The sequence below is a fragment of the Ursus arctos genome, unplaced genomic scaffold, assembly GCF_023065955.2.
Source record: "Ursus arctos isolate Adak ecotype North America unplaced genomic scaffold, UrsArc2.0 scaffold_29, whole genome shotgun sequence".
Taxonomy (NCBI): domain Eukaryota; kingdom Metazoa; phylum Chordata; class Mammalia; order Carnivora; family Ursidae; genus Ursus; species Ursus arctos.
Genome location: NW_026622974.1, coordinates 22,790,933 through 22,935,111, shown reverse-complemented (window position 1 = coordinate 22,935,111; position 144,179 = coordinate 22,790,933). Strand labels below are relative to the sequence as shown.

Genomic DNA, 144,179 nt, shown 5'->3' with positions numbered 1-144,179 from the left:
AAAAGTAAGTTCTAAAATCAATAAGTAAAATATTTAGTATTATTCTATGCTTCTACGTGTACAAATAGTACTTAGGTATTTTAATATACGGTACTAAAACTGAACTTGGGATTGCAAACACATTGATAGATTTTCTTTAAATGTAGACACTGAATGCAATAAAATTCCCACAATGTAAACCAAGGGTCAAGCCAAAAAAAAAAAAAAGAAGGTTGAATATTGTTTCATAATGTCATAGACGGAAAAACATACTTTCAAGTTTAAGGTATCCTTCATTGCCTTCCTCTCAAACATTCTGCCATTTGATACCAGCTGAACTTTTCCCGAAGGTTAAGAAGACATGAGAGACATTTTTAAAGTTATGAAGTTCGTCATGACCTTTGTAGCACAGTAATAGATGCACGATGATTTAAAGCAAAAATATTTAAAGATAGTCAAATATTATTTTTATCGGAGTATTTTCATTCCTTGCCCATTGTCAAACCACATCTATTTAGTGAAATATTATGGGTATTTATGGATACCCAGGCTGTGAAAGTCTTTTGTAATATGTTTTCAGAGACTCCAAATATTCTAGAAAGCCCCCTTTACCTTTACTTATACAATTGTGACAGAACTGTCAGTAAAGATGTATGTCCTTAATGAGAAAATGATCACAGCCTCACAAGGAAACTACAGAGAAGAGACCTAACCCTCACAATCCATTACATCAAGACATCCTTTCTCAAGCCAAACACCTTGCTACAAACTCTCTCCTCACCGTTATTTCCTGGAAAGAACGCTTGCTCTTCATCACCATCAAGAGCCTCTTCACTATTTATAGCGTTTAAGTCTCTGCCCCGAGCTCTAACACTCATGTCTCTAGGCTTTACTAACCTGGTTCCTTTAGCCTTTTCTCCTAGGGCCCATTTCTCCAGCTGTTCATCATTTTTATTACTCCTCTTTGGTTTCTTTCCAAATTCTCTTTATCATGACTCAGTTAGGGGATGTCAAATGAAACCCACTATGCTAATAAATATTTGACCAGTGTTGGAGTTAAGAAGAAAATGTCCTTTGTGATTTATACAGACACTACTCGCCTGAAGTCTCCTTAGCTATGGATTAAGGATAGGGGAAATTTGAATTCTTGAGGTTTGGCTCTAAAATGACAAAATCAGGCTACTGTAACTGTGGGAAGAGTTGGAATGGTGAAACTGATTCAAATTATGTAGGAGGCACAGCATTATGAGTAAAAGACAGAAAGCAAATGCCAACACAATGCCCTAAGGACAGACTTAAAAGTAAAACCAGAGAAAGTAGCAAGAACCAAGAGGAAACTGGAATGCAATGGGAGAGAGGTTGTAGAAAAAGTAACGATTTCTTTGATGAATGCAAGGAATGAAGTTGAAGTACCCCTGATTCACCATTATCTGTCAGTTGCCTGTTTACGAGGGTCAGGGCAAAGAGAATCCAATGTGTATTTAAGGCAGTTATTATTTCTGTTGTAGCTTCAGAATACTTGGCCATTTTATCAACTATTAAAAATATATTGCAAGTTGATTTCTTTGTAATTATTTCATATATTGCATGGTAAAATTCTCACCTATGTAAGGCAAATCCTCTGTCTCCAAAATCTCTCCTAAAGAACCATATTCATTCTGAGACTTTACCAAAGTAAAGATGTTATTTTACCAATTTAAGACAACTAAAATGGTACTTCTCTTCTTGCCTGTCGTATATAAACATAGGTTAGCGATTTCGTCTGTTTTATTCACTGTTGTATCTCCAGTGCCTGGAATCTTGTGGCAGCTCAGTAAACATTGTGGCAGCTCAACGAGTGAATGAACAGCATTCTCTGGTTTCCTGTCTTGGTGAATGGCGATGTTATATCCACATTAAGAACGGACACTCCTTGACAGCTCTGTTTCCCATGCCTCCTTCCCCTCATCCAGCCCTTCACTGAGTCCAGAAGGTCAACTCTCCAATCTGACCCCTCCTTTCCCTTTCTTATGTTTGACTTATTTCACATCCTTTTAACTACTCACTCGATTTGTGGAAATTGGTTAGAACTCCCCCTTTCTCACTGCAGACAATTTTCCAAAATACTGTCAGAATAATCAGCATAGTCTTTCTAAAACACAGTCCTGATTGTGACACATCCCAACTTCGCTTCATATTTGATAGTGAGAAAAACTACTGTGTTGGCACATGGGCTCCTTGCTAAGTCTACAAGTGATTTTGCTGTTCTTTTTTCGTCTGGTCCTATGTTACCACCCAATATGATATAATCATATAGAAAACTTTGCAGTCACTATACGCCATTGTGCTTTTGTACATGCTTTTTTATCCATCTAAAATCCCAAAACTTATTCCCTTTTTTTCTTCAACTGCTATTCAATTAACATCTTTATGTTTTTCTCAGCAGCAGTTAACTCTGGTGACCACATGTTTCTGCTTAGAAATTTTTATTCATTTCTATTTCCAAGAATTTACATTTTCTGGCACCTTCTCATACTTCAATAACAGCTTTTTTGAGTGTCCTTTTGTCATTCCACCCATTCTAATATTCCATCTATGAAAACATGAAATACTCATGGGTGTCAGAGCTCAGATCTAAACCCTGATTTCATCTAGTTCTGTATTCCCTTTGTGGCAGATCTAATCCAAAGCGTAGCTTCCACTTCCTTTTTTTGTATTTAAAAAACAATTGTTTAGCTCTGTCGAGATGTCACTAAATTATCTCTGCTACTCAGACATCCTCCTGAGCTTAGACATGTGTATTCGACTTGATCTGTTCTCCTAGATAGCTCTCACGCACCTGAAACAAAACGTATTTAAACATGTACTCAACCAGTTTTCCTCCGCATTTGTCCTCTTTTAGAAACACAATAACATCATGTTAATTGCTCGTCCAGATACTTTCTTTCCTTCACTCTGCTGCTCTAACTTTTGTCTGTCCCCGTGGCCACCTCCCCAGTTCAAGACATCAATATCTCACTCTCTTACCCAAAATTTCAATACTACCTCCCCTAGAGCCAAAGTTGTTTTGAAAATACAAACCCACTGTGTCACATCACTTCTGAAATCCTTGTCTATGTCTTTCCATTTCTCTCAGGATAAAAAAGAAAAATGTGAACACGGCTCACATTTCACCACTCAGATCCTGCCTCTGATGCGGCTTCTCTCTGCCTCTGGAACTTCTTTCAATTCTTCGCAATTGTAATAATGCCATTAATTTGTACTCTGTAGACCAATGTTGCAGTTATCATTTATGTATAAATTTCTTTCCCAAACTGTTCGATTCTAAAGGTCAGGATACGTCCTACATAGTATCTGGTATTTATTAAATGTTTCGTAAATATTTGTTGAATGAAAAATCGAAGCCTGAAGGTTGTAAAAGGAGGTGAATTAGTACTATGCCTAGAATTTTTATGCCTTAAGGACACAATTTAAACATTCTTCATTGTGAAAAGAATATCTCTTTTATCAGAAAAAATATCAGTTTCCTTTTCTACACAGTGTTTAGCATCTATTATTATTATCGTTATTTTTATTACAGTGTTTTCTATATGCCTACCATTACATTAAGCCTTTTACAAATACTGTTATCCATTATTATTCATACACACCCAGTGAGGTAGGTATTATTATTGACCTCATTTTATAAATGGTGAAACTAATATTCAGTAAGGTTAAATAGCTTCCATTAATATCAAATATATATTAAATATTGAAGCCAAGACATGTATATTTCACTGTGGAGCTCCTGTTCAATCTCTCTGCAATGCTTTTAAAAACATAGGATTTTTTTAGTTAACGTTTATCAGTTTAAATTCTCTCTTTTTTCTTCTTCTGCTGTGACAGTGAATAATTCAGGATATATTGCCTTATTGTTCTGCCTCTGTCCAAATTTAACTTTTATGTGAAAGCTTTCTTTCTTATTTGTGGTCGGAAATAACTCCACTTCTTTTTTTTTTTTTTAATTTGTATCCTCCTCGCTCTCTCTCTGTCTCCCTCCCTTCTTCCCTTCCTTTCTTCTTTCTTTCCTTTCCCTCATTTATCACATATTTATGAATACTTATTGCTAGATACTTCACTAAGCCCTGGGGTGAAAAATATAAAAAAATAAACTTTCTAAGCTAGCTTCCCCTTCTACCACTATTCCTCAAGTTCCACATTGGCTATTCATAATTCTTGGGAATTTTAATTAGAACCTCATGTGTTTGTTTTTTTTACTTATGTAATTTTTTTATTAATATATAATGTATTATTTGTTAGGGATACATGTCTGTGATTCATCAGTCTTACACAACACCCAGCACTCACCCTCCCCCATGTCCATAAGCCAGCCACCCCATCCCTCCACCCCCTTCCCCTCCAGCAGCCCTCAGTTTGTTTCCTAAGATTAAGAGTCTCTTATGGTTTGTCTCCCTCTCTGGTCTCCTCTTGTTTCATTTTTTCCTCTCTTCCCCTATGATCCTCTGCCTTGTTTCTTAAATTCCACATATCAGATCATATGATAATTGTCTTTCTCTGATTGACTTATTTTTCTTAGCATAATACGCTCTAGTTCCATCCACGTCATTACAAATGACAAGATTTCACCTTTTTGGATGGCCATGTAATATTCCATTATATATATATATATATATATATATATATATATATATATATATATCACACACACACACACACACACACACACCACATCTTCTTTATCCATTCGTTTGTCAGTGGACATCTGGGCTCTTTCCATAGTTTGGCTATTGTGGACGTTGCTGTTATAAACATTGGGGTGCAGGTGCCCCTTCAGATCACTACATTTGTATCTTTGGAATAAATACCTAGTAGTGCACTTGCTGGGTTGTAGGGTAGCTCTATTTTTAACTTTGTGAGGAACCTCCATACTGTTTCCCAGAGTGGCTGCGCCAGCTTGCATTCCCACCAACAGTGTAGGAGGATTCCCCTTTCTCCACATCCTCACCAACATCCCTTGTTTCCTGATTTGTTAATTTTAGCCACTCTGACTGGTGTGAGGTGGCATCTCATTGTGGTTTTGATTTGTATTTCCCTGATGCCAAGTGACGTTGAACATTTTTTCTTGTGTCTATTGACCATTTGGATGTCCTCTTTGCAGAAATACCTGTCATGTCTTCTGCTCATTTCTTAATTGGATTATTTGTTCTTTGGGAGTTGAGTTTGATAAGTTCTTTATAGACTTCAGATACTAGCCCTTTATCTGACATGTCATTTGCAAATATCTTCTCCCATTCTGTCAGTTGTCTTTTGGTTTTGTTGACTTTTTCGTTTGCTGTGCAAAAGCTTTTTATCTTCATGAAGTGTCAATAATTCATTTTTGCCTTTGTTTCCCTTGCCTTTGAGACGTGTCTAGCAAGAAGTTGCTGCAACCAAGGTTGAAGAGGTTACTGCCTGTGTTCTCCTTAAGGATTTTGATGGATTTCTGTCTCACACTTAGGTCTTTCATTCATTTTGAGTCTATTTTTGTGTATAGTGTAAGGAAATGGTCCAGTGTCATTCTGCATGTGGCTGCCCAATTTTCCCAACACCATTTGTTGAAGAGACTGTCTTTTTTCCATCGGATATTCTTTCCTGCTTTATCAAAGATTAGTTGACCATAGAGTTGAGGGTCCATTTCTGGGTTCTCTATTCTGTTCCATTGATCTATGTGTCTGTTTTTGTGCCAGTGCCCTACGGGTTTGATGATTACAGCTTTGTAATAGAGCTTAAAGTCCAGAATTGTGATGCCACCAGCTTCGGTTTTCTTCTTCAACGTTCCTTTGGCTATTTGGGGTCTCTTCTGGTTCCATACAAATTTTAGGATTATTTGTTCCAGTTCTGTGAAAAAAGTTGATGGTATTTTGGTAGAGATTGCATTGAAAGTGTAGATTGCTCTGGATGGCATAGATATTTTAACAATATTTATTCTTCCAATCCATGAGCATGGAACGTTTTTCCATTTCTTTGTGTCTGCCTCAATTTCTTTCATGAGTGTTCTATGGGTTTCTGAGTACAGAATCCAGGAGGCACAGAGAATCCCCCACAAAATCAATAAAATAGGTCAACACCCCAACATCTAGTAGTAAAACTTACAAATCTCAGAGACAAAGAGAAAATCCTGAAAGCAGCTCAGGACAAGAGGTCTGTAACCTACAAGGATAGAAACATTAGATTGGCAGCAGACCTTTCCATGACCTGGCAGGCCAGAAAGGACTGGCATGATATATTCAGGTTATTAAATGAGAAAAATACACAGCCAAGAATACTTATCCAGCTAGGATATCATTCAAAATAGAAGGAGTGATAAAAAGCTTCCAGGACAAACAGAAACTAAAAGGATTTGTGATCACCAAACCAGCCCTACGAGAAATATTGAAAGGAGTCCTTTAAGCAAAGAGAGCCCAAAAGTAATAGACCAGAAAGGAACAGAGACAACATACAGTAACAGTCACCTTACAGGCAATACAATGGCACTAAATTCTTATCTTTCAATAGTTATCCTGAATGTAAATGGGTTAAATGCCCTAATCAAAAGACACAGGGTATCAGATTGGATAAAAAAGCAAGACCCATCGATATACTGTCTGCAAGAAACTCATTTTAGACCCAAAGACACTTCCAGATTTAAAGTGAGGGGTTGGAAAACCATTTACCATGCTAATGGACATCAAAAGAAAGTTTGGGTGGCAATCTTAATATCAGACAAATTAGATTTTAAACCAAAGACTGTAATAAGAGATAAGGAAAGACACTATATCATAATTAAAAGGAAGTTCTAACAATTGTAAATATTTATGCCCTTAACATGTGAGCAGCCACTTATATAAGCCAATTAATTACAAAATCAAAGAAACACATCAACAATAATACAATAATAGTAGGGGACATTAACAACCCCCTCACAGCAATGGACAGATCATCTAAGCAGAATATCAATAAGGATATAAGGGCTTTGAATGACACACTGGACCAGATGGACTTCACAGATATATTGAGAACATTCCATCCCAAAGCAACAGAACACACATTCTTCTCAAGTGCACATGGAACATTCTCCAGAATAGATCACATCCTAGGTCACAAATCAGGTCTCAGCTGGTACCAAAAGATTGGGATCATTCCCTGCATATTTTCATACCACAATGCTTTGAAGCTGGAACTCAATCACAAGAGGAAAGGTGGAAAGAACTCAAATACATGGAGGCTAAAGAGCATCCTACTAAAGAAGGAATGGGTCAACCAGGAAATTAAAGAAGAATTTAAGAAATTCATAGAAACAAATGAAAGTGAAAACACTACTGTTCAAAACCTTTGGGATACAGAAAAGGCAGTCTTAAGAGGGAAGTATATAGCACTACAAGCCTTTCTCAAGAAACAAGAAAGACCTCAAATACACAACCTAACCCTACACCTAAAGGAACTGGAGAAAGAATAGCAAACAAAGCCTAAATCCAGCAGGAGAAGAGAAATAATAAAGATTAGAGCAGAAATCAATGAAATGGAAAACAAAAGAACAGTAGAACAGATCAATGAAACTAGGAGCTGGTTCTTTGAAAGAATTAAGAAGATTGATAAACCCCTGGCCAGACTTATCAAAAAGAAAAGAGAAAGGACCCAAATTAAAATAAAATCATGATGAAAAAGGAGAGATCACAACCAACACCAAAGAAATAGAATTATAAGAACATATTATGAGCAACTATATGCCAACAAATTAGACAATCTGAAGAAATGTATATATTCCCAGGGTTGTATAAACTACCAAAACTGAACCAGGAAGAAATAGAAAACCTGAACAGACCCATAACCAGCAAGGAAATTGAAGCAGTAATCAAAAATCTCCCAAAAACAAGAGCCCAGGGCCAGATGGCTTCCCAGGGGAATTCTACCAAACGTTTAAAGAAGAATTAAAACCTATTCTTCTGAAACTGTTTCAAAAAATTAAAATGGAAGGAAAACTTCCAAACTCTTTTTATAGGCCAGCATTACCTTGATCCCAAAACCAGACAAAGACTCCACCAGAAAGGAGAATTACAGACCAATATCCCTGATGAACATGGATGCAAAATTTCTTAACAAGATAGTAGCCAATGGGATCCAACAGTACATTAAAAGGATTATTTACCATGACCAAGTGGGATTTATTCCTGGGCTGCAAGGTTGGTTCAACATCTGCAAATCAATCAATGTGATACACTACATAAATAAAAGAAAGGACAAGACCATATAATCCTCTCAATTGCTACAGAAAAAGTGCTTGACAAAGTACAGCATCCTTTCTTGATTAAAACTCTGCACAGTGTAGGGATAGAGGGCACATACCTCAATATCATAAAAGCCATCTATGAAAAACCCACAGCAAATACCATTCTCAATGGGGAAAAACTGAAAGCTTTTCCCCTAAGGTCAGGAAAATGGCAGGGATGTCCACTATCACCACTGTTGTTCAACATGGTACTAGAAGTCTTAGCCTCAGCAATCAGACAACAAAAAGAAATAAAAGGCCTCCAAATTGGCAAAGAAGTCAAACTCTCACTCTTTGCAGATAACATGAGTCATTTCCACTTTATGTGGAAAATCCAAAAGACTCCACCCCAAAATAGCCAGAACTCGTACAGGAATTCAGTAAAGTGGCAGGATATTTTTAAAAGATTTATATATATATATATATATATATATATATATATATATATATATATATATATATATTTGAGAGAGAGAGAGAGCATGAGTGGGATATGGAGAGAGAGAGAAGGAGGCTTCTGGCTGAGCAGGGAGCCAGATGCAGGGCTCCATCCCAGGATCCCAGGATCACGACCTGAGCTGAAGGTATATGCTTAACCAGCTGAGCCACCCAGGTGCCCCAGACTCATGTTTTTTTTAAATAAAGATTGTGTGTAAAAACTGTCCACTACTTTCCACTGAATTTGGAGTAAATCTGAGTTAATTTGCACTTCCTCCATATCCCCTTAGGAACTTATTTTCCTACTCCCTGATCTGTTCTCATATCACTTGTGTTCTTTCTCCCTGTGCTGCAGTCATGCATATTCTGTACTAGGTCAGGCTCCTTCTGCTCCAGGCCTTTGCCAATGCTAGCCCCTTTGTAGGAAACATCTTCTATGACATTTGACCACTTCTTTCTTCTTTCTATCCAAGTTATCAACTTCAATTTTTCTCTCAGAACAGTTCTTTGTGATCACCCATGCCACAGTAGTTTCTTAACCCTACCCCTTCTGGCTTAGCATTCTTCCCTGTAGTTTCTCTAAGTTGTCACTATGTATTTATGTGCTCACTCACCAGTTTATTAACTGTCTCCCAGCCTAGACTGAAAACTACAGGAAGTCAGGGACCACGTCTGCTTCATTTACCATATTGTCCAGGCATTTTGCATCGGCTCTGGCCAATAAACATTCATTGATTAAGTGAATAAATTAGTTCTGCAGTTTCAGATGTTAATGCAGACTTGACATACCTTGCCTTTTCTTGCATCCCTGAAATAAATGTGATTCAAGCTGTGCAAAGAAAATGCTTTTGTACCTTTCTTCTGCTCATAAGTTGACAAGCCAGCATGGACCTGCAGGTCCTGGTGCCAATTCAGAAGGCTCTGCTTTTGCTCTTTATCAGATACTGAGAGCAAAGTCACAGGACAGCATGATGTCTTGTGTTCTTTGGCAAAGCAGACTCTGAGCAGATGGGCTGGGTGGCATCCAGCCTGATTTAGACCTTCTGTGAAGTTCCAGGGGACGATCAGGAATGGTCTGGGGGCTGGCAGAGCTACAATATAGAGAACATTCATGGGTTGAGACAATTTTCACAATTAAATCTTCGAAAACTTAAACAGAAAAAAATATTACTCTGAATACTTGTGTGTAAACTTAATAGTGTCACTCAAAGCAGACCCAACTGTCATTCTCTTTGTACTACATGCAATAGTAATCAAAACTCATCCCTACCAGACTCTCTTTCCAGCTAATGCTTATTAAGATAATTCATTTATTTAATATCACTTTGATGCCTACTACTGGCAACATAAATATAATGATTTAAAATAGTTTCAGAGAGAGTTATGGTATATTAGAAATTTCCTTCTATTTTGAGCCGGGAGAATGCCATCTTGGGACTTTGGACAAATGACTTCCTCTGCATGTGCTTCCATTTGTCCATTTACAAGACTGGGATTTATTGTGCTGCTTACTCACAGATTTCTGTGTAGTCTAACAAGATAAAACCTGAAGTTTTTAAGAAGTACAGCAAATATCAAAGGTCAGCTTTTAAAACTCCATCAGTATCAAATCAACTTTAAGCTCACATTCAATCTTTTTTGTACTGACTGTTATCTGATGTTTTAAAACTGGGCTATGGACTTCTGTTGTCTCTTTGATTTACTCTGAACTGAGAAGAAGTTCTCCCAATTTCTGCTGCCCTGCTCCCCATCAGCTAGAAAGACTTACATGGTCGTTAGGTTTTGAGGACATAATGAGCTTAAGGTGATTTTTCTGTCTTCCGGAGACATTCTACAGAAACTCTTCTCCCCACCCTTATTAATTTCCTACTATGGCTGTCACAAATTATGACAAATTTAGTGTCTTAAAAAACACACAGACTTTTTATTTTATAATTCTGGAGGTCAGAAGTCCCAAATGGGTCAGCATGGCTTCACTCCTTTTGGAGGTTCTGAAGGAGAATCTGTTTCCTTGCCTTTTCCAGCTTAGAGTAGCCACTCACATTCCTCAACGTTTGGCCCCCTCTTCCATGCACGAAGCCTGCAGTAGAACATCTTCAAATCACTTTCTCTGTCTCTGATTTTTGTTTTTGTCATCACATCTCCTCTTCTGACTTTAATTATGACCCTCTTATCCCCTTCTTATAAGAATTCTAGTGATTATATTGGTGCCACCCAGATAATCCAGAATAATCTCCCAATTACAAAATCCTTAATTTAATCACATCTGCCATGTAGAGTAACATATTCACAGGTACGGGGAATTAGGAGACATTAGGACATGGGCCAGGGGAGGGGGGTGGGGGGAGGTGGGAAGGGGGCATTATCCAGCCTACCAAATTCTTTTCTTCTTTCTTAGATAGATAAACACTAGGCATTCTCATGACAACCTGATTTAGAGATTTAGGACTTGATAGATATAACTATTTTAGTTAAGGCTCTCTGCTGTTCCTGGACCTTGTTTTTTCAGCAAAACAAGTTTTCATGACTACTCATGTTTATTATTACCCTTCTAGTCTAGGATGAAATAGGACTTGTAAAATACAATTCAAAGGAGTGTATTAATGTAAAAATGGGTAAACTTTGAAGCTACATGATTTATAATGAGCAGGTTATGAAATGGGAGGTTTTGTAAGTGATAGAAATACAGCACAGTATACAACCACCATAATTTGGGGAAAAGCCAGCTGCTGTTTCTTGAATTTTATTCACTAAATGAACTCAGTACTTTGTTGCTTAATTGAGCTCAAGATAAGAATACATAATCTCGTGCAAGACCACAAATTTTGTGACAGGAATCACATCATAATGCCTAACTTACAATTCAAATTATAAACTAGCCAACCATCATAGAGCCATTTTTCCTACATGGTGAGTCATCTAATTTACAACTTAGAAAAACAATGACAATTCATGTTCTAATTTTATTTGTGATGCTTAACAATGTTATAGAGCATGTAAGTGTTTTCGCCGTGCTAAATTTAAAATCAATATAAATCAGATGTGTTTGAATTACAAAACTTTTGCAATAGAAAAAAAATAACACAGCTACATTTCTAATGTCCATATTTGACAAAGTTTTCTTTATGTAAATAAATAAAATGTGAAAGCTGAATTATTTTCCATTTTAACATACTACCTTATGTATAAATACATATGATCATCATGTCTCTAAATAGAAGAAGAATGTCAATGAACATGCTAATGCAGGATTTTCAGTTTTGTTTTAGCGTGATTAGTTTTCTTTTCCATTATTAGACAGATGGAATATGCCACTGCAATGGGCTCATGATACAAAGTATCTATATTGCTCCCACGTCTGTGCTTTCCCCCAATTAATTCTCCACACAGTAATCAGGAATATTTAAAAAATGTAAGCCATTTCATGTCACTTCGCTGCTTACACATCACATTATCCTTACCATTGTTTACAGGATTCTTCTTTGCCTAATTCTCCGGCCTTATCTTCTGTCATAAGCTCACCTTATACATCATGTTTCAGCCTAACAGGAATTCTTTAGTTCTCAGAAAATTCCAAACTCTTTTCAGCTCCAGGGCCTTTACAGAGATCAATTTCTTTGTCAAAACACTCTTCTGCCATGCCAATGCCTTCCTTCATTTCTAAGTTTGAACATTGCCTTGTCAGACAGTCTTTCCATCATCACTTGGTGTTGGGAAGGTCACTACCTCACATCTAGATATTTGTATTCTCTCTTAGAACTCTTCGAGCTTTTCTATTATGGGAAATTATTAGTTTATTTACTCTGTTCACTAAACAAGGAGAGAAGAAATCAGGTCTGTCTTATTTAATATGATATTTTTAACTCTAACACTGAATGACACTTTTAGGTACTTCATAAAAATATGTAGATGGGATGACTAAGTGAATGAAAGAGAAAGCTCTGTTGCATTTATTCTGTAATGTTCCTCATTCACTCTCTCTGAGATGGAGAGAGAACGTGCTTGCAGAAGGGGAATATCAAGAACTATTATGCAGCTCAGCACAGGGACTCTAGCTGGTGTGGATGATTGGAGTTTCTATTGAGTCAGGGTGCATTCTTTAATTTTTGTTAGGGTTTCCGGAAGACAACACTGTAATTCATATATTATTGATTGCAGTCCAGCCTTAACTAATTAGGCAGAGTGGTTCCAGATGAATACACAAGGAGCATTATGGATCAGTAGGTGCCAGATGCTTTAGTTGGATCACCCTCCTGTTGGTATAATTGCTGGTCCTCGAGGCTCTTCAACGCTATATACATGTGCTGGAGTATTCTGGTCAGGGAGGGAAGCATGTTAGAAAATCATTGAGGTAAGCACTCAATCATTGGGGTTTTAGTTGAGGAAATCTAGTTCACCAGCCAAGTCATGGAAAATTGCTCATACGATTATGAATGAAACTCCCTTTAAACGAGAACAATGTAGTGTATAAAAGGAAATGATCTATGCTTAAAAATTATTTCACTGAGGGTAGAGAAGAATAATTAAAATACAAATGTGCGGAAGACTTCTGCTTAAAAGAGAGGTGAATTAATTCTTTCTGTGGTTCTTACTGCAAAATCTTGAATTCTTACCATTAATGATAGTATTGGAGCCTATGAGGACCTAAGAGTCTTGGCTGAAAATCTACGGCACGATTAGATGAGAGCAATATTAGCATCCCTAAAATCAACCACTTCTGGAATCTCATTACTCAAAAATAAAGGAATCCAGGACTAATAATATCAATGATTAAATCTAATATTTGAATATAATGTACCAAATAGACTAAAATGATAACGTTTCAAAGGCAATCTGGATGGGTCTGAAGAGAATCACTACCACTATATGTTTAAGTGAAGTAGTAAAGTAGTTTTACAAATAGTCATAGTTCTGTACAATCTGAGAGACTGTTATGAAGCAACAAATGATATATTATCTTACTGATTATTTATTTATTTATCTTTGGATTTTTGTGTTAAAATATTGTAGATCGGGTTCTTTGTGTAAATATTAGCTTTTATAACTTTTGACAGTCTTAACCATCAATTTTTATTATTCGAATATTAAAGTTGTTTGGATACAATTTTAATTATATGTTCAACCAAATCAATATCAAGTACATTTCTGCTCCGGAAGGTTCTTAATTTAGTAGGATAACTGCTTTAACAATATGCTTTACTAAAATCTGTATTCATATAATCATTATAAAGATAATTTTATCTTCAATGTTGAATTTAACTATTTTTTAATAACATTATCACGATAATACCTGAAGATTATATTAATTGCATTAACTTCCAAAATATAAAATGAAACCAATATTAGAAATTACCGATTTTCGGGGCGCCTGGATGGCACAGTGGTTAAGCGCCTGCCTTCGGCTCAGGGCGTGATCCCAGCGTTCCGGGATCAAGCCCCACATCAGGCTCCTCCGCTATGAGCCTGCTTCTTCCTCTCCCACTCCCCCTGCTTGTGTTCCCTCTCTCGCTGGCTGTCTCTATCTCTGTCAAATAAATAAAATCTTTAAAAAAAAAAAATTACTGATTTTCTATTTAACTATGTAAATTATATAGATATAAATATGTCATCATTCAACTATTTGCAAAAGTATTCTATACATGAGTCTGACACCTTAATAGCCATCACTTTTTATTTTGTAAACTCGTAAAAAAAACTTTTAATCAAAATAAATAGAATTAATTAGAATAGTCATTTGAGCTCAATGAAAAGTCAATACTTCCCTATAGGCAACTTCAATAGCTGCATGTGTTAAATCCTATTTGGTTTCAGTGCAATTGTCTTAAAATAATGTTTAACAAGAACTAGATGCTAATATTGGTACTTTAACAATTTTGTTTCTTGTGATCTCCATGTGATCAGTGATGTCACTTTGTTGCCCATGGTGGATGATCAATGTCAGCATATATTTGGAGAAATTTACTTCTTTATTTTCAACATTTTTAAGAAACAAATTCAGTGTGTTATTTCTCATGAAGCTTGCGTGTTCATATTTTTGGTACATTATTACCTAAAAGATCTGTTGCAACATTTTTTGAAGTACTGCAATCAGTAAAAATAAGTAAGTAGTCTTATACCATTTAGTAAAACATGAAACTTCTGAGGCAACAGCATTCAGATTTTAAGTATCCAAGTTCTCACTGGTTCTGAGACAAGACTACTGAAACCCTATTTCCCAAATACATTCCATATATACATAACCTATAATCCCTCATATTTCCTCCTGACGCCCTTAACTGTCAGCCTGGTGGCTTCATTCATTTCAAAGGCCAAGGTATGAGCCATACCCTCCTGGTTAGTCCAGTGTATTTCCTGCAGAATGAAATACTTCCCCCACCAGCCCAGAGAAAAGGAGCACTTAGCAGTACTGAGCTGCTCACATTTGAACACAAACCATTTTGTGAGTAAGAATCTCTCATGCCATTCTTGAAAGAGAGATGTCAGGTATGTATGATCTAGAAAGAGCTAGAAAAAAGCTCTTTTTATCTGTTTATCTTTCAGTTTTGACCCATTGTAAAACTAATTTCCAAGTGTCTCACATCACCAGATAAGACCATGGCAGGAGTTGAAATTACAAAGTGGGACTTTACAAAACTCAACTATATAATGAAAATATTTTTTTGAATGTAAAAAACCTGTAACAGATTCTAAACTTGATATGACAACAGGACAAGAGCTGCAAAATATGACTGCCTGAGCCAATTGTAAACACACAGAGATTCATCAATCTGAGGGAAAATCTAAATCTACAAAATGAGCAAGGTGTTCATCAGCCAATTCCTAGAGATATGCTTTTTTTGTTTTTTAATCTTTGGCCATGGATCCAGATTCTGAAATGGAGAGGCATTTACGGCAAGATCCTACATAATGTTTGGAAGGACCAAAATAAAAATAAAGTTCCTGGATATTTGGTTCTACCTCTTATACCTTTTATGATATCACTGAGCCCCTTTACCTTCTTTGCCTCCAATGTTAGCATTTCCGTCATGCGTCTGTGCCTATTTATTCACTAAATACTGTGAGATGCTCCCACCTTTGAGCTCCAGCACCCCAGCCAAGCAACCACATTGCAGCCAAGATGTCTCTGTCGGAGTTGGAAATACTCCTGAGACTCATTTCATTTTGTATGGAAGTTTAGATAACTGGGACTATAATATAAGATTATTTGGACTAGTCAGATTTTCTAGTGTCCTATTTAAATCCTTAGGCAAAATCATAATTTGAAATCTAAAATGTATTAGAGTATTAGGTGATAGAGGTCCTTACACAGCATGAAGTCCAGTACTCAGGGTCAGTCACTTCATTTCTCCTTCTCTATTCAAAACTTGACCCATCAAGGTTTGCTCCACTTGTTAACTTACTCTAAACTCTGTCTTACTATTTCATTATTTCCTTAATAAGGAAAATAAAATAATGGGTCTATTCCTCTTCTAGACTTCCTGAACTCCTTTTAGAAGCCATTATCGTTTGATCATGGACCATCAATTTCAAGGACTTTGCATCCTGGGGCTTCTGGGAGGTGCAGAGAGTGAAGTGTGGTACTTGATTTCAATTCAGATCATGATCTCAGGGTTGTGAGATCAGGCTCCACACTCAGCTGGGAGTCTGACTGAGATTCTCTCTCTCCCTCTCCTTCTCCCCCTCCCTCCCATATGACTGCATGCTCTCTCTCTACAATAAATAAATGAATCTTAAAAAAAAAAAAAAAAGACTGTATCCTGACTATGATTACCTGAGGTTGTCAAATAATATAGTTGTGTTTCAGGTTTTTAATTGAACATTTGTGTTGTTTCAGGGAAACCTAATGGGTAAATGTATGTGATTACCCCTAAAAATTACATAATCCAGAAAAGAGGTTGAATAAAGGGAAGTTAAATTGAAATCTAATTCTGAAGCAGTACTCAACTTTTGAAAATAAATCTAAAGAAGTTATATATTCATTCAGTCACATATATTTATTAAGCATCTGTTACATATCACTGTGCAAAGCACTGGACTAGGGACATGTGAGTAAGTGACATTTTCAAAAAAGACAGTATCTCTGTCCTCACAGAGCTTAGCATATTAGTGAGATTCTAAAAAAAAAAAAAAATCTGTATAAAGTTTAAGCTAATTTCCTTGTGACATAAGACCTTTCACTAAAAGTTTTTCTCATGCCAGACTTTCACAATCTTGGTTAGAAATATAGACAGGGATCCCTCTGTAACAAACAGAGAAGGTAGCCTTTAGCCTTGAAATATAATAAACAAGTTTACGGATTTTCTTCTCTTGTCAAGCTACTGATTAGGAAGATAGGTAGCATCTAAAAGACATACACTAAAGGATAATAAAAGACAAGGGGAAAAGAAGATCTCATTTATCTGGTAAATAAGAGTTTCTGCACCTGCTCAAAAAAGACTTTTGGTTGGAACAAACACTTCAAATGTCAGGATAATTCAGAGTGGCAACCGGTGAATATCCAATTTTTCACATGGTCAACTAAGCCAAACCTCGGCTTCTCCAACTCTGTAAGTCTATCTATCACTAATTGAAAAGCAGGAGAAAACTCAGATAATGGCTACAACATTTGAGTTCAGAATTCCAGAATCTAGACTGCATTACTTTTCATAGATAAAAGGTCTGTTTTGGAGCACCATAACTGAAATGTTTTAATTTTTTCTAGTTGATTAACAAGGCTCAGAAATTATATTTTCACTGGAATTCATCTCCTTTGTATCCATAATCTTAGAAGAATTTCTACCTGAAATATCATCATGGAGCTACATTCTTACTTTTCACTAAAAAGTAAAAATAATAACTATTTCACTCTAAAACTCAAATCCAATCTCTTAAAAATCTGATCACCAAACAACATAGTAGGTAAAAAATTGTCTATCTAAAATATGTTTCTAATATTCAAAAAGTTATGAACGATATACCCAAAAGATTTTTTATTAAATCTTGCTGTAATTTCATTAGAGCAAGATTTAATATTTACAGCATGATTTTTAATTCATTGATGGATAGAACATTATCCAATGTTTTCTACATATTACAGTGATAGGCTTGTTTGCTCATTTAATGGACACTAGATTAATGGTAAAATGCCAGTTTAATTTTCCAAATAACTAAAAAAAAATGTATCCAAGAAAAGTAAATTAACCGAATATGACCTGCTGCTCTTCCTCACCCTTCCCATGTTTTTAACACAGTGCTTTCCAAAAACCCTTTCTTAATGTTCACTTTCTGAAGAAAAATACAAATTTGAGACATCAGTTTAACAAAATTAGCAACCACAAAAATAAATAATCATTATCTTTTCACGAGTTGGGTAAAATATCCAAACTGAATAGGAAATCACTTGCCCCAATAATTTCAAGACTATTTGTATAAATTCAGTTGAAATAAACCTTTATGGAAATATTAACTTCAGTCCACACTATAAATACATACCTTTTGTTAATGTCACCATAATTGTACTCATGGAAAGACATAGATCCAATTAAGTAAAAAATTAATGGAGACTTCATATAAATACATCGAACCCAATTTTATCATTCAGATATAACCCAGTAAACTTCCATTATGGTCTTCAGACAGAATTTTTTCAGGTAAGAATAGGAATTGCATAGGCTGTGATGCTCTGTGTGTTAAACAAATGATTCTAGGCAAAAGATGAGAGGTCTAGCCACAAATCTGCCCCAAGCCATGACCATATTTCCAAGCTCACCTAGTCTAAAGAGAATATAGCATTTTCTTAATTATTTAGTCCAGAGAATGAATCTTTATCTAACTAACTTGGCCTTGGGGAGAGTATGTCAATTTAATTACATCTAATTATTCTGCTTTGGCTAATATTTATGGTGTCTGCATGTATCCTGGAAGAATGGGCTATACGAATTATTTAAGAAATAGGTCAAGAGACCTTTGGTACATACACATGGGCAGAAGACAGGAAAGCCCTTAATAAGAAGGGTTTTCATAAATAAGTCCTGGTAGACTTTCAGGTATAACCTGGGCATGCAAATTAAAAAGCTCTTAAATTTAACCTTCCCCTGAGCATGTCTGGGCACTATAACAATGCAGATTCCACCTGCTATGAAATCATAATTCAACTTATAAAGCCCCTATTCTGCTCTGAGAATATCCTACAGTCATGTGGCCACCCTTAAACAAAAACAAAAACAAAAACAAAAAAAAAGAAGGTGGGGAGAAAAAGAGAGAGAGAAAGATGGGGAAGGAAAAGAAAAAAAAAAAAAGAAAAATTATAGGGAGATTTTCAAACCAGAACTGATCCAGATAATATAGATAATATATACAATGAGTAAAATTAAGTGAATCATTATGTAGGACGCTTTAACTAATAATACTACTGTCCAGATTAAAAGCCTGAAATTTATTAACAAAAACAAAAAGAATTTATTTGTTACTTACTATTAGTTACATAGGTTGGTTTCCTCTAAGAAGCAGACTGAAATAAAGTTTCCTGTGCAGGAAGGTCCTTAAGGAGTTCTCTCTGTGAGGGAGGGGAAAGGAGTGGGTGTAGGCAGATGGAAACACTGAGCTGCGTTGTAATCCCAATGAAGGTCTGAGACACCTCATAGAGAGCTTTAATGCTGAGAAGGCCAGCAGACTTGTCCTGGGTTAGGGAGAAGGGAGTGGGCATTTACATTTCTGCATCATCAGTAGTTTTGGGTTATGGGCTGCCACTGGTAGGAGTTGTGACTTTGAATAAAACAGTTTGCTTTGGCAAAAGCCATTCCTAAGGACGTTTGACGGCTGAAGCCTGTATTCTGGCAGTTCCCCCAGTAACTGGGGGAATAAATCCTCTATTCCTAAATCAGGATTGGGGCCAGGGAAGAGACCTGGTTGAGGTGAGTAAGGTACCAAAGGACCAAAATTCAAGAAGGCACTGGTTTGTATTTCTTTGAGAATGAGTACTTCCCTCAATTTTGTGTCCTCTGTGCCTCATTGCCTCAATTTAGTGTTGGCCGTTTTCAGGACAGTGCATCAGAGATCCCACCACAAACTACTCCTGTTTTGCTCAAATACACTTCCTTCTGTAGGGCTTGGAAAAGGTGCCTATAGGATTCCAGAGAGTTCCTCTTCCTGGGGAAACTTCAGAAAATAAAGCTGAGTGGAATGAACTACAGTCCCACTGTTCACTGTTGTGAACAGCTACTGTTGCTGATCACAGGCTGTAAATTATATTCATCGTCTTCCTTATCTACTACCCATTGTAGATACCCCTTACTTGCTACCCCTAGATAGCATCTCTGCTGGCCCTAATGACGTTTCTGGGGATATATTCCAAATTCTCAACCTTGAATAATCTGTGCCCTTTGTCACCTTGTCCTTTCCAGGACACAGTGCTTACCCTTGTTTATTTGCTGCCAATCGAGCAAGAGAAAACTAAGAAACACACAAGTGAATTATCTATATGCTGAATATATTCCTCCTGTGTCCACTATGTAACAACAACCCTGTCTCCAGTTTCCCCTCCATCACCTCAATTATCCCTACCAAGATTGTGACTCTTGTCCTTCTCCACTGATTCTTGTTGTGAAGGTCCTAAAGGGCTCAGGTGGTAGCTATGACTTATAGTTCAAAGGGATTCTTGCAGTGGCCCTGGTGGACATCATCTCCTATTGGGAACCAGGGCTTCTGAACTCCCAAAGCCCAGATGGAAAGCACAGCTTGTCTAAGGGGGTCATTGGCAATGGTAGTAAAAGGAACCACTCCTGCTCTTAGCCCTTGTTTCTTGGAGCAAAATATTCTACCCAATGGCGACAAAACACAATGTATGTATATTTAATTTAAAGTATATATTGCATGTTAACATGTAATATAAAGAGCCTCACAAATTATGCTCACTCCTATATGCCCTACCACACGCTTCTGTCTTATATTTCTTTGACCTTGATTCCTAATCTTTATTCTTCAGATCCCTGATTAGCCAGCCAAGCTATTGGGTTTTGTCCATGAATCCATATACACTCTAACCTTGAGTCCCTTCTTTTGCTACACAGAATGGAGGAACAGATGTACAAGACAAAATTCTACCCTTTGGGTGGATTTTCCCTTGCAAATGTCTTTCAAGAAAACTTCTGAATGAAACTGTTGTTAATGGCTGTCTGTTTATGGTCAGTACCCATGTGTTGAGCTGATTTATTATCCAGTTTGGGGCTTTTTCTTCTTCTATCATAGTCATATGTATCCCCCATGCATATGTGAGTTGAGAGTTACTTGTGCAAGAGTCGTATATGACATAGGATTTTGGACTACTTTTTTGTGCAGCTTGCTTGTGCCCTTTGATCCTAGACGTGCTGCTTCCATCTTATAATGGATGGCTGCCAGGCCTACCTGAACTGAAGACTGTCAGGCCAAGCAGAACTCTGACTTCCTGTTCTGTGTGCACACTTCCAAGTGTGCAGCATGCTGTCTCCATAACTCAAAGAAACCTACCATACAATGTTTTTCCCTTAGGGTAGGAGGTACAAAATGCAATAATTTGTCCTTTATTATGGAAGCAATGCCCTGGAATGACTCAGACCACTGAACCCCTAAAAATTGTGGATGTGCTACTCCTCTGAATCTTCTCGATGTTTATACCCAACTCTCTGGAGTGCTTCTGCCTTGCCAAGGCATTGTACGTGCTGGCCACTTGCTGCTCTGCATTATGACATTAACGTGTCATACCAACTGGTTTGGTCTGTGTTTGATGTGCGGGGGATATATCAGTAGTCCAGATCTGTTACAGTCCAGATTATATTTCAACAGGGAGGAGAATTAACACAGTCTGAGGCAAAATCTATGATATCATTTCAGCAGTGTCAGAGATTTCTACTCACTACACTGTTCTATAATATACACGCAAACACACACACACACACAGTACATACACACACACATCTGGTCTCTAGATATAGGTATAAAGTAGGACACTGTGTTCAAAAATTCTCAAAGTACTTGTATAATCCCTCATCCAAGTGTGCAGTTATCTGTATAAATAGTTGTAGACCACTTTGAGTAAAGATTGGGGAAGCATTACCATGTACACTTGCTTTAGTATTTCAGTCTTTCTTTCTAAGAACCTGGATTTTCATTCAGTATGTTTCAGGTATAAAACCAGTTCAGGTCTGGAAACAGGAGAGTGGCTTATGAATTTTTGTTGGGGCAAAAGTTGTTCAGCCATCTTTCATTACTTTTCATTGTATAGTTTGGGCATTGACTTTTTATGTTTTCAGCCCATCCCATTGGAAGCTCTGAAGGTGGGACTTTTTAGTGTTGATCTACTTTGGGCAAGTAGTTCAAGGCATTATGCCCCACCATACGTTGATTGGTCACTGGACACAGACTGTGCTTGGAAGGAGGAATGAACCTGGGCAAAGCAGTTTTCTTCAATGGAGGAAATCTCTAAAGAGGCCTGACATCTGAGAGCCATCTTCCTTCAGCACCACCAAGAGTTGGGAGAATAAGCTTTCACTCCTGGGGCAGTTGTGGATCTGACTAGCATATCAGAGTATCCATTACAGTTGACGCTTTATTTGTTTTCTATCGATCTTAGCAATCTGGTTTCTGATTCTCTACTACATTTTCCCACATTTTATTTGATTGCATTATTTTCTGTCATTGATTATACTGACGTTACACCCTTCCCTGCTGTCTCAGTCCATTCAGGCTGCTATAGCAAACCATTATAGACTAGATGGCTTACAAACAACAGAAATTTATTTCTTGCAGTCCCATGATCAAGTTTTAGTGAAGGACCTCTTCTGGTTGCAGTGTTCTCACAAGATAGAAGCGTCAAGGAACTATCTAGTGGGACCTATTACATCCCAGCCGAAACTGGCATGGGACACAGTGGTCCGACCAAATGAAGGATATGTCAGAGGAGGCCACCGAGAACCTGAACACAGCATGCATACCGCAGAACTCCTTAAAATCATGACATTAAATAATCTTCACTCTATAACCAGATTCTACTTTTGAGTAAAGGAGGAGGAAAGAAATTAAATGTGAAAATAAAGCTCTCTCTTCTTAGGGATTGGAATTATGAATTGAGCTAATATTTGCCCCTTAAAAGAATGTTTAACATGAAGGGACATTAATTTAGTTGACCAGTTTATCTTTCCATCTTGTTTCATTTTTCCTATAACAAGAACAGGAAGGCATCACAAAAGGGTGAAGTTATAGAAAGACAAGAAAGTTTCATTCCTTGTACATCTGAATAGTATATGAATCATCTCCACTGAATTTGACCACACTTAGTATTTTTTTTTACTATAGATTTTATGTAATTATGAGATTTATCATTTTTTCTTGCATTATACTGAAGTACATGTGCACTGCTTTGGTAGGCAAATATAAGAGTCACATAATATAACTCAAAAATAGAAAAACAGAATGCAATTAAATTTTTGGAAATGTTTTTACTTTGCTCCCTTCCTACCTGGTCAATTGCTGCCTATATTATAAAAATCTGAGCTGCTTCTCGTATATAGTAATCTGGTAATTGCCTTTGCTATATGCAAGCACCTGAGGGCAAGGATCATAAATCTATAACCATTCATCATAGAACCACAGAGTTTAACGCAAGACCTGATAAACCATAATTGTTCAATATCTGATGTTGAATAAATGTGTCAATGACAATTTTTCTTTTTTCTTTAGAATTTTCTATATATTCCAGATCTTCTACAAAAAGCATAAGAAAAATCTATTTTATAATCAGAAAAATATATAGAACAATTAAGACTTCTACTTAGAAATGTATCCATTCTCATTTGCTATTTCCTCTGATGTTTATCCCTTCTTTTAACACGTTTTATATTGCAAATCCCATTTTTATCTTTTCTTATCTTCTTAGAAGCTAATCTTCCTTTTAGCATATAACATTTCTAGGACAGACAACAGAATGTTTTTTGTAGAGTTCTGAACTGAAGTTATTAACATCAGAAAATTTCTCTCAGTGGTAGTCTATGTCCCAAATAATTAGATGCAGGGTACATCTGTATGCATCACTGCGAGTGAGTATTTAAAAACTACTTAAAAGTCAGCCATCAAACACTGAATACTATCTCTTAAACCTTTAGTAAACTACCCTAGACTTTTATTCTTCCCACTCTCCCAGTAGGGTGTTGTTTGTGTTGGTTATTTAAATATATATGTATATACAAAGAAAAAGAAGCTTTAGATTCAATACTTAGTTTCTCAATAATCCTCTACCTAGAAGAGACTGCTGAGTTACACTGAACTACAAAGCAAATAAAAATCATTTGGTGAGAACCAGGAATGTTGCCTGTGTTTTCTCTACATCCTCAGTTTTATTTAACTAATTTAAGCATCTTTTTTTGTTTTCATTGACTAAGAGAGGAAGAGAAGGTGATTGTTTTCATAACAATCTTTACCTAATGTTAAAAAATGAAATAAAATTGCACCAGACCAGTGAAACAGTCAAGCAAGACATTATGCAAGACTATTATTGCAAAGGGTAGAAGCACTGAACTCGACTCTTCTGAAACAAAGTGTAGAAAGTTCATAAGTGCTCTGGAAGCTACTGGAAAAGGTACTAGAGGATAATGGGAGAAGTTTGGCCAATGTGATTAGGCCATCTGTATTTGTTCATTGTTCCAAGTTAGGCTCCTACACTTCCATGGATACTGGGAGGCAGGGGCAGCAATCTTCTTGATGATTATATTTCAAAGGTATGGCTCTCAGGTGCTTGAGAAGGACATTCCTGAATTACAGAAGACATCCAACTGAAAGAGAAAGAGAAAGGATTACAGTTGCATGTTTACTAAAGTAAATGTTCTAGGAAAGGGGCCTATAGTCAGATGTTCAGGAGCCTATAGTCAGAAAAAAAATTTCTAAAGTTTAATAAAGTGGAAGAGAACATTAAGGCCCTCTTGGTCACCATGCATTAACTTATCATTCCTAGACCACTCCTTCACTTTCACTTCCTTTTCTTTTTCTCTGTATAACTTCAAGACTGTATATCTTGTCTCAATGCAATGCCCACCATGTTTTACTTAGAAGTCTCAAAAATATGTGCTTTCTCGATACTCAAAAGATGCCAAAGTCATGAAATCTGAACCTATACTGACTGAGGAGATCTCTGAATAATAATGAGGGAGATTCAAGGGGCATAATATAAAGGAAGCAAGGGATTTGATAACATTTGGCTTGAAGTCCTGAAAGCAAACCATATTTCTATTCCAATACATGATTTTTCCTCAGAGTTTCTTTATAACTATATAGAATATCACTTGCACTCATTGTACATGCTCAGTAATAATTTATCGAATCAAATCTTGTTTATTACCATGTAATTACATCTCTTATTTCTTCTTTCCACTCCATGTTATGTTGTATTTCCTCCAACATGGCAGGTTTCCCTATTTGTTTATAGATAGAGAAAAATAAACCAAATAACTGGTAATTTTCTTCATTGATCTTATGATTATTTTATTTATTATAATTTATATTATCAATTTAATAACATTAATATAAGTATTATACATAATTATTATATCTATATCATTATATTTTATTATGTAATTATATAATATTTATTTATTGTATATTTACATGAAATATATAGTATATATAATATATACTATTAACAGAGTTTATATTATTATTTCTTTGTTATATAAGTATCATATATTATATAGTTATATACTTATATGTATTTGTATATACATTTAATATATAATAAATAAAATAAGATATATAAATAAAAATAAATATATATATACTGATATACTTATATGAATATTATTTTATTTATTATTTATATTACTTTTATTTATTATTAATTGCAATAGTTGTATTTTTTCAGATTTACATTTCTATATATTTCATTCCTATAGTCTTCAACAAGAACATTTTTGAATATAAAATAACAGGAAATTAAAAATACCATTATATTTTAAAATTCCTTCAGCAGTTAGTGTTTCCAACTGAGGTTTGTTGTGTTTTCTTTTTCTTTTTTTTTTTTAAGATTTTATTTATTTATTTGACAGAGAGAGACAGCGAGAGAGGGAACACAAGCAGGGGGAATGTGAGAGGGAGAAGCAGGCTTCCCACGTAGCAGGGACCCCCGTGCTGCAGGGCTGGATCCCAGGACCTGAGCTGAAGGCAGACACTTAAAGGCTGAGCCACCCAGGCGCCCCTGCTGTGTTTTCTTTACTTACTATTGTTTTCTTAATTTCATTTTTAAAGAATAATATAGTTTAAAACTACTACTTTACACATAAAGTCATATAATATTCACAAATAAAGTAAATGAAGCTTCTTTAATTTCATATATGAGTAGGTAACAGAGGAGAGACTCAAACTCAGTTGCTGTCTTCTCCCTCAGATATCCCAATGAATTTAAAAGTTCACAGTGGTGGGTCTGCAGCTTGAGGGGAAATATCGTTGGCTGAGAAAAGTGGCTGAGTCTTTCTTTTAAAGTGTTGGTTTAAGAAAAATGCTTTCAGAGTCATAAAAAATTTAACTTTAAATTTATATTTAGAAACAAGACTTTATTACCTGGATGGAACCTGTTAGTCTTACAATATTCTGTAATGTTGAAGGTGAATTTGGGGCGCCTGGGTGGCACAGCAGTTAAGCTTCTGCCTTTGGCTCAGGGCGTGATCCCGGCGTTATGAAATCGAGCCCCACATCAGGCTCCTCCGCTATGAGCCTGCTTCTTCCTCTCCCACTCCCCCTGCTTGTGTTCCCTCTCTCGCTGGCTGTCTCTGTCTCTGTCGAATAAATAAATAAAATCTTTAAAAAAAAAAAAGAAAGAAAGTGAATTTATTTGGTCATTCCTTGGGTGTATTCATTTTGTCATATTTTGGATTGAAGAAAAGTGAAACCTTTGGTAAAATGTGTTCGTAATTAAGGTTTATTAAGATAAGACATATATACTATTTTATTTTCACTTGATTCACTCATTTATTAAAATACTATTGCACATTTCACTCACCCCAAAATTTCTTTGTATTGAGGCACACATATTTGTGTGGTTATCATTTAATTATCCTTATTATAATATTATTTATGTTGTATCCTCCCATGCAAAGTGAAGTGTTGAGCAATTTTCTAACTAAGTCAATTAATTTATATACCCAGTCTGGATAATTTGAACCAATAAAACCACTTTCATTTGGAACAAGTTTATTTATCTTCATTACCTGAATAATTGTCCCTATACTCTATTCAAATTTGCCTATGGAGAAACCACATTCTGAATTAAAAACCAACATGTTAAGATGTTGAGTCACCTTCAAAAGGAATTAGACGAAAGCATCCTCAAATTATAAACATCTTTCATTTTCAACTCTTTTCTAATGAATGGTTAATTTTTTTACATATAATTTAAAAATGTAAAATGTATTTCCCATCTGTACTGAAAGCCTATCAGCCAAGTTTCAGTCCAAGGGGAATTTTACTGTAAAAATGTAATTTTTTAAAACAAAAATTTTATGGATACATGTCTGTGATCGTATTTATATTTGCCTCTGTATTGATTGATATGCCTATAATTCTAATTTAATCCACAAAAAGATATCTCATATTGATATTTTTAAATACTATGAGTAAGCTTTTACTCCACCTTTGAATATTTTTCCTGTTAACAGTTGTAGAATAATTTAAGACACAGAAATAATTCGCCCTCTCCTAAGGAACCACAATCAGTCCTGCTATTATCACAGTAGTATATATGGGAACTAGGAAACTTTAGTGCTTGCTTTAAATTTTATACTTTTAGGCTTTTCACATTACTGTGATGTAACCCCATTTCATTTCCTTCTGCAAAGGTAAATACAAACATTTATTAAATATACAATACATTTCACTGTTATCAACTGCAGTAAAGAAAAGTGACCTTCTTGGTAGTGACCCTGAAATAGAAGATAGTGAGCCCAAATGACCCCTGAAAGTTGATATGCATGGCATCAACACATCATACAGGCATTCAGTATACAGCACCCAGATCTCATTTTCCATGAGACACTAATGACCTGTACTTCTCTATGGTCATAAGACTTCTGTGGCATACTGTTGAAATAAACAAACATATTGCACAAACAATATATACCTCATTCATTATTTAAATGCCTTATGAGTGAACAAAATTATTGTCCTTATGCAAGAGCAGATGTATTGTGCCCAGATGTAGAACAAAACCACATCATCTTAATACCACTATTTGAATATCGTATTGTTACAGGAATAGAAATTTCCATTGAATTTCAGATAATTGATGTGAAGGTGGCATTAATTTGTGAAAGTCAATTTTAACATATTTTTGGAAATACCTGAGTTCTTAGCCAAATATGTGCTTGTTCATTCTATATCTATTACAGAGACGTCTATTTATTTTTATTTTTGTCTCTACATGCCAGATGGGCTCATTGGCTCTTCAGCATTCATTACAGGGGGAAAAAAAACAACAAAAAAACCCACAAACAAACAAAAAAACACAGTGTGAGCAGACTGTTTGTATCTTGGCAGGGTTTGGTAGGACATATAGTTGAAAAAGGATTTCATGCAGGAGAAAGCATTTCTATTTGCAAATGAAACAATTTTAGTGCAAGCTTTACATTTTATGCAACATGAATTGATACAGAAACTCCTTGATTATAGTAGTGAGGTGATATATTTTTTTTTCAAATTAAGTAGTATTAATTTTGGAAAATACAAACTTTCTAGTGAGTCGTGCCTTACTTTGGTTATTTAGATGGCTAAAGATAACTCAGATTAGAGATTAACTAAACTGTTAATATGGTATGCATAATGGTTTTGAATCCTTTTAAACTTTTATCCTGGATACCATGACCTGATGAATGAAGGAGAAAAACCGCACTTAGAAATGTCAGTGACTCTATTAGCAAAATTTACTGTCCATTTGCATTATTCGGTGCCTCATTTACATACAGATCTGCTCCTTTCATCTTTGTAAGCTGAGGAATCAGTGTTTTTTTTTCCTCCTCTCATCATGCATCTCATATTATTCCCTCATCAGTGCTGACCACTAGAGATGCTATTCGCCATTTACTAAACCAACAGGATTAACCATGGCTGTGTTTCAAACCCTTTCTTCCATTTTACAAAAATAAAATTTCTGTGTCATTGTTAAACAATGTCTCAACATAAATGGTGTAAATATGTGGCTACCATGAAACAATACACCTCTCAGACTTCCTAGGGAGGGGCATAATTGACTGCTGGCTCCAGCTGCTGCGTTCTGGTCCATCACCACACCGCGTTCATGTTGAGGCTGGGCTTTCCAAGAGTTGCTCCCAGCCAGTGCCTGAATGTAGAAGGTACGTTTAGGCAGGCCTATTCTGTCACGCCTGGGCCTCCTCTGCTGGGTAACTCCGGCTTGAAAACTTGGCCTTGTTGAAACTTAGAAGCGCACTGCAGGCTCTGACTCTTCCTTGCCTCTCTCCTTGATAGTGATCAGACTTATCAGAATTTAATGGCTCTCACAGCCTCCTCTAGATCCATTTTCCCTCACTAGCACTTCCCCCAGTAAAGACCCTGCACATCGAACCCTATCTTAGCATCTGCTTTTGGGAGAACCCAGAATAACACAAGTGGAACTGAGGAAACAGATATTAAGATGTAAATTTGGGACTGGCTCATTTCATCACGTAACAAGCAAAGAGAACACCATCCTGGCTGGTAGGTCGGGCATGAGAATTCCTGCTTAAAGTAGGACCCCAATTGTTAAAAAGTTTACCACCGTTACCTTGGCAAATGTTCACATGGAAAGAAATGATTTTGCAGGTGTGACTATTTGGGAATTTCAAAGATAATGGTGTAAAAAATGCCTACAAAGAGAGTGGAGTTAGCTGACTACTAAGTTGTATTAACCACCTGATGAGGGCTAATGAGAACTAAGGATCATTAATAGGCAGCTAATGGAAAACTGTGAAAGTAAGAGGTTGTCTTGGTAACTTACAAAGCAGCCTTACCTCTTGCAGAAGAGCTGACAGGCATGAGCAGCAGGGTAACAATGTAATAAATTGGTAAAGATGAGAGATGTTTGAATGTTCAGCCAATGCTAAGGCCAGTGCTCTAGTATGGAAATCCTGGGGCCCAAAGTCTTGGAATGGGTTACCTAAATGGAGACCTCTGAGCATCTTGCAGACCCCCATGACGTTTCTGGGCTGGCAGAGGTTGATGCACCTTTCTCTAGTAAGAGTTACTACATCTGTTGTGTTGAAAGACACTGCAGAGGCCTAGGAAGAATTGATATTTCCTGCCATCCCACCCCAAGAGCTGTTCCAAACTCCTTTCTTTGTTTTCAGGCTGAAAACCAAAAGTTAAATCTCAGCATAACATGACTGCAGATATTATGAGCCTGAAAGAGATTATACACTGAAAGGGTTGCTAGAATTTGGTAGCATGTACACATAAGAGACAAGAAAATATCAATTGGAGTAGATGTTGAGATAGCTTGATCGGGGGTGGGTAGTAGAATATACAAATGGATGTCTCAGAATATGAGACTTGATGCTCTAGGAAAGTTTCCAGAGTGAGGCAAATGTGCTGCTATGGTGGTTGCTCTTTGAAGTCTGGGGGAGATGATGACTCTGATGGTTGATTTTGTGTGCTGAGGTGATTGGATCAAGAAATGTTCAAATACTGGTTAAACATATTTCTGAGTGTGTGTTTGTGAGTGTGCTTGGAAGACATTAGCATCTGAATTAGTGAACTGAGTAAGGCATGTGATCCTCCCCAATGTGGTGGGCATCATATAATACGTTGAGACGTGAATAGAATAAACAGTCAGAAAGCTGAATTAGTGCTCTACCTGGCTGCTGAGCTGGGACATCGATATTTTTGCCCTCACAGGTCTGGGGGTTCTCAGGCCCTCAGACTTGGACTGCAGTCTACACCATTGGCTTTCTGGCTCTCAGGCCTTTCAACTATACCTCCAGCTTTCCTGGGTCTCCAGTTTGCAGATGGCAGATGAAAGGATCTCTCAGTTTCCATAATCACATGAGCTAATTCTTTATAATATATCTCATATTCTATTGATTCTATTTCTCTAGAGAGCCCTAAGAGTGTGGCACCAAGAGTTCCTGAATCATAAAAACAAAGAGTCACATTCCCTTGATCAATTACCAGGCTTGACTAGTTTACAGATCCAGAGCCCCTTGAATGAAGTTTTGATCCCCTGAAGGAAGAATCCCAGTAGACTACCAAAAATTTATAATGCTAATCTTTCTGCTAGCCTTCCCCATGGGACCTTTTACTAGGGTAACTGTGCTTTGGGGAAAAGGAAATAATCAGATCTTTCAGGAACTACTGGACACTGGCTCTGAGCTGACACTAATGCTAGGAAACCTAAACCATCACTGTGGCCTAGTTAGAGTCGAGTCTTATGGAGTTCAGGAGATTAATGCATTTTCAGCTTAGGTACATCTTACAATGGGTGCAGTCAGTCCCCAAACCCATTCTGTGGTCATTCCCAGAGTTCCAGAATGTGTAATTGAAATAGATCTACTCAGCATCTGGCAGATTCCTCACATTGGTTCCCTTACCTATGGATTCAGGACTATTATGCTGGGAAAGGACAAGTGGAAGCCACTAGAACTGCCTCCATCGAGGAAACTAGTGAACCAGTATTGCATTCCTAGAACGATTGCATATATTAGGACCATCATCAAGGACTTGAAGGATGCAGGAGTGTTGATATCCACTGCATACCCATTCGACTTACCTTTCGACCTGTGCAAAAGACAGATGGAGAATGACAGTGGCTGATAGTAGGTTTAACCAGGTCCTGACTCCAATTGCAGGTACTATACCAGATGTGGTTTCATTGCTTGAGTAAGTTAACATATCCCCTGGTAACTGGTATGCAGCTATTGATCTGGCAAATTCTTTTTTTGCCATTCCTGTCAGTAAGGTATACCAGAAACAGTTTCTTTCAGTTGGCTAGCAATATAACTTCACTGTTCTATCTCATAAGTATATCAACTTTCCAGACCTATGTCATAATTTACTTCTCAGGAACTTTGGTCTTCTTTCCTTTCTATAAGATATTACACTGTTGACATTATGCTGATTGGACCCAGTGAGCAAGACATAGCAACTAGTTTATAGTTATTGGTAAGACATTTTCATGCTAGAAGGTGAGAAATAAATCCAACAAAAATTCAGGAGACTTCTACCTTGGTAGAATTTCTAGGGGTCCAGTGGTGTGAGGCATGTGGAGATATCATTTTTAAGGTAAAGGATACATTGTTGCATCTGACTCGGCCTATGACCAAAACAGAGACACAATGCCTGGTGGGCCTCTTTGGATTTTGGAGACAACATAGTCCTCATTTCAGTGTGTTATTCTTGTCCATTTACTGAGTGATCCTAATAGCTGATAGTTTTTATTGGTACACAGAACAGGAGAAGGCTCTGCAGGAGGTCCAGGCTGCTGTGCAAGTTGCTCTGCTGCTTGGGCCATATAATCCAGCAGATCGAATGGTGCTTGAAGGGTTGGTGGCAGCTAGGGATGCTGTTTAGAACCTTTAACAGACCCCTATAGGTCAAGTGCAGTGTAGGCCCTTAGAAATTTTTAGCAAAACCCCACCAATCTCTGCAGGTAACTATTTTCTTTTCAGAGAAAGCTTTTAGCCTACTACTGAGCCTTCGAACTATGGATCACCAAGTCACCAGGCGACCTGAGTTGTCTATCATAAGCTGGCTGGTATCTGACCCACTAAGCCATAAAAATTAGCATGCACAACAGCACTGCATCATCAAATGGAAGTGCTATATACGTGGTTGGGCCTGAGCTGGCCCTGACGGCAGAAGTAAGTTACACAAAGAAGAGGTCCAAATGCACAGACTCCCTACCTCTACTGCACAGCTTTCTCTCTTCCGTCCTCAATCCATGGCTCTAGGGGAGTTTCCTGTGAGCCGTTAACAGAGGAAGAAAACATTCAGGTCTGGTTTGCAGATAACTGTGCAATCTTTAGATGATATACAGGCATTACCTGAAAGTGGACAGAAGCAGAATTGCAGCCCCTTTCTGGAACATCCTTGAAACTAGGTAAAGAGAAAACTTCCCAGTGGATAGAACTTTGGGCAGTTCCCCTAGTTGTTTATTTTGCTTGGAAGGAGAAAGGGTTATCTGTGTGATTATGTACCAATTCATGGGACTGTGTCTATGGTTTGGTTGGATGGTCAGGAACTTAGAAGGAACAAGACTGGAAAATCGATGACAAGGAAATTTAAGACAGTGGTATATGGATACTTCTCTTGAGTGGTCAAAAAAAAGTTAAAATACTTATGACCCAAGTGAATGAGCACCAAAGGGTGACCATAGCAAAAAAGAATTTTAATAACCAAGAGGATAGGATTACCCATTCCATAGATACCAGCCAGTCTCCTTCCCCAGCCATCCCTGTCATCACCCAATGGACTCATGAATAAAGTGGCTATTTTGCAGGCATGGAGGTTATGAATGGGCCCAAGAAAGTGGATTTCTATTCATGAAGGCTGACCTGACTACTACCGTTCTTGAGTGCCCAGTTTCCCAGCAACAGAAACGAACACTTAGTCCCCAGTATGGCATTATTCCCAGGGTCATCAGCTAGCTACTTGGTGGCAGGTTGATTACATTGGACCCCTTCCACCATGGAAAGGGCAACATTCCTTACTTCAATGGACACCATGCATACAGATTTTCCTTTCCTGCACACAATGATTTTGCCAAAACTACTATTTATTAGCTTACAGAATGCCTTATCCACCATTATGGTATTTTATGCACCATTGTTTCTGATCAAGGAATTCTATCCAGAGCAGAAAAAGTGTGGCAATGGGCCTATGCTCATAGAATTTACTAGTCTTATCATGTTACCCTCCATCATGAAGCAGCTGGCATGATAGAATGGTGGTATGGGCTTTGGAAGACCAGTGGCAGCAAAGTGGCAATACCTTGCAGGGCTGGAGTCAGGTTCTCCAGAAGGCTGCATGTGCTCTGGATCAGCATTGGGCATACGGTGCTGTTTCTACCTTTCTCTGAGGGTATGATTACAATGACATAATTGGCAATTGGACTAGCCTCCACACTAGACCCCTGGCCTATAGGTAAGAGATCACAGAAGGAGGCCTAAATGAAAACCTCTGAAACTGCTGCTGTGACCAAGATAGTAAATCAAAAATAATATTGAATCTGAAATGGGAAAGATAAATTTGAATAACAAAGTCAAATTCCTAAAGGATGCAGGATTTGTGATTCTTATCGTATTGTATAGTTATTCAACATTCCAGTCTTGTACAAGCTTCTTGCAGAAGCTTGGAGAACTTGTAGAAGCTTGTACACTTATGCTGGGTTAACTAAGTAGTATCACTGGTTCCAGTTGCTGTGATGAACACAGTATCATTTGAGAGCAGATTAATAAGGTCTCAGGTACATGGGATATAGCCATCGATTTTGTAATTATGTATTTATTTTTTAAGTATTCCCATTCTGATCAGAAAAAAGGATCAGGAGCAGTTTATGTTTAAATGGGATATAAAGAAATATTCACTCACAGTTTCATGCAAGTCTAAGCAAACTCTCCATGCCCCTATCATAATATAATCTAAAGAAATCTGGAATGTGTGGATATCCCACAAGACAGACAGCATATCGATCTATCGCATTGATAACATAACATTATGCTAATTAGATCGGATGAGCAAAAAAATTTTAGGACACTAGAAATCTTGTTAAGATACAGGAGATTCAGCGGGTAGGAGATTAACTCTATGAAGATTCAGGGGCCAGTACTTTAGTGGAGTGTCTAGGGGTCAGGGACATGCCAGGATATCCCAGGAAGTAAAAGAAAAATTGCTATATTTTCTGGCTCTTTTCACATAGAAGGAACCACAGAATCTGATAGACACTTTGGATTTGGATCCAACACATTTCACATCTAGGAATATTGCCCCAGCCCATATACTGGATATCATGGAAATATGTCTTTCAGAAGACATCTGAAAGAGGAAAGGGCTCTGCAGCAGTTCTAGGTTGAAGTACAAGAAGCTCTGCTGCTTTGGCCATATGATCTGGCAGACCCTATGGCACAGAGGCATCAGTGGTGAAAGACCATCTAACATGCAGCTTATGGCAAGCTCCACAACAGTTGCACGAACACCATAGAGGAGATCCCCATAGAGGAGATCCCCACACCTTGGCCATAGAGGAGATCCCCAGACCACATGAACAGCTAAAGGAGGAGAAAAAAATCTGAGTTTTGACATAGTTTGGGTGCAAGTCAAAAATGGATGGTGGTTGCATTACAGCAATATTCAGGGGTGGCCTTGAAATGACAGTGGGGAAAGGAAAAAAAAATTATATATATATGGGGGAGTGTGGGTTTGAAGACTTTTGTTTTGCGTGTTAGCACTCACAAAAAAGTATTTGCCATGAAGGATACATTTAACAACAAAATTGACAGAATGACTAGGTCAGTTGACATTAGTCAATTTTCATCATTGACTGCCCCAACACTGGCATGATGGGTGTATGACCAAAGTGGCCACAGTGACAGAGATGGAACCTAGTCTTATCCTAATAGCATGGACCTTAACTTACAAAGGTTAATACAACTTTACAGCAACAGAGTCCAACGCTAAGATCTGCTGAAGAAGACCAATCAGCTACGTTGTGGCAACTCAACTATACAGGAAGGGTCAGCGGTTTGTCCTCCTAAAGGAGAGATATGTATTCTAGGTATAGAATTGCCTTTCCTGTTGAGTTTTAGCCACCACTGCTAACCAGAAGGCATGGTCCACAGGCATAGTTTCCGCACATCACAGCATTTGATCAGCTGATTAACTCTGCAATGAAGGAGGTTCAGGAGAGAGACAATAATCATAGGATCCACTGGTTGTATTATACACCCGACCACGCGGAAGCAGCCAGGCTCATACAATTGTAGAAAAACCTTTTAACAACAGAGCTTAAGTGCCATTTCAGAGGCAAGACCCTGAAAAAATGGCTACCACCCTTCAGGTTGCAGTATATTCATGAAATGAGAGGTCTCTATACAGATCTGTGTCCCCTGTAGAAAGAATGTATGGATCTGGTAATCAAGAGGGAAGTAGAAACGATAGCACTGTCATCACCTCCAGCGACCCACTGGGAGATTTAGTGCTCCTGTTCCTGAATTCCTGGGCCCTAGAGTTACCCTCTTGCCAGAGGACACAGTCAAGTTCCCACTGACTTACATACGTTATGCAGCTGCCGGGGCACTTTGGATACCTTGTTCCTAGGCACCAGGAAACAAGGAGAGGAGTCGTCATCTGAAAGGTGTAATTGATCCTGGATTTCACAAGAGGACAGGAATAAGTGTACTTGGAACTTAGGTGATCTGCTTGGATATTATCTGCTACTTGTTCTCCCCAGTGTATCTGTGACCAGATACATACAGCAACACTGACTTGAGAAGGATGTGATAAGCAAGAATTAGACCCCTCAGAAATGAAAATTATGATTGCATCACCAGGTTAGTTATCAAGAATTTCTAGTTCTTGGGGCGCCTGGGCAGCTCAGTAGGTTAAGTGTCTGCCTTTGGCTCAGGTCATGATCCTGGGGTCTTAGGATCAAGCCCCATGTCCTGTCAGGCTCCCTGCTCAGTGAGGAGTCTGCTTCTCCCTCTACCTCTGCCCCTCCCCTCACTCATGCTCTCTCTCACTCTCTCTTTATCTTTCTCTCTCAAATATAAAATAAAATATAAAAGAATCTCTAGTTGGTGATATCTGAGGGTGAAGGAGATTTGGAAAGGACTATGGAAGGGGAAAATGAGTTGCTGGTCTGAGACTGGGTTGTGGCTCATCCCACCAACATCTAGTTTCCTCTCAGGTATCATGGGAGGGGGGATCCTGAACTCCTGTGAGACAAGTTGTGTACTGTAGTTGCAATGAAAATACACCATTCACATCTCCTCCTGTGAGCAGCAGGAAGGACATTCTGAAGATGTCTCAGTGTTTTCTCTTAGCCTTTCAAAACTTTCCTTCCCTAGCCTTTCCCCTGTTAAATCTCTTGCACAGCCAATACTGTCTCAACGTTTGCTTCTCAGAGGACCAGACTAACATTTGGTAGGGACTTACGTGTTTGTTAGAGTTCTCATACTTTGTGTTTTTTACATATCCCTGTTCTTCACTTCTTTTACCATATCACTATGATTTATTTCTGTGTCCAGAGTCCTCTCAAATTATTTAAACTAATCATGTAAAAAAGGCTTTATTTTTTCCTTCAGTGCTCTAAGCACTGTTCTAGAACATTCCCAAATATGCTTGTTAATAAAAATTTAAATATATAAATGATCAAATTACACATAAGCATTATAAATTAACAATTAAGAAAGTAACTATATTGTGCGTGTATTCTCTTGGTTTCATATCTTACGTTTAGTGGTGAGAGTTTTTTTAAATAATAGATTTACATAGATGCATTTTCTTACAACATTCTCAGTACATCGGGAATAGAGGAAATGAACAGATAGTCTGGAAAACAGAGACATTTAGACAATAAAGGAGTGATATTAGTTCACTTTATTTTTGAATTGAATTATTCCTGGGGAGGACTTATTCCATCGTATACCATCTTACCAAAAAAATTGCTATTTACCTGATATTTTGCACATGCTAACATCAATTTATAATACATATACAACTATTCTCCATTAATACCACTAATGATGGTATAAATTTCACTACTTTATACAAATGCAGTTATTTGAAAATAGAAAAAGAATGATAAATACACCCATACATGAAAGAAAATTAAGATAATCCTTTTATAAATGGTTATCAGTCAATATTTTTAACAATAGAAAAGGCTAATCATATACTTTAAAAATTTCAGGATATTTAAATTGTGTTAGTTAATATTATTTAGTCTATGATGTCATTCTAATAATAGTAATTTGTATTAGAATAAGGTTTTATATTATACAGTTACTAATGAATAAGAAGCAAAATTACTAACATTTATAACTAAGTTATTCAAAAAGACATTAATTAAATGCCAACTATTGATAGGAAGAAGTGTCTAGGATGTACATTAAGTTCAAGTTGATTATGAAGACATAGAGTCAAAATAATGAGCCCAGAAGTACTGGAAGGAATAAACAGATCAAGAGAAGATATAGCATTTGAAGAAAAGTGCTTTCACCTGTTATATTTCTTCTAGTAGCATTTGGATCATTTATGATGAATTTAATTAATGGCTCTTCCCGAAGTGACTACTTGTCAGAGACAAACACACATATATTGCAAATAAATTTTTAAGATAAACATGACATGGGTATCTTAATGGTCTATTAATAAACACCTTTGCTGTGTGATGATGCATGAAGCTAGGGCTGAAGTGTTTTAGTTGCCTGAGGTGGGTATTAATAGGACACTCAAATAAAATCAAGTAATAATGTTATGTTTCTCCAGATATTGTTAAAATTAACTGTCATCACTATGTGATCTGTCCTCTTAAGACAAATGAAATATTTAAACATTATACATCTGTATCAAAGTAGATTTTGTATTTTTCACTTTGTGTTTCTTTCACAATATATTGTTAAAAATTAAAAAATATGAAAGTAATTTTACTTTAGCATTTTGAACTTTCCTTCCACATGACAATCAATCAATTGGAGCTCTTATCAAGTCCTTCACTTCAGATTCTTGATAGGTTTTTATTTGCATGCTTTAAAAACATCTTTAGACCTTTGAAGCTAATCCCAATTTGACAATACAAGTGTATAAGGGAAGAGCGTGGCCTCCAGACAACCTAAACACTAACAGACTACATGCATTTAGGTAAAATTATGCAGAAAATTGCTTTTTAGATGTAAAATGAATGATTTAATAGTGTCCTACCTACTCATACTTATAGCCTAAAGTGCACAAACAATGAAGAATTTTTACTTCATTAGCTAAAGAGGCATTAGTAATGGTAGCTGCATAAAACTTACTGATCAGCTCCTATGTTCCAATAGGATGCGCACAGTATCTGTATAAAATAGCTATAAAAAGAGTTGGGTAAGGTAAGTTCAAAATCTCAAGCTATTTTGCAGTACTCTGAATGAGCTGGTTAGCTTCCAGTTGGGCTTAACTAGGTTTTGAAATGACTATTGTCATTGCGTACAGGTCTCAGGCTAATAACATGATAACTTGTAAGTTGGTAATGGCCATAGAGAGTCAATATGAATTCCTGCCTCTTCTAGTCTTTTATTTGTTATTATGCTCATGAGTTGTATGTGTGGAATTGCTTGGACCTCAGATGCCACAACTGTTTTTAAAGGGAATATTGGTAAGAATTCAACATAGAGAGGAGAGAAGACTTTGATCAAGATGAGGGTACAAATTCAGTTTGTGTGGGTTGAGGAGCCTTTCCTTGCAGCCAGTAACTATAGCATTTGCTTGGACTGCATATTTTTTGCCCCCTTTCAAATGGTCCTTTATCTGTCTTCATCCTCTTGTTTTACTGACATAAGGGACAACGAGGTCTGGTTCATTAATTCTGGAGGTAATAATTCTAATTATGCTCCCAAACGTAACTTTTAACTTCTCTCTTAGTGGTTGTGGAGGTAATAGAAGGTGGCTCAGCAGCTGACTTTAAACACAGCAACCCTCAGAGCTGGTGATTTGATTCCAAAGGACTTGATTACCTCTTCTTTTCAGACTTAACTGCTGTGCTCTTAAGACAATTTGAATATGAAAATGGAACATTTAAGTTGCTTCAGACTTTAAAAGGAAACCAAAATGGGGAAGTTACCTGGATAACTCCCCAAAATGTGGATAGTCACAGGACCTTGGAAGGAAAGGTGCGACTCATTTCAAACCAGCATGTGGTGTTTGTCTCTACCGCAAGGTGGTGTAATTGGAGGAATGATTCTCTCTTCCAAAGTCACTGCCCTCAGAGGCACGTTGCAGGGGACTGACTTTGTTATTTAATTTCCTTTTCTTGTATTGTTGAATTAGAAGCATTTAAATAGCTAGTGATTTATCTTGTAAGGAAATACAAATCTCAAACAATATCTATCCCTGCAATACACCTTTTATCTCAGCATGTTGGCTGGGAATGATGAATGATTGATCTGGGATGGCAGGGTAGAAATATCAACTTTTTGTTCCATTACAAAAAAAAAAAAAGAATAAATACAATAGTACAAATGAAAGTAGTGTTGAAATGGTATGCTATTTCCAATCAAAATTAGCATGAGGCGAATTGAAAGTGTATTTCTCCTTTTCATTTATCTTACTCTTTATTAATCCATTGTCTACATAATGTTTACAAGATTGCTGTACTTCCATTGTTTCCCTTCTTTTCTTCTTGGTGACATTGAATTAACATCTGAGCAATTAGTTGCTTCGTCACTCTGTGTTAGCTGTGCTACCGTCTGATATCGGCCCCTCTGTCCAAGATTGTTCTACTTACATCACTGAGCAGAGAGCAGCATGCGTCTTTGCACTGTTCGCTTCCTGACAGCTCTTGTCCTCCCTGAGAGCAAGACAGAGCTCTGAATCTCTATTAAATAGACTTACTCGATTTGTTTCTGCTCTTGCATTACATAAACATCCCCAAAAGAAAATATAAGTGTTGAAAAGCATATCTGCTATAATTCCGAAGTATGTTGTTCCGAATGATTTCCTTCAGGATAGTGAGGATCCTTTCTATGGTGTGGGGGACATATCCCGAGGTCTGGATACAGGGTGCCGATGTGAGAAATAAAAGGGTTGCTTTAATGAATCAATCAAAAAGACACTGTCTTAGTTTGAGCAATAGGGATCTGTTATTATGGAACTGAACAAAAATTGGGAAACTAGGGCAAGAGGTCGAACTTCAAACCATGGGAACAAAACTAAATATGGCTAAAATTCAGCCACAAGCAATAGAGTAGAATAACTCTCGAAGGCCTCCTTTTTCCTTTTGCTGTAAACCTTTCTGAGGGGTAAAGTAGCAGGAAAAACAAATGAGGACACAAGATTCCTTGGCAGGTAAGGCCATTCGGCTGATGAATAATCAAATTTTTACCAAGAGACTAAAAATGATGTTTTTTTTGTTTTTGTTTTGTTTTCCCTGGAATTTAAAATAATATCTTTAAAAAAATCTAAAAGAACCCAATGTTTAGTGCTACAAGTTCCTAATAATTCTAAAAATCTATTGTTTTGTTATACTTAAGATTATTTTTTAAGATAGGGTAAAAAATAAAATTTCACCTTGTGTTTTTAAAAAGTCAGTCTTTCACACATGACATTTGAACTGTGCTGGTTTGTGAAATACAGACTCAGCTCCCCAGGCTTCACTTATTGGTGATGTATTCTTACCTCAAGACACTTTTAGAGACAGTGGCTGGTAAGCCAAGTGTGTCTTCCAAGGACCAGATATTTTAAATGCCACAGGGTGACGGGGCTGACAGCTGTGAACGTTCAGGCAACATAAATACTATGTAAATAACTACTTGCTCTCCCATAAGACTCAACTAGAGAGGCTTTTCATAAGCAATGAAACTAATATAGTACATTGCCTGATGCACGATAAGAAGTGTGTGATTATTCTAACGTGCTTCTTGGATTTTTTTTTTCCATGCACTGAAATGGTTTAAATGTTCCTAAATTATCTCAGCTGAAAATTATCTTACGCTCCAGAAGATGGAAGAAAAAGAATTCGCTGACATTTGTGCCCTTCTCTCCTTTTATTGGCAAAACAGCGCACTCTTTAAAGAGGTTAAGAAAGCTGTTGAGTGAATTGGGGAAGAGTATGGTGAAACTGGCAGGACTATTCTCTGTACAATTTACCCTGGCTGCTTCGGGACCCGGTGATGATTATTCCTTGGGAGGGAAAATCCATATAAGTTAAGAAGGAAGCTCTATCTCTGAACTTAGATTTAGAAAAAGTGATTCATGTGCTCCCATTCTCATAGAGGACATTGGTCGAGGATTGAATTAATCTATGCTTGGGAGAACAATAAGGATGTTTCATCTGAAGCAGGTTTTTCAAAGATTTATCAAATAGAAATCTATTCAGACCTAATGGGATTGTTATGAAGACCAGTGAGACAGTATAGTTTAACACTGTTAGATTTCTAAGGAAGAAGCATATTGAAGTGAGTGAAAATACTATTATTGTTAAGTCATAGAATCCCATAAAGTTAAAATATCATTTCTCAAAAGCACTTCTTGCAAACTATGAAACTATAAGCACAGCCATTTCTACACTATCTTTTTTAAATCCAAGGAAAGTGCAGCCAACTAACTACTATTTAATAAAAGTAATAGAAGCTCTTCCTTTTGCAGAAAACATTTTTCATCTACCAAGTGCCGAGAAGGAATATTAATATTGATTCAGACTCAGATATGAATCCTGACCTCAAAAGTACTGAATGTGATTAGCTTGTATGTGCATAGGCCCCATGGATTATGAATTCTGACTTTTTTCCTTGATGATGACATTTTAAATCAAAGCAATTTGAGCTTCCTATAGTAATTCTGAAGTCTTGCAAATTTTCAAATGCTTTTGGTACAGTCCAGAAAGAACAGAAAACGAGATCTTTTTTTCCTCACAGTAATTCTGCACAATGCCTTTCCATCTGCTGTTAGGGTAGGTTTCCCCAAAATAAGTTTAGTAAAATCAAAGTGTGGAAATGCCATAAATACCTCTTTTGTCTTAGCTGATAATATAGATAAGATAGTGAGGGTAAAGTGAGCACATTCATAGACAATCATATGCTTTTGTTCCCTCGTAAAAAGAAGCCTTGTGGTCATAACAGAATGCTGATTTCAGAGCCCTTGGAAGCCAAGTAGAATCAAAATCAAGGAATTGCATATTTCTAAATGTCTTTTATCGATCTAGGTGATTTTAAAATGTAGTACCTCTTTAAAGGGAGTGATTATTTTTGTGATTCCAAAAATACAAATTAGAACCACACATTTTTCAAGATGAACGATATCAATCTAGACATAATGTTGACTACCAGCCCAAAATTCCAGCTCCAGATTCAGTAGCCTTGTAAACTAATTATTTTTATCTTGGATGCCTCCCTGCATTTCTCCTTGGTCATGTACTTAGTCTGTACAGTCCATAGGGTTTACTGAAAAGTGGTGCAGGTACACAGAAACAAGCATACGCATTTCCTTTTAGCTTTAAATCGGTTGTTCTCCCCCCCAGGAACTCATCATTTTATTTCCTTTCCCTTCTCCTCCAGTTTTCTGCATCTTTTCTCATTTCCTTTCTCCGTTGTCTTGCTCCCCTTTTCCACATATATTGATCTTTGAGGAAATCAAATGAGCCGCATTACCATGAAGCAGCTTATGGTTCTTTTATGCATCGAGACATCCCAGGGCATGATTTAGTCACCGGGCTCCTACTGATGGTGTATTGACTAAGAAGTGCAGAAGCAGAGAGGATGTCCAATTAGGGAGATACAAACAAATGCGAGCATTACAGGACAGACACATAAACTCTGTACTTTTACCCCATCAGGTTTGATGAAAACAGCATAATATGAAATGTAGCTCTTAAAACGTTTTTTGACAAGGTCTGCAATGATTTCACACACACACACACACACACACACACACACGCACAGACTCTTGAAATGCAGCCTTAGTTATTGTGACACTAGTGACTATAAGAAAAAAAATGGGTTTTGCTTGTAGGTACATTTTCTGTGGAATTTTAATTGTTTGAAATCATGTGGTAGAAATAAATCCACGTGTAGAGATTGACTGAATGCTTGTTTTCAAAAGATGCTCTGGCCCCAAAGGAGATTTGTCAGCCTCTCTCACCTCTTTCCTGGTATAACATTGTTGTATGATTTTTAGGATTTACATGGTTAATTACGCTTTTCAAAGTGTCAACATTTCTGTTCAGGGGTTCAGACTACTTATGTATTATAATAAGCTTTTGGCGATAAATAGTAAAATTCCTCTCTCATACATTCTTTTAAAAAATTACTGAATATACATCGTTTACACGTGGGGCCCCTACTTGCTTTCTTTCCTGGATTCTCTGGGAGGCTGTGCAAGATCATGTGACCCCCACAAAGTATTTCCTATTGTTTAGAATTAAGCATTCATGAAGGGAAAATCACAAGAGGCAGCTGACAGCTAGGAATGCCCCAAATTGGCAGTATGTGATAAGATCCTTCTTGTATGTGATATAAGGTACCCCGCGGCCCTCACATCCCTCTCTCAGTAATCTCCCTCTGACCATTTAAAAAACATTCAGTGAAAACTGTTATAAGAAGATCCATAGAACACAAAGGGAATGCAGAAACTATTTATATGAAGCAGATAAGGAAGCTCACACAGAAGAGTTTTGATGGGAATAAGCACTATGGAGATGATGAAGGGCCTGGGGGTATCTACTGAGGAGATTGAGACACTGAGTTCTCTGAGTGGATCAACATTTAGCTTTAGAAACCTCAGAAATGTTCTCTGTGAAGAATGGCGGAACAGTATGACATCAGCATGGCCTGGTATTCAGTCATCTTGCCAGATGTATTTCTTTCACAGATACTATTATTTGGCCAGTTTTGCCCTGCCTTTGATCCTAATCAAGTGGCAACAGAAAATTAAATTTCTGGCACTCGATGTCATAAAATCATTAAATTGATATGGGAAGAATCTTAGAGATATTCTAGTCCAATTAGAATTATTAGGAAATATTGCATAAAGTTTAACATATTGCGTAAAAATCTTAAATATCAAAAGACAACAATCTCAATACTAGAGTGTTTTCAAATAGTTGAATAAATAAATGGTGCTCTATGGACCATTTTATGAAAGAAAATTATGCAAGAGATATTTTAAAACAGATTTGTCTGATAGGTAAAACAGGTATAACCCATAAAAAAGAGAAAACTCATTAAGTAAGGAAATTCAAGAAATAAATATCTTTATATCTTTCCCAGAAGGAATATGGAGGGACCCTAGTGAAAGGCTAAAATAGAATGCACAGTAAAATTAACTAGAATGGCTAGAGAAAGTATAGAAAATTAGGTGCCTTAATAACAATAATTAGTTTTAAAGTTATTCTCCATATGTACCAGATTTCAATTTATTTTGTCTAATTTTCTTCTGCTTATTGTTATAACCCTGCTGTGGATAATCGTCACATTTCTTATTTGGGAGTCACGTGGAACTGAAGCTGTTTTTCTCAGTTATTGAATCATAATGATCATGTCATTTTAACAGAAGAGCTGTAAAAGAGAGTTTGTATGAAAGTCCGTGTCAAGAAAAATGAATCTAAAATGAGTAGATACGCAAATAAATAAATAAGTGAAATGCGTAGATTCGCAGCATTTAAAACACTGCTTTGTCGACATGATGAACTCAACGCATTCAGTCCTTCAGTAAATTTTCTTGGCACTACTTTTAAGCTACATCTACGATCTGACCCTGTCTTACCACGTCTGCCACTGCCACTGCCACTGCCACTGAGGGCCAGTGGTCCTCGTATCCTGGATTATCGCGATGTCTTCTAAACTGGTCTCTCTGCCTCACTCTTTTGTCCTTACAGCATATTCTCTCCTCAGGGACAAAATGGCCGTCAATATTAAGCCCAGGTGTAACACATGGCCTCCCGTTTTACACAGAGTAGAAGCCAAAGTCCTCAGTGACCTAGTCCCTTGTCACATTTTTGGCCTCATCCCTTCCCGCCTATATTTTTGCCGCCTCCAGTCCAGCCATATTGCTCCTGCATTAGGAAAGGCAATCTCCTTCCTCAGGACCTTTGAAACATGTTTCCTTTACCTGACATATGCTATTCCTAGATACTTGCTTGTATGCTTCTCCACCTCCTTCATAACTTTACTAAAATACTTGCTACTAGCAGTTACTGCAGTTTAATATTTTTATTTAATATTTACTATTTTTATATTTTTGTTAAACTGCAGTAACAACCAATGTTAGCAAATCTGACCATATCTTCTTATAATCAACTTAATCCAGATTTTAAAATGACTGAAATAGCAAAAGTAATCTTAATAACCTTAAGCACCTCCTACATACAAAATCTATACATAAGTGAACTTTAGAATGTGACCATACAAATACAGAGAAAAAAAGTTTCAAAAAAATCTTGTATAACTAAATGATGTCATTAATTAGTTATAATTATGTAATTTAAAAACAAAATAGCCATTATGGGTTTTAAGATTTTATTTATTTATTTATTTATTTATTTATTTATTTATTTATTTGAGAGAGAGAAAGCACAAGCAGGGGAGCAGAAGGAGAGGTAGAGAAACAGTCTCCCCATCGAGCAGGGAGCCTCATGCCAGGTTGGATCCCAGGGTCCTGGGATCATGACCTGAGCCTAAGGCAAACCTTTAACTGACTGAGCCACCCAGGCACCCCAATAGCCATTATGTTTTAAAAATGTAAGTACTTATGATCTGAAATCAATATAAGACAATCATGCATGTAGAAATTTTAGTTACTGAACAAGTTTTTATCTTGACATTAATTGATTCGAATATGTCAAATTTTCTAAGGCTTCAAGCTCATAGAAAAATAAATTAAGAAAAAACAAGCTTTACAGTTCAATACAGCCATTAATGAGAACTGTAGGCACGTCAAATTTAATTCAAACTACTTTTGTCTTAAAGGTTTTTATTGTGCATTTTAGGTGTCTTGTTTCCAAGTGTTGTTCCCTTAATTAAAGGAGAGGAGAAAGCACGTCATATAAAAACTTGCGGTAGTCACTAATATCTCCAAATACTCGTGTTCAGTGTTCACAAATTCTTTGTCTTCACGGTTCAGTTTTCTACCTTAAAGATGTTCTTTGTTGAGATATTATATCTATAAGCAACATAACAAACATGTCTTAACAAATGTTATAGTCAATGGCTGTCCCTAAAAATTGTCCTACTGACATGGAGACATAGTTATCTTACAATAAGCCGGCCATCAATAAAGAATCTTCAGAATGACACTGTTTGTTACATATTTCTGAGTAGTCCTCTGATCTCATTTTAACTTATCTCTGTGTTCAATGAAAGAAGGAGGGGGAAAAAAATGGCTCTCCGTGGAAATCCACAAATAATCCAAAACCCTTCACTATGCTCCAAAGTCAAAGCCCTTGGTGATTTTCTCTGAAGGCTGGATTCACACCACATGATATGCAAGTGCATTCATATTTCTAGTCATATTTCTTGACACATTCAGAGGTTATAGTAAATGTTTCTTTTGTTTATTCCAGAAAAAAAGAACCTTTTATATTTAAACCATTTTTTAAACTTCTGAATTTGAATCTTCACGCTTCTTGCACTTACTGTTTTATTGTTTTAATGCACATTTTTCTAAATAGCCTATTAAAATTGAATAGGTCAAATTGTTCAGGCATACCCTTATCACAGTTTTTTTTTTTCCCCTGCATTTCCAGCATTTTTACATTCATGGGTGCAAACAATATTTGAATTTATTTTATTATAGAATTCAACTCAATTTAACTTTTTGGAAAGGATGGATGAACCCAGCCATTTCTTTCATTTGTCAAATGACTTGCGCAATTTTTCAAAGAGTTTTGGTTCACTATAATCCCACTTACTTTTTCCCTGAACAAGTTGTACATAAGAAAATCCACATGGGAATAACTCTTCTTATTTTTATTCATTATTAATGAAAAATAGAAGTTTTTTATTCATTACGGCAATACATATATTTTTAGGTAAAATATAAATGAATTATAATTGTAAATGGATATGATGTAAATATTTGGGTATGTAATTGAAACCTATAGTGAAATACATTTTGAAGCAAAATCATTTTTGTTGGCACCAAAAAAGCCTGAACAAACAAAACCAAAACCAAAACAAAACAAAACAAAAAAGCAAAAAAGATGGAATATACAATGCTGAATTTATATTCAAACATGTTACTCCATTCTTCTGATTGATTAAACCTCATTAATAAGAACTCATGTAGACAAAAGTCAAAACTTTTTATGTTCTTTAATACTCCCTTTGTAAACTTTGCTCCACATACTCAGAACCGAAAATATACACGGTACTTCTGGAAATGTTTAGGATTGTTTTTCAAGCTAATTGTTAGGCAAATAACTAGATATGTTAGAATTCAGAGAATAATATCCAAAATAACCAAACAGCACAAGCAGAGCTATGAGAATGTAAATACCCTACCATGAGATTAAACTTTACATTTGGATCTATTGCTATTTCATCTGCAAATCAACATACTGTGAACACAAAGTTATGAAAATAATTCACTGCACCTACTGAACTTTGGATCACTCAGGAGGAATACCCATAATGTTGGCACATATATAGTCTGATGTGGACGAGCATAGGTGTCATCGCTAAATGAGTGCTCCCAACGCTTACTGCATCAAGAAAATTACTTTGAAACTTGTTCTGACTCTTCATACAACAATAAAAACAAAGCAATTGTTATGACAGTACAATTATGGATGTTTCCCTTTATTCTTCCAAATTGTATCTAATATGATAATAATAAGGGATAATTGGGATGTTTGGTAATGAGGGGAGGAAGTTGAGGTGCAATTCAGATCGGCTCTCCAGCCGTGAAGCAGGAAGTGAGCTAGACTCCTTCTTCACCTTTCCACCTCCCTCCAACCTCCAAACTAAACTCGCCCTAGTCCACGTCCTCTTTTATTCTTCCTAAGATAAAAGAACATATACTCATAATTTAAGCAGGAATAACAACAGTACCAGCAAACACTTTCCCACATTTATTGTATTTCAGGTCCACTCTAAGAGTATTACATGAAAAATGCCTTTAGTCTTCACACCCTAAGGGGCTGGTACTATTATTTTCTCCATTTTCACATAAGGAAAACAGCACAAAAATGAAGTAGCTTGCCTACGTTACCCGTCTAGTAGGTGGAAAGGCCACTTGAACTCAGCTCATCTGACTCCACAGTACAAGCTCTTAGTCAGGATCCCAATCCTCCACAATGCATCACTCTGGAACTTGCTGAAATGTAAATACTAATTGAATGGGTCAGGGTTGGAGTCAGAGACTGCGCATTTTTAATGAGCTCCCAGGTGATGTTTCTGCTGCTCTGCAGACCAGATGTTGAGTAGCTGAGCATTTCGCTGCTGCCTCTGCTATGGTAGGCAAGCATACAACCAACAGTCGGTACAGAGGATCACTTTTTATTATGCATGCTTCCTATCTCCCCAAGCTTTCCACATTTAAATTGAGCAGAAAATCTGAGATATGTGGACCCTCTAAAGCTTTAGGCAAGATATATCTGTACTCACGGCACCTGCTGTGTCAGCTCCTTTTCCCATAATTAGGTCACATTAATTTTTGAGGTCAAAGAGTCTCTTAAAATGAACTAAGTGCGTGATCCATGTTCATGTAAATTTGCTGTAAGACTGAACCTTTGGAAGGAGAAGTTGATGTTACTATTAAGATAACCTTCAAAGCCAGCTGTGAGATTATAAAAGATACCTTGTGTCTTGTCCCTTCTGGGGCCTGTTTTAAATAATTCAAGACTTTTCTAAAATGAACTTTTATATTCTCCCTATAAATATGGAATTTTAGTAAGGTCATTCTAGAATAATAGAAATCTCTTTTTCTGTAATTATTGGGAAAAATATAAATGATTGAAATCAAATCATTATGCAATGCCTTTTAGCATCACACTACAATAGAAAAAAGGACTGGGCTCAAATATTTATAACCCTTCTTTAAATATCGCTACAGTTTAGAGGCAGTGATTGTTAGCCTTGTTTTACTCTAGACTCTGGCTTTCTGACAGTTTTTTTTTTTTTTAATGATTCCTTGGAATCTTTGGACATTCTTTACAATCCTACTGAAGCTTTTCTCATAGAGATTTACTATTTTGACATGTAATAAACAATTCTTGAATTTATCGTATTTTACATTTCATGACCTTGGTTAGCTCTGACATGTGTTTTTCTCCTTGATACATTAATATTTTTATCTTTGGGTTGTTTTTACATAATGCTTATGCATAATCATGCCACCAGCCTGTTCTGACTTCTAAGTAAAAGGTACAGAAATAAAATATACTATTAAAAGAGTCTCTGGGAAAAGTAGTAAATTATTCGAAGCAAGTACAGATAGCTTAATTTGAAAAGGCAAATCAGTTGAAATTTTAAATATTTCACTATTGAATTTTTTCAGCTTTATCGAGGTGTAATTGACAAAATTGTAAAATATTTAAAGTGCACGTTATGGTGATTTGATATACATACACATTGTGAAAGTATTCCACTCATGTAGTTAATTAACACATTGCTCACGTCACATCTCTCCCTCTATCCTCTCTCTCTCTCTCTTTTTTTTTTTTTTTTTTGGTGAAAACACTTAAGTTCTACTCTTAGCAAACTTCAGTTATACAATACAGCATTATCAACTATAGCCGCCATGTTTTACAGTGAGTATTTCCTTATTATGATCAATACCTAACTTCTTAAGATTAATCGAGTACCTGTGAATATGTCATTAGTAATGGCATCTGTAAATATGTCATTAATCAAGTATCTGTAACTACGTATTTACACATCTCTTCCATGAGAAGAAGCAGTCCATTTCTTCAAGAATCCTTGCCTTATAATATATGATGCACCCACACTAACAAACTTTTAATGTGAGGGTTTAAGTCATCAATTTAAGTTTTTCTTTCAATTGATTTGAAATTATTTCCAAATTAACTATCCAAATCCTTCAACACAGGCGAATTAACCCCATTCATAGGATATTGCTGTTTTGCAAATTACATAAAAAAGAAGATAAGGATACAAAAGGATACTCAAGCCTACATATATAAGCACCTGATAACCCTCAAGAAAAGTTAGGTTCAGCAAGAGGGCTAGAAGTCTCTTATACAGAAGCGTCTGGAGTCAAGTTTTCCCGGGAAAGGCAACTCCGGTTGAGCTAGAAGCAGATTCCAAGGTCCACAAGAGTGGAGCCCCACAGCACTGCGAGGAAAGGAGAGCCTGTGAGGAGCTAGACAAAGCAGTCTGACCCAGAGAGAGAGGCAGGTCTCCCCAGGGAGGAAGCAGGACCGCTCAGGAGTGTGAGAGCTGAAATAAGGGTTTTAAACTGGAAATAGAATATAAAATCAAAGAAGGTGGTAATTTAGAGGTTAAAGTTGTGATAAAACTTAGGGCAGAAAAGAGTAGAAAGGCTATAGCCTGAAAAGGAAAGCGGTGACATTGTTTAAGAGGGCGAAATCAGTTACTAGTTTAACGAAATGCCAACACATTTACAAAGACATGATTTTAAAAACACAGCCTATTCAACTATAGGTTATAACCAGGACATGGTAGATTCTAAAGTAACTTGGAGAGTCTCTCTGCTTTGGGATAGGAATTATTTTGTCAGTAAAGAAAGTTTTAAAAAAAGGTATTTACAGTATGAATAACTGTGACATTTATAAAAATGCTTGTATCACAAACAGGCGGAAGTACCGGAGCTTCCATTGTAAAGTTTGTGCATCTGAAATTTATCACATTCTACAGAAAGTCTCTGCAAGTGTACTTTTTCCAATAAATGCCCTGAAATATCGGTCTTGTTATTCTTCAGCGAGGTGTATAAACTCCAGTAACACCCGTTTACCAGTTTAATACCTTTTTTATGATAGCATAACTATATGCAACTTTGATTTATGAAAAGGAAAGCTCAAGTTCTTAACTTCTGAAATGAGTTTTCTTCACCAGCAAAAGTGCCTAAAGTGAAAGAAGTAAACATATGTATTAATATGATATGAAAATTAGAATTTGAAATGCATATTATAGGAGTAAAAGCTTCTCATTTTCTTATTTTTTTATGTCACATGGAATGATTATGTATTTTTATGTGAAGAGAGACTGGTTATTCTTCTTATCCCCACCCTATGCCATGCCCCCCCCCCCCACTTTTTTACTTTGTTTTGTCAATATACTGAACTGGTTTTTACAGCTATACTTCTGGTCTTGTGAATGACTTTCAAAGACTAATGACACCCATGGTGACGCTGGAAAGCTACAGGATGTCCAAGTGACGAATATCTTAATTTTCTTGTTTATAATCACAGCAACTTTTGAGTCAGAAAGTTGACACACTATTATTCCATACATTGGGACTTAGGGTACAGATAATTTTTAGTTATTTATTCGAACTGAGTGACAGATACAGATTTTGAATTTTTATTTCTGAATGTCTCAATTTTTGTAATACTAAGTCAATATATGAAACCAAGAGGGAAAAAAAAACCCCTTTATTTCTACAGTCCATCTTTAACTTTGGTAAAATGGAATATCCCCAGATACGATGAACCTATGAATATACCAGAATGGGAACTTTCTTGTGGTTTTTCAATAGTTGTAACAGAAAGGTGTTCCAGGATCAAGGGGAATTCATAAGAATAGACTGCAGAGGGATTCCGTAAGAACTCACTTCTGTATTCTCAACACATTCTTTACACCTGGCAAACTTCATGAAGGCATATGTAGGCATCACTCAGGGCTTATCCTTTATTCAAGTATTGACAAGAATTGGTTGTATCACATACACATGTTCCAACCTGCTTCTGCTATGCAGAGAGGGGAAATGTGAAATAGATTTTTATTTTGCTCTAATTTAAAGCAGATCAGAAAGTATTACAGCACTCAAGACTTCACTTTCAAACATCATCACTAATATTCAAAGTAGCTAAAATGCCAAGTTAAAAAAAAATGGTTCACACACGTGCCATTTTCAATTATTAAATAAAGTTCCCTTTGACTGCCATTTTCATAGGATGCCGTATGCAAATCCACAAAACTTGTGAAACCATAGGAGAAAAAGCTATAGGAACATTCCTGTAATCTTCCTGAAGCAGGAGTTTATGTTTTCAAGAAGGGTACCGTTCCTGTATTTTTACATAACTCTGTCATAATTTGCAAATTTCTTAATCATATTGCTGTAATAGCTAAGCTGTATTTAGTGCTTCTTCTATGCCAGGCACTATGCTGGCACATTTTCATGGTTTAACTTATATAATGCTTATAAAACCTAGCCAAATTATTATCATCTATTACAGATGAAGAAACTGAGATGGGAAATTAAATAACCTGTCAAGTTTATACAGTTTATAAGTGACATTATCAGGAATAAAATCCAGGTCTGGCTGACTCAAATTCCAAGTTCTTAATCATTTTACTCTTACAATGCGGCTCATAAGATATCTTACAAGTACTTAATTGTATTCTGATTGAGTGCCTTTTTGAAGTAGCAATTCAAGCCAACATTCTTCCCACATTGTAAAACAACCCCACACTGTAAAACGCTAAACTGACAATTTAGGGGCAAGTATAGTATACGTGAGAGACAGAATATTAGTTATCTATCCCACACATATTCACCTTTTCTTACTTATTGATATAACATGATTTCATTAAGGATAGCAATGTGCCTACGTAAAGGGAATACGTTTCCCAGTTTTCCTTATGATTATCTGTGGTTAAATGAAGCAATTCTAAATTATGGGATGTAAGCAGAAATACTTGGATAGAATTCTGGAGTGGCTTTTTAAAGGGGAATATCTCATCTTACACACACCTTTTTATCCTTTACTCTTCACCTTCATCTAGCTTGAAACAAAGATATGATTTTCAGATATCTGGCAGCCTTTTTGAGATACCGAGAATGAAGTTCAGCCCACAAATATGGCAAAGCTTAAAGAACTTGACTATTTTGGAGTTTCTTTGTTTATGAGAAATAATCAACTTCTATTTTAACACAGTTGAAACCACTGTTTCGAGCGTCTATTAACAACAACTAAATGAAATTCTTACCTGTATAGTATAAAAATTAGCCCCACAGAAAAATTTTGTTTTATGTAAATTTGATTCATCTTATTTATTTTAATTCTTTGGCCCTCAGAAGGAAATTGAGTGTGTGGCAACAGATGTTACTTACATCGTAAGTGAGTATTGTACTTATATTGTATATGCCTAAAGACTCATTTGATTTCAAATTAAAATAATGAAAAAATTGACTTTACAAAGAGAGTATTTTGAAAATCAAACTGTGCTAATCTCACCGTTTCAATTATATAGTCATTTGAACTGATTCTAACATAATTTTTGTATTTCATGGCTCTAAAATAAAGGATGTATTTTTTTAAATAAAATATCAAGCAACTCCAGGGTGCATGGGTGGCTCAGTTGACCATCTGACTCTTGGTTTAGGCTAAGGTCATGATCTTGAGGTCCTGGGATGGAGCTGGCATGGGGCTCCATGCTCAGTGTGGAGCCTGTTTCAAATTCTTTCTCCCATTCCTTCTCCCTCCCCCTCTGCGCCCTCCCCTCTTGTGCCCAGCCGCCAAAATAAGTAGATAAAATCTTAAAAACAAATCAAGCAAACCCACAAATCATATCCAAATGATCAAATACAAACATGGTAAAAATTAATATTATTTATGAAAATGTTCAAGAAAGTGAAGAAGAAAAACAAAAAAGAAAGAATACACAATTCACTCTACAAAAAATAAAATTTATTTCTTTCAATGGCAAAGATAAAACCAGCACCATGAAATACTCAGTTTTAGTTCTATTAGTATATTTTATGATATTTGTAGAAATAAAATGAGACTGCCCTTTTTCAACTTATACTATTTTGCTAAAAAATATTCTATTTCTTACACAAAATAGAGGTAAGGTGAGCTTTTGTACACTGAAGTTAACTCTGAAAAGGGGACACGCAGTTTTACATTTGTTCTTTTTACATGAATTTCATAAAAAATTTTAAAAAAATAAAACTTTAAAAACAGTATGAAATGACTTTCACAAATACAAAAGAAAAATCTAATTGAAATATGTATTCTAGAGAGCAAAATTTCTAAATCTATTTTCTTATAAAAGAAAGTAAATGCAGTGGTGATTCTGTAAGATATATATGTAGCAAGGCTAAGGAGAGGGAGAAGAATATTTTAAAAACCCTGAAATTAGTGAAGTGAATATCAACCATCTCATACAATACACATTCGAGTTGATAGTCCTACCCAGAGACTCTCAGTTCTGGTTTTCCCTACGGTTGGATTGTCTTTTCTCTTTATTACCATCAAAGAATTAGATGCTTATCAACAATGAAGTTTCAGAAGGTGGCCCCCCATGGGTATCCAATTACTTTCTTCCTCTCTAGTCAGCTACTGGGAGATAGAAAATGATTGACAGATGACTCTGGGGTGTAATCCTCCAGGCCCAGTGGTGTGCCTCCAGACTGAATCTCAATGTTGAGACTTTTCCAAGACTCTTCCAAGGACACCCTGGGGGACCCTAATTGAACTCCAGGGGACTGAACTTAATTCATTTTCAGTCCTCAATCACTCGCAGCCTAGAGAAAACTCTTTATGCCCAGAAACAGCTTGAACTTGTAGAAAGAATGAACAGGAGCCAAGCTAGGAGATCTAGGCTCCCAGTGTAGCCAACATATCTGATTCTCCTAGGCAGGTAAGATGAGCTTCATGCTTTTGACAGTGGATAGTGACACTGCCTCTGCCTGGAGCGTCCTTCCTTTTCTCATTCAATTTCTCCGTAAAATTCTGCATTCTTTTGAAATCTAACTCTAAAGTCTTCTTTCCTAAGAAGGCTTTCCTAGGTTCTCACATCATCCTCTGAATTCTGCACCATTTTGTTGGCCTCTCCTATTGACACTTATATTAGTTTTTTATAGTAGGTGTTGCATATTTATTGTGGCTACTTAATGACAAGGAAAGTCTATTTTTTATTTATTCTCTTACATCTCCTTTCTTTTGTATTTAAGAATTGCATAGTGTTTATTATATGAATGAAAGTATCTTGGCCCAAGTCACAAAATACCTTTATGTCTGTTTCCTCCAATACAAAATGTGAATAACAAATTATGCTCTAGGGAGAATTGTTATTGGGATAATCAAACGCAAGTGTGTTTTAGAAAGCACATAGTTTGAGGCTCTATATAAATATCAATTGTTAAAAAGTAATGTGTTTGGGGATCACACACAGTATATTCTACGACACTTCTGTGGGTTTTGTAAAATAAGCTGCATGAAGTCAGAAAAAGGGGGCCCTAGAGATTAGCAACCAGCCTTGATAATCTGTAATTTATAAAATGGGATTTACTATTTACTGGGAGTTGTAGAAATTCCTCCTGGGTCTGATTCACTCTGTCTCCAAATGTCTAGAAAACACGGATGTACCAGGCTTACGGGAGCACAGCTCAAGTATTTCCCATTCCAGCTACATTTTAGCTTCTGGAAATAGCTCTGAGAGTGAAATTAGCATACGGCCAATTTGCTGGATGCCCAGAGGTTCCTGTATCATGCTGATACATCTTTATCTACTCATTAAGATTATGGCCTAAAATTCGCTTTTCTTGACTTTATGCCTATTACTCTTGAAGTATTATAGATAAACAGTTCATTCATATTATGCTTCACTTTCTCCTTCTATGAAATGCATTAATTAACACTAAACTAAAAAATATGCTTGATAAATATGTCAACTTACACCCAATTATATGTAATGTGTTCTCAATGGGCAGGAAGTAGGAAATGATCTTCTCGTTACATATACCTATAATGCTTTCTAAAAGATTTTTGCTATTACTAGGGCAACATTTAAACCAGTATATAGATGATTGATACACAGTAGATTTTCTTTTATTGTATTTACATATTAATAAGGTCTCTTTCAGGAAAATATAATGTATATATTCTCCTCAACATACATATACCCTGGAACCAGCTTCTTGAACAAGCTCCTCTTGATGTGATCTGAATGAGATAAAATTTTGTCTTTTGTTTCCCATTTAAAAACTCCATCTAATGAGGACCATCTTCCTTGCCCTCAAATAAAACTTTGGAAGGTCTCATGGATGCTCTACTTATTTTGCAACTGGTAGGTTGCAGGAACATTCTTAATTCAAAGATTAAGATGTTCAGTCCTGTGCAATAATTAGAACTCCGAACCCGATTTGCCATCATCTTCACCTTCCAGTTCCACACACGGCACTGAATGGTGCATCCCTATTGCAGCCATTTGGTTAGGCAGATGATCCACTGTTCTTCCCTTTTGTTGTGCTGGTGTTTTCTTAGAGACTTTGGAGGCTTCCTTCATGGGTAAAACATGGGTGATACCTCTCCTCTGACTTAGGACTCCCATCTCACTCTTACTCTTCACTACCCCACTCCACACTCTCAGTCCCATCCTCTCTTTGTTTGTTGTTGTTGTTTATATTTAATGCTTTTTTTAAAAAAAATTTTCATTTATATATTTGAGAGAGAAAGAGAGAGTGCGCACAAGCAGGGGAGCGGCAGGCAGAGGAAGAAGCAGGCTCCCTGGGGCTCGCCCACTGACGCTTAACCCACTGAGGCACCCAGGGGCCCCTCCCATCCCCTCTTTGACTTGGTTCCTTTGAGTCTTTGGAATCATGATAATGTTTTACATAATTTAAAAAAGACTAAGAGAAAAGGGAAAACACTTGTAAGCATGACGAAGGGAGAAGGAGAAGGGAATGGAAGTTTACTACTGAGGTGAAGAAATAATAATAAGTTGAGTTTATATTGTCATCGTGAAGGTTGCTGAATGAGGACATGGAGAAAGAAGTCTCCAGAGTCTGGAACAGTAATTACCACTCACGAAGGAGACATAATTCAGCGGAGCATCACTTGACTGGAGATGTGTCGGGAATCTGAGAGCATAGGCTTAGAAACATCAGCAAGACTAGCAACTACTTTCAAATCTTTTAGGGCAGATTACAGGCGGAGCCAAATGTGGGTCCACAGGACAAGTCTCCACTGAGGTAGGATCTAAAGGCCTAAAGAACACAAGATCCTGGAAAATAAGTTTCAGCACAGGGACAGAAAAGACAGCTTGGGACACTGCTGGAGACAGAGAAATGCTGAGAAATGGCAGGTAATTAAGAGTAGGGGAAATGTAAAGACAAAGTTTTCATGGAGAGCTTACTGTTACAGACGTGAGCAACTTGCAAAATTGGAGAGCCCTAAGGTAAAACTTATGTTCAGTTTACTCTGGGGTTGCAAATATGAGGGCTGAGGTAGAAATTTAAAAAGAAAATTTAGAAAAACACATATGTATGATGTGATATGTATATAAATCTTATGTACATATTTTACTACTTCTACCATATGTATACTTTACACACACATATATGCAGATATACATATGTGTACATGGGAATCAGGAAAGAGAAATGTAACAAAACTAGATTTAGTAAATATATTCAAAACTCTGCCAGTGTGCCATTGTATTTCAGATTGCAAACTCATAGAGGGTAGGTGGCTTACATAGGTAGTCGGTCTCCTTCTCCTCGGATTTTGTGAGCTTATAAGCACCTTAACAGAAACTAAGTCTAAGGTATGAGTTCAAATATGCTGGACAATGGACAACAATGGCTGGCAAACCCTAAACAAGTCATCTTTTTCTAATTTCTATCATAATTCATAAATAACATTGCATTAATTGTTTAGAACTAATTACGTGGAAGAGAAACAGTTACAATGACTGGCCTCTGATCTTTCCTTTCTTGGTTCCCAAAGACTTTTCCTCAGAAAAAGAACAGAAGGTGGAGACGCAGCTTAATCTTTTTAACTGTGGTAACTAAACCTCTGGGTAAGTAAGAGGACTAATAATATTTTTGGATAGTAGAGTTCTTCCTAATGAAAGGTGCTTAACAGTTTGCCTCTGGTTTAGGACTGCAATTGGGAAACAGAATATGTAAACCTTTGAAGCAAAGCTCTTTGGAGAATTTTGCATAAGCCATATAGCCTTTGAGCTATAAAGTGACAATATTTCATAAATTAAATACTCCCTGCTGTATGAGATGACCGATAAAATACATTATAGACCTCATCCATTACTCTAGGCCATAGGACACATGTCCAAGGTGGGAAAGAAGGACTTAGGGTAACACACACAAAATCTTAGCCATCTGTCTGCTTTGACTGTGTCTTTGGAATAAAGCTTGATGCTGGGTAAGATTTCTGATGTGTGATAATCTGATTGGACAATATGATATATTTATGTCTACTCAGTTTGGTGCTATGATCAGGATTGCCTTTCAGTCCAATGAAGGGAAATATTTGAGTAGGAAAAATGACAGGGTGGAAAAATAGAATGAGAATAAAACACCTGATGGTTATTACTCAGTATAAACTAGTGAAAGATTTTAGGCAAATTATTCGGGGTAAGTCTTACCAATAAAATTTGGAGCAAATAGAAATCAACTAAGGGAAACAGTTTAAGTGGTTAATAGCAAATATAAGGCTAAAGAAAGGTAGCGAAAATGATATTCATTTGCTATTATCAGTAGCTCTGGTATGAAGATCAGCACTGTCCAAGAGAAATACAATGTGAGCCACCAGTGCAAGTAGTACTTGGTTCTTATTATCTCAATGATGATCCATGGGATAAGAAAATATGTTTGGAAACTTAGTAGCAGTTTATATGAAGTTCTGATTTTATACCTATATAGAAATACTTAAGGAAATGGATCAGCTGGGAAACGTGAACTTGGCTGTAGAAAATTATAGATGAAAATAAGTGTCTGCATCAACACCTATAAATAGGTTCAAATAACTGTGAATGCTGGAGGAAAAAAGTAGAAGAGCTGGTCGAAGAATATCAAAAGGCCTATGAATGATATGGTCATAAATACCAGGCTTATGTATTTTTAAAATTTTTCTTCCAAGTTTTTATGTAAATTCCAGTTAGTTAATAAACAGTGTAATATTAGTTTCAGGTGTAAGATTTAGTGATTCATCACTTACAGACAGCGCCCAGTGCATAACACAAGTGCCCTCCTTAATCCCAATCACCCATTTAACCCATCCCCTTGCTCACCTCCCCTCCAGGAACCCTCAGTTTGTTCTCTATAGCTAAGAGTCTGTTTTCTGGTTTGGTTCTCTTTTCTCCCCCTTCCCATATGTTCATCTGTTTTGTTTCTTAAATTCCACATATGAGTGAAATCATATGGTATTTGTCTTTCTTTGACTGGCTTATTTCACTTAGCATAATGTAGTCTAGGTCCATCCATGTTGTTCCAAATGGCAAGAATTCATTCTTTTTTTATGACTGAGTAATATCCATTTTATATCTATATATATACCACATCTTTATCCATTCATCAGTCAGCGGACATTTGGGATCTTTTCATTTGGCTATTGCTGATAATGCTGCTATAAACATCAGGGTACATGTATCCCTTCAAATCAGTATTTATGCATCCTTTGGGTAAATACCTAGGAGCACAATTAAATATCATACTTCATAGAGAGTTCCTATTCCCTCTGGATGGTTCAGATCCTGATGGTCATCTTGAATTTAGTAGACATATTGTTTAGGATAATTTACTGCCTAAAGTGTTGTTGAATATTAAAATCTGATAAGGAGATATTGACCAGGGTTAGATGGCAGATCAGGCAGGTAAAAGTTATAACAAGCTGGCCTGTGATCAGTTTTTTTCTTTCTTTCTTTCTTCTTTTTTTCTTTTAATCGCAAGGTGCCAATGGCACTTTATTTTTTCTTTTTAACATCCTGTTCTGCGGCTTCCTTGGCCTTTTTTGCTTGGATGCAGAGAGCCAAGCATTGGCACTGGCCATGCAAAGATTGGCCAATGCCTTGAAGTTCTTCTCTTCCTCTGTAAAGACTCTGGTTTTCTCCTTCTTATAGACATTTGGCAGGTGCATGGTTGGTCCTGTCAGCTCTGTAGCCAATTTGAGCTCTTCAGCAGAGCTGTTTTCTTTCTTGGGGGCTGAGAGCTTCCTGGGGAAGAGGGTGAACTTGGAGTAGTACCCCTTCTGCCATGGCACACTGGCCTGCATGGACTCTGTGAACTTGTTCTACCTTCTTGGATCCACTGAGATCCCAATGGTCCATGCCACCTTCTTGTGGATGCTAGCCACCCATAACTCTTCCTAGCTAGAGTCCCTGCCAGCTCACACTTTGGTGTGATACCTCATATTGGGGCGCCTCACAATGGGCCAGACAGGTCCTGGCGGGGAGGCAAAGGGGAATGGGGCTTGCCTTGGCTTACCAGGCCTTCTGTCTGCAGATCTTCCTCGTGGGCTGGCTGAATCATGTGGCCACACGCAGCTGCCAGTTTTTGTGGAAGTGGGGTTTCAGGATCATGCCATCCTGGCTGGGCACTATAGCTGCTGCCTATGGGCCTGGGGGCAGCGGAGAGGGGAGTGAGTCAAGGCCCAGGCTCTGGCTAGACACGGTGGCCTGCCAGCCCCCAGAGCCTAGGCCCAACCTTCTTCAGTGTGATCAGTTTCTTCTATGATTAGTGGATGAGGGGACACTCTAGAGGAAAGAAAAAAAAGAAGGCAGGTGACCTAGTGTAATTTCCTTGTAAATATGATAATTGAATGTCTGGGGAAATAGATTAATGATACTAGTCATTATCTGTGCAGTACTCTTAATGTCCCTAGATTAGGATTGCTTAAGAAAAACAAACATAATTTATAGAGAATGTCACATAAACTATACAAGTCTCTGGGGAATAGGACATAGATATTTCATAGCATCTTGCTATATGGGGTAAACTGTGAACCTCTTATAGAAAAACCTCTCCTATTATTCTAGAGCAGAAAGTATGTGTATAATGTGGAAAGGAAGGTCCCATAGGGGCAACATGGGATGATCTCTCCCTGCTTTGTCTGGCCTCCTGATTACTTGATCTTTAAAATTATTAGTAAGTCTTGATACAGTGTAAATTCTCTTATATGGTTCTAGATTGGATTGTTTTGGATTCTTGAAACATTAATTTGCTGAAAAATAATATATTAAGAAGAAATTGGTGCGAGGATTCTAAGAAATTGTTGCATATGATTTTGAAATTTTTCATTGTTCTATTTTTTTTTTCAGAGTGCTGGTGTTATATTCTTATGTCTCTCTTGCCCTTAACAGAAAATTGGAGTTGGGGTAATTCAGTGGTAGAGGAGTGAAAGAGAACAAGCTCTAGAGGAGGTGATAGGGCTGCTAATTGAGAGAAGTAAACCCCAAATAGTCACCGAGGGAAACCTTTCTGGCTTGCACTGAGCAGAATAAGAAAAGTGAGTGGGTCAGATGCTTTTATATATATTGCGGAACATTAATTTCACTGTGGAATCAATAGATTCACTTGAAAATGTGAGAGGTTCCCACTGTCAATTTTATGGGGTAGGGACAAATTTGAGGCACTCCTTATAGCTGCCATGATGCTATTATATAGTGTCCACCGTGTAACCCTTACAGAGTGAGCTTGGATAGACAAATGTGCTGGTATAAGTCAAGATGGGACTCGAAGATTAAAATTTCATTCTATAACTTACGTGTTCTTAAAGTAAACTTAATTGTCCTCTTATGGTCCATTGTTCTGAGTGAATATGCATGCGTATTAGATCAGTGAGAAAAAAGGAAAACAGGAAGGTTTGCATAGGATCGTTCCGATACTCTCCCCTGTTGAGCTTCTTCCTTCGCAGATGTAACATTTCTGGCTGAAAACAGTCTGACTTCTAAGCCCAGTGAGTTAAAAATAAGGAATAAAAAGTGGGGAAATTTTGGCTTCTAAAGAGAGTAAGCTTTCTTCTCCCTTCCATCCTTTGTTGGAAATACATATCAGCTCAAGCGAATGGCAAATACTGGGCCACTGATAACGTGGAAATCTGTCGTTCTCTTGTCTTTCTTTGTAATAGCCTGTACCACCCAATTTTACAGTATGACAAGCTCTCAGGCTGCCCTTGATTGTTTAGTAAGAAACCTTATCCCAGAGGAGGTTTGAGGCATAGATTTGACTGGTTTTGCTGTGTGTATCTTTGTCTTTTCTCCTCCTTGACGTCTCACTTTGGGATTACTTTTCTTCTCTTTCATGCATCCGTCTAGAGAGTCCAGATTCTGGGCACCCAGAGACCACTGAACCCATTCCTTCCAACTGCACCCAGTGGCTACCCAGAGTTGCTGACAAGTTTGAGGCATCATGTCTCATTTTTTAAAATAGGAAGATTTTTGTCTTGTACACCTTTTCTGCATATATCTTTTGCAAATCTGTGGCTGGAGTAGGCAAATGGTCCGGGACTTTGGTTTTCAGTATTGTGGTTTTCAGCCAAGTATTATTTCCTCCTGACTAGCATCCATGTTGAGCTTTATTGCACCTATGACTTCATCCATTTGGGTTGGCTAAGCAGTGCAGGGCAAAAAAGTGCAGCGCTACCTATATTTTTGCAAACATTACATCATATCATGAATATTTGGGAAAGTCAGGGTGAATGCCCCTGATGTCGTGTTTCCTTTTTTTGGTGGCACAAAAGGATGAATCAATGTAGGTACACCTGTTAGTTGGGAATGAAGCCAGCATCATTGATTTAAGAGTTCAGCACGTGCAGATGCTGCTAGGGGTCTCCCTTGCATCAATTATTATGGAAATCATGCCTTTAAAAAAAAAGAAGACGACGACGACATTGTGTCTCTTAAATCAACTTCGGTTGGTGGTGATAATGCAGTTGTAACTTATCCTTTGAGTACATAGAAGGTAAGAGACTGAATTCTGGTTTTTATAAGAACATGACTGTTTTCTATAATAACTGTTTAAATTCCTAGACTCATCAGATGTGCAAAGTTTTAGCATTTGAAACTTACACTTAACAAGCAGACAGTTCAACTGTATAGGATGTGGGAGAGGAAAAAAAAAACCTTAATTATCTGATTGATTTCAAAAAGAATTTAGAGTATGCTATGTTTTGTAACCCTGCTTTTCCTAATAATCCTGAGTTACCTGGCATGGGAATAAAGGCAGTTTCGAGCTGAGTAATTGTATGTGTTACCAAAATAGCTACTGTCAGTAAGAGAAGTGATACAAACACAAATAATTCTAATTTAATTTCCACTAATTGGTACCAAAAAGAGTCTTTGAACACTTAAAACAAAAAAAGCATTTGGGTTGTACAGTGTCTTTAGTACTCTTTACAACTTTTGTTTTTCTACTCCTTTATTATTTTAGGAATAAGTCAAGATATAATTTCCCTCCCTTTTCTAAGTTTCATCTTTCTTGTTGGATGGGAGTTATAAAAAGATAGATTTGTTTACCATATCCTAGTCACGTATTCCCTTTCTGCAATGTTCAGGTAACAATCCCTACACAAGGAATATTACATATTAAATAATATATGTATAAGATTTAAAGTTTATGACACATAGTAAATCTTGGCTGTTAAAACACTCTGGTGTCTAAAATATGCTATAATCTTGAGGATTTCCTTAGATTTCCATTTTTCAAAATGTATTTAATAATAACCATCTGTAAAACATAATTTTTATTGAAGTCTTTTAGAACTTTAGATAGTGTTATATATTCCCTGTACATATCACAATGAAAGGTTGATTTTATATTTATTATGGTAAACTGACAAGACCCCAATTCACTCTGACAGTAACAACGTGGCCTGATGTCAAATCTGGTTGTGTCTGAATGAAACACGTTCTCATAAACACTATACTATAAGGCCTGGCATAGTAAAAAAAATTACATAACATGAGAAATATCCTAAAACCATGTTATGTAGACACATTTCACAGTCTTGCTATTTAGTATTAGTGTTTTTTTATGGCAAGGACATCTGCTCCACAGGGAACAAGATGATATCAATGGGCATTTTCTTCTTTCAAAGTTTAATCTAATTTCCATAACTGAGGACCATAAAAATGATTGGTATTCAAAGTCAATTAGATTAACTTTTTATATTCTGAGTTTCATTTGAAAATATTTAGCCTTCACCTTTTATTTTTCTTACCTAACAAGAGTATCCCTCTGTCCATTGCCTCACATAACACGAATAGGAACCCATGACACCAAGAACGTAAGGGATTCACCCGAAAACACTAACACACCATTACTTAGAAATTAGAATAATCAAAAATATTAAATAAATTAGATTTTGACAAAGTACCCTATTGGGAGAAACACATTATACTTGTCCTTTCTTCTAATTATATTAACATGTAATACCTGATAGCAAAAATGATGGAGGAAAAACTTAAAAACAGCAAAGACGGGGTAGAGTATGATCTTAAAGATACAAATATAAAACATTTTATCAAATAATAATAGAAAAATGCAATAAATCTCTCATGCTATGCCCCATCCAATATTTGCCCCTCCTTTGTATGTTTAAGTGCCCAGTAATTTTATTCTAATACTCAAATATAGCTTACTAATAAGTCCTTATATTTAAATACCATTTCTTAAATGTATTTAAATTAATTCTACCACTTTACCTGTGAAAAATGACATAAAGAGAGCCTTTTTTTTTAATTTCAGTTGTAAAATTTAGTGATTCATCACTTACATGCAACACCCAATGTTCATCACAAGTGCCCTCCTTAACCCCAATCACCCATTTAACCCATCCCCTCACTTACCTCCTCTCCAGTAATGCTCAGTTTGTTCTCTGTAGTTAAGTCTGTTTTCTGATTTCCCTCTCTCTCCCTTTTCCCCCTTCCCATATGTTCATCTGTTTTGTTCAACATATAAGTGAAATCACATGGTATTTGTCTTCTCTGACTGTCTTATTTCACTTAGCATACTACACTCTAGCTCCAGCCACGTTGTTGTGAATGGCAAGATTTCATTCTTTTTGCTGGTTGAGTAATATTCCATTATATATTTACATATATATCCCACATCTTCTTTACCCATTCATCCAGTTGATGGACATTTGGGATATTTCCATATTTCAGCCATTTTAAAAATAGAGCTGCAGCCGCTATTTCAGAGGAACTGCCTTGCATGTCCTGTTTCCTAAACCTTTGAACTGGGCCACGTGCCAACATTCCAAGAAGTCAGTAAGAATGAGAAAATCCCATTTGAAAAGACTGATAAAAATGAACGTTAGCCTAGTGACCACCTTGCCTGACCAGTTAGTGATGCTCATGATGTATGAATCTAGCCCTGCTTGTCAGAACAACGAACTCTTCTTTTTTTTTTATTTTTTATTTATTTTTTTATTATATTATGTTAGTCACCATACAGTACATCCCCGGTTTCCGATGTAAAGTTCGATGATTCATTAGTTGAGCATAACACCCAGTGCACCATGCAATACGTGCCCTCCTTACTACCCATCACCGGTCTATCCCATTCCCCCACCACCCTCTCCTCTGAAGCCCTCAGTTTGTTTCTCAGAGTCCATAGTCTCTCATGCTTCATTCCCCCTTCTGATTACCCCCCCTTTCTTTATCACTTTCTTCCCCTACCGATCTTCCTAGTTCTTATGTTCCATAGATGAGAGAAATCATATGATAGTTGTCTTTCTCTGCTTGACTTATTTCACTTAGCATTGAACAATGAACTTTTCTCAAAAACAACTTACCCAATCTTCTTTTATGTCCATAAAAACCCTGAGTCCACCTCCTGAAAGGAGTACACTGTTTGGGCTTCTATCTAAATCTGTGTACCCTAAATTGCAATTCTTTGATCTCAAATAAATGTCAACCTCTTGAACTGGTTTCTTATTCTAAGTTTTTTCAATATGTTCCTCCCTCAGCGACTCCAGCTGGTTTTATATTTAAGAACTATGATCCTTCTTCTCATAAATATTTATCCCAGTTGACCCAAAATTCCAAAGATAATTTGCAATTATAGTGGTCACTTTGGGGCTCTTTCGAACTCACAGAACTTGACTTGAGAACCACGGATATAAAACCAGACAAATCAAATGGGATGCTTAATTGGTATTTGGAAACTTTAAAATGAACTCAAGACTGATTGCCTCTTTTCAGAATACTCTTTCCAAATTAATAGAGAAAAAAATCTCAATTAGAAAAGAATCATAAGGTCTTAAAAATTCTTCTCTTCAGCCTCCTTCTGCTGCCTTGGGTTGCTCTCCCTCTCCCTCCTCTACTTCTCTTTTTCCCTCTATGGCTAAACTCCCTCTTTACCCCCAAGATCCCAAGGCCTCTCTAGATCGTTCTGTTTCATCCTCTTCACACTATCCTGTTCCAATGCACCTTTTCAAGGTTAGACCTAGAAGTTACAGTCATGAACATTTTATATGCTCCCTAGACAAAGGCTGAATTGAGAGCTATTGCTAAGGAGTTTTCATGAGTTTCTGAAGACCCTTATCAGTTCACTGATAAATTTAATATTGTCATCCAAACTTAACACCCCGGTTTTTCCAATCTTTATCAGTTGGTCCATCTACTTGGAAAGGGTCAAGTTCAACATTGGATGCTGAAGGCTGAATGTCATTAGATGATCTCCAATGGTCTTACCGAAGGACAGGGTACCTTTTGGGTGGATTGCTAAAGCTTTACATGAAGTCATTCCCCATGTCTTCCCTAAAGCCATTGATTGGAATAAAATCTAGACATGTATTCAGAGTTTATGACTGCTTTAATAAGTTTCAAATTGTTCTTAAGGAAAACTCAGGGCTTCCTTTAGATGTTGATTCCACCCAGATGGCTTTTAATCCCATGTTTGCAAATGGCCTCTGTTGTGAATTCTCTCTGCTGGTAAAAAGAACTGGGACAAAATGAGAAACTATGTTTACCCTGATCTAGTCAGTCTAGCCAATCAATTAGCTGGAACCCTTGAGGATACTACCTAAAGAAAGTCAAATAAAATCTAAATTTACAATTCCAACAGATGTCTGCCTCTTCTCTTAGGCCATGACAATCAAAAACTAGACCAACAGCTTCTCCTAAAAATATTTGCCATGTTTGTAAAAAACCCAGACACTAGAAAAAGGACTGCCTTAATCAGAAACACCAAAGGCAGTCTTCTAACACTAAGCCCTCAACCCCTCTAATGACAGAGGCTGCTCCCAGAAAACACAAGACATCTTTCTGATTTTGCCCCTTTATCATCTGGGTGAAACTTCCATAATGATTGGAAGTGAGGTTCTTACAATTTTAATTGACACTGGCACAACTCCTCTGCGTTCATCCCCAAACAATCCCTTACTAGGAGAACTGAAAAAATTCCATTGGTGGGAATTTCTAATAAAACCCGTAACAGTTTATGTCTCTTTCCTTACCTTTTCAGTTAGGCCCTCCTCAGGAGAGGCATTCCTTTTTACTAGTCCACTCAGCTCCTGTCCATCTACTTAGAAGAGACTTCTAAGAAAAATACCACACTGCCATCTCTTTTTCCCAAAAAAGGGAAATTATTCTTCAAATCAATTCAACCTCTCCTTCAACTGGCAGCATTGGAAACCATTCAATACCTTTAACAGTCTTTCCCCTTAAATCAGCTAATAAGGACACTGAGAGCTTAACTCTCTTAGAAAATGTCCCGAAAGGACTTAGGGTAAAATCCACAGTAGATACCAGGCAGATCCATTCAGCTTCCCCAGTAAAGATTCAAGTTGATCCAAGCAACCCCTTCCTAATATCAGACAATACCCTTTAAACCTTGAAGTTATTGCAGGAATAAAACCAATTATAGAGGAATGCAAAGCTCAAAACCTTATAGTCTCTGGTATCAGTCCTTGTAGTACACTCACCCTTTCTGTAAAGAAACTTCGTGGACAAGGGTGGAGGTTTACCCAGGACCCCAAAGGCATCAATAACACTGCCACTTCCTGACACCCAGTTCTCCCTAACCGTCACACTCCCCAACCTCCATTCCCACAAAGAGTAAGTTTTTTGCTGTAATTGATTTCTGTAGGGCCTTCTATTGTATCTCTGTGGATCCCCGAAAGCCAATTTTTATTTGCCTTCATTTGAGGACAACAATGCGCTTGGAGTATGATGCCACTAGACTATACGGAGAGTCCTTATTTTTTCACAAGTCTTCATGCAGATTTGGCAGATGATAATTCCCCCCCCCCACACACACACACAAAATCAACCCTTATGCAGTATGTTGATCTCCTTTTCTCCCCTTGCAATGAAGCATGTAAGCAGAATAGTATCCACCTCCTTAAACTGTTAGCAAATAAAGGCAACAGAGTCTCAAAGAAAAACTTCCGTTCATCCAGACTCAAGCTAAATATTTGGCACATTTAATCACTGACTAAGGTCTCTCCTTAAACTCCAACTGACTCCAGGGCATTTTAAGCTTCCCACAGCCACAAACCAAGAGACACTTTGAAGAATTTTTAAGCCTTGTAGGATATTGTAAGAACTGGATATCAAAATTGTCCCTAATAGTGCAACTCTTTTATATCTTACTAAGATCTGACATATTGGTTGCTATATAAAGGGAAGAAAATAGTCACATGGCTTTTGGCCAATTAAAAGGACTCCTCCGCCCTCCTGCATTGGGGTGCCTTATTATCAGCCTTGCCTTTTCCTTTTTATACGTGAGAAAGAAGGAAATGTCTTGGGTGTCCATACTCAAAAATACGGAGGTCAACGTAGACCTTTCGACTGTCACGGCCAGCATTATTAGACCCGGTAGCCTAAGGACTTACTCTTTGCTTGAGAGCTATTCAGCCACAGCAGCTTTTACCAAATCAACACAAGGGATAGTGATGGGCTCTCTCCTAACCATTTGCTTCTTGCGCAGAAGCTTTATTAAATTCCCACCACACTCATCTTTCTGCAAGCCGACTCACCTCTTCTAATTTTAACTTCTCCCTACATTAGATCTTGATGCATTATTTATTTATTTTTATTTATTTATTTATTTTAAGAGATTACAGCTGTAACTTCCCCTGCAGGACACATTTTCTTCGGAATGCAGGGGACGGGCTCTGGGGCCACCCCCAGGGGCCACCGAGGCGCGGCTCACTGTTTGCATTCTGCCCTACTCTCACTTCGCATCTCAGGCGCTGGGGCTGACTACGCCCCTGGGGCGGTAGCGGCGGTGCACCTGCCGGGTGGGTCCCAGGTGACCACGGAGAGAGGGGAGGGAATCGCGCTTCATGGCCTCGCTCGGCCCGCCTGGCACGCAAACCGGGAGAGGGGTGGAGCCGCAGCAAGGTCGCTGGGACTCCTCTGCGGCCCGGCCCACAGTACCAGGGCCCGCTCCCACCAAGAAGCCTCCCTTAAACTCTTCTCCCTTTACCTGTTGACCAGACATACCACTACGGTCTAACCTTGACTGACCAACTGCTGACATCGAGAGCTGACTTGCAAAAAACTCTTATTATTAATGTGAGCTCGTGGTTTGCTGGTGGTTCCTATTTAAGGAATAATGGAAGGAAATACTGTGCTGGGTGGGTGCGCTATTACCACTCCCTTCCAACCTTCTAAATAACAACCTTCCTTTACCAATGGCTCCTTTGGCACAACCCGCAGCATTTTACGCTCCAACTGGATAGAGCTTTTACATTTCAGCAAGAGGAAAAAGCTTTGTCATTATGCCTTTGTAGTTGTTCATGATTTGGGTTTGTCTTGGAAACAGGATTTTTGACATCTGGAGGATATTAACTTAAAAATATAGCTCTTATCGTTGAATTGGTAGATTCAATCGAACTCCCCCCCATATCAAGTTCCTTGGGTATTCAAAATTAGAATCAGATGAGGCTATAGGAAATAATTGAGGTGATAAAGCAGCAAAAGCAGCCTGCCATAAATTCCATGGAAGCTAATAACTTCATAGCAAATATTATTTTCCAAAAGAAGATCTGAATCTTACTGTAGAGGGTACCTGATCCAGGGCACCACACAGAGAAGCACTTTATTGGACTAACAAGTGTATTTTCAGTTCCTTACCAAATTCATACTATGGCCCAAGTAACAAACCAGTACTACCAGAATCTCTGGGGGGAAAAAAATCAAAACAACTACTTGAAATAGCTCATCAAATGACTCACTGGGCAACTGTCAGACTATAAGCTTTATGAAGCAATACTGGTGGGAAGGGTTCTAAGGCTGCTAGGGAAGCACTGTTAACCTGCACTAGTTGTCCAAAATTTCACCCAGGGAAAATGGTTCAGACAGCTTCCAGACAATATGGTTTACCCAGTGGGCCTGTTGAGATCCAGCAAATAGATTTCATCCAACTGCCACCTTCTCATGGTTACAGCTAAGTCCTTGTCATGAGCTGTATGTTTTCTCATCGTATTGAGACATTTCCTTGCCGGTGTGCTACGTCTCAGCTGTTGCAAAGGTATTGGTAGAAAAGATAATGCCTGCTTGGGACACACCCTTGGAATTACATGGTAACAAAGGAACACACTTTACTGGCCACGTCATGAAGCAAATATACTCTCTTTGGCTTATATTACAACATTTCCATTGTACCTCCCACCCTCAGTCCTATGGACTGGTAGAAAGAACAAATGGCATCATTAAAACACAATTGGCTAAATTTATGGAAACATTAAAATTGACTTGGCCTAAAGCAGTTCCTATGGTCCTATCGAATTTAAGAGCTGCTCCCTTCCCTTGGAGCTTGTGACTGGGAGACCTATGAATCTGGCCCTCGCTGAATTTGATGTTCAATTAATTAAAGGAGATATTCTCCACTTTTGCAAGGGACTAATTAAGGTCACAGACAAAAATCATGCCCTGGAGAACAATCTTTTCATAGCACACTCCTGGGAGACAAAGAAATAAAACACAACCTACGACCAGACCAGTTCCTTTTGTTTATTGAAAGTGACATCTTCAAAAGGATTCCTTACAATTTAGATGGAAAGGACCATATCAGGTACTCTTAACTAACTCTTGTGCTACAAAACTAAAAGGTATTGATTCCTGGATTCATGTTTCTCATTTAAAGAAAGTCTCTACTCCCTGCTGAACTGCTGAATCAAAGGGAGAATTAAAATTAAAGCTCACCAGTATTTGAAGCAGATGACATCTGATGTTGACAGCTTTCTGGAGATTCTGGGCCAGGACTGTATACCTAAGGTTCTTGCTCATACCATCAGTGTTGTCTTACTTAGAAGTTTTATACTAGCCTCCCTGTACCTAGCCTCCAACAAAATTAGTCAGTGGCTCTGGGACTTTGAGTCAGATTATTTCAATGAAAGTTCCTACAATCTCTGGGATATTATTCCTCCTTATTGCCCTTCTTCTGTTAATTGCCTCCTAAAACAGGTTCACCTTATTAATCTTTGGATTTGGAACGTACTGTAAGGATCCCACCTTTACAAAAAACATTGTACTCCAGCGTTAGCTATTGAACTTATATTCTTTGCATGTATTTCTGACCAGTCCCTCTCTATCTTGTCAATGAAGAAGATTTTTATCTTAATACAAGACATCAAATACCTGCTCTAGTGGTTCTTTCCTTTTTCTTCTTAGTTTCTGCCTAGAAGGATAACTCCCTTGTCTGCATTTCCAATTTCCTTGCGTATGACGGAAATCTGACAGGTTGTTGGGTTTGTCATCAGAAGCCTCGCTCTATATGTGAACCTAGAGATCCTCTCGTACATTTTATTACCAATCTTTCTGTCGTTCTCCTAATTTCTTGCGCTAATTATGTAAAACATCGTGTAAAATTTACCTGGACTCATACTGAACGTCTTGCCTATCCATTCAAACCTCTAGAGATATAAGAGGTGACATTTGTACAAATGGAACAAGCTTGCTACGTATCCCAGATTTCAAGCTTTCCCTCTGCAACCTTTACTTCTTTATGCCAATATAATTTTACTCCACCTGCATATAACTATCCTAGTTGCTTGCATCTTTCAGCTCCTTGGTTCAATCAATCTTGTTATGATAATTCCATGATCTGTGGCCCATTAGAACTTATTTTTACTTATACATGGCAGAAAAATTTATGAGGTACACATTGCTTAAATTCTTATGAACTTGGAGGTTATGCACAGTTGAATAATTAGTTATGTCTATTTCATTACCTAACCAATCAGAGATTCAGCTTTGGACATCACCCTTAAGTCTACATCAGAGATTGAAATGAGAATTGTCAGGTGGTGTCTCTGACAATGAAGGAATAAGATTTTTGAGAATCTTTTTTCCATGGTGGCTTGCTGGTGTGAATGAATACATGATCCAAAATGGGTCTAAAGGTTTAGGCGATACTGCTGAGTCTACTGCTAAGGCAATAGTTGTCCCAAAACAATCTTTAAACTCACTCACTCCAGTTGTTGTGGATGACACAATTGCTCTTGACTGGAGCAAGATAGCATCTGCACCATTGCTAAAACCCCCTGCTGAACTTGGATAAATTCTTTAGGATTAGTTGAAACACAATGATACAAAATTACAGAACAAATGCACTGGTTACAATAAGTATCTATGGGAAGCTCTTGGTCTTTTGACTTCTGAGTTGAATACCTTCAGGTATTCATAGTTTAGAACTATTCTACAATTTGGAATTAGTGTCTTGCTTGTGATCCTAGAGATTGTTACTATTATAAGACTCTGTTTCTATTGTTTTCACAGTACTGTAAAAATTCCATGCAATAATGGTAACCCAATGTTTTGAACTGATTTGTAATACCTATCTGGTCAATTAAAGGAACTTTAGCAACTTTTGTTTATTTCATAGAATGTGGCAACCTCCTCCGGTTGGGTGCTCTTGTTGCTCAGATGTGGCATAAAGTCTCCCAAATGCACCACTTTCCCTCCAGAATAGGATGAGACACACCAGGAATGTGCCTTCCTGACAAAGAGGGATTAAGGAATCTCCCTGGCAACCAGGGATTGAAAACCAAAAATGAGAAAACCCAATTCAAATGGTTGATCAGGGATGCTTTCAGGAAAAGATCTTGATCAAAATGGGAAAATGTGAAAAATGACATAAGTAGAGCCATTTTTAAAATAGAGACAAATCAGCCATTTCAGAGGAACTACCTTGCACATTCCATTTCCTAAACCTTTGAACTAAGCCAAAACTCCAACATTCCAAGAAGTCAGCAAGAATGAGAAAATCCTTTTAGAAAAGGCTCATAAAAGTGAACTTTACTTAGCCTAGTGACCATTTTTTCTGACCAATCAGTGACATACAAATCTAACCCTGTTTGTCAACACCAATAAACTCTTCTTAAAAACAACTTCCCTAATCTTCTTTTTTGCCCTTAAAAATGTTGAGTACACCTTTCGAAGTCAAAACTCTATTTGGATTTCTACCTAAATCTGTGTAGCTTAAATTTAATTGGTTGCAAATAAATGCTTTGCCTCTTGAACGGGCTTCTTTTTTAGACTGACATTCCTATTAAACACCTTCTAAAGTAGAAGGTGCATTTCAAGTTATTCTCATTTTGAGGTTTGAAACAGGAATAAATTTAAATAACATGTATTTTAAACTTTAATGAAATAAAATTTACTTAGCCTGAAGTCTGAGATTCTTCACCATCAGTTCCAACTTTCTTTTTTTCCAACTTTATTTCATAATTTTTTGCTAAAGATTATACAGTCTGTAGTATAAAGAACAGAAAATCTTTCCCTAATACTCGAAACATGCTTATGCCTCAGGCTTCCATAAATTTGCCCACATTGTCTGTTTTCCTAGAATGCCTTATTTTCCTGGGAAAATCTTACTCATCGTTAATCTGATTTATCGTCAGGTTTCTTTCAAGCAGAATTAATCACTCACTCATTCATTCTGATGAGACTTGAAAATGAGATTTATTTTCTAATTCATTTATTTAAAATTACTTATCAAATGCTTTATAAATGCCAGCAACAGTGTTGGTGATAGAATGGTTAACAAAATAGGCATGGACTCTGCACTATGAGTTTTTCATACTCATATTGCACCCTTTGTGCGCCGTGTTATGTTATGTTGTTTACCCGTGCCTCTCCCTGGAGGTGTCGAGGGGATCTGGGTGAGGGGCTAGAGTCTCTTGCTCATCTTTGTATCTCCAGCACTGAGCACGGTACCTGTCAAGTAATTGTTACCTAATACATTCTTAAAACTTTTTTAATGAATATTTAGTGGCTTTCCCAGTCCCATATATCTCAAAAATAGCAAAGTAAGGAGCAACACTTAGATTTTCTAAGTTCTGTACTGTTCCCACTGTACTGATACGGGCTCCAGAAGGAATTCATTACAGGTAACAATCATTCCACTCATCTACTTTTGATTTACAATAGAAATTTTTTTCAGTGCACAGGATGAAAATTATCAAGGACTTTCAAACAACTCATTAGCACTTAGCGTAAAATAGGCACATAACTAAGGAGCTGCCATTCCCTTTCTCTGCTTAGAGCACATTGCTAATGAGCCTTTAAATTGGAGATAAGTTCTCTGGTGGTCAGTTGGTTTCTTGTGTCCCCTGGTCGCAGAGAGAGGTCAGATGCTCCTCTCCTGGGGAAAAAAAAAAAAAGAAATGTAACCCTAAAAATGTTCCCCACTAGTGTGTTTTGAATAAATATAGGAGGTTATGAAAATGGGAGAGAAAAAGCAGGAGGTGAGAGAATAAAAGTAAATCAGTACAAGCAAGTCGAATAAGGGTACGAATGTATCATAAAATTCAATCGTATTACTCATAAGTATCTATCACAGAACTGGATCTTTGGTTTATGCAAAATTTTGTGGAATTGAATTTCTTAGAAGGCTGACATCACAGTGTTTTTTCCAAAGCTATTTTGTATATTCTGTGATTTATTTTTATAATTTTTTAGCGTCAAGTCTATGTTTAAATGTCCACATCTGGCATTTAACAGTTATATGATCTCAGGCAATTTACTTAATGTCCCAATAAAACGTGAATAATGATGAATGACTTCATAAGGCTTTCATTAAGAATAAATAGAATAACATACATATTTCTAAGAAAAGTACTTAGAGCATTTAATATTTGTTAATTTATTATTTTGAAAATTATTAACATAAATGTTCTTAAAATTATTGCATTACTATTTTTATTGTTATGACATGTTTTTAAGAAAACTTCCTTGACCGCCCCACATAAATAATATTGTTTTTAGTTTCGTTTGTATTACATATAGGTATATTCTTTACAGCAGTTTTTATTATTTTAAGTTACTGATTTTCTCTGTTTAATTTTTATAGTATACCCCTCCATCAAATCCATTTTGCCATTAGTCTATCTTATTTATTTCTTAATGCTAGAACAGATCTCAGCAAATCTCAATGAAAAGATGTGGTTATTAATATTATTAAGCAATGTTTAGTCCGAACTTACTATGTAACAATCCTCTTTCAAAAATATTTTATATTTCTCTCTCTCTCTCCTTTAACTTAAAACTGTTCTATCCTATTTTCAACTTTTTTATTTGTGAAAACTTAGACATGCAGAGGTTAAATAAATTTCCCATTGCCCTACCACTGTTTAATAATTGGAAGGGTTGGTTTCCTGAACTCATGATTCTTTAAGTATTTTGCCATACACCCTCTTGCACTGTGTTGATGCTAATTTCTTAATTATAATAACCAAAGTTATTATTTTCAAATGTTCATGCCATAAGCAAAAGCAAAGAAACAATCGTACAAATAAACCAAAGAACATTTTGACTTAATGTGTGTGCTTTCCTAGTGTTTTTTCAGAATTCATTCCCTCCAGTATTCTGCCCAAGAACTAACTGAGCAAGAGGCAAGAGTTCAAAACCAATATTCATCAAGTTTGGTAGAGGTTGTTAATGACACAGCAAAGGAAAAGAAACAAAATTGAAAATTAAAGATTGGCTCTAACATGCGATAAAATAAAAGTACTCATGGGTTTAGTTTTGTGCTATTTGTGGTTGAGTAATATTTAGAATTAATGAATAACCTTTAGAAATCCAGTCTTAGATTCTAAACCTAAGTATATTGACTGACTCCCTCCTGTAGCTTTTTTTGGTTATGAAATCATTGTCAGGAAGTCAGAATGACTTCATGAGTAGACTGATTTCTTTCATTTCTGTGTCTGAATTTTGTAGCATTACTAACTGGTATATGATAAAATGATTAGAAAAATCAGTTATCTTTTGAAATTTAAAGCAATTTCTATTTGAACTAGTTCCTCAAATGTCCTTGAAACTGAAAGGGGTCACATAAAACTTACATTTAAATGATAGAAGAGCTTTATGCCTTATCCTACACTCTTACTAACTTCTCTTTAATGGTATATATGGAGAAATATTCAAACCTAAAAAGAGAAAAGCAAATTAGAAAACAGGGAAGAAACAAACTTTTATTACTTACTATTGTTTATTTTCTCCTCGAAGTTTCTTTTTTTTTTCTTTTAAGATTTTATTTATTTATTTGAGAGAGAGCAAAAGCGAGAGAGATCACAGGAGAGGGAGAGGAAGAAGTAGGCTCCCCGCTGAGCAGGGAGCCCAATGCGGGACTCTATCCCAGGACCCTGGGATCATGACCTGAGCCAAAGGCAGATGCTTAACCAACTGAGCCACCCAGGCGCCCCTCAAAGGTTCTTAATACATAAAAAATTAGAATGCAGCTATTAAGGAAGTTCTTAGGTTTTTGAGATTTTATATTCTGATATGCTTAAGTCAACTACATGAATACTTGTATGTATGCCTGTAAGTACGTATCTATCTGTATCACAGTTATCTTTCAAAGAACAAAGTTTTTGTCTTTTGGCATTTGTTAATCTACTTTAGATTTTATCATTACCTACTAAGTAGGCAAGATTTAAAAAATTGAGAAAAAAATTAAAATGGGCAGTTTCTCAAGAAAAAAATTAATAGTTAGGAAAATTAGGTTCATTTATTATTTTCCTTTTCATGATTGTTTATATTACATGATTGTTGTATTTTGAATTGTGGGAAGAAAAAATATGTTGCAGAACTATATAGAGAAATATATAATGTATCTATAAAAGTATATATAGAGAGACAATATATACATAGAGATGCGATTTCTATCTACATATTTCTATCTATCATCTCTCTTCTATCACTATCTCTATTGAGAAAATAGAATATCTATTGAAATAGATATTCAATAAATACATATTTAGATACCTGCAATATAATATAGTTCTCTAGCCTCACAAAAATAAGCAAAAACATCAGGAGTAAAGGAAAAAATAAAAGAGAAGGAAAGGAACTTATTGCCTGAAGGGTATCAAAACATGAATTTTAATAAAAGTGGGAATTATAACTTAGGGAATTAATATCATGATATATTGCCTAATTTATAGTTATATTTATATAATAAATAATTTATACTCAGTTTATTGTGAAAAATCAATCAAAGAATGAATAATTTGAAATAATTTGATTAGAGCCTTTGAAGAAACCTTGGAAAAACAAGTTAGGGCTAATTTCTGTGCCACAGGCTTGCTTTTGCTTATAGCTATCATAACTACCAGAATTTGTTTTGGACAAGGAATTATGGAATGCTGTCTTTAATGATAGATTTTCTAGTGGGTTTAAAGTTTGTAATTTATTTTCCTGCGTAAACTCCTGTTAAGGTGTTTGCTTCACCAGAGTTCGCAGGGAAAATGAATAGAGTGACCACGGGCTAAACATCCCAAACTCGCATCTCACTACGGCTCCAGTGAGGTTGACTCATCTAAAGGGAGTATCTATACTGGGACCTGTTCTATTTTCTTTAAATCTCTTTCCTGCCCAGTAGTTATAGACATTTTATACGTAAATGCTGAAGGGCTTGCATACTTAGGAACAGCTAGTTGTTTTCAATATGCTGGTGTTGCACAGCCAGGGGCCACAGCAGCTGTCCTGCAGAGTAAAACATCTCAAGGGAGAGAAGCTGCTTAGATGGCTACAGGGCTCTACACTACACAAAATGTGCCTTTCTAGCAGTAGTTTCCAGAACTGGCGGAAAAGCAGAATTTTAAAAAAAGATCCATTCGCGACAATCTTCTGTGTGACATTCAACTGTAAAAAAGAAAAACACATAAATCGAAAAGTAACTTTTGTGTCCTAGATAAGAATTAGTTCAATATCTTACTATGTTCAGTCAGTCTTATCTTGAGAATATGCATTATACTAACACACATACTTTTTTCCTCATAAATATTTATGGCATACCTTATTCGTATACTATTGGGTATAAAGTTATTTAATATTAATGGTTTTTTTTCAGAATTTTTCAAACAGTAGAATCTATTTTCTATTTAGAATTCCTGCGAAGCCTGAGTCTTGAAAGCCCTCTCCATAGTTTACATCTTGTAAAGATAATATAATCCTAAAATCTTTGCAAAGAGACCATAGCAGAAATGTGTTTGAATAAGAGAGACAAAGCTGTGCCATGGCCAAGCTTTCCCTGGGATCTATGACTAAATACTCCATAATAATATATTTAAAGAGGATGCACCAAACAGAGGTATAAAGATATATTAATGATCCCTTAAAGAATTCAAACAAAAATCAACCATCACACAGAATGAAGCAAAGAACAATCTCAGAGACAATTATTCTAGTTATACTGGTTAAGTTAACCAGTTATAGTGTTTAACTTTCTTATTGAAAAGGAATTTTTATTGTTGGCATTTTCTAATAGTTAAACTTACAATTTCTTCTCTTTTTCTCCTTTTTACTTTCCAGGAAGATCTCATCCATTCTCATGATTTCAATACCATCCAGTTCTAATGATTCCTCATTTTCCATAAGCCGTATATCATACCTTAGAATGAATGTATTGAAGAGCACAGAGGTCAAATGCCATTTTCATCACATCATATCAAGGGGACATACTATCAACCCATCTTATCACACTTGACTTATCACTGTTGATGGAGATTTTGAGCACCTAGCTGAGTCAGTATTTGTGAAGTTACTCCACTGTAAAGTTACTTTTTATGACACACTTTGTATTTCTTAATATCTCTATCCATATTAAGCTCAACATGAGTTTATACTGATATTCAATTCTAATTCATCGTCTAATTCATCATTCTTTTTACTCTTGCTTATTGTGAACTCTCACTTTATCAGTGAGAAACGTGGTCTCTCCCATTTGCACAATGATTCAATCCTTATACCCGGGTGTATCAGCATCAGGACTGTTCACTCGTACCTTGTTGAAAAGAACTTTATTCACTGAAGTGTTTATGTATAGCTCCCTTGCCTTGCGTTTTACCAAGTCCACACATTTTCAAAGTTACTTATGTCAGCATCTTATTTTCCCTCTATTTCAGTTGAAACTGTTTCACAGATCTGTTAATACAATGAGATTATTTTGCCACATCCTGCATTCCATCTGGGATTCACTGAACTCCAGGTTTTTTTAAATTGCATGCATTAATGTTCATTCTTTGTGTTGTAAATTTCAAGGGTTATTTACAAATGTATAATGTCGTAAAAACACAATGATAGCATAATAGAGAATAATTTCATTGCCCTAAAATATTCCCCTTGAGCCCTTGTAATCATAGTTATTTTAAATTCTGTCTGATAATTCCAAAATCTATTTCATATTTGAGTCTGGTTCTGATACTTTCTTTTCCCCCCTTAGATTGCCCTTTTCTTGCCTTTTAGCATGCTTTGTAATTTTTTACTGAAATCTGGACATGCCATATAAAGTGATAAAAACTGAGGTAAATAAGCCTTTAGAGGGAAGTTTTATGTTACCGTGGCTAGGAGTTGGACTTTCTTTAGTTTCCTCTAGCTGCATGTGCTAAAGACTTCGTTTCTCTAGTGCCCTTGTTTTGTGAGTCCTTTGATGCCTTTAGGCTTCTCTGATGATGCCTCCTTAATTAGATTGTGTATTTTGGGGGGCGCCTGGGTGGTTCAGTCAGTTAAGCAACTGACTCTTGATTTTGGCTCAGGTCATGATCTCAGGGTCATGAGAGTGATTCCTGAGCCAGTCTCCAGGGTGGGCATGGAGCTGCTTAAGATTCTCTCTCTCTCTCCTTCTGCTCCTCCCCTGTTCTTTCTCTCTCTCAAATAATAATCATAATCATAATCATAATATGTATTTTTCAGCTCCTTCAGTTGTGCCCACTGTTGTTATGCTGGAAACTTGGAAACTTGTTGTTAGATTGGTCTTGAATAGATGCAAGAGGGTTTCTATCATTTTAAGATTAAATCTCATTTAGTGGGATTGTGTCCCTGGGTTGTGATTTTTATAAGTATTTTTAGCTCCATTCATCCCCCTCTTAGGAGAGATAGGAGGTCTGGAGGGGTCTGGATTCAGGGAAAAGTCCTTTCCCCAGGTGGGATAAGGCATGTAAAGTGTTTTTTCCTAAAAAGAAGGCCTTTTTTAATGTAGGACATTCTGGGCTTATTCACAATATTTACATACCCCAATTCTACCAGAGCCATTAGGAAATCTTTCTTGTCTCTTCAGTGTTAAATGCTTGTGGGGTTCCTGCAGGTTAAGGCCACAAAATTATGGTAGCCCCTGAAAGACTGTATTCTCCAGGAGATTCTCACTCTCCGTGTAGCCCACATTAAGCCCTCCAGGCTTTAATCCAAATTACCACAAATGGTCCTACAATTTATGGTTCCAGAAGTTTCTGCTCCAGGTAAGCAGGTCTTGGCTGTGACTCTGTTTCACTGAGATGTATTTTCTTGATGGTCATTTACCTTGTGATTTCATTTCTTTGATCAGTCCAAGACAATTTGTCATAAGAATTATTGTGATTTTGACTATTGTAAATTAGTTTGGAATTCCTACAATACAGACTGTTTTGAAGGAGAGGATGAACATTAGTTATGCCTGAAGAAGTAATGATTCAACATCATGACAGTCATCAGCTTTTTCCTTCTTATCCTTTCTTTGTGGATTATTTTGCTTCCTTCATTATCCTTTCACCACCTTGGAAACATGCCATGATGGAAACAATAGCAGAAAGAATTCTGGTTTTGAGGACAAAAGGTCTGGTGATCTGTTTTCTCCTCCACCTCTCCCACTGTGGCTTAATTACCATGTGATCTGCTCCAATATCAGCATTTGGGGGAAATGATTATAGAAGGTAGTTTAATAACTTCAGTTAAACAATTGGGACTAAAGGAAATTATTTATTATTACAAGTTAAATCTGTAGCATATAATTCCTAAAATAAGTAATTAAACTTATTTCTCACTGAAATATTTTAAATCATTTTTATAAAAAGGCAAACTTATAGGCTCTGAAATTAGATCTGAAGTTAAAATTATGGTAACTAAATTTTATTTTAATTTCAAATAGCGTCCCTGTTGCATTTAAATATAATTGCAGAAGATATTAACGTTTTATTAAAAAATTGCTCTGAATTCTCCATTATTTTTATACCAATTACATATTTTTAAAGAACAAATTGAGGCTTTTAAAATGGTGTAAAACTTAATTTAGAATAAGCAGAAAGTTTCATCAATCCTTTTCAAAATGTTATTTTGCTAGCTTTTGGAAAATTTTCAGACATGCTTATCGATTTGGCTTTTAATTTTGTTGCTTCAAATCAATGTTCATCTATTATTTCAAGCTATGCAAAAGCAATAAGATGTTGCAACTGATTGTGGAATAAATTGCAGCTGTTCTATATCAACATTGTCCATTAAGCTTCAAATCTTATCCCAGTAACCAATATATTTTGTTATTTGTAACAACTTTAATAATAGATCTAGTATAGGAAAAAATATCTAGCCTTTAAATGTGTTTTGTGTCTAAGAATCTTGCCTTCTGATGTCCTTAGCTGAACAAACATATCAATAATGAACAAAAAAATAAAAAGCAGGCCATATTTTTAAATGTATATTTCAAGGTTCCCTGCCTCCAGGTGCTGTTTGTGGTTGCCAGTGGGCCAGTCAGCATATAAAAAGTGAATTATGCTCTAGCAGTTGTGATCTGGCTTTTGTGATTCAATGTTTGTCAGCATAGTTGCTGGAGCTGTTTAAAAAAGCCGATGAAGAGAATCAGCAAGGCTTGATTAAATTCCATCACAACCATCAAGGGCTTACTAAAGGCTACTGTGACTGTGTGATCCTGTCAATAATTGTGTTAAGCAACTGGTTCCCAGCACCGGGCTGTGAATTATATAAGCCCAGAATAAAGATCATGTGTAGGCTGTCAGACTATCTTTCTTGATCTTTCGGAGTTTAAATCTTTCTTCTGTGTTTATGATGGAATATATTTCTGAAGTAATAGCTTTAGTCAAATTTTCTTCCTATTTTCTTTTTCTTAAATAGAAATATTGCCATTTGAAAAGTTACTAAATCCAAAGACTTTGTAAGAAGTAAGAGTCAATGCAGTATTATTTTGGAAGTCAATACAGTTATAGAAAAATAATCTGAGCTGCTATGGCTTTCTCTGAACTATTTATTGAATAATCTAATATAAAAATATTATAAATAAGTGATAATATTTAGTATCCTTCAAAATAACTTTTTATATGATTTTTTTATTTTTTTATTTTTAATTTTTTTTAAAGATTTTATTTATTTATTTGACAGAGACAGCCAGCGAGAGAGGGAACACAAGCAGGGAGAGTGGGAGAGGAAGAAGCAGGCTCCTAGCAGAGGAGCCTGATATGGGGCTCGATCCCAGAACGCTGGGATCACACCCTGAGCTGAAGGCAGACGCTTAACGACTGCACCACCCAGGCGCCCCAATATGATTTTTTTTTTTTAATTCAAGCATCTCAGGTGGAAATTCTAATTCAATAAGGACTACTGCATACACATGTATTTCTTCTACCTTTCTCCTAAGATGTAATTAAATGACTTTAGAGAAATACACAGTAAATAGATTTATAATAGTGAAAAATCATTAGAAAGAAAAAAAACAGAAGAGATTTCAAAAGATTGCAGGAATACTAAATGAAGATAGGGGAGTGGTAACTGACACAGTAGAATGAGAGAGCTGCAGCTGAGAACGGACACAGTTTTCGCCAGAGAACTCAGTGATCCTGCCCAAAGTAGACTTGGAAAGGCTTTATATTTGGAACCACTAGGAATATCAGAGGTTAGTCATGAGGCTGAAAACCAGGGAAGTTAATTGAAGTTACACAAAGTAGTTATACTATTAATTCTACTCCCCTTACTTCATAACAAGAGTGCCAAAGAGCTGTGAATCAACACTCTTTTGTAAAGAAATTGAATGAACCCACAGCAAAGACTTCTACCATCTGTCTGGAAAAGGAACCAACTCTGAGACTAGACACAGAAAGTGAGAAATGATAGACAGTTCCTGCTCACATATAGAGAGTTCTTTCCCCCAAATTCCAGGCATCATTCTTAAATATGAATGGATTGTTCTGGATCCAAGGAAGTTAAAGAAAATGCACAAAATTAAAAAACAAGTAAAATGATTTAAGCAATAAAATCTTTAACTGAAAAAAATAGAAACAATTCCAGGAGCAGAATAGAGTTTTTAGATATACTGCTACTCAGAGAGTATACAAGGAGGTATTAAAATCATAAATGAGAAGGAATGTTACAGAAAAGTCACAGTAAAAATCCAAGAAAAAATATTTAAGAGGTAAACTTCCAGTTTCAGTTTTAGTGTGTAAAAAGTCTTGGAATTATCCAAACATAACCATAAGAAAAAAGCTGAATGAACTAAACATCAACAATTTTTATTAGACTATCTGAAAACTCAGTTCCTAGGATAAAACCTCATGCAGATATCTGAAGAGATCAAGAGACCAAAAGCAATTTTTTAAAAAAGATTTAAAAATTTTAACAAATTGGTAGAATGGGTGAACCTCTGTCCAGACTAACCAAAGGGTGGGGGTAGAGAAAAGACACAGCTTATCAATATCAGACATGAAATAGGGGACATCCCTACTGATCTATATTACCAAAGACAGTATGGCAATTCTAACTATTACCAAATGATCCAACAATCATGTTCTACATGATCTAGTTAAGTTTAAAATATTTATGTCTACACTAAAATTACAGGTGAATGTTTATGGCAACTTTATTCATAATTGTCAAAAACTGGAAACAATGTGTTAATCGAAGTCTTCATTAGGTTAATAGATAAACTGTGGTACATTGTTACAACGGAATATTATTCTGCAATAAAAGGAAATGATCTATCAAGTCACAAAAATGACACAGAAGAATTTTAAAATGTAAATGTATACTGGTAGGTGAAAAAAAAAACAATTTGACAAGGCTACATGCTGTATGATTTCATTATATAACATTTTGGAAAAGACAAAACTATAGTAACTATAAAAAGATCAATTGATTGCCAGAAGTTAAGAACACCAACAATAAACCTAATGCAAATTATGAACTTTGGGTGATAATGCTGTATTAATGTAGGTTCATTGATTGCAGCTGATGTATGGACTGTGTTGTAGGATGTTGATAGTGGGGGAGGGGAAGATAGGGAGTACATATACAGGAATTCTTAGTCCTTTCCACTCAATTTTGCTGTGAACCTAAAACTACTCTAAAACGTTAAAGTCTGTTATTTTAAAAAGCCCAATAACTGATTGAGTCCTTCATTTATTTATTCATTCATAAATATTAATCATATGCCCATTGTGTGATTGGCATTCTGTATTGTATTAGGCAAACAAAGAATGCCACTTTAACTGAGAGACAGATCAGTAGATTATAATGTGATGTGATAAGTACTGCAGTTGAAATAGAAACACAAAAATGTTTCAGTGGTCACTAACTCAGCTAAAGAAAAAAGAAAGATGAAACTTTACATCAAAACCGGGGATGTGCTGTATGGTGACTAACGTAATATAATAAAAATATTATTATTTTAAAAAAATCTAAATAAATACTTAGAAATAGGAAGAAAATTATTTTTCAATGATTTATAAAAATTTACAAATGTAATACATATGATAGGCTTACAGGCTTTATCAATATATTTAAAGATTTCCATTATTTTTCTCTGTTCTATTTGCCTTTTGTAGCTCTTAGAAATCTGAGTTTCAAAGTATTATAATAGCAGGCATCTACATACATGGAATTACCTTAGAAAGTATCACTAACGCTTAGTATAATGAAAAATAATTTTATATTGTAGTGGGAACCCAAGATTTGTCTTTTTTTTCTTTTTAATCACAACTAGTTTATGGAAGAATAAGAATGCCAGTTTGAGAAATATTCATAAGGAAAAACATAATAATGATTCATTAGCCTCCCATGAATAAACAGCATTATATTAGAACTACTAAGTTTTGAGGGTTTTGAACCAAAAAAGGAAAATATGTTTTTGTCGAATTTTTGTTAAAATATTTAATCATAAGAACAGCTGGTTTCTTCAGATTTAGCTCTAGTGGATACACTATATGAGTGTATCACACTCTATAGCTTTTGAAATTTGAAAGATGAAAGGTGCTTACAAGCATAAAATGCTATTATGTCATTATGTCACTGTTTGTTAAAGCTAAATATAAATGATGGTCCTGGCCTGTTATTTTCCAGTTGTTGATGAAAACCAATTCCATTTTATGTAACCAGCATTTACTTTTAATAAGAGTAAGTTCAAAAGATATTTTTAAGTGGTAGTTGTTCAAATAAGTGAATGAAAGTTTGAAAAAACAGCAACATTTGAGCAATTATTAACCCTTTCCTAGGAAGGAAAATTGCATACATGAAATCCATTATTTTATTTTTATCATATTTTGAAATAATTTATCATCCTGTTTATAACTGTAAGTTTACATGTTTACAAAAAGTCAAATATATAGTTTTGATGAAAAATCTTATGTATAAGACAATGCCAAGTAGACCTTTTTTAGACTAAGGAAACGATTTCTTCACTTTTTTTTAAAAGATTTATTCTAGAGAGAGAGCGCGCACGAAGGCTGCAGGAGGGGCAGAAGGAGAGAAGCTTCATTGGCTGAGGCTGAGAGTGGAGCCTGAAGCAGGGTTCAATTTCACACCCATGAGATCATGACCTGAGCTGAAGCCAAGAATCTGAAGTTCAACCGACTGAGCCAACCAGGCACCCCAGTTTCTTTACTCTTAAAATTTTCTCATTGACAGTTTCTATCAAGAATAAAAAATGGAAAATTAAGCATATTAGGAATTGTATTTAGACCTTTCAAGAATAAAACAATAAAAAATAGATATAGACAAAAATATGGATACAGATACCAATATAGATATATTCATGGTAGCAAGCTCAGCTATATCTTTAGAAATTTGAAAATATTTTATAGAAATTTGAAAATATTCAAATTCAATATTTTGCATTTTTCCTACTATTTATGTTTTAAATGATTACATAATTTAGAAAAAAATACAATGTATCAGTATGCCATACAACGCTATCACTTTCAGAGTGTGCCTCCAATAAACAGAGATTGGGAGGCAATCCTTTCAGCAGCCACACCCTGTCCTCTAGTTTCAAAGGTAGTTGACGGCCTGCCTTTAAGACAGCCCCAAGACCTGACGCCGGTCCTGCATGCCACCAACCTATTCTATTTGAGACAGTCTTTGAGGACATCTCCCCCCATAAGAACAAGAAATTCTATAAATGAGCACCTCCACAGGGGCTTTAAGTTAAAGGCTTGCAAACACCCAGAATCATGGGAAAAGAGGGACGAGGAAATAGGCAAATTCTGGGGCGCCTGAGTGGCTCAGTCGTTGGGTGTCTGCCTTCGGCTCAGGGTGTGATCCTGGAGTTCTGGGATCGAGCCCCACGTCAGGCTCTTCTGCTGGGAGCCTGCTTCTTTCTCTCCCACTCCTCCTGCTTGTGTTCCCTCTCTCACTGGCTGTCTCTCTGTCAAATGAATAAATAAAATCTTAAAAAAAAAGGAAACAGGCAAATTCTAAGCTAAGTTGACGCAGTATGAGCTAAAACTTCCCCTGCCAATAAAGAAGGTAGCTACAGAAGAACTGCCTGTATAGACACAGGAACAAAATGTTTGGGGTAGAAAATTTCCATATGGATGAAGAAAGATCAAGTTCTATGACTTGAGCTTGCCGACTACGGAGGAATTTAAAATGGTTTTGTGCCAGGGCTCATAATAAGCTGCTGCTTATTATCTATAATAGAATAAATAATAATGATTTTACATGATATATATTGATATAATATATAATAATTGTCTTAATTGTTTTCATACGCTACCATTTAATTTTCATAACAATCCTGTATCATAGTTAAGAAATTCTCTGTTGCATGTTTAAAGAAATTGAAACTTTGAGGAGCTAATTAAGTCTTTATTGATGTGAGGTTTTTTTTGCAGACCCCACATCCCCCAGTGAATTAGCAAAGATTGTCACCAAGGTCTTCCAAATAGGTTTAGAAACTGTAACTTCTCACTATTTCTACCACTAAAACTGTGGTCTGAACCACTCTCTTTTATTAACTGGAGTCTAGACTATTAGACTGGAGTTTAGACTATTAGAACAGTTCTTAATTAGTTTCCTTGCCAAAGAACTTTGCCTCCTTGTCCCACCCTCACACAGTCAATAGACTGTGCTATGGACCAAATGTTTGTGTCCCTCCAAAATTCATATGTTGGGACTTAATCCCCAATGTGATGATATTCAGAGGTGGGACCTTTGGGAAATAATTAGGTCTAGAGGAGGTCCTGAAGGTGTGACACTCATGATAGGATTAATGTCCTTATAAAAACAGAAAGAGACCCAAGGTATCTCTCTCTCTCTCTTTCTCTCTCTCATACTGATTCTCTGCCTCTCTCTCTCTCTCTATCCAGAAGATACAGTGAGAAGAAATCTTTTATAAACCGAGAGGGCTTTCACCAAGAACCTGATTAGGCTGGCAGTCTCATCTCAGGCTTCCAGCCTCCAGACTGTGAGAAATAATTGTTTATTGTTTAAGCCACGCAGTCTATGGTTATAGCAGCTGGAATTAAGACAAGTGTCTAGAGTTTTAAAACCGTGATAAGCACATTGGCCCAAGAATCGAATGATAAATCTTGGTTGCTCTTCTGACTTTCTCATCTCCTACACCTGTACTTTTGCCCTTCTCATGCCTTCTCTCCATTTTTCTTAACTGTAATTCACTCTCCTCCTTCAAAGCATTTACAGAGATTGTCATTTCTGCCTAGAAGAGTCTTTTCCCAAATATCTGTAAGTCCTCTCTCGCTTCTTGACTGTCTCTATAAAAATGCCTCCACAATCTCTACTATCTAGCTTTCTCAACCTGTGTATTCTTCTTCATATTTTATTACCATTTAAAATGCACTGTTTTTGTTGTTATATTATCTTATTCCTCCATCAGGTCAATGAGAATAGGGACTTAATGTACTTTATTCATTGTAGTACTCTCAGGTCTTAGAATAGTGCCTGACGTTTCTTGACGAATACTTGTTGAATGAATGAATAAAAGGTTTCTGGGCTCAGCTAGCACATGTAAGAACATGAATTTGTTCCTAGGTTTCTCTGATTTCTAACCTACACGATACTGAATTTATCTTACCATCTTGTACTTCTAAATAGTCAACAAATATTTCTTTGGTGCAACTAGGCTGCGAGGAAAGCAACAAAACAAAATAAAATCAAAACAAACTTGAACAATCTTGTCAGATTTTATCCTGATATTTAAGCTGCTCCAGAATGGTTAAGTTTAAGTGTTCTTAATATGGCAAACCAGAATGAGATTTTGTGACTCAAATATTATAAACAAAGGAAGCAATTGAAAGAACAAAAATAATATAAGTGAACAATACAGATATAATACCAAGTATTCTGGGCATGATTATAACTACTTATAATATCACCTAATACAAGTGTGGAAATAGCAAGAATATAAAACAGTTTGGGATGGGGAAAATAGAAGCCTCAGTCATAGATAGTGACCACGTTTTGTTATTTTCTCTAATCTTCATTGGATTGGCCTTTTCCCTGAATTGAAATATTCCTAGGAGAAAACTGCAATACTTTAGTACTTATCAAGCCTTTATGATATTATCCCACCCAAGTTTCTAATTAGAAGAGGCAGGTGTCATAACCACTATTGTATTAATCTGCCTCCTGTTACAGTTTTTTTTTTAAGATTTTATTTATTTATTTGACATAGAGACAGCCAGCGAGAGAGGGAACACAAGCAGGGGGAGTGGGAGAGGAAGAAGCAGGCTCCCAGCGGAGGAGCCTGATGTGGGGCTCGATCCCAGAACGCTGGGATCACACCCTGAGCCGAAGGCAGACGCTTAACGACTGCGCCACCCAAGTGCCTCTACAGTTTTGTTTTTTGTCTACCCTGTATCTACCTAAGTGTGTAGTACATAACTGAGTGAGGTATGCCTTCATGATTACGAAGAACAGCAAGCTTTTATTTTATCTATTTTATTTTGTAGACCTATGCTCTTATTCTTATTGTACTTATAGTGTTTCAGAGACCTATTTTTAAAATTTCTTATAAATTGTGATCTTTTGTGATAAGCTGGCTTGTATTCAGTTTTTATTTTGTTCTTTGCATGCCTTGCCCAAGTCATCTCTTCCCTTTGATTGCCTTTATCGCAAGGACATAGCTAGGATACATGTACTAGTTGTCCAAGCCCGGGGCTTTCCAACATATTTTAATGCATTCAACAGACTAAAGTATATTTTACATTATCTCTCTATATACAGGCACATAAATTTGCAAAACTGATAAATATAAGTGAAACAATGTCTCATGAAAAATTAATAGCTTCTACTCATATGATTCTCTCTCTGTTTCAGTCTGTCTCTTTTTGCAAATAAAGTAATTTTTAGAAACATATTCCCAAAAGCGAAAAGAGATTGCTTTGTTTCAAAGCCCTTTTTGTTCTTAAGAATCAACTCTTATCCTTTATTAACAGTTGTAAATAAGAATTCATGTTTAACTTCAATAAGTAGAAAATTTCACGTAACTATTTTTAAACTACTTAATTTCTTTTGCTTGATAATTTGTATTAATCATTTAAATAATGGGGTTGATTGGTTTCTAATTCTGTTAATGAAGATTTACTCCAAAGAGCCAGTTAATAAAATCTCAGTTTAGTGAATTCTCAGAAGCTATTAGAAAGCAATTTCCATGTAGACCTTTGGACACCCATATTCTCCCCCATCCCTGCTACACATCAGGCTGGATGATGCTGAGGACTCATTTGTGAAATCTTCTATGCTATTTTAAGATTAAAATCTAGGTTCATTAGTAATGAGTGTTCATCCCCAAATTAATACATAACTTCAATATGCCTTTTGATGTAGACTTTAGATTTTTTTTTAATTTTTATTTAAATTCCAGTTAGTTAACATACAATGTAATATTAGCTTCAGGTGTACAATTCAATGATTCAACACCTCCATACGACACCGGGTGCTCAAGACATGTATACACCTTAATCTCCATCACCTATCTACAATCCCCCTGCCCACCTCCCCTCTGGTAATCATCAGTTTGTTCTCTACAGTTAAAAGTCTGTTTTCTTGGTTTGCCTCTCCCTCTCATTTTCTCCCCTTTCCTCGTTTATTGTTTCTTAAATTCCACATACGATTGAAATTACGTGGTTATTTGTCTTTCTCTGACTGACTTATTTCATTTAGCATAATACTCTCTAGCTCCACCTGTGTCATTGAAAATGGCAAGATTTCATTCTTTTGTATGGCTGGGTAATATTTCATTTTATATATATATATATATATATAAATATATATATATATATACACATATATATAAAACAATTTCTTTATTCATTGATCAGCTGACGGACACTTGGCCTGTTTCCATAATTTAGCTATTGTAGATAATGCTGCTATAAACATCAGGGTGCAGGTATCCCTTTGAATTAGTATTTTTGTATTCTTTGGGTAAATACCTAGTGGTGCAATTGCTGGACCATAGGGTAGTTCTATTTTTAAATTTTTGAGGAAACTCCATATTGTTTTCCACAGTGAACATACCAGTTTGCATTCCTACCAACAATGCAAGAGGGTTCCCCTTTTTCCACATCCTCCCCAACACTTATTGTTTCTTACGTTTTTGATTTTAGCCACTCTGACAGGTGTGAGGTGAGACATCAAAATAAAAAGCTTCCCATAGTGAAGGAAATCATCAACAAAGCTAAAAGACAACCTATGGAATGGGAGAAGATATTTGCAAATGACATATCCGATAAAGGGTTGGGATCCAAAATACACAAAGAACCTATAAAACTGAATACCCCCCAAATAAATAATCCGTTAAAAAATGGGCAGAAGACATGAATAAACATTTTTCTGCTGAAGGCATATAGATGGCCACAAGCACATGAAAACACGCTCAACATCACTTACGATCAGGGAAATGCAAATCAAAACTACAACGAGATATCGCCTCACACTTGTCAGAATGACTTTAGATTTAGATATTGATTAAACTTCATGAAAGAGGAATGTATTTAACAATACACTCACTGTTAGTTGAATTCAAAAGGTCAGGAGAGCAATTGTCAGGTGGTAAATTATTTCAAACCAAGATATTCTTAAAATACTCTTGCATGCATATTCAGGTGTGTGTGATAAAAGTGAGTAAATATTTTTGAAAACTTTTCCTCTGCCATCTCTCCTCTGACTAGAGAAACTGGCAAAATGTTAGTCAGAAGGTTGCCAACTTGTTGCCATACAGAGAACAAATTACAGCCACGAGACTTGACTTTCTTTTAAATTCTGATGAAACTCAATTTTTCATGCACGGACACTGATGGACGGTGGTTATTTTTAGACCAAGTGCTGTAACAACAAGTCACCAGTGTTAGAAGTGCCCTGGCTAACATGGTGGCCGTTACAGCTTTGATTGAGATTACTCCTGACACAGGTCAGGCAGAGCAGTAGACTGGGTCATGCTGTCCTGGCAGCTGGCTTCTTTCTTGCCCTTGTGCTCTAAAGAAATATGAACCTAATTCAGACCACGCAGCATTGTGGTGGTAATCATTTCTAATGGAGTGTGGTTACGAGATGTTGCAGAAATATATATATCATTCCACCCTGGTAATATATCTTCTTTCCATAGAGCAAACAGTGCCCTATTTAACAGGAATGGTTACATTCATCTTGATCTGCCTTGGGTGTTAAACTTTGCGTGGTTGCTGAACTGATTTCCTAAACAAAAAGCAGTAGAATGCTAAAACATGTTGAAATACAAACAAACAAAAGCTTTTTACATCTATAAGGATTGAATGTCATAGCTCTTTCTTTAATTTCCAGAGGAGTATGTTTTGTTTTACCTGGTTTTTAAAGACACTTAAATATTAGTGATACCTATAGTTAGGGGTAAAAGTGTAATAAAAGTTATTAAAATACTGTCTTCAAAATTTAACCTACAAGTATACAATTCCTCCTCTTCAGACAATAAAGGAGGCAACAGGATAGATGGTAAATGCGGTCTTACCTGTGGCAGAGAAAGATGGCTACCTTCTTAAAACTCATTCTCTTCGTCTTCCTTCGTAACACAGCACCAATTTTACTTCATTTAGCAATGTGCCAGCTTAAAACAACAACAACAAAAGGCAAAAAAAAAACCAAAAAACAAAAACCCTATATTTTGTAGCTTTCATTGCCACGAGGAATGAATGAAATGGAAATGGAAGGCATTGGTTAAAGTGCATGAGACCACATTTGAAAGGGGTCCAGTTTAGCTAGCAAGTCCTTTATTTCCCTTATATTTCTCCTTCTTCCTCCTGCTTCATTAACCCTAGAAATAACACTAGATCTTCATAAGGATCTTGTGAAAGTGAGGTGAACTCAAGTAGGAAAGTCATGTACTAAGAATAGCTGAGCAGAAAGACAGTAGGAGCTGGCATAGGCTGACTCCTCTGGATTTCTTTATGAGAGAGAAATACATAGTAACCTATGTAAGCCACTGCTACTAACAGTCATCTACTAGCAGACATTTATTTCCACGTGCTATGACTCCAGATTCCGGCAATGGGATGCATTTCTTCTTTTATCTACTCATGAGAAATTGTGGCATTCCTCTGTTGGCATTAGATTTTCTCAGAAAATTGTCCAGACCCTCCACGATTACAAAGATCACGGTGCCGGGCAGAATGGCCTCCAAGGCCTGGCTCTGGGCAGCAATCACTCCCTGCTTTCTCCCCATAGATAGTTAGATATTAACAACCAGTTAATTTCTTACCTGTGATTACATTTCACTAAGTCCAATGTTTTAAGATAATTCACATCTCTTGTGTACATGAAAATTATGGTTTAATTGGAAATTTTGGCCGAGAAACAAAATATCTGCTTTCTTTAAAGTGGAGAAGAGCCACTAGGCCAAAGATCACATATCGGGGACAGCTGTACAAAGGAAACTGAAAGCTTTGGTTCCAACGTAATTATTTTGTTTCTTGCAGATTTTGTTTGTATTGTCTATCTTAATTAGTAAGCACCTGAGGGCACAATTCTATACATTGTATTGCTTCTGTGGTTAGATGTGTCCTTGGGATAATTATCACTTAATTTTTGAAACAGTTTTTGCATATTTGGTAAAAGGGTTTTTATATTAGCAAATATGTAGACTCAAAAATATTGAAGCATGCCAGGCAGAGTGACAGTGGCAGCGGTGTAGTTTATGAATATCCCTAAATCATCTCACCAAATACAACATGACAAAATAAACAAAATAACAAAAATTATTACAGCCAACTTATGCAATAAAACCAAGTGACAGGGTAACTCCACAAGTTCCAAAATACATGCAGAGGAGTCTAAGTCACTGAGCAATAACATCGGGAAAGTATTAGGAAGGAATATCTGATGGCCTAATCATAACAACAAAAACATGTCCAAAATCTTATGCGGAGTATTGTGAAAACACTCCTGAAAGACACAAAAATAACTTCAGAAAATGAAAAGGTATATCATGCTCTTTTTTTTTTTTTAAGATTTTGGGTTTTTTTTTATTTATTTGACAGAGACCTCCAGCGATAGAGAGAACACAAACAGGGGAGTGGGAGAGGGAGAAGCAGGCTCCCAGCACAGGAGCCTGATGTGGGGCTCGATCCCAGAACGCCGGGATCACGCCCTGAGCCAAAGGCAGACGCTTAACTGCTGTGCCACCCAGGCGCCCCAGAGAAATATATATTTGAACACAGTTTCATAATCTACAGAAAATTAATTCCAAATCAATCAGATATTTAAATTTAAAAAACTAAAATATTCAAGTAATATAAGAAAACATGGATAAATTTAAGTTGGGAGTGGGGTAAATTTTTCCTACTGATGATTCAAAATCCAGATGCAACAATAGAAAGATTGATAAATTTGACTTACAAGCAAACTTTTGGATAGCTAAAAAACCATAAGGAAATTTTATTTGTTTGTTTTATTAGAGACCAAGGGCAAAATCCTTAATATGTGAAGAGCTTCTAAAAATTGAGAGAAAAAGCCTGAAAACTTGATGGAAACAGGTAAGAAATAAGAACAGTAGTCACAGAAAAAAGAATGTAAATTGCCTTAATAATACATTAAAAAAAAAAACCCAACCTCATTTATAGTAATAGAAATGCAAATTAAAACTAAACTCAGGAGAGTATTTTCTATTTTATATATAAGTAAAATCCCAAAGTTTGACCACATATTTTGCAGTTGATAATGTGGGCAAATATGCTGTTTCACACATTACTTCAAGGAATACAAAATAATTCATCCAGAGGTGAATTGAACACTGTGTAGTAAGATTATATATGCATTTATCTTTTAATTCAATGATCTCACTGCTAAGACACACTAGGAAAACAAACAAACAAACAAACAAAAAGACAATGTACAACTTATAAAAACAAAAGAATAGAAAGAAAAACTAAGAGGGAATTAATTGAATATGCCATGAAAAAAACCATTCAATGTTCTATTATGCAGCTTAAAAAAGAAAAGTTATGCAGAATGGCTCTAAATACTTCTATGGAAGAATTTCAGGTTGTATTTTTCTAGTATAAAATTAGAGAGAGAAAAGTGTCAGATAAAGTTTCCACTTATCTAAGACAAAACTTAATATATAGTTATGTTCAAGTTTCATTTTGTCTTTGATATGCAGTAATTGCATTTTTAAAAAGTTTCTACTGGTATAAAATTATGTAAATTATGTATGCAAGTTTAAAGTCAAATCAACAAAATTATATTTAGTTAGAGAGGTGTATTTTCTATCTTTGACCTTACCAGCCTTTTCTCCTCTTTTCCTTTAATGACAATTTTGTTATGTGAAGTTCTGTGAACTTCTATGAGTTTAAATACAAACAAATATGTAAATGCATGTGATGTATGTATATATATATGGTGTGTGTGTGTGTATTGTATGTGTTTGCACGTGTATTATATTGGATGTATAACCATAGAAAAAATAATTATTAAATTTTTTTCAGTTATAAAATGTGCTTATTTGTAAATTCATCTGGTTGTCCCAATTTCCTCATATTCAAGAACAGTTTATCTCAGCCATGGTAATAATAGTAGCACTGCTTAGTACATATGTGGCACTTTTCTAAGCCCTTGATACATATTAGCTGAAGGAGTACACTAGCCCTATTTAATAAGGACTGTTATCATTATGCTTGTATTTTACAGTAAAGGTACTGAGGCACAGATAGGGTAAGCAACTGTCCTGATGTTACCATACATGGTAAATTGCAGAAGGAGGATTTACACACAGGCACTCTAGGCCACATTCCAGGTCCCTAAACACCATGCATACTCTGCATATTGTAATGGGTACGATTGGCCATCGGCACTGTTGGCATTTTTAGAGAGAAAATTAAGAAACTTAAGACAAGTCCCTATGGGTAGGAAGAAAAAGTCCTCAAAACAGTGACCTAGAACTGGAGCACTTGTCTCCAGTTTCCCAAGCAATGATGTATTCACAGAGTTTTGCAGACTTTGGAAGTTTGGAGTAATTCCAGAGCCCATGGAACAAAAAGAGAAGAGTCTGACAATGATATGCTTAATATGCATGGAGACTTCTTGCATAATTAGAAGTTACTTTGAAACATGCTATTAAAAAAAACACTATTTGTATTTTCATAATGGGAAATACCCTAAAAAAAGAAAAATGAAAAAAAAATTAAATTATTTTCAGGATCAAATTGTTGCAGTAGTGTTGGTATTGTTATTCTGGGACATGTGTAAAAGTCATAGGATAAAGCAAAAGGGTACTTATTCGGTATCATCAGGAACTGAGATTTCTGATATAGGAGAAAATGGAATACTATGTTTACTAGTTTCCTATGGCTGTTGTAACAACCTATCACTTTTTTTTTTTTTTTTTTTTTTTGGTAGCTTAAAATAACAGCTATTCCCTAAGAGTTCTGTTAAGACAGAAGTCTAAAGCTTCACTGGGCTCGAATCTCTTGGAAGAATTTGTTTCCTTGCCTTTCACTTCTTCTAGAGATACATTCCTTGGCTTGTGATCCCTTTCTCCATCTTCAAAGCCAACAGTGTATCATTTTGCTTCAGTGGTCACATTGTTTTCAAGGTCCTTAATATAAGCAGGTTAGCTAGGTCCCTGTTACTATGTATAATACACACAGGTTCTATGTGTTAAGACCTAGGTATCTTTGGGGCCATTATCTAGCCTACAACCGTCTGCCTTCTGCCCCAAAGATTCACATACCAACCATGTGGAAAATACCTTCACTATCTTATCATCCGCAAAAGTATAAACCGATTATAGCATCAAAATCAACATAAATATGATCATTTCAAAAGTCCCAAATCTCATCTAGATAATAAATCAGGTATAGGTGAAACTTTGAGTATGATCCATCCTGGGGACTATTCCTTTCCATCTAGGAGCCTCTGAAACTTAGTAACAGTTATCTGTTCCCAAAATAAAATGATAGGTTAGGCATAGAATAACAATTATAGAAATTTCCACTTATGAAAGGGGAAAAGTCAAGGAAGAAAAGAGTCACTATAGTAGTCTCATTTCTCCAGAGAAACTGCATCAAGTCTGTGTGTGTGTGTGTGTGTGTGTGTGTGTGTGTGTGAAATAAAGAAAGAAAGAAAAATAGAGAAAGAGAGATTTTAAGGAATTGGCTCCTGCACATGTGGGAGCTGGCCAGTCCAAAATCTGCAGGGCAGGCCAGCAGACTAGGTATTACAACATGAGTCCAAATGCAGCGTGGAGCCAGAATTCCTTCTTCCTCAGAAGCCCTTAGTCTTTTTTCTCTTAAGGCCTTTAACTGATTGAATGGGTCCCACTCACATTATGGATGGAAATCTAATTAATTTGAAGTCTACTTTCTAAAATGTAATCTCCTCTAAAAAGAAAAAAAAATCTTCACAGTGACATCAAGGTTGGAGAATATGTTTCCCTGACTTTTTAAGCTTGTAGAGCTGCACTGTTGTTTTGTTTTGTTTTGCTTTGTTTTCTTGTGGTCAAGATGTGTTCTAGCTGTGCAAACCTAAAAAGCTAAAACAAAGACCAAGACAGCAATGATGACATCTACTAATCGATTGTGGTTTCCAAACACCAATTCTTACTAAAGAAATAATGGCTCTTGAGAGAGGTGATTTATTTTAGAATAGTGGTGAGAAATACAAAGATGAATGTGGGACATTTTGCCACACCAGAAATCAAAGATGCTATCAAAAACAACTGAGGCCACATCAAAAGGACTCCGAGGCCAACTTAAATAGGCCTGACCTAACCAGGGACAATTGACCACCATTAAAATAACTTCCATGGAGTGAAGCACATTAAGCTGATCAATTAATGATAATAAAAAATTAAAAGTCACAACTAATTAATCACCTTTAAAAGCTACTGAGGAACCAACTGATTATTTAAAGAATTGGTTAATAAAGGGAAAAATATCAAGAATTTACCTCCTCTATAAACAGTGAAGGAAAACAAATATTTAATGAAGAAAAGTAGCTATTTTTAAAAATATTTCAGCTAACAAATGGTAGAATATAAAATTTGAACATTGCCATGTTGCAAACCTTGATGAAAGAAAAAAATTTTGGCAATGATCACTAATGACCATTATCACCATAAAAGGAGAGACATTTTGCATTATGTTCATTTTTATAGAGGTTCACAATACCATCTACTTAGTAAATATAGTCTACATCTGATCAAGACCCTGTCTCTAATCACCAATTTATAAGAAATTCAGGTGATAGAGTAGAATACCAAATGATCAAAGAAGCCAAATTCAGATATCATGTTAATTCTCAGTGTAGTGATCCTATATTTTTAAAAAATAAAATACGAAAAAGAGGGAGCTATAGAAGAGACTTAAGAGAAATAGCCACCAATTGCAAAGTTTGGGCATTACTAAGATCCAGATCTAAATAAAACATTAAAAAAATAATAATAATTGACAAGGCCATTGGACAAATTTGAACACTGAGTATTTTATGGTATTAATGAATTACTATTATTATTATTTTTAAAGATTTTATTTATTTATTTGACAGAGAGACAGCCAGAGAGAGAGGGAACACAAGCAGGGGGAGTGGGAGAGGAAGAAGCAGGCTCACAGTGGAAGAGCCTGATGCGGGGCTCGATCCCATAACGCCGGGATCACGCCCTGAGCCGAAGGCAGATGCTTAACAACTAAGCCACCCAGGCACCCCAACTATTATTATTTTTTGAGGGAGACTAAATCCCAGCTTAAACATATATGCCAATTATTAATGAATCAAACCAAAGAAAGTCTGGACTATGCTTTAAATTTACCCTGGGGAGAAGAAAATTGTAAAAGGCAGAAATAAATCAAGATGGTTGATGAGTTGGGGCACTTGGGTAGCTCAGTTGGTTAAGCGCCTGACTCTTGGTTTGAGATCAGGTCGTGATCTCATGGGTTATGAGATTGAGCCCCACATCCAGCTCTGTACTTAGCTGGGAGTCTGCTTGGGCTTCTCTCCCTCTGCACCTCCCCCCACATGTGCACATGTGCTCTCTCGCTCTCTCTCTCTCAAATAAATAAATCTTAAAAAAATAAAAAAGGATGGTTGATGAGTTTATAATGTTGAATTTAAGCAATGAGTACTTGAAGTTTCATAATACTCTTCTGCCTCTTCCTGTAATATTTGGATTTTTTCTCCAAGAAAAGTTTTATAAAGTTTTATATCTTAGAAAGAAATCTTGGTATTATACCTTTAATGCTGTCATATCTTAGCTAAATGATAAAAGTGATTATTTGTGAGTACATATATCCAAGTCCAACACACATAATTGGTAAATTGAAAATCTGCATTTATTTTGCTGAAAGAATGGAAAGTATCAGGTCAGAAAAATCTCAATATTCCTTCACTAAATATACTAAACTGAAAGTATTTGCTGCCTAATGCTCAGTCTCCCTTTCTGTTAATTCCAATGTTAATTAAACTCCCCCTCCTTTTTTCTAAACTAGACTTTCTATTTCTTCAGTGTGTCCTATATACTCCTTTTTAATCAAAAAGTTTGCTCCTCACAACATTCCTTTCTTCTAAACCTTTCCCTCTACTTTGAACCCAATAGAGCAACTTAACAAACATACTGAACTCAACAAACCATGATCCATGAAACAACTCAGATGTCCTGATCATAAACCCCTCTGGCTATTACCATGTTCCTCCTCTTCCCATTGTAGCATTATTTTTTTCATTTCTGATTCAGGCCATGATAAAGTAACTGGTACTTGACTTGCCAGAAAGAGAGAAAGAAAGAAAGAAAGAAAGAAAGAAAGAAAGAAAGAAAGAAAGAAAGAAAAAGAAACAAAGAAAAGAAAAAGAAAACTGGAGAAATAAGAAGTAATGGTTATCTGGTACTGGAAAAAACAAACAAAGAAACAAAGTATTGTACTTTGATCCCTGAGAGAAAGGAAGCAATGCACTGAACCTTATAAATCATCCAACTTTCTACACAGAGGCAGCTTCCAGACTGCAAAGTAAAAAGGAAATTCCCAAGCGGAGGGCGGCAGTCTCGCTGAGTTGAAGTGACAGAGACCAGAGTTCAGGGAGACTGAAATACTGGGAATTGGTGGAATCCGTCACCAGAGCAGAGGGAGCTTTGAAGAGAGAGCTCCAGAAATCTGCAGAGTGTTCCTGGAATCTTGGGATGGATAATATTCTGCAAAGGTGTGGGGTAAAACTCCACAAGGCTAGAAAATAAATGAAATGTTGAGAGCCATGAGCTGGACTTTGAGAAAATAGTACCAGATAAAAGAGTGAGATCCAGACTCATGTTTTGAGGCCAGTATTATCTTGATAACAAAACAATAAAAACACATTAAAATAAGAAAAGATATCTTAGAGTCCAATGTTTTTCACAAAGAGAAATTTAAAAATCCTTAAAATATTAGGAAATGAAATACAACAGTATCTTAAATGATAACATCATAACCAAGTACGATGTTGGTTTATCATTCAAAAATCAATGTAATTCACAATATTGACAAAATAAAGAACAGTCTTGGGGCGCCTGGGTGGCACAGCGGTTAAAGCGTCTGCCTTCGGCTCAGGGCGTGATCCCGGCGTTACGGGATCGAGCCCCACATCAGGCTCCTCCACTATGAGCCTGCTTCTTCCTCTCCCACTCCCCCTGCTTGTGTTCCCTCTCTCGCTGGCTGTCTCTATCTCTGTCAAATAAATAAATAAAATCTTTAAAAAAAAAAAAAAAAAAAAGAACAGTCTTGATTATATCTTAGATACAGAAAAATCATTTAATAAAATTCTACATCCATTTATAATATAAACTCTTGGCAACCTAAAGTTATAGAAACATCCTCAACCTGATAAAAGGCATAGCTATAACTTCTATGCTATTACTATACTTAGTGTAAAAGACTAAATAATTTTCTCTAAAATTGAAGAAAAGGGAAAGGATATTTGTTCTCACCACTTCTATTCAACATCTTACTAATGATTCTAAACAGTAAAATATGTCAAGGAAAGTGCGTACTTAAAACATTTTGGAAAATACAAAGTTAAACTGACTATTCACATATGGTCTGGTCCTTCACATGAAAAACCCCAAGGAATCTGCAAGAATAGTGACTATAATTAATAAATAAATTTAAACTGGTATAAGGATACAAAGTAATACAAAAATCCATTACATTTGTATGCTTTATCAACCAACTATTAGAAAATGAAAATTTAAGATGTTATTTATAATAACATCCCAAAGTATGTAAGGTGAAGAAATATATTTACCATGATATGTGCATGATTTGTACAATGAAAATTCTGAGCTATTGTTTAAATAATTTAAAGGCCTATAATCTTATGATTAAATTTCAGTCTTTTAGTGGGTCCGTGGCCTTCACTAGGGTTTCTTACCTTTTCTCCCCCCTCCCTTGCTTAGGTGATACTAGAGGGATCTGGAATTGGGAAGTTGCCTTTCCGCCTCTGTGAATTAAGGTTCTGTTAAAGTCCTTCTCACTGGAGGGGAGGCTTTTGTTATGGAGAATAAACTCCTATATTTCAAAGTATATTTCCTACCTCTGCTTTCCCTGTCAGTCTTGTGGCAATTTTTCTTGAAAATGATGGGGTACCTGGAAGTAAAGCCCACAATAATGTGGGCCAGTAAAAAGATCAGTGATTGCCAAAGATTAGTGCGGAAGAAGGGATGAGAAGTTGGAGCACAGATTATTTTTAGGTGGTGAAACTACTCTGTATTATACTATAATAGTAGATACATGTCATTATAAATTGGTCCCAAACCATAGAATTTACAACAGCAAAAGTGACCCGTCTGTAAACTATGGACTTCGGGTGATGAGGATGTGTCAATGTAGGTTCATCGGTTGTAACACACGTATTACTCCGGTAGGGGTTGCTAATAGCGAGGAAGGCTTTGCATGTGTGGGGGAAGGGAGGTATAGGGAAAACGTATCTTTTGCTCAATGTTGTGGTGAACCCAAAACTGCTCCAAAATGTATTTTAAAACAATTTCTAAGTTAAATTTTCTAACATAATACAAACTTTTATATATAATACAAATGCATAATACAAAATAAAGATAACTGAAAAATAAAAGAAATTCTCTCACACGTTTTTTCTGCTTAACACACAAATATATTCATAAATTCACACCTATATAGAGAAAAATATTCCTCTATTAAAAGTGCCCTTCTATTTAATAAATAAAACATGTAAGTGCTTGACTAGGTTGATATCATCTCTGTTTTGTTAAAGTCATTGTATTGATTGGGTTTTGACAAATTTACTTTACTGCCTAAGATTTTCTAAATAGTGGGTTATTCTAATCAGCACATTGGAAAGATTGAATTTCTATATTCATAAATCTGACCACATTAATATTTTCTTCCCAGAAATGGTAGTAATATCAGGAAAGATATTTTTTCTTTGGTAGCATTAATTCTTGTATGGCACACAGTATTGCAAAATAGAAATACTATTGATCTTAGTGCTCTACTTTTAAGAAAGGATTGATGAAATCTCAAACACTGTATTTCAAAATGTTTATTCAGAAGGAATCTGTCATATTGAGGATCTATGATGTACATGTTTGGATTATCTTCAATTATTCCTCTCTCTTGATTGTTTTAGCTGACCTTGCAATTGTCTTGCTTCTTCCGAGGCTATGGCTGTTATTTTTTGCTCCAGTGTTCCTGTGTGGCATGGGGCCTGTGTGGGAAAATATCCTTGAGAACAGATGTACTTGAAGTGATTTCAATTAACTAGAAAAGACTTCCTTCTTTATAAAATGCTTAATCTACCATGTGGGCAAATAAATCAAACATGAAGTAGGAAGAAGCCAGAAAAAAAAGGGTGAAGAGGAAGAGGGCTTTAGTAAGAGCAAAACAGTATATTATTTTGAGTCTACTTTCTGGGTAAAATCAATAATAGCACACTTAGCCTACTCAGAGATACATGAGTTAAAATTAATGAAATTTGAATAGAAAATTGCATGGGAAAAGTGTTTGAAGAGAGACTATTCAATATTTTAAACTGACATCTCCCTAAAAACTTTGTTAAATAGTATTAGCTAGTTTCTTATGAAATTGGAGATTTTCTAGCTAATGTTAGGTTACCTTTCTAATATTTGAACTTTGGCCAGAACATATGGAGACACAAAGACAGTGCAGGGCCAGAGGATAAAGAGCTAAACGAGTTCAGATATTTAAACCATGACTAAAGGAGAGGTTAGAGAGAATAAAGAAACGGTAGACTGCACAAAGAATAAGAGGGAGAGAAAGAAAGTCCATTGGATAAAGTTCAAGTTGTATAAGGACATGTTTTTAGCTTCTACATGTGATAATACAGCTCCACTCTTTGTCATACCATCAACAGAAACAAGGTCCTCCACCCATTATCCTACCCAACACAAGAGCTTTTTTAGAATGAAGAAACTGCCAACTCCCCTCTTCCGTATAAATTAATGTTCTAATCCGGAGGTAGTCAAATTATGCGGTCCATGGCATAAATCTAGTCTGCCATTGGTTTTTGTATTTTTAAATGGTTGGGAAAAATAAAAAGGATACTAATAATTCATAATATGTGAAAAAGGTATGAAATTCAAATATCAGTTTTCATCAATAAAGTTTTATTGCAATATTGGCATGCTAATGTGTTTATGCTAATTTTCTGTGGTTGCTTTTGCATTACAGCAACAGAACTGAGTATTTGCCACAGAGACCTTATTGTTCACAAGGCATAAAATATTTGTAACTTGTTCTTTTGCAGAGAAAATTTGACAACCCTTGTTCCAATTCAACAAAGGACCTTGCTAGGAAGCCAAAATTTAGACTCTTAAATAAACTTAGACCCATTCATCATTTCCTCCTCAGCTAAAATTAATTCTCATTTGTATGTGTTTTTTCTATCCTCTCCACACCATAATACAGTCTTTGAGGATAAGTTCTATGCCTCATATGTATTCTAGTCATTTTTTTTCTTGTCAATATTTCTGTAGCCCTTAGAGTTCATAGACCCTCAAATAGTTTAAGTGGGCAAGTAAATAGCATATTTGAAGACAGTGAAGACCATCCTTAATGGCAACAATGAATTATCTCTTTCTAGTCATAATTTCATCATTGATTTTTGAATCTAGTGTTCTCACAAAATGAGACTGAATTAATGAAGAATAAAATGGAAGATTTATTTTAATATACTTCATTCCTTTGTCATGTGTGTGTTTTAAATTTTTTTTCCAAAAGCAAGTTGTTTCTTATACATTGCTATCTTCTAATATTTATTTCCTGAGTTGTGATAATAACTATGTTATCAAAATAATTCAAAAGTATACGGAAGAGTAGGAAATTATTATTAATTTACACGTCCAAAGCCGTCTCCTGTGGTCCCTTCCATCCATTAAAGAAGAATGAATAGACTAGGGAAAGTTCAACACCCATATTGATTCTCTAGAATAAATTGGTGCGATGTGAGAAAAAACACCTTTCCTAGGTTTTGCACTGTAGGGCACATTGCTTCCAGTCCTTCATTGATCTAGGGGGTTGAGGGTGGCCAGCATGTCAAAATTAAATTTTCAAGGCCATTTTCATCCTTATGATGGGTAGCACTGGCGAAAAGAGTGTGGTTTTCTCCCCCATAAAATATTGGAAATGAACGTATTAGAACATTAGTAAAGCATGTGATGAGAGATGAAGAATGGATTGTATTTAAACAAGGTTCCCTTTACAGTTTTCTAAAAATACAAGTAAAGGCTTGAGCCTGGAATAGAACAAATAACATGAGGCAGAAAATTATAGTTTTAGCCACACTAAAACAGGGTTGTGGTGGCAGAATTTGGACCCGGTACTTTGCCACATGTGGGAGCATTTTCACGATAGCTTCCTGAATCTTGCACTTGTGCTATGATAGACTAAAACAGGAATTGTACAAACTGATATATTTCTTGAAACACTACCGGAAAGATAGAGAAATTTACTTTTTTTTAAATTACTTTTCCCCCTAGAGAGTATTGAGTTTGAGACTGCATGTTTCAGAGGGAAAAACAAAAGTATGTAGCAAAATGTGAGTTAACTAAGTAGAAGTGGGAAAAAATGTCCTAGTGAAATGACTGGTTAAACTTTGTCTTTTCTTTAATCTGTTCTTATGTACACCTGGTTTGAAAGGAAATGGAGGCAGTTCTGAAAAGGGAGGAAAGGTCCGCGAAGGGACCTGTTCAAGGCTCCAGCACTTTTCTGCCATCAAGGCCTGACAATCTGGTGAATCATGTAACTGTTCTTGGACAGGATTCAGAATGAATAGAACAGAAAACGTGGGAAATATTATGCCATGGATATGAGAAAAGGACTTTGAGCTGTGGTAAGTTTAAATCATTCGGATGATAAAAGCTGAACACTAGAGACATGTTTAAGCAAGGCATAAAAAAGTTTAGGAAGCCCTGCACTCGGACTGTTCAAGGATTTAAAGCTCCATAGAGTAATGACTCCATGTGGCATGGTTTTACTTTTCTTTCTTTCTTTTTTTTTTTTTAAGGTTTATTTAGCTATTTGTGGGGGGGGGGGCACAAGTGGAGGGAGGGGCAGAAGGAGAGAGAATCTCCAGCAGACTCGGCTAAGCAGGGAGCCCCACTGAGGGGCTCCATCCCAGCACCCTGAGACCATGACCTGAGCCGAAATCAAGAGTGGGCCACTTAACCGACTGAGCCACCGAGCTCTGGTTCTGCTTGTCTTAACGGAGTGCTGAGACTGATAGCCGTGTGTGAGCACCACTAAGGTGCTGCTGACTTCCTGCTCATACTTGCAAGCCTGGTTGGGGAGATTAAAACCTTACGCACGCACACTCAAAACTGGTTACTTTCAGAGTTTAAGACAAACAATAAATAACTCAAAGTATATGAAGAGGATATTTGAGCTTTGAGCTCCACTTCTTGTATTAGACACCCCAAGGTCGAGGAGCCTTTGGAGCACTGGGCTCCGTGAAGGTTATATTTACTTTTTTTCCCCACCATCCTTGATGTGTCAACTTTGGTTCAAATTCTTTATATACCTTTTTAAAAAATTATTTTATCCTCATAATAGCCTATGAAATAGGAATTACTGTAATTCTAAATGTTGTAGATAAGAGGATGAAGTTTGGAAACAGGAGGTACTTTTTCCAAGGTCACAGTAGCAGCAATGGGTTAGTCGGAAATTTTGATGCACATCTCTTTTCATCCCTTTGCCCAAGACTTTCACCACTGTAGCATTTTACTGAAGAACAGGGGACCTAGAAAGGCAGAATTATAGGACTACAGAGGACTTTGGAGAGGTCAGATTCAACTTGCTTTTTTTTTTTTTAACAAGAAATTAGAGTTCGGTGTTCAAGGTGGGTGGCTGATGCAGAACTAAGAACCCATGTCTCCTGAACCCTATAAACTCATCTGACTATATAAACTACTTATATTTGCTTGCATAACAAAATATTCCTTCATCCATTGAGCATCGTTATTCTAATGTAGGCAACTTTCAAGATACTCAGTATCTACAGACCAAGTAATACAGTTTTACGAAGTGTTTATGTAATGGTTACATATATTTTTAAATAATTACATAAGTTTTCAGTGAACCTGTCTTGCCGTTGTTACTGGCATAGCAAAATCTTAATCTCTATGTAGCTGGTTAAGGAGGTATCGTTATAAACTATATTAAAAGCTATCCAAACACTCAGAACTAAATTGATTCCTATGCCCCTCAAATCACCAATCTTGAAACAAAATCAGAAACTTGGCAGGATGAGCTTAAATTCTTAAATGAAAAGACTCAAACACTACAATCTGAACTACAGACCTTTAAAGCTCTCTCAGGAGTTTTAATTAAGAATAATGCTGTTCTCTTCAGGAAAGAGAGACACACTTTAAAACTTTATGGAAAAAAAAAAAGCAATAGATCTTAAATCCATGTGAGAACTCAGAGAGAAATACTACATACTAATCCTACTGCTATAATTGAAGCTATTTTGAAGATTTAATTCTCACTCCTCCCTTTTTGCCAAAGGCTAATGCTTTTGCATACCAATGATAAGGTTCAATACCCACGTGAGCTCAGAGGAGTCTTCCTTGGGGCTTTAGGAAGCAATGCTGTAGATACAGATAGAATTGCCTCCATTATATGAAGAGGAATTATGTATGCAATATAAAATGCTTTTTTCCTTTTAATTATCCCTTTGCTTTTTATTCAAAGGTCTTTGAGCCTTCTCCCAAAGTGGCGCTATTTTACCTTAAACAACCTTTTCCATTCTCATCCACAGTGGTTCATTTGCCATACCACTGAAAATTAAAAAAAAAAAAAAAGTGAAAAGTAGAAGAAAATACAGACCTCACCCATAGCACAAAACTGGCCCAGAGCTATGTTGTGTCATGGAGTGTTAAGAAATATATGCTGGGGGGCACCTGGGTGGCTCAGTGGGCTAAGCATCTGCCTTTGGCTCAGGTCATGATCTCAGCTCCTGGGATCGAGCCCTGTGTCAAGCTCCTGTGTCAAGTTGCTTGCAGGCAACTTGCTTCTCCCTCTCCTCCCTGCTTGTGCTCTCTCTCTCAAATAAATAAAATCATATATATATATATATATATATATATATATATATATATATATACTGATATTTTTTAAATTAATTGATGACATTTAAGATAGAGGGTACTACATTTAAGTAATCTGAATTCCTAGTTTTGTCTTAAAAAATCAAAAGACCTAGTAATGTTGGTGCAGTATTTCTGCATAGAAGTAGTAACTTCTACATCTGGGTTGTCTATAGTATCTCCAGTTCACCACATTACCGCTATCTTTATTATTACCCCAAACACCTTCAATGGGTTCTGTAGGCTTGTGAGTTTTCCACTTCTTCAGTCAACTTTAGCATTCATGCATGTGATATTCATGGTTTTTGCTATTTGCAAGCAAAACTCAAGGTCTAGAATATAAATTAATATTTCATTTTACTACAAACCCAAATTAACTTTCTGTCTGCTGCAGGATGGCACACAAGAGCATGTCATTGAGTCAGAAAGTGGGCATAACCCATTTCCATTTTGTTCATCTCATCCCACCTTTGTCCTTCTGAACCCATCATTGCATGGCCAATAACTTAATAAGTAAAAACAAATAAAAAGTAAATATTAAAACAATATTTTTGCTTTGAAAAATGACCCCGAGGAAAAATTCACATTCAATTCTCACAGAAAACAAGAAATAATAAATATATTAAGAAAACAATGTGTTTTATAATGTGTGTTTTATTCATTAGTGGGCTAGATCCACACTATAATGAAACCACCACGGTCATTTTTCGAAAAACCGAAAAAACTATTTTTATTATTCTTCTTATGAATGCTACAACTAAAGCAAAACGGTTCATCGAGAGAAAGAGAAATGGAAATTGATATTTTACTTTACTTGGGTTGTGAGTATAATGCACAAGGAATATGTAACTCTCCTTAACGGAGTAGCATTAGAAAACTCCAATAGACTACACAAATACTCCATAAATGAGTGCCAGATGAATGTGACTAATAGGATGTTATTCAAGTAAAATTTAACTGGAATATTTTAAGAAGTATTTTTTAGCACGATCTGTTTACTTATACCACAAATATTTATTGAATGACTATTATACGCAACGTATTTTCTTTGTTTTTATGACTCTCACAGTCTAGTAGGAAAGATAGACATTCAACAATCACACATATATATCACATATATAAACTTCACTGAAAGACTAGTAGTTAGCAAGGGCTGGGGGAAGAGGGAAGGTGGAGAATAACTGTTGAAGGGTACTGCATTTCTTTGGGGATGATGGGAATATTATAACATACAGTGCTAATTATGATATCGTGGTGATGATCGCACAACTCCGTGCATACACTAAAACCATTGAATTACATACTTTAAAAGGGTAAAATTTATGTCGATTACATCTCAAAAAGGCTGTTATTACAAAAAAAAAGATCATGCCTCTTCATGGCTCAAAACTCACCCTCTGTTTACATTTGTCAAGCTTTGGAGAATATTTAAAGACATTTCTATAGCCTTTGAGGACCTAGATTTTGAAGGACTATCTCTCTTGGCCCCAGCTGCTGCTATTCCACGCTTCACTAACTGCTCACTTACAGCTCATTTTGACATTCTTTAATTGCCAAATTTATTCTCGCCTTAGTGACTTCACCCTTTCTGTTCCACTTCCCGGAAAGCCACGGCCCTGGATAATTTCATAGCTCACTTTCTTTTTTCATTGAAATCTCTATTGGAATGGGAAAAAATTAGAAGTGAATTTCCTGAACACAATCTCTGAAATAGCCCTGTTTTTCCACTACCCTCGCTCATCCATTTATCTATATTATTTCTATGTCTTTATTTTTATAACTCAATACTTTTCATATTTTATATATAATTATTTAGTATTTATGTTTCCAGTATTTCTCTGTAGATTGTTATGAAGTCTCTGTTTTATTTACTTACATGGCTTTAGCAGTTTTGAATGAGTTAATAAATGGAAAGAGGAATGAATTGAGTATGCTGACTATTAAGCACGATAATTAAACTTTAAGCCTTAATTTTCTCATCTGTAAAATGTGAATAATAGTATTACCTGTCTGGAGACATTTCATGGTTGAATGAAATGTGTGAAGAATACCTAGCATATACTTCAACTATCCTAGATAATAGGAATCCAAAGCCAACTTTTTTCTGTGTACCTATAAGGACTCTGAATTTTGTTATACCATCAGGGACACAATCAGATAAAAACACTAATAATTTGCCTTATCTTAAAAACATCTGTACTTAAATTCCAAGAGATAAAAGAAATTAAAAAAAAAAGAAAGTAATAAACAAAGCATTCAAGATTTAAATACAAGATACTTTGAGATCCTGAAGGTGGATATTGTTAGTGATTTCTTGAATTGCCTCACTTAATGTCAAAAAAGCCTCTGGAGTAATTAGATTACCCGTCCCATAGTCATTGCTAAAGGAAAGAATTATTCAGGCCTGTTGATTTATCCGTAGAAATAATCTGCGGAAAGAAGACTTGAGTGTTGAACCAATTTTATGCTGTCAACATCTAAAAAAGTGTTGCCCAAAGGAGAGCATAAAGGCTGAGGGTCTGAAAATTCTGTAACTTTTCTTGCTTTTTATTAAGATAATAACAATGGGACTGTGCTACATTCCTTCCCAAGAACTTAAAAAAAAAAATCTTGATTTTGAATAAAAGTGGGCCAGCATGGGAATATATGTCTTAAAGGGGTATCTGAACGGTCTTATCGTTATTCAGGTAAGAATCACGTAATGAGTGCCTAATGTTTTTAAGGCTATCCTCACCCTGAGGACTATATGGAAGAGCAAAGCAGATCAATCTCATGTCTTCATGAAGACTAGAGTGTTACAAGGGATACTGACATTAAATAAACTAGCCAAAATAGTTTTTAAAAAATAAATACATATTTAAAAGCAGTGTATTTAGAAAGAAATAACTACATCTGGGTTCCAAGGAGAGAACAATGGAAGTACTGCAGAAGAATTTAATATAAATTGTAATTAGGGATTATTTCTTTGAGGAAGTGAAATTTGGGTAAAGGCCTACAAATCTAGTTGGAGGTAGCCAGGAAACATGAGAGAGCTATGAGTATGAACCCATCACCAAAAGAAATAACATGCACATATTCCTGAGGGAGGAGCTAATCAAGCATATTTGAAGAATAAAGTGTAGCAAGACTGGGAAGTAGATCTGCAGTGGTGTGCTTTCTAAGATGGGGCTAGAAGGATGGGCAAGGACCAGAACTTCCGAGACTTTTTCCACTTTTCTCAAGAATACATTATCGAAGTTCCTTCCTTCCTTCCTTTCTCCCTTCCTTCCTTCCTTCCTTCCTTCCTTCCTTCCTTTCTAGATCACTTTGGAGTTGTTGCTGTTGTTGTTTTTAATAGTCTTAGTAGGAGACTCAGTCAGTGTTGTATTTTAAAGACTATTCATGTCTTTCTTTAGAAGGTTATTGCTTTATTCTAAGAAGAGGCGAGTTGGTTTGGACTGGTGTGGTAGGACAGTATCAATGGATGGAAGTGGAGATTTATCTCTGAGGTCAAATTGGCAGAATGTGAAAGAGAGAGAGAAAAAAACATTTGAAATTGTTTATCAAAAAACACGTATGGTGGAGGTTCTTGTGGACGTCAAGACAAACTGCACCAAGAAACACATTCCAAGCCTTTCAGTTGGATCAAGAAGCAATATTCTTCAGCTTTCCCAAGATCTAAAATAATAATAATAATATATTTTTACTGATTGTTCACATGCTATACTTTGCAGTATGTATGCTTCTTACCCAATAACTCATTTTATCTTCCAGGGAATAATTGGAAAAAGTATCACTATGTTCAAAATTTTATAATGGAGACCAGGACTTAGATCACTTAACTTGCTCAAAGACTCCCAGTACTATGCGGCAAGATCTCCTCTCTAATCCACGTTTGGCTGATTTGAATGTCACTAATGAACCTGGTTGCCAGCCCTAAGTCAACATAGGCATCATCTAAGGTGCTACTCAAAATAAATATTCTGAAATCTCAAACTCAGTTTTCTGATTCTATAGATAAGCGATTTGGCCTAAGATCCACATTTTCACTACCCACACCAGAAAGAATGTAATAAGGACCACACTTTCATCCAGACTGACACAATTCTAACGGATTTTTTGGAGGTATGTGGGTAAAAGTCTGCAATCCTACATTTCTGTAACACTCCCAATTTGACTTGAAAGGCTGCCTAATTTCCACCTCACTGGGACATTACAGGAAACAATTCCAGCCTGTAAAACTGGAATTCTTAATACTCGAGCCTGCTGAAGTATATCAGTGTCCAGACACCTGGGAAGCCAGTATGGTGGTAAAAATTTCAGTATTCAGTGTTACTCTCATTGATTTTCCTAAAAGATATTTTGCCTCCTGAGATGGAGCTAGTTGAAAAGCAATGGGAGGAAGACAAGCTGGATTCTGGGACTGTGTAGGAAAGAATATCTCTCAAATAATCGATAGCTACATGAAGTAGATATGAAATATAAATTCTATCTTGTACTATTGCCAGCACATTCTTCTGCTTTAAGACTTACCCTAATTCTCACACCCAGAGGCTCTCTTTACTATAAATTGTGATAGAATCTAGTGTGATTGTAGTATACACTTATGTCAACAAGTACTCGGTTAGATGGAATTTTCCATTTATTTGACATATAGGTAATAAAAATCGCTGCTAGGAATAATAAATGATGTATAAAGTGTTCTTGCCCTGGAAACTATAATCAATAATATTCCAAAATATTGTATTCTTAGCTGACAAGCCTATTCTTAGCTTATGCCACACCATCGTGCTTAAATACATGAAATCAATCATTATTTTAATCATTAACACTTATTCTAGAAACTGTAATAGAGGACAAAAAAAGATCGCTTAGTTTTCAAAATTGTATTAATGTTTAAAATAACTTTTCTCAACATCTGGACTTGTTCAAACTTATTCATACCACTTTTTCTACTTTATATCATTTGATAATTATCAAAGTAACACTCTCACTGCTACTACAAATAATAATTCAAATAATAATAGTATTATTAATGAATGTATTACCAGAACCACCAATTATCTTATTTAGAAGAATAAAATGGCAACACTGCACAGTAACTCATAAAAAGATACACCAAATTAGATACAAATTTTAAAACACTATTACCTTCAACAGATAGCTGAGGAATGAAAGAAAATAAGGTACAATTAGCCATTATACTCCAAGAAAGTAAATACTGCCCTAGAAGTATCTTTGAGGACAAGAGAACAACTTTTATAAAGGCGATCACTAAAGGGGTTAAGAACACAGACTATAGAGTAAAGTAAAACCAGATTCAAATCCTCACTGTGCCATCCCCTAGTGGGATGTACCTGGTAAAATGTATTTATCCTTCCTGAACTTTGGTTTTCTTGTCTTATAACTGAAGAAATATTGTTCCCCATTGGCTTTATTTAAGAAGTTATGTGAACTAATGCAAACATTTCACACATAACACTCATTAGCAATTAGACAAGCAGTATGACTTTCAGCTTCTCAGAATAAATGAGCTTAAAATCTGTATTGTACTTACTACATTCTAGAATATGGGAAGGTTGCTGAAAACCCTGGACCTCATTTTCTTCATCTATAAAATGGGACTAATGACAGTATTAATTTCGTAGAGTGGGTTTTGAGACGTGTGTAGGTAGAACAGCGCCTGATTCAGTGTAGGCTCTCAATCAACACATGCTGTTATCGCTACTGTAAAATCGCCTTTTGGTTTGGGAGAAGGCAAAGTTATGGTTAACTGCTCACCTTTCCTTAGATGCATTTTCTACTTGCTATGTTGCCTAAGTGAAGTTTTAATCCCAGTTTAGTCCCCATTGAGAAATAATTACAACTTGCACATATTTATTTTCCCAGAAGTATGTGTTGCCTTCGGGAGTCTGAAAAACATGTTAGGAAATCACTTTTACTAAGACCAAAATGATACAATGTATTCCAAAGGTCAATTTCAACGCCTTTTGGAATGTCTCCAACATTGTTTCTCCTTTTAGATTTCACTAAAATTACTACTAATAAAGTAAACCCTCGTTGTAATCAAGCAAACCCCAACATATTATTATGTGAAAGTATGATATATGAAATTTACTTTATTTATATTCATAAACATTTTGCAAGACTACTACCTGTTCATTGCGTAACTACCACAGCAGCCCTATTGTACACATCAGTCAAAATGGGCAAGGGGGCAGTAAACCATAAAGTCTATAAATTGCCAGAAACATTTTTCAGGACAGCTTCCTTTTTTTATACAGGTAGGACCTGTATCAAAGAAATATCGTCTGAGGAGGATGCAAACAACATTGCAGATTACTTCACTTTTTATATCTAAAGCACACATAATGCTGATAAAAATTCTGGCCTAGAAGATAAAAACATTATAGAAACACTAGGAACATTGTTATCAGCTAGGAAGGACAAGATAAACAAACAAACACACACATTCAGAAACAATGATATACAGCAAACATCCATATCACAACTCTGCATACCATAGCTGGAAGGTATCCGTAGTCTTCGAGAGACTCACTGTAAATATTCCTGCATTTATGGATGGTGCCCTTTGATAGACAGCGAATGACATTTTACTGAACGTAACCCACAAAACGAAATGCAAGCATAACTTGAGCTTTTATACAACTTGGCAAAATTTCAAGCTGGAGATGACACTAGTTGTGGATGTTGTTCGCTTTCCTGCAGTTAGGAAAAGATGCAAAAAACTCTCGACCAATTTTAGTTTTAAGAGGGCTAGACTTGTAAAAACACTGTTATTATGAGAGAAAAGGTCACTGGTTTTCTAAACACAGAGACTTAGCACCACGATAAAAGTGAATTCATTTTATTAAATGAATGATGAACCAAGAAGGTCACAGTGGCTTGAAAAGAACAATAGCAGGTCATGAGCTTATAAATCTTGGAACTTTCTTTCATTTAAGAGGCCCAGGATTATTATGCGATTTGGCAAAGTGCAAGAAGCAATAGGGGGTCATTCATGCTGATACAAGGTACCAATTAAAACTTCAGAAATATTGAGTGTGAAATTTTACCAAGTTTGGATCTGAAAATGTGTAAAAAAAAAAAAGAAGGATAAAGTATATAATTTATGTCATTTTGCAAAACAACACAGAATCAATGGATTAATGAATGCACGATTATTCAATGACCTAGGTTCTTTTCCAACTACCGTAAAAACAATCAATTTAAATTACTTGTACACTGCTTATTTGACCACTCTGCTTATTTTTAATTTGCTAATTAGCTTGACTAATTATAACTTAAACTACTTGAGTTTCAGTAGAATAGAGATAATTATGAATATTCCTTTCGTGCTATTAATTCGTTTTCTTGTAAATGTTAGATTGTATCACAATAGTGGGGAATCACCATCACTTCAGGGAATCTCTGTAATATTTTATTACCAAATTCTCAGGAGAGTGAGGGGGATAGATAGATAGATAGACCACAGAATATAATTTATTCTATTCTAGTTATTTGTCATTGAATCTCATTTCCAAAATATCTGATAAAACTCTATAAAATATACGGAAAAATTTGCATTCTTAACTCTGTAATACATAGCATGACATTTAAACATACTGTATACTAAAAAAATTAAACTAGTGAATAAGGATTGGTTTTTCAAATATTTTTAGTTGCACAACATATTTCTCATTGGATTTGAGCAATGTGATTGTTTTTGTTTCTATCAACTATATAAAAAATTAATTTCCAATTTCAGCTCTGACTTCTGAAGACCTTAGAACTCATCACCCCTGAATTTAAAAATAAAAATAAAAATAAAGAAAATGAACACACTAAAAATCAATGACTTTCAGAGAATTGAGACTGCAGAGCAAACTGCCAGCCCTGGAGATGGGTGATTTCAGAGATGAAGGGGAGATCTGCCCACTTGGAGCAAAGCTGCTGGGTGCATTAAGTGGTGGGATATTTGACTGGTAATTTTGAGAAATTGCTGGAGGGTGAGAGTAGATAAACAGGAGAGTGGAAAGCAATAGGAGGCCACTGTCTTGGGAGAGCTCAAAACTTCTGTAGGTTTAATGTCCCAAATCTCCAGGGTCCTGGTGATGAAGATTCAAAAAAGATCACTTCTTGTCTCTGGCAGGAAGAGAAGAATGATCATCCTGAAAAACATATGGGGCATTTTCTATAAGAAACGCCTAGAGTCTATGGAAAAAGCCCTTATTGGAGCTTATTCCAGATGAAGTTTCCTTTAGCCTGTCTTCACCTAGGAAGGGAGACAGCTAAACCATCAGAGAAACACATGTGGAGATCCACAGACATGGGCCCACTGAAGGGTAGGTTTTAATAATAAAATTATAGAACGTGTCGCTTCCCTCACACTTGACTATCAAACAAACTGGGCTCCATCAGAATGATACTAGGTTATAGCTTCGAGAACTGAAATACACAGACTCTCCCACAGACGAGTGCTTACGGAAAAGAGGCAAAATAAGAACCTAGAAGGGATTTGAATTCCATGAAACTTGTGTAAGGGGAGGAAAACCTTCCTTCTACTCTCTTAGGTTGTGTGACTGCCTTAAGAAGTAAACTGGCATAAAACAGAGTAACAGGAGTAAAAATGCAAATTTATTTAACATTTTTATGTATATATAGCAGTCCTCATAGGAGAAATGGAGACACAAAGAAGCCGTTAGGCCCGGAAGATAATATACCACTTTATACAAAAAGCAGTAGTTTGCGGGGATGTGCCAAAACAAAGGCGCTTGGGCTGTGGGCAGTAAACCGTGGGACAGTGATTGAGAAATATGCAGGGAAACTAATGGAAGAGAAGACTTGTTTGTATAGGTTCATTTCAGCATGGCCTCAGGGTCTCTGGTGATCAGAATGTTCCTCTGCTCTTTGTACAGGGAAGGCATTGTTTCTAATGGGGACTATTTTGATCTGCTTTTAGGTAGGGGAGGGCACAGAGGACACAGGGGGAGGACACAGAGCCCTTCCTGCACTGGCTGTTTCTCAAGTGTCCTCGGCTTAAAATAATCAATATGCTAAAGCAGCATGTTTTGGGGTGGCATAGCCCAAGCCCCTTCACCTACAACTACGATGAACACAGACCAAATCCCTATAGCTATATCATCATAAACCCTTTCACTAAAGGCCTTCTTACTTCAGTCCCTATTACTCAGTGCAATATGTCTGGCTTGGGAAAAAAAATTGCAAGTCATGCTAAAGGGCAAAGTAAAAGGGAAAAAAAAATTCTGGAGAAGAAAAGCTAGTATCAGAACCAGACTCAGAAAGAACTGTGACATTGGGAATATAAGAGAGAATTTAAGGTAACAATAATTCATATGCTAAAGGTTCAAACGGAAAAAGTAGATAACATGTAAGAACAGAAGGATAATGTAAGCAGAGAGACAGAAACTCTGAAAAAAAGAATTAAAACAAAATGCTATAAATCAAAAACACTGTAACAGGTGAAGAAGTTTTGTGCCGGATCCATTAGAAGACTGGACACAGTTGAGTAAAGCATGAGTAAGCTTAAAGATAAGTCAAGAGAAACTTCCCAAACTGAAATGAAAAGAGGGAAAAGAAGGGGGGGGGGAAAGACCAGAATATTAAAAAATTCTGGGGCAATTGCAAAATGTGTAATACATGTGTAATTGGAACACTGGAAGGGGAAGACAGAACGAAGTAGAAGAAATATTTGAAGTAATAATGGCTGATGGCATTCCAAAATTAACTGTAGATAGCAAAATACTGCTCCTGGAAGATCAGAGGCCATGATGGGGTATAAATGCCCAAAAAAAAAAAAAAAAAGATCTATACACGGAATGTCATATTCAAACTGCAAAAACAACTACCAAAACTTAGAGAAAAATTTAGAAATAAGATGGAGGAAAAAAGAATCCCACCTTATTGAGAGAGGAAAAAGGTATCTGTATCTATATCTGTATAGGTCTATATAGATTATATATGTAATATAGAGAGAGACAGGAGGTGAAGAGACGATACAGAAAGGCAGACACACAGAGATAGATATATACACGCACACACACAAATACAGGAGAGAGAGACAGAGGGAGAGAGTGAATTGGATTCTTGGAGCTTCTGGAGGCTGGTTACCTCAATCATTCTGTGTAACAACTGAGACCTGAGTCTTGGCAGCCAATATACCTCCTGTGATGCTTCAGTAAATAAATGAATAATTATTTGTTTTTAAAAGGAAGAACAGTATCTGAACATCTAATAACCATATGGCAAAGGGCTAAGAATTTTAAATTTAGATTTGCACGTTGAAAAATTTGATACCTAGAAAATAATATTTCTACAAGGTTTCAATATTCTAGATGTAAAATATGTCCACTCTAAAAATATCTAGACTTTTATAATCACAAAAAAAATCCCCGAAAGGAAACTTGTATTTAAAACTGTTTTGTGAATGGAGCCTGAGGATTCTTAGCAAGCTCCCAATTTATTATATTTGTCTGCATCAAGCCAATCACTTTGTCCCAGTGTAACAGAAAGATTTGATAGATGAATCAGAGTAGGCCAGGAAACCAAGCGAAAATGTCTGTATTTATCCAAAGGCATTTAAGTAATTTAAATCCAACTCTAAAGCTGCCCATGATAAAAGATAAATAATCATACCTCTTACAAAATTGAAGCTTTTAAAGCAGTTCTAGACAAAACTTCAGGGGTGTGTTGTTTCTGTCGCCTCTTTGTCAGGCCATCCACAGACAGATTGGACGTGGGTTCTGTGTCTGGTGTACTCTGAATCCTAGTTAACTTTAGCGGATGACTTGGATTTTTTTTCCCCCTTTTCGATAGATGCCGTTCCAGTGAAGACAGTAAGAAAGATGATCTGGAACCACTATTTGGAGCCTGAGCTAAAGGTCAGGGAAAAAAATAAAGACTTGTATACTTTGTAGCAGTACTGTAATTTAGAGATATTTTTAATGTGAGAGTATATAGAATGTTACGTACACTTTGTGGAAGAGGAAAAAAATGGATTAATGAGCTTTTTAAAGAATTATCCTAGGTATCACTAATCGAGTATTCTCTATGTACCAGGCACATTTTAAAGTGATTTCCAAAAATTTAAGTATTTAATTCTTAAGGATAACCATATGAGATATTATTATTATTATTATTATTATTATTATTGTTTTATTCCACTATTATTCCTATTTTACTGATTAGGCAATTCAGGTACAAAGAATAGAGTAGATACAGATCTAGAAGACAGATACAGCACATAACTTTGCCAGGGTCACATCACTCCTCATCTGTGAAGTTAAGAGACTTCATATAACAGTCTGATTCCAGAGTTTGTATCCTTAACCACTATGGTACGCTGCTTCTGATGGAGAGTTAAATTAAAGCAAGATAAGGTAAAAGTAACAAAAAAAGAGAAAAAATGGTAAACATTGTTCCTACCGCAGGAGTATCTAGCAACCCTGGTGTATAAAATCTAATTTAAAAAGGTTATACCTGTGTCTATTTTAATATGTATGAAATATTTCAAGAACATTCTAAATGAAAATAAGGGGAAAACAAAAGAAAAAATGAAATAACTTAATATTTTTATAAATATATTAAACAAAGCTTTTTTTTACATTGAAAATATGTTTTTATTGTGTGGAAAAACGTATTATTAAAATTTGCAAATGTAGTATTGAATATGACAGATTTTTTTAAAACTTCCTAAAGGATAGAATGAACAGTTGATAAAATTGTGAATAAAATGAAAGCTCATGTCTACTCTAATATTCTTGCTACTAGAACATTGTTCTCCCTTTAAAATCAATGGAGATTTCATTCCTTACTGAGAATAATAAAATCCTGACGAATTATGCACCCCATTTTAAATAGACCCTAGAAACATTTTTTAAAGCAGTAGAATCTTTATTTCACTGTTGACCTTTAAAAATGCATGATTGGTCATTCATATGACATCTTGTGAAGCAAGCCTAAAGGGCATTCTGGTAGTCAAGAATTAGCCCTGTGGTATTTATTTTAATTGATTAAAATATTCATTTTTGTAATCTAAAGAGGGAGTTTGGGGACATTATTCTATATTTTAAAATTTTATTATTTTTTTAAAGATTTATTTATTTATTTGAGAGAGAGAGAAGGAGGCGGGCAGAAGGAGAGGGAGAGTCTTAAGCAGACTCCACACTGAGCACAGAGCCCAACTTGGTTCCAACCCATGACCCTGAGATCATGACCTGAGCCAAAACCAAGAGTAGGACGCTCAACTGACTGCATCACCCAAACATCCCTAAGCTTGCTTTTTATTTATTTATTTATTTATTTATTTTCCCTAAGTTTGCTTTTTAAAAATCATATTTTGAATTTAAATTCTCAGCTTCCCTACATATTTTCAGTTATTTATTCTTCAATTGAATAGTCTCAATACTGCTAATTACCACTTTATCTGGATGCCTTAAGCTTGAGAATGTCTTTTAACACGTTATCCCATGTAAAAAATACAGTGTGACTAGTAAGGGGTAGAGTGGAAATTTGGCATCACGGAATCTGAACACAAACTGCTATTTACATAGCTGCCTTATGGATCCACTCACAATTCATTTGGTACAGATATATTTATTATTACCGATACATCCCAACACTGCTCTAATAGCGTGGAGGATTCTGCAGTGATAGGAGCAAAGAAAAATCCCTGCCCTCATGAGGGCTTCATTTAGTGCAAAATTTTATTGTTGTTTTATATATGGAATGCTACCAAACAATTTTCTTTAATTTGAAAACCTCTTCTGTTTAAATTCATAAACAATACTATTAAGTTCCCTTCCAGAAAGAAAGCGATTCAATCCTTTAAAAAAAATCAGCTTGAGGGGCGCCTGGGTGGCACAGCGGTTAAGCGTCTGCCTTCGGCTCAGGGCGTGATCCCGGCATTATGGGATCGAGCCCCACGTCAGGCTCCTCCGCTATGAGCCTGCTTCTTCCTCTCCCACTCCCCCTGCTTGTGTTCCCTCTCTCGCTGGCTGTCTCTATCTCTGTCAAATAAATAAATAAAAAATCTTTAAAAAAAAAAAATCAGCTTGAAATACGTATAGAATTACATAAATGAAGGAAAATGTAAATTATTTTTGAAAAAATAAATCTCTGTCTTCTTCTCCCTTAGATATTTTTGCTCTTTTTTTCTGTGGATCATTTAAGTAGTGTAGTAAACAGGAAATTAAAGTACTTGTTTTTCCACTTCCTTTCCTTTCCATTTTATTCCATTCTTATAAAGTTAAAGCTTCTAGAGCTCAGACAACCTTACGCAATCCTTAGGATAAACAAAGGAATATAGTAATAAGAAAATTAAAATACAAAAATAGAAGAATTGATTCCATAGCCGTCAGTGTTTGATGACTTTGTGTATGTAGATGTGTATGCAAAATAAAATAGTCACAACAGATGCTTACAAGTCATGAATTCATTAAAAAAAGACTCATCTCAACACATGTATTAAATTTTTACAGGTTACTCCAGACATTGTCATAATGAATTCAGCCTGAAACACACCATCACCCTCAAGTTTATCACAAATTAACAGAAATAGACGAACATTAGTGAGGCAAATCACGTTATGAACCTGGTGGTTTACAGACACAGGATCATGATGATGGCGCACAGACCGGCTCTGTCAGTAGGCAAACTACAGCATAATTAGATTCCGTGTCTCACAGGAGAATCTAGAAAGTGTCCACAGGAGAGTCATTTCCTTCATCTATTCTTCTGTCAAAGAACGAAAAGTGACTTTTATGAAAGGAAGCTGTATTAGATCTATAAAAATTGTTTGTAAGTTTTGATGTTTAGAATAAATATTTACATCTAATCGTTACATGGGCTAAACTAATTAAATGCAAAATTGACACATCCGTTTGGCGTGCAGACCCAGAACCTGAAAGCATGAATTCTAAGCAGAGTGAGACCACAAACACGAATCTTTTAGTACACCATCCCTCTCAATCTGTTTGACAATGACCATAGTTAGCCCACATATTGGCTACATACATACACTGCTCCTATAATTGTATATTGTGTCTGATTTTAGAAAGTACACGTAAAACTCCTACATGAGTTGGGACTGCATTTATTTATGTGAAAAATGAAATCAATTAGATATTCTGCAGGTTCGTGAAAACGTAAAGATTGGCAACTGAATTTTGGCTTCTATGTCTTCGTATTGAATAGAGACTCTTAGTCTTTTATCTTCTCATTTGCATTCAATTTGCATAATTATATTTCTAACTGCAATCTGCAGAGATAACTGGACACAGCATATTTGTAACTCTTCTTATATAATAACAAGTTTTCTAAATTAAACTTTGCCATCTCTTTAAAAGTGTATTAGATGACACAGGAGAATTACTTTAAACCCTTTGATCAGAAATGCTGTGTCTCTTTCACATTAGAAATGAACACCTTAAGGAATATTACAAATTCATACCAAAATTAATGTTACAGCTATGAAAAGTATATATTTATTTATGCAGGCATCTATAATGAATGTTCTGGTCATATTTATTTTATTAGATTGAGTTTAGCCTGATATTCTTGGAAATCTTGACATTGCCATCAACATTCAATGAATTACTTAACCTTAAACATGTTTCTTTTATCTCTGCACAATCCTATTCCTTATTACAATATAGCATGGAAAATGAGTTTAATCATACAGAGGAGGAAATTTTAAAATCAATTTACTTCTGTCAGCTGTTTTTTTCAAGTTATTGTTTTGTTATAATTTTATTATGAAAGTCAAGGCCAAACAAATTATACAACTTCTCATTAAAGATGAATCCTTTAGAAAGATGTGTGTCCAATAGATTAATTTGAAAGAATTTACTAGACTTTGTATGAAAATTAATATTCAAATAGTTCAATCAAATTAATGCATAATTTAAAGTGAGTAATTTCATGTTCTAAAGAAAAGATACGTGTTTCTGTGTGGGTGAGTGTGTCTTATTTTATATAACACAGCTAGTAGATAATATGCACATGGTAATTATTGGTAGTAATTACATAATAATACCAGTGATAATGACATCAGCTGTTCATTGGGATAATGCCACATGATAAACAATTGGTATGTGCTGATTCTAATCCTCATAATAATCATTCAGATTAAGAATTTTTACTTCCTTTTTGCAGTTAAGAAAAATATGGTCCAAAGATGTTAACTTACTAACCAAGAGGACACTGATGTGAAAAGCCAGGAACCAAAATGAGGGCTCTTTTTCCTCCCAAACTCATTTATTTTCTATTATACCACACTAGTCCTAGTGAGAGTTTTATTGTGTGACTTTAGGAAGTTATATATCTATTCTAGGGTCCTCTATTCTCATTTGTGTAAGGAGGATAATAATTTTATGTAGATTAAATGGTTGTTTAAAGATTAAATGAGGTAACAGAATTTCTAGCATATAGTGGAGAATACACATATTATGAAGAAAGAAGGAATACCTATGACTTGTTTTTTTTGTTTTTGTTTTTAAGATTTTATTGATTTATTTGACAGAGGGAGAGAGAGAGAGATCACAAGCAGGGGGAGCAGGAGAGGGAGAAGCAGACTCCCTGCCGAGCAAGGAGCCCAATGAGGGGCTCAATCCCAGGACCCCAGGATCATGACCTCAGCTGAAGGCAGACGCCTAACTGACTGAGCCACCAGGCACTCACTAGGACTTGCTTTGTATGTGTGCATGTGTATATGTATATAAATGTACATGTGCATATATATACACACAGAGAGAAAAGGAAAAACTGAGAAACAGCTTTAGATCAATTCTAATAAGAGTTCACAAGTATTTTTTGAATTATAGTTTCTGCAAATGCAGAATAAGTTGAGATCGCAAATAAAATCTGTTCAAAGCACTTTCACTTTTCCAGATATTCTACATTTTTTTCTTTTAGTTGTAGCCTTCCTAAAAGTTTAGCCTTCTAAAATTGCAACATGGTGGAATCATCTTTATAGAATGTTTCTATTTTATTCCTATTTCAAGAAGCATCATGAAGTGAATTACAGGCATATTCACTTCATAAAGGAGTTTTCATTTTTAAATTGAGACACAAAATTACAGAAAATGACATTGCAAGGAATCTAATAGAGTTATTTTTTCCTTTTAGCTGTTTTAATAATTGTAGTTCAATATTACATTTTGATTATGTTTTGTTAAATGATTTTTCTGTCCTTAGGAAAATTTAATCATGATTTGCACATATTTTTCGTTTTCTCTTCTAACTACATTCTGTGATTTTCTTTTCCTCATGTAAATACATGTTTTTCTAATGATTATTCTACTTGAATTTTAAATAACATGCCTGAATAATATAACACAGTTTCTTATTTTAAGCTCGGAATAAAATTAATAGCAAACATCTGTGTAAATAAATGTTAATGTATTTACTTATTTATATCTTGGTTTGTTCCATATATTATTTTAAGCATCCTATATAGGTATCCCCCGTCTTTCAAAAGTTAACATTATGCCACATCGCTTTTACAAAAGACTTATATCAGCATCTGTTTTCACCAACCAAAAGAAATTCAAAGAGGATTTTTACTTTTACCAAAAAAAAAAAAAAAAAAAAAAAAAAAAAAGTGAAAGTGCAAATATCATTCAACTTTTGTTTTTGCAGGGAAACTTTGTAGAGGCCCCACACATCCTTGGAGCACTGAGAGTAGCACCACCAAGCTCCTCCCCTGGGAACTACACTCGGCATCTCAGCATAGTCCGCCAGAGCTTTGACCTATGCCTGTGAGCCCCTGTGTTTTATTTTGATTTATTTTGTGCATCTATTAGCAGGTATCAGAAAAGCTTGAGAGGTTATTATTTTGACTCTGGGAACACTCAATTTTTTTTCATATAAATTAATGGTAATTGCTTCTTTGCTTTGCACCATTTCCACTTAAGAAAGGTTGCATAGGAATGTTTTACTTTCAGATCATGAGAGCAACCTGTAATATAAATTCGTGACAAGAGCCCCTAGGTTTACTCACATCATATAATGCACGTATATTTAGTTGATGAGTTAAATGCATTTCATGGATGGTCGCATGCAAATGTGAGTTTACGAACTATCCCGCCAGCTCTGATTATTTGTGTACAATCTGCTAGCTTTGAATCCATACCACTTTTGCTTTTTAGTCAATGCTTGACATTGCTAAATTCAGGGTAGTTGCCTTAATTTAATTTTTAAAGTTTATATTGTAAGGCAAAAACTTTAATATCAACATTTTACTGATTATTGTGTGAGATGAAATTATTTTAACCATTTAAAATAACCCGTCAGGGGGCGCCTGGGTGGCACAGCGGTTAAGCATCTGCCTTCGGGTCAGGGTGTGATACCGGCGTTATGGGATCGAGCCCCACATCAGGCTCCTCTGCTGTGAGCCTGCTTCTTCCTCTCCCACTCCCCCTGCTTGTGTTCTCTCTCTCGCTGGCTGTCTCTATCTCTGTCAAATAAATAAATAAAATCTTTAAAAAAAAATAAAATAAAATAACCCGTCAGAATGCACATAAGTCAAACATAGAATTGATGATTCAATTATGTGACAATAGCTATAATGGGTGAAACTGCCTCTCCTGAAAGATAAGACTCAGCAGATACATCTTTAAGACCATATTTTAATCATGCTATTTTTATTTTGCCATGCTATCATTTACTATACCCATTAATCAAATGTTTTGTTTAAAGTTAAGATAAATTACTTGGATTTTCTAGATCACTCTGGGGGCAACACTATATATAAGAATACATTCATTTAAGATTTTGTTTGTTTGGGGATAATAATATTCATACAAGTCAATTATAAACACAAAAATAAGTAGATGCCATTTCAAGTAATATTAGTATTCTAATTGTAGTATAAGTTAAGTCTATAATAAATCAAAGAAAATCTTAGTGAATTTTAATTATAATTGACATGAACATATTTGGGAAAAATAAATCGACTACTATTTTATTTAAATAATTTTTAAAAGTATTTCCATAATTTAAGCTCCTGTGTTAATAATTAACCTGATATAGTAAGATTATAATTCATAGAATGAAACAGACCCTCTTAATATCTTTGTGTTCCCTTCCCAGATATCTTTGGAATATTTTATATACTGGCCAACGTAATTTCTTATTAGTTTCAGTTCATAAATAATAATTCTGTTATTTTAATTCTATGAAAGCCCTGAAACTCCGTGATAATATGAAATGCTTGGACTCATCTACGCAGAGCTTAATTATATTTATATTTGTATGTACATATGTAATTTTTCTTAGCCATATTTGGGAGGAAGAAGTAGTGTCTTTACTAATAAAATATGAGATTCCTGTGTTAAATGCAAAAATGGATGAACAAGAGTTATATATGTAATGTATATATCAGTATATATTAATACATTATATATATGAGACATTTTTCTCTTGCATGTGTTAATATTTATACCATATTTTATATTTGGAATATTTCAAAATCTGAAGTGGACATCTATGCCGAGGCCATATCATTGTTCCACTTTAAAGATGAAAATAAGGAAGTATGAAGCAGAAAGAATAAGAGAGTGAATCAATTCAGGAAGAAGTCTGACTCAGCCTGCCCATACCTCATCAATTTTTGTGAGTCTTCACATATTCAGCAATAAATTAATCATACATGCAGATTTATTGTTTGAAAAAAGAAAAAAAAAGAAAAAGTAAGAATCTTTGATGGCTGTTCTAGGCATTCCTGTAAATATTTTTCTTTATCTTCAAACCTTGTATGACCATTGACCTGGGTATTTTCCTTTTCTGAATCTAATTACACTTGTTTTGTTTTTCATTTAGTAACTCAGATCCCCTGAAAGACTGGAACATAGGAAAAGCAGCAACAATTTGGGAATCCTGACAGTGTGATCTATATGTTGTGTGACGATAGCCATGCTGTAAGATTTCCTGAGCCTAGTTCACCAGATGCTGATGGGGAGAGAGAGACTAGCACGGTGAGAAGCGGTCTAGCCAAGGGAGAGCGAGCACAGGGTGTGGAAGGTCATGGCCTCTGGAGTCAGACAGCTGGGTTTGAATCCTAGCTCAACCACTTACCACTTTTATTTTTCCATCTTTCATCTGTACAACATTATTATTAGTAGTAAATTTTCACAGTTTTGTTGTGAGGATTATACAAGTGCTGTTATCAAGTGTTTTCAATTAGTACTATTATTATAGAGCCTGACTAAATTATGCTATTACTCATCCATGTTTTCTTTTATATCAAGCTATGAACTCTTATTTATATCCCGTGTACTTACCTAATTTGATTGAATTATGAAGTTAAATGTATCCTTAAACTCCAGATACCATGTGGCTTTCATAACATATTACTAGGTAGGAGATTAGGTCTGTCTGAAAGCAGAAAATACTTGGTGATATAAGTTATTCCAGCAAAAATTTAGTTTTTATTGTGAAAATAATTGAAGCAAAGGAGCAATTAACTAAATGGCTTAATTTTTAACAGAGATAGCTCAAAATATAGTGGCTCAAGGAAGATTAAGCTTGTTGCTCTTTCATCTAGTGGTTCACAGGTGAGAGGTTTGGTGTAGGTCATCCATGAACTCATCCAAGCATTCTGGTTTCTTCCATCATGTCATTCCCACAGTCATCTATCTGTTGTCCTCATCCACACACTTGAAGTAGTCTTACTGGTACCACATTCCCATTTTGAGTGAAGAACAAGCAATTTCCTGTTAAAGCATATGGCCCTGAATTTGCATCCATTCCTTCAGATCATGTTGCCCTGGTTGGAACTTAAATCCATGTTCATCACTAGCTGAGAGGAAAACGTTTTCTAACTAGATGTATCCATAAGCCAGTTCCAAGGAGAGATGTGAGAATAGATACTGGAATGTAATTGGCCATGTTACAACCCAGCTAACACTCTTAGAAACATTAAAATGATGGTTTTTACTTCAAATTAATGTCTGAGATTAAATTCAGATAGCAGAGGGGCGCCTGGGTGGCTCAGTCGGTTAAGTGTCCAACTCTTGATTCTGGCTCAGGTCTTGATCTCAGGGTGGTGAGATCAGCCCAGTGTCAGGCTCCATGCTCAGCAAGGAGTCTGCTATAGATTCTGTCTGCCCCTCCCCCCACAGACCCCCCCCAACAGACTTGTGCATGCGTGCTCTCACTCTCCCAAAGAATTAAATTAATCTTTTAAAAGAAATTTAAAAATAGAAAAAAAAATTCAGATGGCAGAAACTGAGGAGGGAAATGAAAATACAATTGAGATAGGATTGTGGTAATGGCAATATTTGGCATATTTACTATTTCCATTAGCTTTCCTAAGCTATTTTCATAAAATCTTTATCTACCATGAACTGATATTTTGTTAACACTCAATTGTTTCACTGCTGGTGCTATAAAAGTGGTTTCTAGGGTTCCGAAGCATGCGAAGAGAAGTAGTTCAGAAGAACTTTCATAAACATCTGATTTTTATTGCTCTTTTGGCTTCAAAGAGCAAAAGCCATTCAACCTACTACAATGGATTGAGTTCCATTAGAGATGCCATAAATTCACCAACATCAAGAACATCTGGGTTTCATGGGACTATCAAAGTTGGCTATAAGAAGGTGCTAGGGAGTCTTTTCTTTTATTCTCTGTCCATATGTCCTCTTCTCTTAGTTAAAAACTTCTTGTGTTCCTTCTTCTCTCTACAGCCTTCACTCTACTGATGACTAATAATTTTATATACAATCATAGCTCTTAGCTTTAAAAAACAAGATTCTTTATCAAAATCCCATATTCTCCATAGCTTTTAATTAAAAATTTTAAAGGAGAATCTGATGAGTTTGGGGTTTTTAAGTACTATAGGACTATTTATTACAAGCACTATGACCAGGGAAAGATCATTCAAAAGACCTATGGACAGGTAAGAATAATTTAGTAGATTTTTATCATTCTGTCATAAATATACTTTGTACTTCTGTTCTTAGGTAATTTGTTAATCATACCTGACTACTTGTTTTAAGTTTTCAAAAAAAAAAATTTTTAGACTCACTTTCTTTATCTGATGGAATTCATACCCTATTTTCCCAAATCTACTTTACATTGTGCATTTAAAGAAATATGGATAGGGAAAATATAACACATTGAATTATACCTATAAAATGTATGTCTTTATTATATATATATATATATATATACACACACACACATATATATACATATATATACACACACACACACACACATACTCATACATCAGTTTTTCTTTATTAAAAAAATGATAAACTATGTAGGTACACACAGCTTTAGACATTTTCAACCAAAGCAAGATTATTAGGCAATTTTTATATATGTAGACAGGAAGTTCATATGAGAAAAATAACAAAAAACTCATGTAGTTTCTTCTAGAAATTTGTCTTAAGTTTCTTGAGACATTTTCCAAAATACATATTAAATTTTGCTTATTTACTCAGGTAAATCTATATATACTAATCATCATAGCCTTATTTATATATATGATACAGAAAAACATGTTTGTGTATTGTGCTTACACATTCTGCAGCACAGTGCCCACTGATGTTGCTAAAGATAGATTTTATATAAAATCCCATTATATGAAATGAGATCAAATATTTTACATTGTATTTCTAAATTATCTAGAGAGAAAAAGCAAAACTCTGAATAAAGTCAATAATATTGAAAATTTAGTTATAATCTTCTGCTACTGTAAACAAAAATTCATTTTGAATGATTATAGTTTTCCAGAATTCCTATCTACATTTTTCTGAATAAGAACCAGTTTCATAGCCCTCCTCCAGCATTTTTATGGTCAATTTTAAAGTTAACAGTATTTTTTTCTTATTCTTTTTTTGAACCACAATGTCTAACATCATATTTTACAAATTCTGGGTGCTAAATAATTTGAAAAATAAATGAATTTTTACCATGGATGTCAACTGAGTAAAAAATTCAATTTATGATACAATTTATAGCATACACAAAATTTGATAATTTCTGGAATTATGTTTTTCATTAGATAATAATTTGAAGCTGAATGATCACATCTATCTGAATTTTTCAAAGTACAATTTGTCAGATATTACAAATATTACCAAAAGAAAAAGCCATTGGATAAAATGGTAATTGGAGTAGTATGCACAAAAATTAATTAATCAGCTCAAAATTATTCAACAAATATATATTAGAAACCAACTATATATCAGTTACTAATTTAGCTGCTGGTCAGCCAGATGGAATAGATATGTACGGTGAAGACCTGGAAGCTTCCATGCTTTCTCCAGGCTTGCCAGTCTCCCAGCACTTCCACAGGTTCAGCATCACAGAAGCTCTCAAAACTTTGGGGGTTTGGGGCGCCTGGGTGGCACAGCAGTTAAGCATCTGCCTTCGGCTCAGGGCGTGATCCCGGCGTGATGGGATCGAGCCCCACATCAGGCTCTACTGCTATGAGCCTGCTTCTTCCTCTCCCACTCCCCCTGCTTGTGTTCCCTCTCTCTCTGGCTGTCTCTGTCTCTGTCGAATAAATAAATAAAATCTTAAAAAAAAATAATACTTTGGGGGTTTAATAGAGACTTTATTACATAGGCATGATTGATTAAATTATTGACCATTGGTGATTTATTCAACTTCCAACTTAAATCTCCTTCCCAGATGTCAGGGGGTGCCTCTAATCACATGTTTGGCTCCAACCACAACCAGTCCCCCCATCCTTAGGTGTTTTCCAAAACCCATCTCATTAACATAACAAAAGACACCTATGTCTCTCCCAACACTTGGCAAATTCCAAGGATTTTGAGAGCTGTGAGCCAGGAACTGTGGATGAATTTCAAGTACATATGAGAAATATATTTTGGTCATTTGAATAATCAAATATATATATTTCCTGTAAATCACAATATGGCAGCAACCAATGGCCTTAAGAAATAGGGGGTTTACTCAGATGGTTAACATATTGTACAAATAAATTGGGTTTCAGAAATTTCCTAAATCAAACTGTAAAGAATAAAGCATTGTCTTATTTTTCTGGGGAAATTTTTTCTAGAACGGGAGTTGAGATGTTTACAGCCAATGGTCTAAATTTTAGTCATAATGTTATTAAATGTGGATAGTTTCAGTTTTTAGCAGGAAGAGGATTTCAAGCAGATGGAACACTAAGTGCAAGGACATAAAACATAGATAAAGTAAATTATAGCAGCACAAGAGTTCTGTTTCTAATGCCAAGCATGGCTGTATATACAAAACTCTGTAACAGTTTGAATGCCTAGGTTGTATGCCCTGAGTCTTTCTTGTCAGGAAAATGGCTCTAGTCCTCAGTCTAATGGCCTATCGAAGAAACATCTTGCCAAATGGTAAAGAACAGAGAATGTATCACCCATTGCACTCCTAAAACACCTTCTTTTCTTTGGTATTATAAATCTTTACTCCTATATTCACCAGTGAAATGAACTAATGTCATGATTGGCAAAACACAATTCCAGATTCCCAGCAAAAGCATAAATCATAGACCCTTCGTTGTTTTCTAGCAATTGGAGAAGTTTGCATCACAAATTTTAAGTGGTCAATGAACACTGAGCAGAAAGGATAATGACTTGAATGACCAACTTCAGAATGCAAAGAAAAAGAGTGAAAGAAAACAAGTAGCAACAACAATAAAAATCAAAATAGTACATCTGATTTACCAAAAAAATCTTTGCAGTTTCTATAGTCAGGATATTTCTTAATTCCTTTCCTTAGTTATACTTAAGCATTTAGTTAGTTAGTTAGTTAGTTAGTTAGTTATCTCCATGCCCACTGTGGAGTCCAAAGTGGGGCTTGAACTCACAACCCCGAGATCAGGAACTGAGCTGATATTGAGAGCCACATGCTCAACTGGCTGAGCCACCCAGATGCCCCTATACTTCAGTATTTAGATGCCAGACCCATTAGCCACCTTAAGCTAGGACTCACCTCTGCAAAAATGAATAATCCATCTCTCTTTATTTAAAGAATAGGTGAACCTATAATAGAAAAGTGAACCTGAGCCCACATGATCAGAGAAGTGTGTTAGTTAAGTGGTAAGATTGGAATCTAACCCATTAGCAGCCCAGCCATAAAGAATGAATAGAAGAAAATGGTTTGGAAGCCACAGAATGTGGATAATAGTGAATGATAATCAGAAATGTTCAATTTGTATTTAGGCTTAAATCAAAGGCCTAAATAAACGACAGGCCTAAATAAAAAAGAGAAATAGTATGACATAAAGTAGAGGATTATGGTAACTTAAATTCTGCTAATTTTAGTAGTGTGTAGATGATATTTTCTTAAAATTTTGTTAATTAAAAAAAAATGGTGCCACTGACAATTGAATGTGAATTTCCAAGCCAGTTTCACCTTGAATTTCATTCTTAGGTTTTACAATTTGTTATTATCTTCTATGTTTTATAGGAAAGAAACTCTAAACACTGGCATGAGCAGACAAGCAATAAAAGTTTTAAGACTGAACAATGCATGTCATATTAGCCCTTCACGTTACTAGAGTATCAGGCAGGTGTTTTAAAAATGTTTCCTGTGCTGAAAACTATTTGGAAATAACTTCAGTTGTTTTAGCTGAATGTAAATGCTGCTTTTGGAGGCTGCATACCTCCTGGTGTTAAAAAGAAATTGATATTGGAAAGCACTCACTGTGGAGAATCTAAATAAATATACCTGTGAGTTTTCTTTTGTAATATCATCTTTAAGAAAGAGAGAGGAAAAAAGCAAAACATCATTCAATTGATAATGTACGATACTAAGTATTAGCAGTAGGAAACATGAAGAGTTAATTTTTGATACTTTGTAATTTCACATCTTTTTGGATCTAACTTGCCAAATTCCATAAACTGAGAGTTAAAAATTAGCTTACTCCAAGGGAAAGGGTAAAGAAAAAATATGTATTCAAATGCATGTCTAAGGGATAGAGAAAAGAAGCTGGTAAATGCTTTTGAGAAATTTGTGGGCATTTCTTGCCCCCAGGAAAACAGAGATACAGATTGTGGAGTGGCTCTCAGTGAAAGATATTTCTTCCAGTGAGCCTTACGTCATCTTGCTTTGGTCCTTAAATAATTCAGCTGGAATTTCTGTGAATCTTTTTACTCTGAGTTTATCATGAATATCCACTAATTATTTAAGACAAAATTTAGATCTTTTCTGGGTTAATATAAAATTAGGTTTCAGATGAATTATGTTGTGGGCTAATTCCTTACAAACATTAAAAAGTAAATTACTTAAGATTAGCTTCTTTGTTATTTTTACCCTCTTTTTTTTCTTATTTTTCTCTTCTGCTTACTCCTTCTGCTCTCTGTGTTCTGTTATTCCATCTCTGCCTTTCTCCTTCCCTCTCTTTCCCTCCTTCCTCCCATCTTATTACTGGTACATTGTTGCTTGACCACACATAGAGTGTTCCAACAGTATAGAGCTGAATAAAATCCTTGGCAGGCTTTTCTCTGGGGCACTTAAAGTTTCAGCTAATCCTGACATGCACTTTATCTTCTGTGATCCATAACCTATCCAAGTATATGTTCCATTTTGCCAACTGTTGCATCTTTATTGTGTCCTAGGAATAAGTATGGTTGATACACCGAGTATCAGTCATCTCAATTTCTGCCCATCTGACCCCTGCCAGGTCTTTATTCAGCCATCTTTGCAGGATTTACTCTGAGGACGCAGGTCCTCACCTTGCTCTAGCCTCTTGGCTGTGTGCCCATAGAAGCAGTTCTCCACCCGCCCAATAGGCTAGGGCTAGACCGTCATTAACCAGCACTCACCTCTTCACCACTAAAAGTACAGTTTTCTGATATCTTCCCCTCAGAGATCAGAATCTTGAACTTATTTTAAGTAGAGCTTTAATTAAAGAGTTAAATTCAATCCAAAATAAATATTTCATATAATATCTACTACATGTAATGGATATAAATCACGTAAGTACTAATGTGGTGTTTCAGGTCTTCAGTTTTCAACTAACTGGAAGCACCCTTTCCTTTCTATTACCCCCAACCTCTTACCTCATGAAAAATTGCCGTTTTGTTGTTGTTATTTTAAGTAGTTGTATTTCCCTGGGAAAGTTGTTTTGAAGTTAAATAAAGAACTGAAAAATTTGTCTGAATAAATCAAGCAACAGTCTAATTTTACTTGATTATTAAGAGTTTACATGAACACTGTATGGTTTCCTTTCTTCCATCCTTCCTTCCTTCCCCTTTTCTTCCTTTCTCCCTTTCTTTCTTTCTTTCTTTCTTTCTTTCTCTCTTTCTTTCTTTCTTTCTTTCTTTCTTTCTTTCTTTCTATGGCCAATCTGACACCCTTCTCTGTACCTATGCTCTTTAATAGTACCCTCCTGTACTATCCAGGGTTTGTCTATGGGACAGTAGCTAATATGGTACAAGCAGAGGCTTGAGATAGTATTTGTTCATTGAGTTTGCCGTGTTCTTTTCTGTTTAAGGCCCCTCCAGCAATTTGACCAAGTAGCCTGATAGAGGATGAGATATCAGATGGAGCAGAGACGGACTACCCCAGCTCAGGGCTCTATAGCCTTTTCAAGCTTTCCCCGCAAAGAACTATGTACTGATGCTCTAGGGCATCCAGTGTATGTAATGAGTTACTTTTTTCATATTAATCTAAAATGGTATTAGTTGCATACCATTTTGGGGATAATTTAAAAGTCACACAAATAGTTCTCTGTGTTCTGTGGCCTAGATGAGAACCTTTAGTTGACAAGACATCATTCCTTAAACAACCTGGCAACTGACTGCAGATTCATGAATGAGCTCAGTTGAGACTAGAACTAGTATCCAGGTAAAGCTGTGGTCAAGTTGCCAACACTCAGAATCATGAGCTAAATACTTTGTTATTGTTTTAATTTGGGGGATGGCTTATTACCCAGTATTAGATAACCGATACAAAAAAGAATTTGAAAAGGCTATTACTGATTACTAAACAAAGTCCTTATTTTATAGATGAATTAAAAAATCATTTTATCTTTATTTTCATAATTTAATATTTAGCAATATTACATAGTGTATATTGAGCAATTGATTTACTAAGATTTCCAGATCATCATATTTTCACAGAAACATCCTCTTTGAAATTTTTCCTTATTTGTTCTTTTCATCTTTGTTTAATTTCATTTGCCATTTTAACAGTCACCTTAAAATATCTTAATTAAACAAAAAAGAAGTAGCCAAATTAAAGGTAATCAAGATATAACATATGTGTGTACATAAACAATTAGAAACATTAATGTTCATAAACAGTAATATTTAAAATACAAAGGTATAGAACTATCCTACAGATTCTAGAATATATTTAAAACATTATGCTACAAAAATTATGAACAAAATAACAAGTAAAAATTATTTGTTTTATTTATTTATTTATTTATTTATTCGACAGAGATAGAGACAGCCAGTGAGAGAGGGAACACAAGCAGGGGGAGTGGGAGAGGAAGAAGCAGGCTCATAGCAGAGGAGCCTGACGTGGGGCTCGATCCCACAATGCCGGGATCAAGCCCTGAACCGAAGGCAGACGCTTAACCGCTGTGCCACCCAGGCGCCCCAAAATTATTTGGTTTTTTAAAAAAATTCCTTAAATTCAACATTCAATTTCTTCCATAATGCTTGGTATTTTATTTTTCTTAATATATTAATATTTTTCATAATTACATAATGAAAAGACAACGTAATTTTTAAATTAAAATTGTATAAATCTAAGGCACATAGCATGATGTTTTAATATCCATATACATAATGAAATAACTATGATAGTCAAACAAAGTAACAGATCTATCTCCTCACATAGTTGCCTTTGGTAGGGGGTGGTGAGAGCACCTGAAATCTACTCTGTAGGGAGACTATAATTAATAATACTGTATTGTGTACTGGAAATTTGCTAAAGTGATTTCGTCTTAAAAGCAATAGTAAGGAGAATACAGATATATCATTTTCATTACATTTAACTTTATGTGTTGATTACAAGATTCCTGTGAATAAATTATTCACATGATTTGGAAGCAATCCAGTACTTTGCCATGAAGGTTAGGAAGGACAGAACTTAATACAGAATTTGTCTTGGTTTGTTTGTTTGGGTCAGAAAAACACATATCCCTGGAAGGCAAGCATCTCAATTGTTTGTTTAGTACCTGTTCAGCATTTTGTTTATGAGGTGCTTAATATTATTCAAGAGCTACAGTTAAATGTAGGCTACCATATTTGTCAATGTAATATATAGAAACAGTTTAAATAGCAATGAGAAATAAAAATATGGCTAGAAGAACACATAGGAAAAGCTGTTGAGATTTTTAAGATGATAACTAAGAACAAGCTAATTAAGACACTAAGCTTGTTCTTTGGGAGGCAAGATGATGATAGCTTCAACTGAGGAAAAAAATAGAAGTGGGGAAACTAGGTCAATGGTGGATTTGTTATCCATCTTGTCTGAGTGATTTTGATTAAACACTTTTCTCCTTCCCCTTTTAGTCCTTCTTTATTTTTTATAGTTTTGTCCTTTTAATTCCTCAACATATTGTTTCATTCTTTTATTAATTTTTAACATAACTTGAAGGGAGAAAAATAACCATGAAAATAATCAAATAAAAATTGAAGAAGAAAAGCTTCTTAAGAATCAGATTTATTTGTTAAGTTTCTGTGCTGTGTTAAGAAATATACCTGTCACTATAGAGGATACTATGCCTGGTTTCTATCTTAAGAAAAATCTTGCCAAGGTTGATAAAAGGTTTATCAACTCTAAGACTACATTTTATATGTTGTTCATTTATTTCTCATCACCCACCAGCATTTTATCAGTTAAAGTACCAAAAAATGAAGAATTATTTGATGTTTTATTCATGGATTTCAAGAAAACAAATGCAAAGTTGAAAGCAATATGGAATAAAAGAATGTGGTTGAAGTTATATTTGATGGTCTAGAGAAAAGAGACTGGCAAATATAAAACGAATATAGCTACATTAAGAACATATTTGGGTATTAGGCAATATGATGAAGGCAAACTTGAAAGTAAAAAAACATAATCCGAATTTTAAAATTTGTGCAGCTCCCTAGCTGGTGACCCTGGATGGCAAATTACTATGGCAAATTGAAGGTCTTAATATAAGGCTTGGAAACATGCATAAAAAGAAGCTAGGGCTTTCCAGAAGAAATCAATGAAAATGTTCAAGCATTTAGTAAGAGACATCTCTAAGTGACAATTTTCTCTAAGAACCCAGGACAGCAAATATATTAACATTTTCCATAAAAGGACTTTGTGCCACGTAATAGAGAAAACAATGCAACAAACAGATTTTTAAAGAGTGAGACAGAGAATACCCTAGTATTTGCTTCTGTTTTCTAGTCTCAATAACCAGTGATAAATATGCTTGTGTCCCCCAATGTCAGTCTTGAAAATCAAGAATTAAAATTATATTTGTTAATTTGGGTCAATTCCATGTAAACATTTTATATTTCTGGATAATTTAGCCAATTGTTCATGAGTAAGCTAAATAGTTTATGCCAGTCTTCATTAATCTGCACATGTATGTTGGTTTATCTAAGTGCGTTTGCCAGCAGGTAAAAGGGAAGGAGGGAAGAAAGGTGGAAAGAGACTTGCTTACTTTGATTCAAAGGGCAGAGAGTGAAGTAGTAGCAACACTCAATCTTTGACAGCACTCTAACTCTTGTTTCTGGGCAGGTCTCTCCAAAAGACCACATCACTTCTCTTAGTCTGGGACAGGTTGTCATTGAATGCCATGTTAGCAACTCCCCTTGGACCACGCTATAATTTACTATATCCTCATTTTCCATTGCCTACCCATAAGACAAGGTAAATGAGATGAGCCATGCCTTTCTCCCCTATCTAGGGATCAGTAGTTTTGTGGTTTCCTGCCCCTAAATCACCATCTCATCAACATCAAGGGTCTGTTCATTTAATGTGGTTCATCTTTCCTAGATGGTAAGTCAGAAAGATTATTACATTGGATTACTTGTGTATATAACTTTTAAAATTGGACGCCTGATAAGTATTGACTCAATCACTGTATGCATCTTACCAGGCAGTTTAGTAACACCAAAAATTAAACCAGTGTGGTTAGGTTAGGGATAGCTAGTGCAGGATTAATGCTTTTATTTTCTTATCTGTTTCTGATCAAACTTGGACAAAGAGCCTGACTTCTCTGAGCCTTGCTTTCCTCATCTTTAAAATGAGGTTAACAATAATAGCGGTTTTAAGGCTGTTATAAGCTTTAGATGGATTAATACAAGTAAAATGCTTAGAAAATTGACTTAGTAGTACTCTAAATATTGGCTATCATTATAGGCCTTATATTTTATATTTTGCAGCTACCATTCCTCATCACAAAAGCACCTAAATTTGGGACCTCAATTTTAAGGATTCCAGATCTCTTCAGATTTTATTAAGCATTTATATTTTCTTGCAGATTTTCATCTTTGGATTGAGATGAGGAGCCACAAACACCAGGAGCACAGTTTTGGGGCCTGAGGTGTTGGAACCATGCTGGTGTGCAAGGTGTCAGTTCACCACAGAGACAGCTGTGAGAATCTGAAGCACAGGTGTAACTGAGAGGGTTGGAAAAGGCACCTAACTTAGGCCAATACAGTTTTAATCTTTTTACCTTTTTTTTTGGTTAGCATTTTGTCAGCTCCTATACTATTATTTTACCTCATTTATTTATGATTTATTCCCTTATTTTGAAATCTTCTCATATTGCTTAAGCATTTTTACTCTTTCCATAAATTCAGTAACTCTAATTTTTCATTATTATTATGATGAATTATTATTATCTTTATACACTACTATCTAATTTGATTTATATTCTACTGCTTGGTAAAAAAATATATAGCCACAGAGATAGTAGAAACAGAAAAGCCTATGCCACTAAAGGAAGGATTGGAAAGATTTCTGTTATGACTCATACCCTTCTAGGTTCTCTATTTGGTCTTCCAGTACTTTCGTTTAGTCACTCTGAAGGGGACCCCTGGATTTAGCAATATTGGCAAGCAACCCAGATGATTTTGTTATAAGTGATAAGCAAAGCTTGCTTTCAGAAAAGCCATTCTATAATTAGGTAACATATTTATGCTTTTAATCACTCATTCATTTACTCATCCATCTATCTATCCATCCATCCATTCATTCATTCATCCATTCATTCTCGGCCATATGCTTCAGTGATGGAAATACACAATTTATACAAACTCTTTCTCATTGTTTTCTCAAAAATTTATATTTACCATTTCTTGTCCAGTAATTTTTTTCTGATATACTTCAGCATCATTTTTAGATGCCTGTAAGGAAAGTATATATTAATTTGTATCATATTTTTATAATATTCAGAATGGATTCAAATTTCACTTTTCCTACATTGTATAATATTTTTGTACATTTTTTGAGTCTTCCTTTTAGAACACTCAGTGATGATTTGAAGTTTTCTAAATATAGTGCACCCACATTTCCCTTCAAAATTATTCCTAGGCAACTTTTATTGTAATCATTTTTAAGATATAACAAACATAATGCATGTTGAGGTGTAAAAATAAAATATATTAAGTGTTACTTTACTTCTTGCTTCAGACAAAAACAGTTAACTTTCTTATATATGTTTTAGAGTGGTAAAAATGAGCACTTGTCATGAATATATTAAGAGAATTAGAGAATTAGATTATTAACATAAGAAGAAAGAAGTTAATTGTGCCACCCAATAACTTCTATGCTGTGATATATGCTTTTTCTCTAAAGTTTTTACTCTTTCACCAATAAATTTAAGAGCTTTGAGTGCTTCTGGTATCTTTAGTGCCAGAACAGACTATCTTTAATCCACTGCCTTTAACATTTAGGCCGGAAGTCTCAATTCTATTCCACCATAGAAATGTCTCTACCACAGAAATGGAATTATATCCTGACATTATAATGAGACTACTGTTATAAAATGCAATCTAATGACCAAAGGGGTGTAACAGGCAAAGGGATAGATTTATCCTAACAGATCCTGGATGCTGTGTCAAGAGATGAGGAGGAAAATAAATAACACATCGACAGTGTGGTGGAAACAAAAGTATTTAAGAGCCAAGGCCTGAGATCTCCATTTTTCTTTTTATGCATCGCACCACAATGTTACAAACCTACCTGTGCCAATAAATACGCAGTATTCCTAAATTAGTTCTTTAGAAAAAGTTAAAGGTCTTGCTAGCACCATATTTTCTGTGTTCCTCAGAGTTGTAAAACATCCATACCGAAGCTGAACATTTTTACTAGAAACAAATGGACAAAATATATATTCCTGAATTAGGAGTTAATTGTCTTTTACTCACTATTTCTGTGGTTTTCTAAAGCATTCACTCATTCATCTATCAAAAACACTTTCTACTTATCTCCCAAATACCAATCACCTTGATAAATTCACTTGTGTGACAGACTCAAGGACACTAGAGGGAAAAGATCCATCAATTTCTTTGATAAAGCACCTGGCAGAGTATTAAGGCCTCCTTAATAATATACATATTTTTAGCTAAAATTGTTTATTCAAATTGAAATTGGTTGTCTGAAGCCTAAGGAAAATTGGACAAAACTAAATGAGTTTGGGCTGTTCAAGACTCAAAGCAAGCCTCTGGTCTAAGAGCATCATATGATAAATGCTGCAGTTTCACTTAAATTTCAGTGTTGCAATTTCTTCACCTTGCTTGTAATACCAATTACAAATGTCTGTGACTAGCTCAAGACACCTTTAAAATCAGCTTGTATTTTTACCTATGCAATTTGTTTTTTATTAACTACCACACAGTGTTTTCTATAGAATCTTCCTTTTGCTTTTCTTCTGGGCCTCCTTCTCTCTAAACAGTAAGTATCTTTAATATTCCAACTCATCTCCTAACTACAGCCCAAGACATTTTGATGCCATTCTGTTTTGAAGTATTTCAGCAATTAATTTTGTATTCGCTGATTTAGCAAAATTATTTACTGTCTTGTCTTGTCTTGTCCAATACTGCTTTTTGGTTTGTCCTAAAGTACTTAGGAAAAAGGTCTGCTGTTTCCTCTACCATTTCCCAGGAGCTGTTTGACACTTACTGATTTCAAAGTTACAAAGACTCAACAATCATGTATCTGAGCTACTAATTTTACAGTAGATGGAACTGAACTTGAGAGTGATTAGTTATTGGTTAGCTTGTGCTAACACTGGTTCTAACATCTGGGTCTTCTAATTCTGATAATTTTTTCCTGTTAGATCACAATCTACATTAAAAAAAAAAGGTTCCCTAAACCTCCAAAATAGAATAATTTTTCTATTACATGTGTTTTTAGTGTTGTCTCTTATAACTGAATATTTCATAACTATTTAATTTTTCACCTCATTCCCAGTGACTAGAAAAGTGCAGAGCAAATACTATTGAACAAATTAATATGTTAAGGTTAATCAATTTATTGACCTCCAAATACCTTTCCTTTCAAACTCATGATATCATTTATGTGGTCTTATTATTTTTGACCCAGAATGCAGTAAGTCAAAATTGTAAAACTATGTAATCATCTCCCCTCACCGCCTCCTCTCCACGGTATCTGTTCACTCAACATATTGTCAACAAATATCCATTGAGCACCTATACTGCCTGAAGCACTCTGGAGATAAACGGTAGAAAAACAAGCCAAGCAATCAAAGAAACCACTGCTTTCACCCTAATAAAATTTGCCGTCTTTCAAAATGGACTTTAGTCAAGTAAATACACTCAAACCCCTCCCCTGACACACACACACACACACACACACACACACGCACACACACACGCACACACACACATACACACATACAGGAGCACAGACAATATTTATCCAGGTCAAGTGTTGAGAGATGTGTACAGTGAATCAATTATGTATCTAGGAATATACACATCTTGGAGTTGGCAGAGAGAGGAAGCTAAAGATTACTTCTTAAATAGATATTAGTGGCCATTCTAAAGGCTGTACAGAAGTTATTTAGGTGCTATTCACTGAAATAGGGAACACTGAGAGAGAACCAGATTAGGAAGGGGTAGCTCAGATCATATATTTTTTTTATTTTGACATAAGAGATGCTTCTATGATAATGCACAAATGTATTACTAAAATATCTTGTATTTTGCAAACTCATGCAAAAACAAAATTTGATTCCACAAATAAAAATCATGATTACATGAGACCACTCATCATCTATGAACTATGTAAGCAAAACACAAAAAACCAAAACCTCAGAAACAATTCTAAAACAATTACCTAGATGGTTAAAGTTCCACTGATCCACCGACATTTTACTCAGCTCTCCGTCACTAGGTCTCTAGTAATCTTGAATATGGAGGTTTGTATTTCTTACTTCAAGGGATTATTGAAGACAATTTTTAAAATTAAAAGTCTGGACATTTTTTTTGCCCACATTTTTTTAATACAGGGGAAATGCTTTTGAACCTTAATCTGAACACACAGCTCTGTTAGCTTAATGCTATGCAAAGCTTAGAGATTCTTAAAACCATCAAGCAAGGCATTAATTGCACTTTTGTAGAATTTTCAGCTTTTTGAAAAAGATCTTCATGTGTTATTAAAGCTTCCTTTTCAATTGTGGAGTAGCATATTACCGATTACTATAATGCATATCATGCTGGGAAACATCACATATGAACCAACGTGACTTTCACATTAAACTTACATCACCTCCCTATATGACATTTTTGTATGAGTCAATTCTCACTAAAGAACCACATGTTGTAGCAGAAAATATTAAATTGAGTTTGAAATTCCTTTGAGACAAGTGGTTAGACATATGGGTCTGGAGTTCAGAGGAGACATCTGTGCTAAGATATAAATGCTAATTATCTGAGCATGGTTGGTTACTGAAGGCCTGTTTGTGAATGAGATTATAAATGGAGAGAACATAAAGTGAAAAGACAGGGGCTAGGACTGAGCTGGAAGAATTTCACCTTTTTATAATCGTGATGTTGAAAAGGAAACAGAAAAGATGTGGCCGGAGTGTTTATGGAAAACAGGAAAATAAATTATAGTAGCCAAAGAAAGTGGAAAACCCACAATTCAAACATTCTCATTTTATTATCATCCACCATTCTTATACCTCTACGAGCATACTTATAATAAAGTAAAATTAAAACAACATTGAAAAATAGCACCGATATATTTGCATGTTCATAAAATACATCTACACTGATATATTTAGAAATTTAAATATACATGCTTATTCCATGTGTGGGTATGCATGTGTGCATGTATGTGTTTTTATACATGTTTCATAGGCATATTATTGTAGATTTTTTTCTCTTCTAATCTCTCCTGACAAGATAATAAATAAATGACTCCTGGGCAGTGTGTTAGGGACACCTTGTAGATATGCTGCTTTTGTGTGCCTTTGAGAAAGGGCAGAGGAGTACTTTTACAAAGGATTATATACATATAAAAAACACAAAAGATATGCCAGAGAAAAATGGCATCTGTGCTTTGGTTGACAATGACACATGGAATTTGGAAGGAATATGGAGAAGCCATCAGTAACTACTCGAAAGTTGGTGCAACAATCCTGAGACATGTGATGCTGCTGAGAAGCCAGGAGCCAGTACTAAGGAAATGGAGCTGGTAGTGTGAAGAGAGCAGCTGTGAGAAATGATGAGATGAAGGGACAGTGGAGGGAACCGAAGGACGGTACACTGGGATACTTTTTACTTTCTGCTAAAACAAGAACATGCAGAAAAAGACAATACATGGAAAAATATTTTAAAAAAGCACTGCTAATGTACTTTTTGGATAGTAGAAATAACTAAAAGTACAGCGAAAGATGATTCTGTATCTGAGCCTTATGAATCAGATTTAGAATCAGATCTTTCAAAATCAACTGTACAACTCTTAGCTACTGAAATTCTGGTCCAGTTTTATTGACCTCGGGTTTTAGAACAAAAACTAGCATAAACTCTGTGTGATTATGAGCAGATGGGATTTTCTACTCTTTTTCATGCGGCTCTCTAGTCGCACCCTTAGAAGTAATGCCTCTTTATACCACTCTGCTCAGTGCGGGAAGGAGTGAAAGGCAGTGAGGGTGAGCAAATATTCCTACCCTCACTTCTGAAGCCGTCACCACCCACTTTAAAATTTGACTCCACAGTATTAACAGATTTGTATTTTTACACTTAGCCTCTGTGGGGCCCATCAGCTTTACAATGTATGCTTCCATACACATCTGGATATGTGTACTTTAAACCTGCTTTGTTTAAATTTCTTTTCCAAGTCATAAAACTTGAGTAATTTGAACTATAGCATGTTTTATAATGGGTGGGGCATCCTTAGGGTTTGGGTGGTTTATTATTTAAAGTAGCCTCAGCAGAACTTTTTGACTTGTCTTCCATTCATTATCAAATATTGAATGGATTGGACTCAACAGGATGTAATGCAGAAAACAGTTTCA

The 144,179-nt window shown here is 35.8% G+C and overlaps 3 long non-coding RNA genes and 2 pseudogenes across 4 annotated transcripts; 2 read left to right on the top strand and 3 right to left on the bottom strand.

The window, feature by feature from the left end:
- Positions 1–28,964: 28,964 nt before the first annotated feature.
- Positions 28,965–35,921, top strand: LOC125282820 (uncharacterized; annotated as a pseudogene).
- A 24,164-nt stretch (positions 35,922–60,085) lies between these two features.
- On the bottom strand, positions 60,086–69,721 carry LOC113261348 (60S ribosomal protein L13-like; annotated as a pseudogene).
- Positions 69,722–74,147: 4,426 nt separating this feature from the next.
- On the bottom strand, positions 74,148–97,998 carry LOC113261144 (uncharacterized). 2 transcript variants are annotated; one of them, XR_008956210.1, is made up of 6 exons: positions 97,176–97,733; positions 92,660–92,755; positions 78,966–79,078; positions 78,109–78,330; positions 76,530–76,613; positions 74,148–74,830 (listed from the first exon to the last, which is right to left on the bottom strand). It is a non-coding gene; the product is annotated as an uncharacterized LOC113261144 (long non-coding RNA). The 2 variants fall into 2 exon arrangements; XR_003318282.4 differs by lacking the exon at positions 76,530–76,613 and having other exon boundaries at positions 76,670–78,330; positions 97,176–97,998.
- A 6,396-nt stretch (positions 97,999–104,394) lies between these two features.
- LOC113261145 (uncharacterized) lies at positions 104,395–126,934 on the top strand. The gene is made up of 5 exons (XR_006410421.2): positions 104,395–105,489; positions 118,559–118,623; positions 124,382–124,500; positions 126,221–126,355; positions 126,563–126,934. It is a non-coding gene; the product is annotated as an uncharacterized LOC113261145 (long non-coding RNA).
- LOC113261146 (uncharacterized) lies at positions 108,447–114,471 on the bottom strand. Its single transcript, XR_003318286.4, has 3 exons — positions 114,244–114,471; positions 113,504–113,634; positions 108,447–111,400 (listed from the first exon to the last, which is right to left on the bottom strand). It is a non-coding gene; the product is annotated as an uncharacterized LOC113261146 (long non-coding RNA).
- Positions 126,935–144,179: the final 17,245 nt, after the last annotated feature.